At 42.0% G+C, this 144,179-nt stretch overlaps 1 protein-coding gene across 1 annotated transcript; it reads right to left on the bottom strand.

The window, feature by feature from the left end:
- Positions 1 to 34,564: 34,564 nt before the first annotated feature.
- LOC126161843 (circadian clock-controlled protein daywake-like) lies at positions 34,565 to 106,629 on the bottom strand. The gene is made up of 6 exons (XM_049917948.1): positions 106,455 to 106,629; positions 82,542 to 82,634; positions 77,942 to 78,092; positions 65,852 to 65,985; positions 61,278 to 61,427; positions 34,565 to 36,743 (listed from the first exon to the last, which is right to left on the bottom strand). The coding sequence occupies exons 1-6, from the start codon at positions 106,531 to 106,533 to the stop codon at positions 36,574 to 36,576; spliced, it is 777 nt and encodes a 258-aa protein (XP_049773905.1). The 5' UTR covers positions 106,534 to 106,629; the 3' UTR covers positions 34,565 to 36,573.
- Between the last annotated feature and the right edge of the window lie 37,550 nt (positions 106,630 to 144,179).

Consider the following 144,179-nt stretch of genomic DNA (forward strand, 5'->3'; position numbering starts at 1 on the left):
TTTAGCTGTCGTTTACACAAGACTTTTGCCCTTAGTGTCCATTGCCGCAAAGTTGGAGAAGGAGAGCGGATGGGAACGGTTATCACTACTTTCATGTTTGCAGTTTTCGCTACACAACTATAATTTCAAGATGTTAATGTTCGTGATTCGTGTTCAAAAATAAATTCTTTCTTTCTGGTTTCTAAGGTTGCCAAGAACGTAATCTTCTGACTAGTGATGAACAGGCTGTTTGAGAGTTTCATTGACTTTGTAGTGATGTAAGAGCAGATGAATCAGGTTAGCTCTCGAGGTCTATTCCAGTAAGTGACTAGGTAATGTAAGTACAGCGGTATGTCGGTCATACATAGTTGAAGGCTACCTGTTCAGGTTGGAGGAAAACTTGAGTTTCAGGCATTGAACTTGCATGTCAATCTTTCGAACCTTGTATATAATTACGGTATGCAAGATCCACTGAAATAGTAGAGAGATACCTTGTTCCATGTGAAAACAAGTGATCAACTCCTCAGTTCTTCTTTTTCTTATCCTCAGGTATTAGGCAAAATTCCCTGTCTTTCTATATTTCTGTTTCCGTGTTTCTTATAACTTCTAGCCTTTACGGGAAGCCTCTCACTCACCATTCTTTCTAGCTATTTGTTTCATATTTTCTACAATCCAGGACTTTGTAATTAACATTAAAATTTTTAGTTTTTCTCTAATTATTTTATTCTGTAGCGGTCCAGTCCCAGACTATTACAGCGTCAAGGGAGAGGCGGTCGAGGTGCGGTGGTGAGGTCCCAATTACGCTCGAGAGCGCCAAGAAAACAACATTGTCAACAACATGTCAACATCTCTGCAGAGATACAGGATTGCCTTCTAAAGCGCTGTGCCACAAGCTGGCCGATGGAGTAGCACCGCGTCAGCGGCAGAAGGCCGGTTTGCGCGCGACTTGCGGCATCGCCATCACAGCGAAGTGTGGGGTAGCGGCTGCTACGTCACGGGCGGCGGAAATCTGGGGGCCTTGAGCTCTGCTTATCGATCTCCAAAGGGTTCTCGCCGATGTCGAGTATATGCACTCAGGAGTCTCGCCCTAGGTCCGCCCGAAGTGCTCGCTGGCACGCAGTGGTCGCCTCTCAGCCCTCTGTTTAGGAAACAGGAACCAGCAGCATCGGTGTCTGCCGTAGTAACGGGATGAGCAGCAGGAGAGCCCATTCACTTGACGGACAGCGGCAGATCACTCAGATCAAGCCTCCAGCAGACCTGCAGGGTCATGGCCGCCTCTGCACCCCATCAGCGTTGCCTCGGAAGTCGGCACTGCAGCTGACAGTGACAGCGTCGTTCCAGCCGGACGTCTGGTTCCATAGACGATCTGAAAAGGGAAATGCAAAGGCTCAATCTAGATATAGTAGGGGTCAGTGAAGTGAAGTGAAAGGAAGACAAGGATTTCTGGTCGGATGAGTATCGGGTAATATCAACAGCAGCAGAAAATGGTATAACAGGTGTAGGATTCGTTATGAATAGGAAGGTAGGGCAGAGGGTGTATTACTGTGAACAGTTCAGTGATCGGGTTGTTCTAATCAGAATCGACAGCAGACCAACACCGACAACGATAGTTCAGGTATACATGCCGACGTCGCAAGCTGAAGATGAACAGATAGAGAAAGTGTATGAGGATATTGAAAGGGTAATGCAGTATGTAAAGGGGGACGAAAATCTAATAGTCATGGGCGACTGGAATGCAGTTGTAGGGGAAGGAGTAGAAGAAAAGGTTACAGGAGAATATGGGCTTGGGACAAGGAATGAAAGAGGAGAAAGACTAATTGAGTTCTGTAACAAGTTTCAGCTTGTAATAGCGAATACCCTGTTCAAGAATCACAAGAGGAGGAGGTATACTTGGAAAAGGCCGGGAGATACGGGAAGATTTCAATTAGATTACATCATGGTCAGACAGAGATTCCGAAATCAGATACTGGATTGTAAGGCGTACCCAGGAGCAGATATAGACTCAGATCACAATATAGTACTGATGAAGAGTAGGCTGAAGTTCAAGACATTAGTCAGGAAGAATCAATACGCAAAGAAGTGGGATACGGAAGTATTAAGGAATGACGAGATACGTTTGAAGTTCTCTAACGCTATAGATACAGCAATAAGGAATAGCGCAGTAGGCAGTACAGTTGAAGAGGAATGGACATCTCTAAAAAGGGTCATCACAAAAGTTGGGAAGGAAAACATAGGTACAAAGAAGGTAGCTGCGAAGAAACCATGGGTAACAGAAGAAATACTTCAGTTGATTGATGAAAGGAGGAAGTACAAACATGTTCCGGGAAAATCAGGAATACAGAAATACAAGACGCTGAGGAATGAAATAAATAGGAAGTGCAGGGAAGCTAAGACGAAATGGCTGCAGGAAAAATGTGAAGACATCGAAAAAGATATGATTGTCGGAAGGACAGACTCAGCATACAGGAAAGTCAAAACAACCTTTGGTGACATTAAAAGCAACGGTGGTAACATTAAGAGTGCAACGGGAATTCCACTGTTAAATGCAGAGAAGAGAGCAGATAGGCGGAAAGAATACATTGAAAGTCTCTATGAGGGTGAAGATTTGTCTGATGTGATAGAAAAAGAAACAGGAGTCGATTTAGAAGAGATAGGGGATCCAGTATTAGAATCAGAATTTAAAAGAGCTTTGGAGGACTTACGGTCAAATAAGGCAGAGGGGATGGATAACATTCCATCAGAATTTCTAAAATCATTGGGGGAAGTGGCAACAAAACGAATCAGCTTAACAGCTCATGCATCGAAGCTGCTTACAAGAATAATATACAGAAGAATGGAAAAGAAAATTGAGAATGCCCTAGGTGACGATCAGTTTGGCTTTAGGAAAAGTAAAGGGACGAGAGAGGCAATTCTGACATTACGGCTAATAATGGAAGCAAGGCTAAAGAAAAATCAAGACACTTTCATAGGATTTGTCGACCTAGGAAAAGTGTTCGCCAATATAAAATGGTGCAAGCTGTTCGAGATTCTGAAAAAAGTAGGGGTAAGCTATAGGGAGAGACGGGTCATATACAATATGTACAACAACCAAGAGGGAATAATAAGAGTGGACGATCAAGAACGAAGAGCTCGTATTAAGAAGGGTGTAAGACAAGGCTGTAGCCTTTCGCTCCTACTCTTCAATCTGTACATCGAGGAAGCAATGATGGAAATAAAAGAAAGGTTCAGGAGTGGAATTAAAATACAAGGTGAAAGGATATCAATGATACGATTCGTTGATGACATTGCTGTCCTGAGTGAAAGTGAAGAAGAATTAAATGATCTGCTAAACGAAATGAACAGTCTAATGAGTACACAGTATGGTTTGAGAGTAAATCGGAGAAAGACGAAGGTAACGAGAAGTAGTAGAAATGAGAACAGCGAGAAGTCAATGAAGTTAAGGAATTCTGCTACCTAGGCAGTAAAATAACCAATGACGGACGGAGCAAGGAGGACATCAAAAGCAGACTCGCTATGGCAAAAAAGGTATTTCTGGTCAAGAGAAGTCTACTAATATCAAATAGCGGCCTTAATTTGAGGAAGAAATTTCCGAGGATGTACGTCTGGGGTACAGCATTGTATGGTAGTGAAACATGCACTGTGGGAAAACCAGAACAGAAGAGAATCGAAGCATTTGAGTTGTGGTGCTATAGACGAATGTTGAAAATTAAGTGGACTGATAAGGTAAGGAATGAGGAGGTTCTACGCAGAATCGGAGAGGAAATGAATATGTGGAAAACACTGATAAGGAGAAGGGACAGGATGATAGGACATCTGTTAAGACATGAGGGAATGACTTCCATGGTACTAGAGGGAGCTGTGGAGGGCAAAAACTGTAGAGGAAGACAGAGATTGGAATACGTCAAGCAAATAATTGAGGACGTAGGTTGCAAGTGCTACTCTGAGATGAAGAGGTTAGCACAGGAAAGGAATTCGTGGCGGGCCGCATCAAACCAGTCAGTAGACTGATGACCAAAAAAAAAGATGATGGAAGACAGCTGGGCGTACCGAGGATCGACCTCCACAGCCTCCCATCGCACAGGATAGCTACAACTGATACAAGGACTGAGATCATGCACTGAGCAGAAGGCAATCAGCACTCGTCAATCAGTAATGACATTTGTGAATAAGGATGGTGTATTTACGTTGGCGCCTCCCATGCGCTCTACGGCAGTGAGGATGGCTATGACTTTATGTGTTCTGGTTTTCCCTCGCTGTCATCTTTCCCAGTGACTTCGGACTTCCGCGACTTCACGTTTTAGAGGTTCTTTTCGCTGGCTCGACACCTGAATACTTAAATGTATGAAATGCATGCTTGACCATCAGCTGCTTTTTTATTTAAAACCCAAATATCGACCGGTTTCCGTCATAGAACATCTTCACGTATTCCGTTCAAAGGTACAAAAGATAAATATATACAGGAAATGTTACAGATTCTTTTCCAAAGAAGTGCAAAATATAGGTGAATTCTTACAGGGTTAGCATAGTTTAAACCATAACATCACATCTGTCATTACCAAAAAAATGGCCACCTCTCAAACGTAGAGCATATCATGAATTCCAGAGAGCTACCTTTCAAAGATATTTGAGTACTTAAAGTTGCGCTGTACTCAACCTTTCTTACGGAATTCTGCTTTGTCACTTGCATGATAGTATCTCTCAGCTTCCATGCTGTCATTAAGCTTTGCTCACAGACTTGGGCACTTGGTCGTTCACCCTTGCTGCGATAGCTTCCGATATTTCCGTAACTTCCTCAGCGTTTGCCCCTAGCTGTCTGTCTGTCGTTGACACAGATGGTTCCCCTTCTGGGAGCTGCCAAGGTAGAACTTGGACGAATTTTTAATGTTGTCGGAGATACTATCCTGGGGTGTAGCAATTACTTAGCCTGTATTATATTTTGCAACTGTAATTCTTCTCAAGAATTTTGTTTCTTTGCCTGCATATGGTTTTCTTGCTTTTTGGTAATCACCGATTTCTCCTTTCCACTGGCCAGGGTGTGGACTACAACAGTTATAAAGAATTTAATTTGAGTACGTTTCCTAGATTTATTACTGATGTTTCTGTTAATTGTTCCACATAGTCATCTGAATAAAATAAGCTCAAATTCTATAGATTTCCTGCAGCGATATATCACCTTGCATCCTAGGTAACTCAATAACTCAAGTGGTTTACTTGTTCTAAACTGTTCTAATATATCACGATTTTGGTTCTAATGTCCTCTTTCTCCATCAAGGACGTTGTCTTAGTTGTTTCTTTCAGTTCTCTATGTCGAATTTTTCGCTTATTTGTTCCATTAAGCAAATTTCTTTCTGAAGGTCCTTTTCTTTATCTGCTAGGATCACTGCAGCATCAGCATATAGCAATTTATTTAAACGAGTTACGTTTTTGAAATTCTGTTTTCCGTATATGCATTATTTTATGGATGCAAATGCTGAACAAAGTTGGGGAGAGGCAACAGCCTCGTTGTACACCTTTGCAACTTGGTATATCATTATCATTTTTCCTTTGAGGTTTAGAGCGATATCAGTATTCTGATATTAACTTTTTATGACGTTTATGAGATATATCGGATGATAGCGATCCATCATTACCTTCCAAAGTTTCTGTGTGTTGTCACTATCAAAAGCATTTTTCAAAATCACTTAAAGCTATGTTTGTTTCTTTATTATATTTTCTGCATTTTGTATTTGCTGTAAAATTAAAACTGCATTTATCGTGGAGCGTCCTTTCCTAAAACACTTTTCTTTCTCAAACACACTACTTCGGTTTTTTTAAGTCTTGTTTTTAAAATTTTAACATACATTTTCTATATTGAGACAAGTAAACTTATTCCTATAGTCACTTTATACGCTTTTATCTTCTTTTCTAAAAACTGATATTACTCTAACAATCCTCCAGTCTTTGACGATGTTCAAGAGATGTAGCAAGAGATATAGCATTATTCCTCCATGTTTTAGCAGCTGAGAATTAATACTACCTCTCCCTGTCACTTTGCTGTTATTAAGTGGTGTTAAGGCAGATGTTGTTTCGTCAGACTGAATTTGATCTAATTCCTTCTCGCCATTGCTTCAACTTCAGTTTCTTGTGCTGTTCATGATACCACAACCCTTTGTAATAATTTACCCATTGTTCTTCAATCTTATTTCTTAGTATACCTTTTGTTTCTCTGTTCTGATTGAAGTTATGCCATTTGCTATCTCCCTTACGTGTTACCCTGGCCGATAATGGTACAGAAGGTGTTCGACCGTTGCCATGACCAGCACGTCCTCCATATCTCTTACCTGCGGAAAACATCTCTCCATGAATTACTGAGAGGGCTACGCTATTACTCGTCAACCGGCACTCTGGAATAGCGTCAAAAACAGAGTGCAGTAATGTACCCGAATCTTTCCTCTGAGCTCAGTTCCACTCATTGCCCATGAGAGTGAGAGCGATAGCTGCTGCCAGAAAAGGGAGCTCTGTATTCTAATAATGTCACCATTTATACCCCCAAATCAGCTACAAATTTAATCTTCTTACTCTCCTGTTTTCATAAGATAAATAAAATTTTATTACTTACTGCCATTTCTGATTTCGCAGTTTTAGTGGCCAACGGAGTATGTCTATTTTGAACAGCGGAAAAATGCTTCTATCGGACCACAAAAAATGGGAACATGTTGCTGTTTATTTAAAATACTTTGACTAAAAAGTGGGGTACCAGCTGACTCACTCTACCTTCCTCAGCAGCTTTAAAAATGTTCACAAAAATTTTGGTTTAAGCACATAATCGCACTCTTTTAAACAAGCAACTCACCTCTGACTCTCACAGCCCCCTTAACCGTAAGTCTCTCGTGCCCATGCTCTCCCACTTGCCCCTTCTCACTCAGTCATTCATCCCAACTCATTGTCATTATCCCTTTGTGTCTGTTTGTCTCACAGCCACAGCCTCCTTCCCTCTGTTGTACTGCCTCCTCTCACTGTCACTGTCTCTCTCTTGTTCTTTCTTACTGCTGCTGTTTCGTTCATTCCTTCCCATTGCTGCTGTCATTTCTCACTGTCACTATCTTTTTCTTTCTCGTTGTCATTGTCATAGACACTTTCTCTCATTATCACTGGCTCTCATCCACTTCCACATTTTCCTTCTCTTTATTTGTCCCCCACTGGCACTGTCTCTTCATTCTTTTCCTAGCACTGCTAGCTATGTTCCACTGCTACTGCGTCCCTCTCTTTCTCTCACAATACCACTGTCTCCTTTGGTCTTCCTGTATCACAATCACTGTCTACTATCTTCCAGTATTTATTACTTCTCCGTCTCTTTCCCGCTGCCATCTCTGTTAGCATGAAAATGGATGAATATGTTCGCATGACAACGTTTCTGCAGAAAGTTTTAAAGTTGCTAAAGAAGCTATAATGAGGCAACCGGTACCCCACTTTTCAGTCAGAATCTTTTAATATAGAGGAGCATATTCAACTATTTTGGGCTCTGGTAGGAGCATTTTTCCTTTGGTTCCATTCCTGCCCCAGCCACTGCAAGGTATGTCACTCACATGAAAAGAACTTAACGGGTCAGTAAAATTTTGATACTCTACTGACGGAAATTGAAATATGGCAAAACTACTTTTACACCTCAGACGGATTTTATGTGCTCAAAAACTTAGCATGTGCTTCAGTATTACACCATGGGGTTCCTAGAACCATTAACGATTATGGAGACGCATTTCTCCGCGTTACTCCGTTTATAAACCACGTTTTCGACTCAGACCGAATTTTGCGTTCATATTTTACGTGTACAAGTAGGTAATTTGAACCTCTGTATCTCGGAAATGGACAAAGATATGAAGAAAATTTTCAAGGTTGTTCGAGATCGGTCTCTTAGAAATATATCGTAAAAAATTTAGCTATTTGCTCTGCGTAGCTGTCTTGGAATTAGTGGCTAGGCTTCGGTACCCAAAATCATGTTTGTGGGGTTTTTCTCGGTAATTATGGATAGCAGGGTAACTTCAAACCTCTGCATCTCGGAAACGGAGCCGGCCGCGGTGGTCTAGTGGTTCTAGGCGCGCAGTCCGGAACCGCGGGACTGCTACGGTCGCAGGTTCGAATCCTGCCTCGGGCATGGATGTGTGTGATGTCCTTAGGTTAGTTAGGTTTAATTAGTTCTAAGTTCTAGGGGACTGATGACCACAGAAGTTAAGTCCCATAGTGCTCAGAGCCTCGGAAACGGATAAAGATATAAAGAAAATTCTCGTGTTCGAGATCGGGATCTTAGGAATATATAAATGTCTGCCATTTGCTGTGCGTAGCTGTCTTCCAATCCGCAGCTCGGTTTTGGTACAAAAAATGATAAAAAGCTCTTTTTTCAGATAGTCTATGGAACCGCGCATGGACTAATTGTGCCTCCATAAACCCCCAAATGCGCACCCTATACCACATCAAATGCAATAAGGAACAGTTTTTGTGCTCCATTTGCTACACTCGAAGAAGTCTGTAATATAATTTGACCCTATACGGTAAAATAGTGAGACTAAGATGATACTTCCGTTGGGTATATAAACAGTACCTAGCCTAAGGGCTATTCAAAACATCTGATCCTACCTTCCTATCACCAATAAAATCCGTGCTATGAGTCCCGAAAAAATCCCGTTTCTATGCTTTGAGTTTTGGAACGTATTGATAAGCATGTTGTTGCATACGTACCGAATCGTCAGCCCTCTGTAAAACGAGATGCTTCCCTGTCATGAGGAGCGTCTCTGCTGTGACACTTCAGCCTCCACAGGCTTCGTTCTCACTTCCCTTGGTGGGTGTAGAGTTAGTAGCAGCTAAGACGCGTGTTTGCACGCATCAGGATGGGATGACGATTGGATTGTTACGGGACTTCCCTTGTCCCAGTAAGAGTAACGGTGTCGTCCGTCGAGAATATGATTCTCATTATAGCAGCATACTTCTTGTTTGTTTTAGTATAATTTTGCACTTGGTGGAGTCACATGGTCAGAATGATGTAATTTTGATGGGCGGCGATTAACTTAAACAGAGGCTAGCAACTGCGGGATCAAAGGTACTATTTTCGAAAGTTTAGGTTGATAGAAAGAATGAATTCGAGAGGAATATCCGATATGTGCCGGAGAAAGAAAGATTAGAATTTAACATCCTGTCGATGGCGAGACGAAATACGGAAAACGAAATACTTGCTTGGACTGGGAAGGAGTAGAGAAGGAAGTCGACTGTACTCTTCCAAAGGAACAATATCGATGTCTAGGGAAGACACGAAAAACTAAATCTGGGTAGCCATCCCGGAATTTAAGCCGCCATTATTCCAAACAGAAGTCCAGTGTCTTAGTATTGCCGCACCTCGCTGAGTAGGAATACTCGTTTTGGCCACTGGCAGCGGCATGTTTGGCTTATCCTGTCAACGTCCTCACAAGTGATGGTAATCCTTACAGGAACGCTATCATCCGATTTATTATTATTATTACAGAATTAATTATACAGAGATCAATTAATAACAGCATTTTGTTATATTCCTGTTAGCTTCTGTCAAGCCTTTCTATTCGGTGTCCCCTCCTTGCGTATCCCGCGATGCTCCATTACTCCGTTGAAGTGGCAATTCCAAGAACTTCGTGGTCTCCCTCATGTACGTCTGCCAGGTGATTTCCTTTCAAAAAATTTCTTTGGCGATCGATGATCTGGCATTCTCAACAGAAGTCCATACCACTTTAGAGATTTTCTTTCAGTTCTGTTTTCATTCGAGCTCTCACTTCGTAATAGTTTTATTTTCGATTCTTGATACTTTGGCACTCCATCATAAATAATCCATTTCCACAGTTATGATTCTTCTTTTCAGCTCAGCATTTAAATTCCATAGTTCTGACTCATAGCATAGACCGGACCCAACCATTAGCCTACCACTCTTTTCTTATTCCTATAATAAATGTTCTTATCCCACCAAAAACAATTCATATACTCTATTACCTTTCCGCTTTCTTGTATTCTGAATTTTATTTCTGTCATACCCAATCCATTTTTGTCAGTATATACCGCTAAATGTTTGAAGTTTTCTACCTGTTTCATAACTGCTCCGTCACTGATGTGAACTTCAAATTTAGTGTCACTATTCACTACTAGATATTCGGTTTTTGTCAGACTCACTTGCAGTCCCCATTTATCATATTCCAGGTACAAACGCCGTATCATGAACTCAGAATCGAACTCACCTTGTGCTAGAACAAATTGATCATCAGCAAAACTTAACGAAAACAGCCATACATCGTTAAAAATAATTCCCATTCCTCCACAGATGTTCTTCCACCTTAGAAGAGCCATCTTTACATATAAATTGAACAATATTGATGACATACTGCAACCTTGTCTCAGCCCTTTCGTGACATTAACAGGATTTGGTAATTTTGACCATCTTTTAATCTGTACCTTATTATCTCTCTACATTTCAATAGTAATCTATAAAAGATGGTCATCCATATGTATATCTTTAAAAGCTTACCAGACTTTTGTTCCTAGGAACCATGTCATAGGATTTAGCTAAGCTACAGATCATCCGATTTGGATTTATTTTTTGACAGTAGTAGGCATACACCCTGATGATGTCTAGCGGCGTGTTTTTCCTTGATAAATAGGGATGATGTAAGTGTTTTCCGAAGAGGAGAGAGGGGTGGGAGCCATATGGTGAAGCGATAAATGGTGCACTGTAACAAAGTAGAAGTAATAATCGCTGGAAGCTTTTGTTAGCTAGTACCTTCTAGTGTCTCCCATAAGACTGAGGATAGGTGTGTAACATATCACCTATTCTTGCGATATGGTGCCTTTTTTTTGGTCATCAGTCTACTGACTGGTTTGATGCGGCCCGCCACGAATTCCTTTCCTGTGCTAACCTCTTCATCTCAGAGTAGCACTTGCAACCTACGTCCCCAATTATTTGCTTGACGTATTCCAATCTCTGTCTTCCTCTACAGTTTTTGCCCTCTACAGCTCCCTCTAGTACCATGGAAGTCATTCCCTCATGTCTTAGCAGATGTCCTATCACCCTGTCCCTTCCGCTTATCAGTGTTTTCCACATATTCCTTTCCTCTCCGATTCTGCGTAGAACCTCCTCATTCCTTACCTTATCAGTCCACCTAATATTCAACATTCGTCTATAGCACCACATCTCAAATGCTTCGATTCTCTTCTGTTCTGGTTTTCCCACAGTCCATGTTTCACTACCGTACAATGCTGTACTCCAGACGTAAATCTTCAGAAATTTCTTCCTCAAATTAAGGCTGGTATTTGATATTAGTAGACTTCTCTTGGCCAGAAATGCCTTTTTTGCCATAGCAAGTCTGCTTTTGATGTCCTCCTTGCTCCGTCCGTCATTGGTTATTTTACTGCCTAGGTAGCATAAGTCCTTAACTTCATTGACTTCGTGACCATCAATCCTGATGTTAAGTTTCTCGCTGTTCTCATTTCTACTACTTCTCATTACCTTCGTCTTTCTCCGATTTACTCTCAAACCATACTGTGTACTCATTAGACTGTTCATTCCGTTCAGCAGATCATTTAATTCTTCTTCACTTTCACTCAGGATAGCAATGTCATCAGCGAATCGTATCATTGATATTCTTTCACCTTGTATTTTAATTCCACTCCTAAACCTTCCTTTTATTTCCATCATTGCTTCCTCGATGTACAGATTGAAGAGTAGGCGCGAAAGGCTACAGCCTTGTCTTACACCCTTCATAATACGAGCACTTAGTTCTTGATCGTCCACTCTTATTATTCCCTCTTGGTTGTTGTACATATTGTGTATGACCCGTGTCTCCCTATAGCTTACCCCTACTTTTTTCAGAATCTCGAACAGCTTGCACCATTTTATATTGTCGAACGCTTTTTCCAGGTCGACAAATCCTATGAAAGTGTCTTGATTTTTCTTTAGCCTTGCTTCCATTATTAGCCGTAATGTCAGAATTGCCTCTCTCGTCCCTTTACTTTTCCTAAAGCCAAACTGATCGTCACCTAGCGCATTCTCAATTTTCTTTTCCATTCTTCTGTATATTATTCTTGTAAGTAGCTTCGATGCATGAGCTGTTAAGCTGATTGTGCGATAACTCTCGCACTTGTCAGCTCTTGCCGCCTTCGGAATTGTGCGGATGATGCTTTTCCGAAAGTCAGATGGTATATCGCCACACTCTTATATTCTACACACCAACGTGAATAGTCGTTTTGTTGTCACTTCCCCCAATGATTTTAGAAATTCTGATGAAATGTTATCTATCCTTTCTGCCTTATTTGACCGTAAGTCCTCCAAAGCACTTTTAAATTCCGATTCTAATACTGGATCCCCTATCTCTTCTAAATCGACTCCTGTTTCTTCTTCTATCACATCAGACAAATATTCACACTCATAGAGGCTTTCAATGTCTTCTTTCCACCTATCTGCTCTCTCCTCTGCATTTAACAGTGGAATTCCCGTTGCACTCTTAATGTTACCTCCGTTGCTTTTAATGTCACCAAAGGTTGTTTTGACTTTCCTGGTCTGTCCTTCCGACATCATCGATGTCTTCACATTTTTCCTGCAGCCATTTCGTCTTAGCTTCCATGCACTTCCTATTTATTTCATTCCTCAGCGACTTGTATTTCTGTATTCCTGATTTTCCCGGTATATGTTTGTACTTCCTCCTTTCATCAATCAACTGAAGTATTTCTTCTGTTACCCATGGTTTCTTCGCAGCTACCTTCTTTGTACCTATGGTTTCCTTCCCAACTTTTGTGATGACCGTTTTTAGAGATGTCCATTCCTCTTAAACTGTACTGCCTACTGCGCTATTCCTTATTGCTGTATCTATAGCGTTAGAGAACTTCAAACGTATCTCGTCATTCCTTAATACTTCCGTATCCCACTTTTTTGCGTATTGATTCTTCCTGACTAATGTCTTGAACTTCAGCCTACTCTTCATCACTACTATATTGTGATCTGAGTCTATATCTGCTCCTGGGTATGCCTTACAATCCAGTATCTGATTTGGGAATCTCTGTCTGACCATGATGTAATCTAATTGAAATCTTCCCGTATCTCCCGGCCTTTTCCAAGTATACCTCCTCCTCTTGTGATTCTTGAACAGGGTATTCGCTATTACTAGCTGAAACTTGTTACAGAACTCAATTAGTCTTTCTCCTCTTTCATTCCTTGTCCCAAGCCCATATTCTCCTTTAACCTTTTCTTCTATTCCTTCCCCTACAACTGCATTCCAGTCGCCCACGACTATTAGATTTTCGTCCCCCTTTACATTCTGCATTACCCTTTCAATATCCTCATACACTTTCTCTGTCTGTTCATCTTCAGCTTGCGACGTCGGCATTTATACCTGAACTATCGTTGTCGGTGTTGGTCTGCTGTCGATTCTGATTAGAACAACCCGGTCACTGAACTGTTTACAGTAACGCACCCTCTGCCCTACCTTCCTATTCATAACGAATCCTACACCTGTTATACCATTTTCTGCTGCTGTTGATATTACCCGATACTCATCTGACCAGAAATCCTTGTCTTCCTTCCACTTCACTTCACTGACCCCTACTATATCTAGATTGAGCCTTTGAATTTCCCCTTTCAGATTTTCTAGTTTCCCTACCACGTTCAAGCTTCTGACATTCCACGCCCCGACTCGTAGAACGATATCCTTTCGTTGATTATTCAATCTTTTTCTCTTGGTAACCTCCCCCTTGGCAGTCTTCTCCCGGAGATCCGAATGGGGACTATTGCGGAATCTTTAGCCAATGGAGAGATCATCATGACACTTCTTCAATTACAGGCCTCATGTCCTGTGGATACACGTTACGTATCTTTAATGCAGTGGTTTCCATTGCCTTCTGCATCCTCATGTCGTTGATCATTGCTGATTCTTCCGCCTTTAGGGGCAATTTCCCACCCCTAGGACAAGAGAGTGCACTGAACCTCTATCCGCTCCTCCGACCTCTTTGACAAGGCCGTTGGCAGAATGAGGCTGACTTCTTATGCCGGAAGTCTTCGGCCGCCAATGCTGATTATTTATCAAAATTTAGGCAGTGGCGGGGATCGAACCCGGGACCGAAGACGTTTTGATTATGAATCAAAGACGCTGCCCCTAGCGGCTGTAATATGTTTAATGGAAGACATGCCCCCCCTCCCCCCCTTGCTCTGTGAACTTCATTGAGATATTCGACTAGTTTAGGTCTGTGGTGACCTTCTGGCACTGAACAAAAAGTCATTTTACACTTCCATTTTGTTGTATTAAATATAGTTTCCTTCATATTGCCTTAAATAGGCAGACATGCGTATTTATAATATATGTGACACTTTTGACAACTGAGCACACCTGTGCCATCATTCCTTACACGAGAGTAGTAACTACACTTTCACTCACAGTCGAGCAGTGTCCATCCCTAAATGTCCCCTCGCTCAATGATAGTACAAATTTAGTTACTGTTACTCATGCACAGCGAGAAATTCAGATTTTGCTTCTGTTTCTGTTTCTGCAGCAATCTCATCATAAATCTTTGGAGTGACAGTAACAAAAATGTTATTTCGACTCGCAGTGCGAAGTACAGAGCTTCTTGTAATTTGGAGGCTTCAGTGCTCACACCTGCAAGACTATCACAGATGGACTACAGGACTCATGCAGCAGTGACACGTCGGGTTACTAACATTGACAAACCTTTGTTTAAAGTGGCAGCCGTTTGCTTAACGTACTACTGCAAAGTAGTTGCAAAGGTGCGTAAATTCGTGATATTCACAATGTCAAGTTCAAGGTTTTCCGGACGGTGTGTGTACCTAGTGCAGTAGCTTTTACCTAGCGTACTTGATTTACAGGGATCTCCACCGTTTCTCCGGAGGCGGAGTTTATATCTTTTGCTGTGGAAAGTAGTGCGGTTCGAGCTCTAGAACCTGTCGCAATTGGGGCTGCAATCAAGTTAAAGAGACTCGTGACAGATCCCACAGATCTGAATGGATCTTTTCGTAAGACCGACGCGTTTAGTCTGAGGGCGAGTATCCACTGATGATTGGTCAGTACTCCTTCAGATTGGTGCAAGGAAGTCACGCAACAATCCAGAGGAAGATGTTCAGGGATTCCGCAGGCGCCATGCAACACAGCAGTGACCTGAATCGAGGTGACTGTCGCTGGTAGTCCTTGTGACAAAACGATTGACTTGGTCGGTCTCCTTAGTGCTGTGTAGAGGCGAGCAGCGGAGAACCGGCATGTTGTTGCGTGTGGCCGGGCAAGGTGAGTGAGAAGGGTTGGACGGCGCCACAGCGTATAAGCGAGGCGGCCGAGGGCCGGCAGGAATTAAGCGGGCGCTCAAGGCCAACACAGCTGGCGAGATGAGGGTGATCGACAAGATGGTATGGCGACTGAAAGCGTTAGACTGAAAACTTTGAATATTCACTAAAACAGCAAAAAATGGCAGTAATTCAGATACAGAGAATATAATGACATCTTTGAAATCATCGAACTCCTAGGACTCAATACAGTTGTCACCATGATAGTACAACAGCTTTTTTAGAAGATATTAAATTTTAAATGTGCATTTATTTATTATAAGATAGTAACCATTTGGAGACATTTTATTAATACATGAAACATACCGACAAAAATGCTTCATGACGAGCTTGTTGTAGAATTTTAGAACATGTTTTTTGCTCGCGTATCATGTCATTTCTGGAAACCCAGAATCTACTCTGTAGGAATCAACATGGATTCTGGAAACAGCGATCATGTGAGACCCAACTCGCTTTATTTGTTCATGAGACCCAGAAAATATTAGATACAGGCTCCCAGGTAGATGCTATTTTCCTTGACTTCCGGAAGGCGTTCGATACAGTTCCGCACTGTCGCCTGATAAACAAAGTAAGAGCCTACGGTATATCAGACCAGCTGTGTGGCTGGATTGAAGAGGTTTTAGCAAACAGAACACAGCATGTTGTTCTCAATGGAGAGACGTCTACAGACGTTAAAGTAACCTCTGGCGTGCCACAGGGGAGTGTTACGGGACCATTGCTTTTCACAATATACATAAATGACCTAGTAGATAGTGTCGGAAGTTCCATGCGGCTTTTCGCGGATGATGCCGTAGTATACAGAGAAGTTGCAGTATTAGAAAATTGCAGGGAAATCCAGGAAGATCTGCAGCGGATAGGCACTTGGTGCAGGGAGTGGCAACTGACCTTTAACATAGACAAATGCAATGTATTGCGAAGACATAGAAAGAAGGATCCTTTATTGTATAGTTATATGATAGCGGAACAAACACTGGTAGCAGTTACTTCTGTAAAATATCTGGGAGTATGCGTATGGAACGATTTGAAGTGGAATGACCACATAAAATTAATTGTTGGTAAGGCGGGTGCTATACTTGAATATTGCTCAACAGTGTGGGATCCGTACCAGGTTGGGTTGACAGAGATAGAGAAGATCCAAAGAAGAGCGGCGCGTTTCGTCACAGGGTTATTAGGTAAGCGTGATAGCGTTACGGAGATGTTTAGCAAACTCAAGTGGCAGACTCTGCAAGAGAGGCGCTCTGCATCGCGGTGTAGCTTGCTTTCCAGGTTTCGAGAGGGTGCGTTTCTGGATGAGGCATCGAATATATTGCTTCCCCCTACTTATACCTCCCGAGGAGATCACGAATGTAAAATTAGAGAGATTCGAGGGCGCACGGAGGCTTTCCGGCAGTTGTTCTTCCCGTGATCCATACGCGACTGGAACAGGAAAGGGAGGTAATGACAGTGGCACGTAAAGTGCCCTCCGCCACACATCGTTGAGTGGCTTGCGGAGTATAAATGCAGATGTAAATGTAGATGTAGATTTGTTTTGTGATATACCTGAAATCAAATTGTTAATCATAATATTTGTAATATTTAATTTAGTAGTGATAAAACGTCCGCCCCTCGTGGTCTCGCGGTAGCGTTCTCGCTTCCCGAGCACGGGGTCCCGGGTTAGATTTCCGGCGAGGTCAGGGATTTTTCCTGCCTCGAGATGACTAGGTGTTGTTGTGTCGTCTTCATCATCATCATTTATTCCCATTACGGTCGGAGGAAGGCAACGGCAAACCACCTCCATTAGGACCTTGCCTAGTAAGGCGGTGCGGGTTTCCCGCATCGTTCCCCTACGCTCTGTAAAGAAGCATGGGACTTCATTTCATTTCATTTCAGTGATAAAACAAAGAATACCGCACAGGCACTCTATTATTTAGCTTAAGCTAGTTGACATTACAATAGGAACTGTGAAGTAATAATTTCTGAATAAAGAATATGTTAAGTTTTTTTTGGGAGAGATGTTGCAGCAATTGGGGGGGGGGGGGGGGGGGGTGTAGGATGGACAAGAGGTAAATACACACTCTAAGACAAAACATAAAAAAAATAAAAGACGACAGACACAAAGGAGTTAAGCAAATTGGGTGGAAATTGATTATCATACAGATAACGACAGAAAATCCAAAACTGTATACTTAAGTAGCCTTCAGATGAATGTTTGATGCTGCAGCGCAATTTCACTGTGCAGTTGGCAAGCATAGTAATCATTTTTCACGCACCCATTTCGCCTTAGCTTTACTGTACTGTCGGCCAGTGTGGCCGAGCGGTTCTAGGCGCTTCAGTCTGGAACCGCGCGACCGCTACGGCCGCAGGTTCGAATCCTGCCTCGGGCATGGATGTGTGTGATGTCCTTAGGTTAGTTAGGTTTAAGTAGTGCTAAGTTCTAGGGGACTGATGACCTCAGATGTTAAGACCCATAGTGCTCAGAGCCATTTGAACCATTTGAGCCATGCTTCTGTGATTGGCCTTTTTAGAGGTATCTATTCCTCTTCAGCTGATCTACTCACTGAGAAGTATTTACAGCCTCAGAGAACTTCAAAAGTATCTCTTATTCCTTATTTTTTCCGTATCGTACTTCTTTGCACGTTGTTTCTCCTTGACCATTCTCTTAAACCTCATCCTATTCTTCATCATTATTAAATTGTGACCTGAACTCCAATAATGATTTTATAAACCAACATTTCCAAGAAAGCGTTGGATGTGTTAGTCTATAAAAGGAATGACGGAGAACTGTGGCCGCGCGTAGTGGCCGTGCGGTTTGAGGCGTTATGTCACGGACTGCCCGGCCCCTCCCGCCGGAGGTTCGAGTCCTCCCTGGGGCATGGGTGTGCGTGTTGTTCTTAGCGTTAAGTTAGTTTAAGTAGTGTGTAAGTCTAGGGACCGATGAACTCAGCAGTTTAGTCCCTTAAGAATTCACACACATTTGAAAATCTGAACATTTGGAGAACCGTAAAAGTATTGTGCCGTACTCGCGTGATATCTTTGCTGGTATCGAACCCACTCGCGCTAATTACCTCTGGCCGTTGTAGCGCGACAGGATGGACTCTGGTCGCTGGAGGCCGTGCGTGAATGGCCGCGGTCGGGATGTGTTCCGGTGCTTGGCTGGCGATAAGACTGGCTCTTGGCAGCCGTAGTTGGCTGTCCGTTTTGATGGACGACATGTGAGCGCTACTCGTTGGGCGAACGTTGCTGGGAGGTGGCGACCTCGCTTTTGAAGAGTGACTGGCGACATCACACTGGTGAGTCTGTTCTATCTGACCTACGAAGCGAACCTGCTTACGGGTCTGTTGGGTGCACATTATGTGGACCATGGTGAGATACAAGATTACTGGCTCTAAATTCATGCATTCTGGTTTCTCGTGCCCTTCCGTAACAGTTGTCACTTTATTACTGTCTGATAATGTGGACCAAGGCTGTTCGTTTAGTTTCATAACTGAGCGCGATTTCGCGATTTGTGGCGATCGGGCGTTAAAGGTATAAACCCACAATTCACTGAGCGCCGTTGCCTTGTGGTGTATGTGGAAGGTTGTTTCCTGCTGCTTACTTTAGTAGGCTACTGGTTCTGCTCTTTGACTCATGTTGTCAGTGTGTGCAGGCGTTTAGGATTTGTTTAAACAGTGCTCAAGGCGTAAGATGTTAAGATTACTTACATTTTGCTGTCTCGCATGTTATCCAGCGTTCTGCGTTCCATGCAAATAGTGTTGTTTAATTTGTTTTGCTCGACCTATCAGTGCTCGTTAAACTTACCTTACGCTCTGGCTTTCAATACCATACTGTCAAGTTTCGCATGTGTGTCGCGGGACACATATTCCATTACCAGACATTTAAAATGAAAAGCCTCACTGTATATATCTCAACTAGTGCTATGACAGATGTCAAACAGAATTGGTAAGATGGTTCTTTATACTGATCTCTTTTGTTCAGCCAGTTGGTCAGCTCAGTACTTTAGATACGTATTACTTGCAGTTTATTATTTTTGAAAAACCTCTGTCTATTAATTGTTTGTCAACTGTTTATTTGGTCGTGTCGTCTGGGCTTGCTCAGTCTGTCAGTTGTTTGAACGGCTAATGCCGTTGTTTACCCCTCCACAGTTAAGCGTTTGTCTCGCCTAAGGACTTGTAAAGCTTGTTTAAGTGCCCAACGGCCTTTAACTCAATGGATGCCTATCTTTTAAAGTCCTGCAAAAATTCTTTGCAAATCTTACAGTTGGATTCTAGCTACAATTTAAATTTTAGAACATATCTTTAACTGTTCTTGTTGCTCTCACTACGCCGTTTAAGTGACAATTTGTAATGTAGTGCTGCCTATTTTACTTGGGCACTGTGCTAATGAATTTTTTCATTTAAGGGGGATTTCAGGCTATCCTTGAAGCAACTCATCCAACAGTAAATTGATTATCTTGGGCACCGGCCGTTAATTCAGTTAATCTGTACACTCCCTCACTTATTCGAATATCACTGAAGCTCAGTGATTTGCAGTCCCTTCAATACGTGGAGTTGCTTTCGTAGAATTTAGGTGGTTTATTGGGCTGTATACCTATTGATACAGCTGTCAAGTGTAACTAATTGGTTTCAAGTTTTTCACACATTTAATCTGCAGTTGTTGCTTGCATTTCTATACTTTATTATAATGTTTTTAATTTGGTGTTAAGCCGTTGGTGGAGTTACTAAGAATATTTTTACTTGCTTTGTACTGTTATATTGTTAACTGTATCTGCTTGTAACAATTTTTTGTCTTTCCGATAAATCATTCCTTTATTTGGGTCTTAAGCTAATTTTCCTGTTGTTAAGTTTGCCACTTGGTTCCTTAACCTGTCTATGAACAAAACCACAAGTCAATTAACTATTTAACGGCAATTTGACTGGTAATTCCTTTTCCTACTGTAACTGTTCGGAGTTCGTTTGTTGTGCAAAGCACTTGTTATTTCCCCATGAGCTATTAATTTCATTATTTTTTATATGATTTATTGTTTACTACTTATACTGGCAGTTGTTTTAAGAACTTTAAAATTTCTTGTTGGGCGTTATCCCATAATTGTATCATCACAACGAAAATTTTTGTTGTTTTTAGTAAAATATTGTTAAAATATACTTTATTTTGGTGATTGTAGTATCTTTCCTCTCCGAACAAACTCCCTAGCGTTTCAAGTACCAATTTCAGATAAATAACTTTGGTTGGAAGTTGTAGAAAAGAATAAAGAAAAAGAAAATTCAGATTGACCATAGATCTACAAACAATGATTAAAACCCAAGCAGACGTGATTTTGAATTAAGTATATTTTTCTATTCGACTTCCACGCCACGCTGGGCTCGCAATAGTCATTTCAAATGATGTTTTTTAGATTATATGCAGGGATGACATAGACGCAGAAATTCTACAGTACTTACTCGACTAACTACGGTATGTTCCTAACTACGTCAGTAGAGTCTCTTCATCCTCGTCATGTGGCTGGTACACAAGACGTTTCGTATGAGAAATAGTCCGAAAATGGTACTATGACCGTAAATACGAATTGCAGACTAATCATGTAGAAATAACTGTAGATGAAGATGTTAATGTAAATGCTCCCATAAGATCCAATGAAACTGGGTCAGATCCAATGAACGAGCTGGTGCCAAGTAGAACTTCTTCCTATCAATCTCCCAGGCGTGTTGAGGGGTTGCCTATCCTACAATGTTAGCAACTACTTGTATAATATACCATCTCCTACATCGTACAAACAACAGTTCCAGTGGTAGAATTATCCCATAATACGTTTTGCTTCGTCATACAGTTCAGTAGCTTCTGGACCAGGGTTCCGTACCTCGAATTGATACAGGTGTCCATCAGCTCTGAAAGTCTGCGTCATCTCTGAAATCCATATATAGCGTTATGTGCTGATCACTACCCACTCTTAGTAAGTGGTAAGACGCTAGACCCGCTTTCGGGAGAAAGAGCAGTCACCCACTTTTAGGTTTCCTGTGGTTGTCCTAAATCACTTGACGCAAATGTTGTTTTTAAAAGCCCCCAGCCACTTTTCTTCCTCGTGCTGGCCTTTTGTCATAGACTGAGCCTTAAACACTAATTTCTTGTAGGCCTGTCAATTTTTGTTTCCATTTTATATCGGCCGAGGTCATAGATTACGTCAAAGAAGTCCTCGTCCTTGTGAATAGTGCGCACTTGGTGTCTGGCGAGTAACAGCCCACGCCCTCTTACTTTGTTCACGTTTCATGTGTTTAATTCTATTAGCTTGTTGCTTTCTTTCCGATTTACGATCACAACAGTGACATCCTTGCCTGCCATCCTGTTCACCTTGTTTATAAATCTGCTCCGCCAACGGTTAATTTCTTTTTTTTTTTTCAGAACCCGTCTAGCCGCTTTTGTATCTATATCAGTCGTTGATCGTATGAGTATGGTAATTAACTGTTACGTTTATTCTATGTTGATTAACACTTTTGCTTATTCTTATTTCAGGCGTAAGCAATGGATATATTTCACCAAGTAACTGGGTTGCCGGCTTGTTCCCATTACCGTTAAGTCTAAGAAATAACTTTTACAGCTTCATTAACTTGTTATTAATATTTATGATGTTAAAGTTAAGATCATTGGCAAACTATTGCAGGATATCTCGAATGATCTTGCTATATTACACAAATAGGGCAAGGGACAACAAATGGACTTATATGAAAGACTAAAAATTTTAATTCATGACGCAGTACATGGTAACAAGTTGATAAATGACAAGCTAAAAAGTAGCAATGTAAATTTTTTCAAAAATTTGTCCAGTATCGAATGCTTGTTTTATTAACAACATTACCGATTAATCAAAAATATCAAAGAATCATGTATACGTCATGATATAAATTTGATTATATAAAAACAGTATGTTTCCATTGTTCGTACTTTTTTTTGCAACTAAAATAAGTTTATTTTAGCAACCAAGCCTCTTTGGTGGTAATGGAAGTGTTAAGTGATGGTATTGTAGCTATTAATGTGCGCCAGACAAATAAATTTGCATCATAAAATTAAGTAACGACATCAGTGCAATGATTTAAACATACAACTCACTTGTGGTATAAACAAAAACAAATAAATACAGGATCAACATAAAGTCCAGGAACACTTTCAATTATTTATTGCACAAGAACCAAACATTGTACAGATATCATACATACGTCATTTTTGAAGAGAAACCCTGAAAGTCTTATTTCATGTATATCGCCGCAGTTTAATTTGGTGGACGTCCCAGTTTGAGTGAAATGAATGCGGAGCGCGTACGAGAGACATTCACAAGGAGTCCAAAGAAATCGGTGCGTCGTGTATCCCTTGAACTCGGCTCCAATGACAGTGTGGAAAGTTCTGCGACAGAAGCTGTCTATGAAACCATTCAAATTAGAGTACCTGAACACGGAGCTGCCTCATCGATGGATCGGCTGTGCTACAGAAGGAGACAGCTGTTTCATGAAGTGGTCTCCCCTATCACCAGATCTCACTCCATGTGACTTTTTCCTGTGCGGACAAATTAAAGATGTTCTGCCTCTACCACGTAATATAGCAAAGCTCCAGGAGAAAATACGGGAAGTGACTGCCACAGTCGATTATGCCACGCTGGGACGGGCATGGCAAGAATTCGATTACCGTATCGATGTCTGCCACGTAACTCATGGTTCGCATATTGAATGTCTGTAAAAGAAACTTTCAGAGTTTCTCCTCAAAATGCAATATGTACGACATCTGTACAAAGTTTAGGTCCTGAACAATAAGTAATTGAAAGTTTTCCTGGACTTTATGTACACCCTGTACTTCTGTGCAGCGTTAATTTCGGTACGTAAAACCACTGGCACATCCAGCAAACAATCCTCCCACTCTTAAGATTAATGTACATGTAACTGTAACACACTGATGAGGGCAGCATGTTGCTGAAATGTGCCATGATAATAATTACTAGTAAAAAGTGGCTGAATTATTTGATAGAATCATCTTACAGTCACTGATCTCGTCCATTTCTATGCAGCATGGGTGAATTGAAGTCGTTCTGTGTGTAGATTCTGAATTCCTGATTCTGAATCTTCTATTTTTTATTTGACATCCGATACAATGGACACAATAGTGTCTTTCAGTTTGTTCGTTTAGTCATGGATGGTGTAACATGAGGTAAGGGCTTAGAGTGTATAGCCACAGCTCGCCGTTTATGATGTGGATAGCCAGAACAATAGGAGGATCTGGGAAGTCTTCTATCTACAAAGTGAGTGACAAGTTTGTCAGGAGGTAACACAGGGCCATACTGGCTTCAGATATTGCCCACCACCATGTTTGTTGTACCTAGAAGGTGGGAGGCAATGTTCCTACTAGGTTGGAACCAGATATTGATATACCATTGCTCCAAAGTGGAGGTGTTGGAAGTGGTTCGTGTCTTCCTGTGGTCTAATGACTGTTGTCTTCCTCAGGGCGCTACAGTCTGGAACTGGGTGACCGCTACCATCGCAGGTTCGAATCCTGCCTCGGGCATGGAGTGTGATGTTCTTAGGTTAGTTAGCTTTAAGTAGTTTTAAGTTCTAGCGGACTGATGACCTCAGCTGTTAAGTCCCATAGTGCTCAGAGCCATTTGAACCATCTTCCTCAGGGAAAAACAGCATGTTTATTGTCAATGTCATGACATGGTTGTGTATTGGTCAACATTGTATGATGGCTCTAAGCCAGTTGTGTTCCACTGACTCATCTAACAACTTCTGTCTCTGAGCCCAGTTTCCTCATCACCCCTGGTGCAAGAGAGCACCAGTCAGTCACATCAGTGTACACCACACGTACTTTCCACCTCACTTAGTATGCATTTTATGACACTGCCATTGACTGAATGTGATGGAAAAGGTGGGGAAATTTTACATATGAATTTGGATCCTGTATGAATCACAGCCTTTAGTGAAGTGCTGTCCTCAGTTACACTGCTTCTGCATCATACGCAGTCATTGGTCAGAGTGGTACACACTACATGTACGAGGATGGAAGTGGATCGGAACCTTAATTTGCATCAGCTCACCCAAACTGAGTGTTTATGGAAATTTGGTGTGCCTGTCCAACTGATTTTTGTTGGCAATTGAAAGCAGCCTGCGAAATTTACTTTCAGAGCATAAAGTCATTTGATGATGCGTGTTTTGAGGATTACAGTTGATTTTCTATGATGAATGAAAAGAGCACAGCTTTCTGAATGACCAAATAGAGTCTCATCAGAGATTTGTATGCGCTAATTTCTTCTGCTACCTAAGCACTATTGTGTGTCTGAAAACAATGTTGTCACTGGTTGAGCTTGATTCTCATACTTGCCACATGATGTGCACAGATCTATTGCAGCTACAAGAGAATAGCACAATCATTATGTTACATTGTGCACAATTATACACTGACTGAAAAAAAGAATCACCCACATGCACTGGAGAACACGAAATGAAACTTCACGGCTGAGTGGGTACAGGACATTGTTGCAGCGATTACAAAATCTAGTCAGAGTTACGGAAAACCCATTTATCAGTATGGCATTGCACACTCTCTGGCTTTGATGCATACATTGATTCGGTTGGAAGGGTCTCATAAAGCCACTGCATCCTTTGCTGAGCCATGCTCGACAACAACTGCTGTGAGTGGTGATTGATATCCTGCGTATTAGCACTGGGAGTGAATTGATGTCTGAGCAGGTCCTACACATGTTCTATTGGACACAGTTGTGGGGATCTTGTTAGTCACGGGAATATCCAACATTACGTAGGCATTTCATAGAGACACATGCTGTGTGTGATGAAAAGTCCTGATGAAAAGTGGCACTACGATATTGTAGTATGTGACATAATACATGAAGAAGCAGGATGTCTGTGATGAACTATTGTGCCATCACAGTTCCCTCCCTCATTACGAGCTGTGATCAGAAGATGGCTCCCCACATCATGACGTGGGGAGTAACACCACTTTGTTGCTCCAAGACATTGGAAGAATGGAACCTCTCCTCAGGTCGCCATCATACTCGCCGACGATGGTTGTCTGAGTCGTGCAGAACCAGGACTCATCACTGAACACGATAAGAGGCCATTCATCAGCTGACCATGCTTCCTGGTCAGGTCACCATTACTGTCACAACCATTTGTGTTGTAATGTTAGTGGCAGCCTAAGTGTCAGGCAGCACTTCTCTTATCTGGTTGCTTGCCTCCTACTAATGGTTTATGATGACACAGAATGTTGCAGGGAGCCCATGCTTGTTCTTGGATACATGGCATAGATGTGAAGGTTTTACTATGTGCTTGGTGCACAATATGGTGATCGTCCCTTATGGTGGTCAGACATGGTCGACTACAACCTTGATAACCAGTATGCCAGCCGTCACAATCCCATGCAGTCCACCATTGGCCCACTTTCACTTCCGAATGCCTCACATATCTGGATACTGAACGATTCGATCTGCTGGCCAAATGGAGACCCATGATGATGCCCAGTTTCAATCTCTGCCAGTTGCTTAAAACGTTGTGTCACACCAATACGCGGCATCTACATATTCTTAATAGTGGTCACTCAACATCTGACGCTGTCCACGCCATCCTTATGTACCCTACAAGTGCTGCTAACTACATTAAATTCTAGCAACACTAACGCACTCTGGTGGCGGTTCGACCGTTCTACCTCTCGCAGAGAATTGCAACTCTAATCATTCACATACCTGTATATGGTGTACGTCTACAAAGTTACGTTGATGGACAAACATGTCTCTGGGTTCTTCATATATTTCGTGAAGAAGTAAACAAATGTACATGCTATGCAGGAGAGAGAGACTTGAGGATGGTTGACATAAGTATCACGCGACCTTTGTTGGCAGACAAATGTTTAAGTGATGCATACTTCACTCTTCCAGCTTGGGCAGTGCCAATGACCACTACCGATTCAAGTCATACCTTCTGCTGCACCCGTCGACAGCTCTTCGGGGTTGCTCTTTGGGAATTACCTCTAAATTTTGTCGACGACATTCGACAACAACCCTATTCTCTCTTAGGTCCCAGGAAATCTGTCCCTCTGGAATTTAGTGTTTTATGCTCTCTATAGGGGTACAGATTTATGAACTCGTGTGCTAGCGCAGTTATTAATGTTTTGTGAACTGACAGCTACAGCTGTTTCCATTTGTGCATCCCAAGTGGATGTGAAACCTTTATACACAGGTTTTTGCCAATTTCATGAAACGTGCAGCATGGTAGCTATGGGATATCATCTATTAATAAAGGATTAGCCGTTTTTTCCTACACCATTAGTTTTAAACGGTCGCGATTCGGCCGCTGATGACACTGAAAAGACAATAAAACGTTTGGTGTCTGGCAGCCAGCGTATTTGTGAGAAGACATCGTCTGATGTTGGCACGAACGGAACTCGGAGTTTTCCACTCGCCCTGATCGTACTCTGTCATGGATCCTCTTGAGAACCTCCAGACCTGTTCTAAACTACATTTTTGTGCCATCTAGCGACAATAGATGGTAGGAGAATTTGACGACTCGGGATCGAACAAGAAAAGGTCTGGAGAGACACGGTATCTAGACCATGTAATACTCTGTCTTGATCGCTTTTTTACTGTATAAACCTCACAGTTTTACGTGTTTCGCTTCGATGTCCCGTTCATATGATCCCAAGATGACTTAAGACCGTGTTGAGTAAAAGTTGCTAAGTTGCTAAGTTTATAAAATAAAATAACGATGAAGATAGAGTATTACGTTAAGTGAAATGTATTCGCATCTGAGAATATGGACAACCAACAGCTGTATAATGGAATGACTACAATGAAAATTTGTGCCGGACCGGGATTCGAAGCCGGATTTCCCGCCAATCGCGAGTGGTCGCCTTACCATCAAGACATGCGAGCACGACCTACGACTAGCCCAAACTGCCACATATTGTCAACCATCTGTCTACAACCTGAACTCCAGGCAAGCGAGTTCCAATTAAAATATCTCCCTTGTACGGGAATATACATAATGACATATGGTTGATCAAATATGTAAGTTTGGGTCTGGCCATAAAACGTGCTCGGGTAGCCTAATGGTAAGACGACAGCTCGTAACAAGCTGGAAATCCGCGTTCGTGTCCTGGTCAGGCACAAATTTTCACTGTCTTCATTCCGTTATACGGCTGATGGTTGTCTACATTCGTAAATTGAATACATTTCGTGGATCTCGCAACGTCTGTAGTCGCCGCAGTGCCTGTTTCTTCGGATATGCACGCCTGTCGGAAGGGACTTTGCATCGCACTTCTGAAAAACACAGTACCGTGAACATTGCATTGCCTCTTACCCAGCTCTTGCTAATAAATTTAAAATCAAACTGATTCAAATTAATGCGTAGTGTTGTAACGAATCTAACACACATATATGTCAACAAGAAAACCGTTAAGATTTGGAATTAGGTGACAAAAATACTCTGTATCATCATGCGAACCATCATAAATATGATAAACATTGACAAATTTTTCGACCAGGTTGAAAATTTTTCCCTGACGCGTATCACAATGCCTATACCCGGCGTGTCGGTCATTTGAATTTGTCGGTTATATGAAATCGTCAGTTATTTTACATTTTCTCGCTAAACGCAAGGACTCTGATGCACAGGAACTCGCCGACTGTTTGCATTATAATACTTGAGTCTCGAATTTCCTCGAGGAGCCAGATATAGATCGTCTGTCCATAATAATCTAGAGACAGTTTCACAACTGAAAATGATGATGAAGAATCTCCATTGAAGCCAGTAATGCAATCAACTGGTAGAAAAAGAGAGTTTTGTAAACTATGCAAAATTAGAAAGAAAATTACTTAAAAATGCAGACTGCTTTGGGACCACATAATTGTGGAAGTGTAATAAATACAAAGTATTGTTTTGTGTAACTTTGACTGGTTTGTAAGTAAAAGCGAAGAAAAAAATACATGTTTTGCATTCTTCATTTAGTGTCGTTATGTATACAGTGTAGTTAACTTAATTCGCACGAATCACTTTCTACAAAAGAAATTTATTTTACAAAAGAACTGAACAGTGAATCACATGATTAACCTAAATGCTCTTATCACGTTTTAACTTTCCAAAAATTGCACGTGAAATTCGTATTTTGGAAGAAATATATATATACTGTGTCTTAAAAAGCACCTTGAATGAACCCCGGTTGGTCTTTCTCATTATCTCATGTGACACTTACTTCGTGTCCTGACAAAGTCCGTCGGTTTCAAAACGTAAATAAACTCGAGGAAGGAAGAGCTTGTTGTTTATTTAATTATTTTGTATTATGAGTAATCAGCTTAATTTGCTTTTTAGTACTCGTTGTAACCATGTTCTCTGTGGCGCATGAATGTTTGGGATGCTTTGCATAGCGTAGTCATCGGTGGTGGTAGGCTATAATGTCTGCTATACAGATGTACCAAAAGCGGGGTGCACCAAAAGCGGGTGGAACGCTGCTCCAAAGAAGGCGACAGATACAATGGGACGCTCACTGCCGGTCAGGTAGCAGTGGATTAAGGTGGCCTCACGCGTTCAATAATATTGTCAACTCGTCAATATATCGGCCGTGTGAGGGGGTGCAATGACGTATTGTTACTACTAGGAATATTGACGAACAGTACTGATGGCCCTCAAAATGTTTTCAGTATTGTCAAATATACTGAATGTTAGAATATTAACGATTTCACAATATTCTCGATTCGGATATTGACAGAGCTTCATGAACCAGCCACAAGGCGTTAGTGTGCGCTGGTTACGTTTTCCATTCGCTATTATGCATATGATACGTCAAATTCAATTTTTAAGTAGTGTTTTAATGCAAAACAATTGTAATAGGCCTATGCAAGCGTAGTCAATATACAGATCACTTTAGGATGGTAACGGAGGATGCTTTATGAAGCGCTTTCTGTATTAATTTGAAAATATATCACATATCTGCAATGACCAGTGAGATATCTACGAACTTAATTTTAATTTCACCAAATTTTTACGAAGCGCAAGAAAATTGTTTTACGTTACTTGCTTGAACGTGTCCCTGCCTGGCAGATATAATTGCTTCACAGGTTTCTATAGAATTTTGTTAAATGGGCTTTCTAGTCTTACAAAACTAAACCTCGAGTATTAGATTGATTTGCTCAAAGCCAGAAATCTCGAAGCTACTCCTAACCTCTTGCCGACTGCGACTGCCTCTTTCATTAACGTATTTTCATTCCCTGTTTTATTTCGCATCAACATTAATAATTTGTACGATACAGGGCTCATCCTAAAACAACTTATGAAACTTTTCTGGTCCGTGGTTCTGATCTGAGTCAGTAAATTAACGTGTGACTAGTCACTCCTTTTTCCTTAACCGTTCTCGGACCTATTCGCTCATTTTCGTTGTTTTCTGCTGCTTGCAAGTTACAACTAATATACCTGCCACAACGCATTCTTTAGGTTGTTTAACATGTTAACCTTGTAAAGCCGAGTTGTCACCTGACAATTTTTGTCAACGTTACTGATAGTGTTAGGTCGGTGATGGAGACCGTTTGAAAAGCTAGTATTGTCAATAAATATTAAACGTCAGCAGGCCCATTTAAGTAGACAAGAAAAACAGTTATTTGGAAGAAAGCCGGGACTGTCGTTTTCCGGCGCGCACAAAGTCAGTAACCGTTAGCCACGCTCCTGGCATTCGGGCGGCGAAGCTGATGGTAAGCAGACGCGGTTGCAAATTCACGCTGTGAAGGTCAAGGAGACTGCTCGTTTCTGCTTAAGTGTACCGTCTGCTAGAGATATTTCTCTTTCAGCTTTAGGATCTTACTTAATAGTGTAAATAAAAAAATGCGTGAGTGAAGTAATTACGTGTGTTTATTTCAAGTTCATTTTCGTGTGAAACGTTGTGTGACACCATGCTCTCACTCATGGCGAGAAAGGGCACAAAACGTTTGTAAATTATGATTTATTTCAGGTGGAGATATCAGGCTCTACTGCAATACAAAAGCGTACTTGAAAATATTGTTGCTTGTGGTAATTTTAGGAATGGTTTCGTGTAACTTATAAACAGAGCCAGCAAATAACAGCGGCCCAGTGGCTGGAACGGTACTGTCCAATTTTGTATTCTTGTTTCAGTGTGTCTGGCAATGCTCAGAAAGTGATTTCTAAATCAGACGGGGAGGAGGGACAGTGTACTTAAAAGTGAATTTATGTTGAATGTGGGCCCCTTGCAGGACTTGATACGCCACTTGGTGTGTGATACAAAGAAACGTTTTCTCTGACGGATATCACGTAAAATTAGGTTTCATACTGGAGTATTCCCTTCAGAATATCAAACTGTGGTAACATGAGGTACTTTTGTTAATACTGTGTGGATGACGGACCGTGCAAAATTAGACTGCCACATGGAAAGCCTTACAGTAGAATCCAATCAGTTAACTTTCCGGGCCAAATAACGTCAATGGCAGCGTTCAGTTAAAACTTCCGGGCTGAGAAGCCTTGGTCAGTGTATAAAATTGCTTCGCAACCTTTCGCCTCCAACTGAGGGAGACATATTACGAGGTAAAACGGCTACTGCCACTAAGGCCCAAGGGCTCGAATCTCTACTGCATCTCTAGACATGCGTGCGTGACAAAGCGACGTCCTTGCTAAAACGCTCGTCTCACTGAATTTTATTTCGTAGTTCCCATCTCGAAAAACATGCTCTGCTATGGCCCCTATTTCGGGATGTCATAGACGACAGTTTCTTTTGTGCTCGGCTATGTGGGTTTTGACATTTCTTTTATAGTACTAATATACACTAATTCGCAAGTACACGGAATTTTAGATGCCCCAAGTGTTGCTAGGGGGTGGCGTGCATCTTTTGCCGTTCTTAAATGTACATTAATTTTCTTGGTGGACCTAAAGACCTTTTCGACCACATACTTGGCCAAAACTTTCCCAATACGATCAGTAATTTTATTAATCAACCGGAGAAGAAATTTTCCAAATGGCGGCCGCTCTTACTTCAGTACTTCCTACTTGTTATCTTCTTTGATGAAGTGCTAGATCAATCTCCTTACTTGTACACTATGTGATCAAAAGTATCCGGACACCTAGCTGAAAATAACTTACAAGTTCGTGGCTCCCTTCATCGGTAACGCTGGAATTTAATATGGTGCTGGCCCGCCCTTAGGCTTGATGACATTTTCCACTATCGCAGGAATTCGTTCAGTCAGGTGCTGGGAGGTTTCCTGCGGAATGGCAGCCCATTCTTCACGGAGTGTTGCACTGAGGACAGGTATCGACATCGATCGGTAACGCCTGGCACGGAGTCGGCGTTCCAAAACATCCCAAAAGTGTTCTAAAAGATTCAGGTCAGGACTCTGTGCAGCAGACCAGTCCATTACGGGGATGTTATTGTCGTGTAACCACTCCGCCACAGGCCGTGCATTATGAACAGGTGCTCAATCGTGTTGAAAAATGCAATCGCCATCCACGAATTGCTCATCGACAGTGGGAAGCAAGAAGGTGCTGGCAGATGACATTCGCCGGGCATTCGCCATACCTTCCCCCCCCCCCCCCCCCCCGAACGTATCGTCGCCACATTGTGTACTCCACACAACGTTTTTCCACTGTTCAATCGTCCAAAGTTTACGCTCGTTACAACAAGCGAGCCGTCGTTTGTCATTTACCGGCGTGATGTTTGGCTTATGAGCAGCCGCTCGACCAAGAAATCGAAGTTTTCTCACCTCCTGCCTAACTGCCATAGTACTTGCGGTGGATCCTGATGCAGTTTGGAATTGCTTGTGATGGTCTGGATATATGTCTGCCTGTTTCACGTTACGACCCTCTTCAACTGTTGGCGGTCTCTGTCAGTCAGCAGACGAGGTCGGCCTGTACGCTTTTGTGCTGTACGTGTGCCTTCACGTTTCCACTTCACTATCACATGAGAACAGTGGAGCTAGGGATGTTTAGGAGTTTGGAAATCTCGCGTACAGACGTATGACACAAGTGACACCCAGTCTCCTCACCACGTTCGAAGTCCTTGAGTTCCGCGGAGCGCCCATTGTGCTCTCTCACGACGTCTAATGACGACTGAGGTCACTGATGTACCTGGCAGTAGGTGGCAGCACAAAGCACCTAATATGAAAAACGTATGGTTTTGTGGGTGTCCGGATACTTTTGATCACATAGTGTGCATCTATTTTTCTTGGATTCCGAACGTAAGTGATGTAATTCATCCTGCAAATATACCAACTCTGTCCACCAATGTTGCAATGACACCTCTTTTTTGTCCAGGATGATGATTTGATTTCTTGTGGAGATATCGATCAGTGTGTGTGGCCTTTCGTTGTCCTCTATGGCCCAGAATCCCGTCCATCTGTTTAACTACAGATACAGCCAGGAAATTAAATGGACCATTGCCCTCTTTCTTCATAGTAAACTGTTTCTCTCGATTAATACAGATGAGATACACCGAGAAGGCATCTAGCCGTTTTACCTCGAAAGAAGTTCCCGCAGTTGGAGACGAAGCGTTAGGAAGCAGTTTTTACACTGACTACGGCAATATTTGCAAAGACAGATCGTAAGAATTCGACGTGATCAGGTTATCTACCTCTCGGCATATAACCGCTCCGCTGCTTTCACAGATTTTTGACATTCGTCATAAACGAAAACCTTATCCACTTTTTCGACTGTCGTTTAGATTGCGAAAGTCAAGAGCAAGCCATTAAAAAGTATATAGATCCATTCACAAAATGAAGAACGAAGTCGTTGCCATAGTTAGGCAGCTATAAACTTGGAAAATTAGTTACGAACGTCGCAACTCTATACGTTGTCAGCTACATATTAGCGAAAAGCGCACCTCTTTCTCATGCACCTGGTTTGGCCAGTTTTAGTTGCCTCACCCTATACATCGTTATCCATACCCTCCTCTCCCATACTCCCTCCTACTGTTTAGATGGCAGAAGTATTCTCCAGTAGGAGTCGTGCTGTGACCCATCTGTCATACTGGTAGGCCAGTGTGGAACCTAAGAACCACGTAATATTAGAGTGCGTTGACTGCTGCTAAAAGAGCTCCTTCTTTCACGATGACAGGATAAATGTAATGGCGTTGTGGTAAGCGCTACGATTTGGGAGGCTTTATGTTTAGATTGTGCTCTTGTGATTTTTGTTGACTTAACACTTTTATAACATGTACAAAACGAGACGGACGTAGATGTTATTCTCATCCTTCTCTCCATCCCCAGTTATTTTCTCTCAACGCAGTTCAAATCCAGACTACTCCCTCCTGGTATCTACAGCTGGAAGGTCTGGAAAGGAACCTTATGAGATATTGTAAAAGGTTACAAATGGATTCACTGCAATCTAATAGTTCCACTATTTCTGTGAAACCACGAAGGATGCAAAATATATTTAGAGTAGTTTCATTTTAGATACAGCTGGTACAAGATGGAAGTAGAACACTGGTAACTGAGACACGTATATCGCACTCAATGCAAAATAAGCAAAACTACGTGAAACTGAAGTTGCAAAGCTGAGGTACAGAATGGAAACTTCTGTTAAATGTGCGCTGTTGTACAGAAATGAAAAGTCAGTTCTTCTTCTATGGTTCAAATTAATTCAGGTACTTTGTTCATTTTTTCCAAAATATATTAAAGTCCGTGAAATATTTGATTAATAGGATAAAAAATAGTAAGCTAATAATAGGAGAACAATATATTTAAAATAGATCCTCTTAATAGTTACTCCACATGTTAGGAGATACTCATACAAAATGTAACTCAATACAACCGAATTTCAGACTAATTTTTTCCAGGCGAATGAGCTCATCACAAAAATAGGCAGATTTACGCGAGAGGACAGTGCATTCCAACCGGTAAGAGGGCGGTGCAATGCGATCAGACGTCACTTCACTTTCAGATTGTGAACCGTAAACATCAACTGACGAAAGTAAATAATTCTTTAGCGAAACATGGCTCACTATCCTCTTAGAGAAATTGTTGATATGATGGTAATTTTAGGTGAATGCCATAACAATTACTCTGTAGCTGAAAAATTGTATGCGGATCGTTTCCCAAACAGACGACATCCAAGCGAAAAAATTATTCGAAATTGCACTCAACGAGCTGGAAATGGATACATGCACCGTCCACCTCGTCACCGCGAATACAATGAAAGTGACGCTCGTACCCTTACCGTTCTCGCCTGTGTTCAGCTGGATCCCGAAGTGTTACAAATCGAAAAGAATTATATGTGTGTAAAATGGGAAACTAACAACAAAAAATAAAAACATATATTGAAAATTTAGAAGTTTATTACAGTACAAATTTGGAAATGAAATTAACTGAAAATATTGGCAGCACAAACAGTAACTAGAAAGTATGAGGATGCAATAGACTAGAGCAAATGACACACAAATGCTGCAAAGTGTTTAACCATCTAAGAATCAGGTCTCAAATATAAAAACAGATGTTACCATGGTATTTCACGCTGAATTATGTGAACAAACATTTGATAGGATTGTTCTGAAACTATTACAATTGAAGTTATACATACTACATATATAAATATATTATGAAGTATTAATTTTTGAAAATTATATGCCATATATATGAGTAGCCTATCACCGGTTTTGAATCTTTTGAGTGATTTACAGTAAAAAAAATGTTTATGTAATCTGTACTTTATTTTGTAATCTGTGATGATAACTTTATTGTTTTACCCTTAGTGCATGGAAGCGAGGCAAACCTTTTTGCATACATACACATTTCTACAAATAATTTTAAAAATTAACTATGAAAAACTTTTATTAGCTGAGATAGCATCAATTAATTTTTATTATTGAGAACCAATTTTGGCAGTTGAAACTGTCATCATCTGATCTTAAAATTTTTTTGGGTATATTTCATTTTCCATTACGCATTTAACACTTATGCCAAGTAGCTGTTACTGTGGAGAATTTGCATTTACACCATTACTTCGACTGAGGAGTATCCATGATGTATATAACATGTCATGTAAATGTAATAATTTGTACAAATGTGAATTTTTGGTATACATCATGCATTTGAAAAACCAAAAAGCATCAGTGGAGTGCTACATGTGAGCTTGCTCGTTTGCACAAGGTACTTTTCGTCCATATACGGTTTTACTTGTGACAAACCTATGTATAATATGCTTTATTTTCTCCACCATAGTGACCACACAATGTGACTACATGACATGTATAATGCAATACAATTTATAACCAAAAACTTTTGGAAGATCAAAATATGACAGTTCCAGTAGTCAAAACTGGTCATCAATAATGAAAAATAATTTATACAATCTCAGCTATTAAAATTTTTTTCTAGTAAATATAGATTGCTACTTTCAATTTCTCAATATGAGAAACTTCAATCACACTGTAGATGAACACCTATTATACTAAAGGGTGTCTGATGCGTAATGTTTGTAAAAAAATGATAGAATTGTCAGCTGTCTTCAAAACAGTCTTTATCTGAGTTGAATTATGATATGGACAACTTACACAAACTAAAAATTCTGCAGATATTCTACCTCATAAATGAAAAGCTTTGAGACAGTGTTATATCCAAGTTATTTGATTGGCACTGTGTAGGAAATGCAAACTCAAAGTCATAGAAGAATTGAATATTTTTCTGTATAAATAGTGGTAAAGACAACTAACTTTATTTTTTGTCAAATTTTAATGAAATTTAATGTAGACTTCACATTTGTAAAGGTTTAAAAACAGCAACAGAATAAAAAAACACACTCGAAAGAATATAGAAAGAAAAGAAGCACATTATAAATTATATAATCCACATGTCATTGTAAAAATGATTCTATTTGCTTCCATTTCGTTTTAGGAACTAGGCTTGCTAAGTCACTTGCTACAGTACAATAATGGCAAAGTTCTTCGTAGGAAGACAGGCTTCAGATTGTTAGCGTAATTATTGCTGTGGCTGTATATAATTTTTTTAAGGCTCTGTAAATTTTCCTGTGACATTGGTCTACTTTCTTCCTATGTGGCATCGTATCTCATTTTATATGCTGTTATATTAACAGAAAGACTGAAGGGGGTCTAATAGATGTAGAGAAATTATGTTGAATAGAATGCACTATACAGACACTTTCTTGTGCAAATTATTAAGACATTTCTCGTTTCTTCAATCCTTTTAGAAAGATTCAAATTTTGTGCGAATTTGCTCATGTTTCTGATATAATTTCCCATGACAAGCAAGTCTTCCTTCAGTTGTTGTTGGTCCGATTAAGCGATACAAGTCTTGTCTCGCTATTTGACTATTAAGATGAAACAGTTGAAATGTCTCCAACGAAGTACTCTACTGGCACCTTGTCCAGCAAACGACCCAGAATACTTGTCAGCAAGTCTTCAATAGTTTCTGAGAGCACTGGCTTCAGCGAGTCGAATGCCACCTCCCAGTTGTCATTCAGGTATTTGTTGGTGCTCTCCTCTGAAACAGAAACATATAATAGAGGTTCATTTCATAACTTCATGAAGCTGAGATAGGGAATGTAAAGGAGAATTATAGATAACCACTACTGTCCATGTACAGTGCCACTTACTTAATTGCTATACAGATTTTGTTTATGACCACTTTTATCACAAGAAGATCGTTGTAATGTACATGAGTACTACGTTGCAGAGAGCCCACGGTAGACACACGTTGACAAGTATTTGTTTAGCGGAACAAGAGTAAGCAAAAGCAGAAATGTTGATAAGTCGTGGAGCACGTCCCACGCTACGTCAATTTGAATCACATCTTGGGCGTATTCACGGTGACAGTGATTGTTAGCGCAATGATTGTTGTTGGTGACTGTGACTAAGTCAGGCAAAGTCGTTGGTGTGTAAACCATGTACCGTTCACCTGCGCGTTACAGAAGTGGGGAACTGTAATTATTCTACAAAACAAATTGTTTACTAGAAGTCTTCTGGAACAGTCGTCTGCGATTTCTTTCTCCACTTGAAGACAATATGTGTTGAGCGGAAGATGGTACGGATGAAAAACGATGTATTCAGCTGTGTATCAATGTTGGAGAAATATTCAACGGCCCGCACTGGAAAATTCCGAAAGGGCAGCGTCTACCGTGTTTCGAAACTTCTGTATGGTAATTTGAAATTCGCTGTTAGTGAGTGACTAAGACAACTCCCGTATAAAAGTACATAGTCTTCAGAGAGGGCTGTATATATCAGAAGGGCTAAGACATAGTGGATTCGTTCATTAATCGGTGCGCTCGTGGAGTATGCTGAAAAAATAACAGTTCCACTTCCTACCATCAGTGAAAATATGGCACTGTAAGGAAAAGGGGAGCAACGATCAAATACATGATACAAATGCCGGTTCGGCACATTTATTGGGACATGGTCGCAAGTTACGACTTGTGTTCAATATAGTCTCCCGACTCGGCAAACATGCTGCATCGGTCGACATCATGGTCGCCAGCCACTCGCAGCATATCCATTGTAATGGGAGCGATACGTCGTCGGGAACGATATGCTTCAGAACAGGAAGAGTCCTAATAAATCCCTGATAGACCCTATCTTTCACATTCCCCACATTCAGAAGTTACGTGGACTTAAGTCAGAGATCTGAAAGGCAATTCATCTTGCAGTTGCTAGAGATGATGCGGTCGATAAAGGTTTCTTACACGAAAATAGTCGTATGTACTCAGTTGCGTTCTTGAAATGTTGGAATCAGGAGGTCCTTATTACGTGGAGATGTTACTGTACAAGTAACAGGCCCGCGAGGCGTCATCTCTTAGAAGAAAAGCGAACCGAGAGTAAAGAAACTTGTGAAACTACACCACACAGACACAGGCTGCATGCACAAGTGGAGAAGTAGAAACCTATACGCGGCTTTTCTGTGAATTCATGGCACCGTTGAGCGTAAAATGTGCCCCGTCTTTCCAACTAATATTCCCTGGCCACATGTCATCTATTTCCATGCTTGCCAAAAGACGAACAGCAAAGTCACGGCGTTGTGATCTAGTTTGGGGCTTCAGTTGGTGTACATTGTGAATACTGTAGAGATACCAGCGCAAAATATGTCACAAAATCTTTTGAACAATTGACCAGGGGAGAGACAATTCCCGTGATAAACCACGAGAATGGCTGCAGAATTTGAAGCATGTGCTGCACGGTCGGCTACAGCTACAGAAACTTCATTAACAGTTGCCCAGGGAATGGCCCACCTACTTCTTCGTGCTGCAGCACCTAATTCACCTATTTCTTCAGCCGACTGGAGTGGCCGTGCGGTTCTAGGCGCTACAGGCTGGAACCGAGCGACCGCTACGGTCGCAGGTTCGAATCCTGCTTCGGGCATGGATGTGTGTGATGTCCTTAGGTTCGTTAGGTTTAATTAGTTCTAAGTTCTAGGCGACTGATGACCTCAGAAGTTAAGTCGCATAGTACTCAGAGCCATTTGAACCTATTTCTTCAAATCCTTGATCATCTTCTTTAGCCCATTTATTGACATGGGGCCTCTTTTAGCTGTTTCTGTCGGCGATATTCCAGAAATGCAGAGCTCCTGTGGCCTTTGTTCTGATGAAAGAACTTTATTAGCAGTGTACGGTCTTTCTTCTCAATAGCTACTGCGTTTCGTATGGAAAACTTCAACCTTCATAATCCTTTACAAACAGTCACTTTACAGAAGAAATCAACACGCGACGCTAAGTGACAAATGGCATATTGACGTAAAAACAGGAAATATTTCACATTCTGATTGCCTTCAGCTCCATATTTTCATCTGGTGGCAGAAAGTCCAACTACTATTTTTTTCAGCATACTCCATAGCATGCAGATTAATGAACATCTATACGATGTTTCAACGACCTGTGATGTATACACCTCACAATGCAGCATTTGGAACACCGCCAGTTTAATTATAATCATCCAGTATTATAAAAGTGCGTATGTATGTTTTACTTCTCCGCCTAAACCACTGGATCGATTTCAAACAAATTTGGTACACATACGAATAACTTACAGTTTGGAAAGAACTACTCTGGTGGTTAGGACATCTTTTCTTTCATAGGGATGGGGGTTGGGAGCAAAAAAGTATTGCAGTTCTCGACGAGCAAATAGCCAGACTATATTCATCGAGTATTTGAGAATGAGACTACTCGGTGACTTACAACAAACTTCACACTTAATTTCAAAACTTTAAGAGACTTTTTCTTGCTGTCAGCTCCCCCTCCCCCACACACGCACAAAATCATGGAAGGAAAAAAGTTTACTGCGTTTTCGCTGTTCAAAAAGCAAAACTACCACATCAAGCGTGAAGGTTTAATTTATTACTTCTTTACTACTAACTCTATTCACAACACGCTCTACAGACGTTATACAGATATAGCATTGAATGTAACATCAAATATGAATGACGGTATTCACACGTAGCATTCAGTGCATCTGCAAAAATGTGTCATTATATGGCACATAGTTGAGGAGATATAATGTCATAAACACTGAGATGTTTGGAAAACAACCGTGTCATACACGACGTTTTAATTTATAATTCGTTTACTACTGGCTCTACTACGAACACAGTATCCAAACATACCACTGGATGTACCTGCAGAATTATGTCATTGTACGATGCGTAGTTCAAGAGATGTTATGTGATAAACATTGTGCTGCGTGGAACGAAACTGCAGGGCACTAGAGATATGGGTGAAATATGTCTACAAATATGAGTGAACTACGTAAAATACATCTGAAACATATGTGCAAGTGCGTACACGGACGAAGAGTTGGGTAAAAATCTCCTTTTAAAACCCAGGTTTGACTTCAGTCAAACTTCGCATGCATATTCTTAATACATGGAAAAAATACTATTAGGTTAAAAACAGCAATTTCGTATTAGTGTGGAGTTGATTAGGTGGAATGAGAAGAGGAAAATGAGGTGGATAGACAGAGAAGAGGAAAGATAAAATAGATATGCCTAGCCGGAGGACACGATGGACAGAGAGGGTGAGGGAGAAATGGACAGAGAAAGGGAAGACGAGGAGACGGATAGGAAGAATGGGCAGAAGAAGAGGGACAGAGAGAGGGGGGCGGCAGAAGATGGTCAAAGAGAGGAGGAGCAGGAGATTGACAGAGAGAATGGGCAGAAGAAGAGGGACAGAGAGAGGGGCGCTGCAGAAGATGGTCAAAGTGAGGAGGAGCAGGAGATGGACAGGGAGAGGGTGAAGAGAATATGGACAGAGAGAGGGGGAGAGGAGAATGACAGAGTGGGGATTGGAGGAGGCAGACTAAGAGAAAAGGAAGGAGATGAACCGAGAGAAGGGGGAGTAGGTGATGGACAGAGAGAGGGGGAGAAGGAAATGGAAGGGGGGAGGGAGAAGGAGAAGTTGGAGAAACAGAAGGGAGGATGATATGGCCAGAGAAATGAGGAGCAGCAGAGTGACAGAGAACTTGAATTGGAGGAGGGCAGAGAGCAGGGGAGGAGCAAATGGATGGGGCAGGGTGACGAGGAGATTGACAGAGACTGGGGGCTGAAGGAGGTAGAGAGAGAGAGAGAAGATAGATGAAGGGGGGATGAGGAGGTGGAGATGGGAAGGAGAGTTGGACAGGGAGAGGGGGCAGATGGACAAGAACAGGGAGAGGAGAAGATGGACATAGAGAGGGGGATGGAGGAGATGCAGTAACAGAAGGTTGAATAAATACATACACAGGTAATGCCAAGTACTCAGATGGTTGTTGTTGTTGTGGTCTTCAGTATGGAGACTGGTTTGATGCAGCTCTCCATGCTAATCTATCATTTGCAAGCTTCTTCATCTCCCAGTACCTACTGCAACCTACATCCTTCTGAATCTGCTTAGTGTATTCATCACTTGGTCTCCCTCTACGATTTTTACCCTCCATGCTGCCCTTCAATACTAAATTGGTGATCCCTTGATACCTCAGAACATGTCCAACCAACCGATCCCTTATTCTAGTCAAGTTGTGCTACAAATTCCTCTTCTCCTCAATTCTATTCAATACCTCCTTATTAGTTATGTGATCTACCCATCTAATCTTCAGCATTCTTCTGTAGCACCACATTTCTAAATCTTCTATTCTCTTCTTGTCCAAACTAGTTATCGTTCATGTTTCGCTTCCATACATGGCTACACTCCATACAAATACTTTCAGGAACGACTTCCTGACACTTAAAACTATACTCGATGCTACCAAATTTCTCTTCTTCAGAAACGCTTTCCTTGCCATTGCCAGTCTACATTTTATATCCTCTCTACTTCGACCATCATCAGTTATTTTGCTCCCCAAATAGCAAAACTCATTTACTCTTTTAAGTGCTCATATCCTAATCTAATTCCCTTAGCATTAATTCGACTGCATTCCATTATCCTCTTTTTGCTTTTGTTGTTGTTCATCTTATACCCTCCTTTCAAGACACTGTCCATTCCGTTCAACTGCTCTTCCAAGTCCTTTGCTGTCTTTGACAGAATTACAATGTCATCGGCAAACCTCAAAGTTTTTATTTCTTCTCCATGGATTTTAATATCTAATCGGAATTTTTCTTTTGTTTCCTTTATTGCTTGCTCAATATACAGATTGAATAACATCAGGGATAGGCTACAACCCTGTCTCTCTCCCTTCCCAACCACTGCTTCCCTTTCATGCCCCTCGAGTCTTATAACTGCCATCTGGTTTCTGTACAAATTGTAAATAGCCTTTCGCTCCCTGTATTTTACCCGTGCCACCTTCAGAATTTGAAAGAGAGTATTCCAGTCAACATTGTCGAAATCTTTCTCTAAGTCTACAAATGCTAGAAACGCAGGTTTGCCTTTTCTTAACCTGTCTTCTAAGATAAGTCGTAGGGTCAGTATTGCCTCACGTGTTCCGATATTTCTACGGAATCCAAATTGATCTTCCCCGAGGTCGGCTTCTACCAGTTTTTCCATTCGTCTGTAAAGAATTCGCGTTACTATTTTTCAGCGTTGACTTATTAAACTGACAGTTCGGTAATTTTCAGATCTGTCAACACCTGCTTTCTTTGGGATTGGAATTATGATATTCTTCTTGAAGTCCATTGGTATTTTGCCAGTCTCATACATCTTGCTCACTAGACGATAGAGTTTCGTCAGGGCTGGCTCTACCAAGGCCGTCAGTACTTCTAATGCAATGTTGTCTACTCCCGGGGCCTTGTTTCGACTCAGGTCTTTCAGTGCTCTGTCCAACTCTTCACGCAGTATCATATCTCCCATTTCATCTTCATCTACATCCTCTTCCATTTCCATAATATTGTCCTCAAGTACATCGCGCTTGTATGGATCCTCTATATACTCCTTCCACCTTTCTGCTTTCCTTTCTTTGCTTAGAACTTGGTTTCCATCTGAGCTCTTGATATTCATACAAGTGGTTCTGTTTGCTCCAAAGGTCTCTTTAATTTTCCTGTAGGCAGTATCTATCTTACCCCTAGTTAGACATGCCTCTACATCCTTACATTTGTCCTCTAGCCATCCCTGCTTAGCTATTTTGCACTTCCTTTCGATCTCATTTTCGAGACTTTTTATTCCTTTTTGCCTGCTTCATTTAATGCACTTTTATATTTTCTCGTTTCATCAATTAAATTCAATATTTCTTCTGTCATCCAAGGATTTCTACTAGCCCTCGTTTTTTACCTACTTGATCCTCTGCTGCCTTCACTACTTCATCCCTCAAAGCTACTCATTCTTCTTCTACTGTATTTCTTTCCCCCATTCTTGTCAATTGTTCCCTCATGCTCTAACCAGGTCCCATCTCCTTAAATTCCCACCTTTTTGCAGTTTCTTCAGTTTTAATCTACAGTTCATAACCAATAGATTGTAGTGAGAGTCCACATCTGCCCCTGGAAATGTCTTACAGTTTAAAACCTGGTTCCTAAATCTCTGTCTTACCATTATATAATCTGTCTGAAACTTTCAGTATCTCCAGGCTTCTTCCATGTATACAACCTTCTTTTATGATTCTTGAACCAAGTGTTAGCTATGATTAAGTTATGGTCTGTGCAAAATTCTACCAGGGTGCATTTCTTACCCTCATTCCATATTCACCTACTACGTTTCCTTCTCTTCCTTTTCCTACAGTCGAATTCCAGTCACCCACAACTATTAAATTTTCGTCTCCCTTCACTATCTGAATAATTTCTTTTATCTCATCATACATTTCAGCAACAATCTCTTCGTCATCTACAGAGCTAATTGGCATATAAACTTGTACTACTGTGGTAGGCGTGGGCTTCGTATCTATCTCGGCCACAATAGTGCGTTCACTATGCTGTTGGTAGTAGCTTACCCGCACTCCTATTTTTTATTCATTATTAAACCTACTCGAACATTTCCCCTATTTGATTTTGTATTTATAACCCTGTAATCACCTGACCAAAAGTCTTGTTCCTCCTGCCACCGAACTTCACTAATTCCCACTATATCTAACTTTAACCTGCCCATTTCCCTTTTTAAATTTTCTAACCTACTTGCCCGATTAAGGGATCTGACATTCGACGCTCCGATCCGTAGAACGCCAGTTTCCTTTCTCCTGATAACGACGTCCTCTGAGTAGTTCCCGCCAAGAGATCCGAATGAGGGACTCTTTCACCTCCGGAATATTTTACCCAAGGGGATTTCGTCATAATTTAACCATACAGTAAAGCTGCATACCCTCGGGAAAAATTACGGCTGTTGTTTCCCCTTGCTTTCAGCCGTTCGTAGTACCAGCGCAGAAAGGCCGTTTTCGTTAGTGTTACAAGGCCAGATCATTCAATCATCCAGACGCCCATACAACTACTGAAAAGGCTGCTGCCCCTCTTCAGGAACCACTTGTTTTTCTGCCCTCTCAAGAGATACCCCTCCGTTGTGGCTGCACCTACGGTACGGCTATCTGTATCAATGAGGCACGTAAGCCTCCCCACCAACGGCAAGGTCCATGGTTCATGGGGGGTAGGGGGACTCAGAGGGTTCTTATGGTCAAATAAGATTAATTACAGATTATGGGTATATTTCCAGCCCTCTTTGGCTGTTTATGAGTGGAGGAACATAACCCCCTAGTATCTAAAAGTTAAACATATTCGGGAAAATAGAAAAAGGAAAGTGGAAAAGTGAACTTTTAACGAAAATGACTGTCAAGATATGCACTCAGGTGCACTGAATGTGTCACAAGAGATGATTTCAAGGTTTTGACAGCGAATCCGAGACACACGGCCAGTGTAAAGGTTGACCAAGGGTAAACACTCGACAACAGGTCCGAGATCTGAAGTTGACGTCTCGACGAAATGCAAGGATGCATTACGAGACAGTAGCCTGGAGGATTTAGAGCTGTGTAAGGAGCCGAAATTTCTAGACAAGAAAATCAGTCGGTGATCACCTGCATGGCTTGTCTGGCACCGTGTGGTCCGACAACGGCAATTTCTTGTGGAGTAACGTTTAAATCGTACTATGTCCCAGGTGAATTCCGCTTTAGATATTTGAATCATTCAATTTGCACATTCATCAGGAAAGATCAGCCACAGGTACATCGTGGGAAGAGATCGGTGTAGCAGTATTGAGTTCCTGATATGGACAGGCATCACTTTGGATGAGTATATGGTGTTTCGCATCTCCAATAATGATCGGAGGAGTTAGGGCCAGGCCGACGGAGTGGCCGAGCGGTTAAAGGCGCTACAGTCTGGAACCGCACGACCGCTACGGTCTCAGGTTCGAATCCTGCCTCGGGCATGGCTGTGTGTGATGTCCTTAGGTTAGTTAGGTTTAAGTAGTTATAAGTTCTAGGGGACTTATAACCACAGGAATTGAGTCCCATAGTACTCAGAGCCATTTCAACCATTTGAGTTAGGGCCAGTGGGATGGAAATCAAATAATAGAACTACACATGCAATTTCTCAGAGCTGCTGTTGGTGCTTAAATCCGCTTCAGTAGTGAGAAGACCTGGCCCTGTCTAAGTGCTGTGTTGGGGGATATCTAACTTGTATAGATGGCCACTGCTCCACTGCATGGACTGCCTGTCATGCGAGGCTGCGATGAGAAAAGGAAGGAGGGGTGTTTGGAGTTTAACATCCCGTCGACAGTGCAGTCATTAGACACGGAGCACAGGCTTGGATTACGAAAGGACGGTGAAGGAAATCGGCAGTGTCCTTTTTTTTTGTCATCAGTCTACTGACTGGTTTGATGCGGCCCGCCACGAATTCCTTTCCTGTGCTAACCTCTTCATCTCAGAGTAGCACTTGCAACCTACGTCCTCAATTATTTGCTTGACGTATTCCAATCTCTGTCTTCCTCTACAGTTTTTGCCCTCTACAGCTCCCTCTAGTATCATGGAAGTCATTCCCTCATGTCTTAGCAGATGTCCTGTCATCCAGTCCCTTCTCCTTATCAGTGTTTTCCACATATTCCTTTCCTCTCCGATTCTGCGTAGAACCTCCTCATTCCTTACCTTATCTGTCCACCTAATTTTCAACATTCGTCTATAGCACCACATCTCAACTGCTTCGATTCTCTTCTGTTCCGGTTTTCCCACAGTCCACGTTTCACTACCATACAATTCTGTACTCCAGACGTACATCCTCAGAAATTTCTTCCTCAAATTAAGGCCGCTATTTGATGTTAGTAGACTTCTCTTGGCCAGAAATGCCTTTTTTGCCATAGCGAGTCTGCTTTTGATGTCCTCCTTGCTCCGTCCGTCATTGGTTATTTTACTGCCTAGGTAGCAGAATTCCTTAACTTCATTGACTTCGTGACCATCAATCCTGTTGTCAAGTTTCTCGCTGTTCTCATTTCTACTACTTCTCATTACCTTCGTCTTTCTCCGATTTACTCTCAAACCATACTGTCTCTCATTAGACTGTTCATTCCGTTCAGCAGATCATTTAATTCTTCTTCACTTTCACTCAGGATAGTAATGTCATCAGCGAATCGTATCATTGATATCCTTTCACCTTGTAGTTTAATTCCACTCCTGAACCTTTCTCTTATTTCCATCATTGCTTCCTCGATGTACAGATTGAAGAGTAGGGGCGAAAGGCTACAGCCTTGTCTTACACCCTTCTTAATACGAGCACTTCGTTCTTGGTCGTCCACTCTTATTATTCCCTCTTCGTTGTTGTATATATTGTATATGACCCATATCTCCCTATAGCTTACCCCTACTTTTTTCAGAATCTTGAACAGCTTGCACCATTTTATATTGTCGAATGCTTTTTCCAGGTCGACAAATCCTATGAAAGTGTCTTGATTTTTCTTTAGCCTTGCTTCCATTATTAGCCGTAACGTCAGAATTGCCTCTCGTCCCTTTACTTTTCCTAAAGCCAAACTGATCGTCACCTAGCGCATTCTAAATTTTCTTTTCCATTCTTCTGTATATTATTCTTGTAAGCAGCTTCGATGCATGACCTGTTAAACTGATTGTGCGATAATTCTCGCACTTGTCAGCTCTTTCCGTCTTCGGAATTGTGTGGATGATGCTTTTCCGAAAGTCAGATGGTATATCGCCAGACTCATATATCCTACACACCAACGTGAATAGTCGTTTTGTTGCCACTTCCCCCAATGATTTTAGAAATTCTGATGGAATGTTATCTATCCCTTCTGCCTTGCTTGACCGTAAGTCCTCCAAAGATCTTTTAAATTCCGATTCTAATACTGGATCCCCTATCTCTTCTAAATCGACTCCTGTTTCTTCTTCTATCACATCAGACAAATCTTCACGCTCATAGAGGCTTTCAATGTATTCTCTCCACCTATCTGCTCTCTCCTCTGCATTTAACAGTGGAATTCCCGTTGCGCTCTTAATGTTACCACCGTTGCTTTTAATGTCACCAAAGGTTGTTTTGACTTTCCTGTATGCTGAGTCTGTCCTTCCGACAATCATATCTTTTTCGATGTCTTCACGTTTTTCCTGCAGCCATTTCGTCTTAGCTTCCCTGCACTTCTTATTTATTTCATTCCTCAGCGACTTGTATTTCTGTATTCCTGATTTTCCCGGAACATGTTTGTACTTCCTCCTTTCATCAATCAACTGAAGTATTTCTTCTGTTACCCATGGTTTCTTCGCAGCTACCTTCTTTGTACCTATGTTTTCGTTGCCAACTTCTGTGATGTCCCCTTTTAGAGATGTACATTCTTCTTCAACTGTACTGCCTACTCCGCTATTCCTTATTGCTGTATATATAGCGTTAGAGAACTCAAACGTATCTCGTCATTCCTTAGTACTTCCGTATCCAACTTCTTTGCGTATTGATTCTTCCTGACTAATGTCTTGAACTTCAGCCTACTCTTCATCACTGCTATATTGTGATCTGAGTCTATATCTGCTCCTGGGTACGCCTTACAATCCAGTATCTGATTTGGGAATCTCTGTCTGACCATGATGTAATCTAATTGAAATCTTCCCGTATCTCCCGGCCTTTTCCAAGTATACCTCCTCCTCTTGTGATTCTTGAACAGGGTATTCGCTATTGCTAGCTGAAACTTGTTACAGGACTCAATTAGTCTTTCTCCTCTTTCATTCCTTGTTCGAAGCCCATATTCTCCTGTAACCTTTTCTTCTACTCCTTCCCCTACACCTGCATTCCAGTCGCCCATGACTATTAGATTTTCGTCCCCCTTTACATACTGCATTACCCTTTACAGAGGAACAATACGAGACATGTATCTGGCTGGAAAAATTAAATCTGGATTGCCGGAAAGGGATTTGAACCGCTCTTCTCACCACTGCCCCACCTCACAGAAAAACTGCTCCCCTCCAGGCGCCACTAAGGACTCTGCCAGAATGCCGCACAACTCTTTCTTAGAGCTGGGGTCGTCTGTAATTGGAGTCACATCACATACAAGGTTGTGTTTCGTTGCAATGAAAAAAAATTTGCTCTGTATTTTTTTATGTCAAACGTTATTTAACTAAACTTTGTAGGTCAAATGCATTGTTATTAAGTTCTGTCTTGTTCTGTACCCTTCCGAGATGGTGTTCGGGAAATATGTTCTCGTCTCTTAACCAAGTTGAAGTTTTAGTGTACTGTAATAAGAAATAGTGGAAATTACTATCTCTTCTGCAGTTCAAAGCACGTCGCAGAGCACAGATACAGATAAATTTCACGAAGAAAATAAAAGACTCGACCAATGACAGCTCATATGTTGCCACTCTTCTCAAACTCCAGTTGCCAATGGATACGAATCACACTTAGAAGAATACAAAAATAAAAACTGTCGTCATCCTTACATGTAACAGCAGTCTGTAGAGTATAGATGAGGATAAAAAGTGTAACCTAATCAAGGATGTATTAACAGTGTTTTATAATGAAAGTTCCTTGCAGATTAAAACTGTGTGCCCTCAGAGACTCGTACCTCGTACCTTAGCCTTACTCCATCAAGTGATCTACATACTTTCTTTTTACATAATGAATAAATACATCTTTGGACCGACAACAATGTTTTTGAAACTTCCTTGCAGATTGAAACTGTGTGTTATTTAAATTTTCGAATCTGGGGCCTTTGTCTTACGCGAACAAGTGAGCTACAGGTTTTTAAACATAAAAAACACTTCAATCTTTGAGCCAATAACAATGCGAAATAATTTAAGCCACTCAAATTCTAAGCTCTTAAACTTCACATATACACAGCATATAGATTCAAAGATTTGGAATGGTGTACAAAAATCAGAACAACAAACAAAAAGAAAGAGAGATAGAGAGAGAGAGAGAGAGAGAGAGAGAGAGAGAGAGAAGACACACCAGGCAGGAATTATCTGAATGGGACGGACATCGGTAGATGTGATGTAAGAGTACAGACAAACAAATTATTACAATATCAGAAAAATTGGATGATCCATTCAAGAGAAAGAGCTTCACAAATTGAGCAAGTCAGTAACGCGCTGGTCTACCTCTTGCCCTTACGCAAGCAGTTAAACGGCTTACCATTGATTGATAGAGTTATTGGATGTTCTTCTGATTGTTATCGTCCTAAATTCTGACTAACTTGCCCGTTAGACCGTCAAAATCCCGAGTTTGTTGGAGAGTCCTGCCCATAATGCTCCAAACGTTGTCAACTGCAGAGAAATCCGGCGATCTCGTCGATCACGACAGGGTTTGGCAAGCACGAATACAAGCAGTAGAAACTTCCGCCGTGTACGGGCGGGCTTTAACTTGCTGAAATGTCAGTCTGGTATGCCAACGCTGTCCGGGGCGTCTGCACTTTTCACTGGTCGTCGGGGCTCAGTTCGAACAGGACTCATAACTGAACACAATTTTACTCCAGTCAAGGAATTTTCAGGCCGAATATGCTCGACGCCACTGCAGACGGGCTTGTTGGTGGACAGAGGTCAACGGTAGTCGGTGCAAGGTGCTCCATGAGTTCAATCGCCTTCCTGTGAGCCGCCTGTTAATGGTGCTCTTGGTAACTAAGGCACCAGTTGCCCGTCGGATCGATGATAATGATGTATGTGTGGCTCTGTGCGCGTCTCCGACGACTGCTGGGCCCTAGAGTTCTGTCCTCTCTCTAGGTCGACTGCTTCGTTCTTGAAGCTGTGTTCGGCCATGGTTCACCCGTTACTGCCAACATCGTCGAATATTGGCATCGATCCCATTCAAATGTCGAACGATTTGCCGATTATTTTCTCCGGCTTCTTTGAGCCCAACTCCACCTCCTCTCTCAAATGCTGACATCTACTTATACTGTTCAAGCGCCTGTTGCGAGCCACAGTTACTTTTCAAGTGAGTACACGGAACAAATTTCGCAAAGAATTTGTTCTGTGGCATCGGTGTATTCCTGCTTGACAGCTGCGTGGTGGAACTGCGCTGCAGCATTACACATTCAGCCACTGTCCGCCAAGGTTTACAATTTTGCATTTTCCGTCGATACCAGAATGAATCTTAATTTGTGACCAATTTTCATAGCTTCTTCGTGGTCTGTTTCAGATTATCACTTATGGAATGTATTATAAATTAAACTTATTCCACCAATTAGTTCAGATACTTCAAAAAAATATTAGCACCGTATTTCATACATGATATTAACTACGTTCTCTGTAGCTTAGCCATTTTATAACATCGTGGTCTGAATAATGCAGTTTTGGGATAAATACTTCCAAGTAGCGAAACCCCACAGAACTTCGGAGAGGATATAAAGGATAAAAGGTTCACTTTGGACCATTAGACTTGTTAATCACGGATTTCGATGAGCCGTAGGTATGTTGTAGAGAGATCTGTCCCGAGTACCTGGCTAGCGGCTTTTCACGCGACGGCCCCTAGTGCCAAGAAAATTTTGAAAAATTAACAAAGTTTTACGCGTACCTCACATATTCGTTCCGTCAGTTATGTTCGTCCAACGGCTATCACGCTGGTGGTACCGGTTCGAGTCCTGCCTTTCTACTTTAATTTACGTTACTGATTCGTTGGAAGGGCACACTGATCAGACACTTTACGATCAGATTTTTGTAGCTGAAAGAAGAGCATCCTCCTGCACCGTAAAAATTATCCGAACAAAACGTACTCCAGGTCATCAACCCTGTGATATTTATTTTTACAGGTAGGTAAAAATTTTCTCGAAAACATTCAAATTGTTCCCGACTTGTTAAAGGCTAATATGGGAGTCGCTTCGACGGAAGATTCCACAAAAGCACATTCTTTAATTTTGCATCAATATAGTTCATTTTCTTTTACAGGAATGAATTAATACGAGTAGTTGACATCAAAATTGATTGAAGAAACACCAATGATTTTGAATGCAAACATACTTTGTATTCCGGTATCGGTTCGGAAAAATCCGTGTGCCTTCAAGGCAATAACTACCGTTAAATGTGGTTATGATCTACGAATTTGGTTTTCTGTTGCTTCTACGACAAATACCATCGGGAATTTGGTTTTAGGATAGAAAGCGATGCAAGCGATAGCAGGTAAGACGATTCTGTAATCTATTGTGTAACCAACGGAACACACATTTGAAGAAAATTTGCTGCAATGATTGATTTATTAATGCTGGTACTACTACGGAAATAAATATTCTTTAATAACTTTGTATGACATACACTATTTAATGATACTCTTTACTACGAAACTGAAAAGAATTTGAACTCGTTCCGCCAGCTTAGTAGGCGTAAATCTTAGCCGCTGTGCTGTGTTCGGTCGAAACATGACAAGAGTTACGGCTACTGGAGGTAGGCATACAACTTCAACAGCGATTTTCTCGGGAACTAGTGGCCGTATCTAGACAAGCGCCAGCCAGGAGGTCAGAACAGGTCCCTCTACAACATACTTAAGACTCATGGAAATCCGTGATTAACAGCACTTATTATAGATACCACGCGATAATTTTGTTTTCTAAGTACAGAGGTAAACCCACCACCATGTGGTCTTTACTTTTGTTGTAAGTACAACTGTTACACTATGTGAGTATTCTGGCGAAGAACGAATTCTGAAATGGTACATTTACCAGTTTAAGTTTTTCAGCTATGAATTTTCTTCGCGGTGAAGAGTACGTCAGGTAATGTACATTTTATAACTGCCGTAACAAATTATGTTTCTATGTCACCTCATACGGATAATAGCTATTGCCTCATACTAAGTTTATTTTTCATATAAGCCAGAAGAATCACAAGAGGAGGAGGTATACTTGATAAAGGCCGGGAGATACGGGAAGATTTCAATTAGATTACATCATGGTCAGACAGAGATTCCCAAATCAGATACTGGATTGTAAGGCGTACCCAGGAGCTGATATAGACTCAGATCACAATACAGTAGTGATGAAGAGTAGGCTGAAGTTCAAAACAGGAAGAATCAATACGCAAAGAAGTGGGATACGGAAGTACTAAGGAATGACGAGATACGTTTGAAGTTCTCTAACGCTATAGATACAGCAATAAGGAATAGCGCAGTAGGCAGTATAGTTGAAGAGGAATGGACATCTCTAAAAGGGGACATCACAGAAGTTGGGAAGGAAAACATAGGTACAAAGAAGGTAGCTGCGAAGAAACCATGGGTAACAGAAGAAATACTTCAGTTGATTGATGAAAGGAGGAAGTACAAACATATTCCGGGAAAATCAGGAATACAGAAATACAAGTCGCTGAGGAATGAAATAAATAGGAAGTGCATGGAAGCTAAGACGAAATGGCTGCAGGAAAAATGTGAAGACATCGAAAAAGATATGATTGTCGGAAGGACAGACCAGGAAAGTCAAAACAACCTTTCCTGACATTAAAAGCAACGGTGGTAACATTAAGAGTGCAACGGGAATTCCACTGTTAAATGCAGATGAGAGAGCAGATAGGTGGAAAGAATACATTGAAAGCCTCTATGAGGGTGAAGATTTGTCTGATGTGATAGAAGAGATAGGGGATCCAGTATTAGAATCGGAATTTAAAAGATCTTTGGAGGACTTACGGTCAAGTAAGGCAGAAGGGCTAGATAACATTCCATCAGAATTTCTAAAATCATTGGGGGAAGTGGCAACAAAACGACTATTCACGTTGGTGTGTAGAATATATGAGTCTGGCGATATACCATCTGACTTTCGGAAAAGCATCATCCACAAAATTCCGAAGACGGAAAGAGCTGACAAGTGCGAGAATTATCGCACAATCAGTTTAACAGGTCATGCATCGAAGCTGCTTACAAGAATAATATACAGAAGAATGGAAAGAAAATTTAGAATGCGCTAGGTGACGATCAGTTTGGCTTTAGGAAAAGTAAAGGGACGAGAGACGCAATTCTGACGTTACGGCTAATAATGGAAGCAAGGCTAAAGAAAAATCAAGACACTTTCATAGGATTTGTCGACCTGGAAAAAGCGTTCGACAATATAAAATGGTGCAAGCTGTTCAAGATTCTGAATAAACTAGGGGTAAGCTATAGGGAGAGACGGGTCATATACAATATGTACAACAACCAAGAGGGAATAATAAGAGTGGACGACCAAGAACGAAGTGCTCGTATTAAGAAGGGTGTAAGACAAGGCTGTAGCATTTCGCCCCTATTCTTCAATCTGTACATCGAGGAAGCCATGATGGAAATAAAAGAAAGGTTCAGGAGTGGAATTAAACTACAAGGTGAAAGGATATTAATGATACGATTCGCTGATGACATTGCTGTCCTGAGTGAAAGTGAAGAAGAATTAAATGATCTGCTGAACGGAATGAGCAGTCTAATGAGTACACAGTATGGTTTGAGACTAAATCGGAGAAAGACGAAGGTAATGAGAAGTAGTAGAAATGGAACAGCGAGAAACTTAACATCAGGATTGATGGTCACGAAGTCAATGATGTTAAGGAATTCTGCTACCTAGGCAGTAAAATAACCAATGACGGACGGAGCAAGGAGGACATCAAAAGCAGACTCGCTATGGCAAAAATGGCATTTATGGCCAAGAGAAGTCTACTAATATCAAATACCGGCCTTAATTTGAGGAAGAAATTTCTGAGGATGTACGTCTGGAATACAGCATTGTATGGTAGTGAAACATGGACTGTGGGAAAACCGGAACAGAAGAGAATCGAAGCAGTTGAGATGTGGTGCTATAGGCGAATGTTGAAAATTAGGTGGACTGATAAGGTAAGGAATGAGGAGGTTCTACGCAGAATCGGAGAGGAAAGGAATATGTGGAAAACACTGATAAGGGGAAGGGACTGGATGATAGAACATCTGCTAAGACATGAGGGAATGACTGCCATGGTACTACAGGGAGCTGTAGAGGGCAAAAACTGTAGAGGAAGACAGAGATTGGAATACGTCAAGCAAATAATTGAGGACGTAGGTTGCAAGTGCTACTCTGAGATGAAGAGGTTAGCACAGGAAAGGAATTCGTGGCGGGCCGCATCAAACCAGTCAGTAGACTGATGACCAAAAACAAAAAAAAAACAAAAAAAAAGCTAGAAGAACTGTTTTACCCTGATCTATTTACACTTCAGAGTACCGGTGAAGATAAACCTGCAACCAGCAACGCTTGTTGAATGAATGATTTGTTATTAATTTCGGCCCTCAGCCTATCGTCAGAAGGCAGTGAGAATTTTGAGTATTTCTTTCACAAATTTCACAGTTTTGTCTTGGGGAAAAATGTTACTTTACACATTACAGCATCGGGGACTTTATCATTGAAATGGAGCATTCTGTATCGACCCGAAACCATTCGTTCAAAAACTGTGGTTTGTTGCAGCTTTTTCTTCAGTGATATTTACGAAAACAGCTGCATTGTCCTCGAACCATCATTTATAAAATAATAACTTCAGAATACTATCGACCTATGTTCGTCTCACACACATGTTAATCGTCTACGTCTACGTGATTACCCGCTATTCACAATTAAGTGCCTGGTAGAGGGTTCAATGAACGACCTTCAACTCGAACGGTGAGCCCTGATTTCTCTTATTATATCGTGATGATCATTGCTACCTATGTAGACGAGTGTCAACAGAACGTTTTCGCAATCGGAGGAGAAAACTGGTGATTGAAATTTCATGACAAGATCCCCTCGCAGCGAAAAACTCCTTTGTTTTAATGATTGCTACTCCAATTCACGTATCGTGTGTGTTGCACTATCTCTCCTATTTCGCGATAATACGAAACGAGCTGACCTTCTTTGAACTTTTTCGATGTCATCTGTCAGTCCCGTCCGATGCGGATCCCACACCGCGCAGCAATACTCAAGAGTAGGGCGGACAAGCATGGTGTAAGCAGGCTCTTTAGTAGACTTGTTGCACCTCCTAAGAGTGCTGCCAATGAATCGTAGTCTTTGGTTTCCTCTATCCACAACTATGTGATCGTTCCAATTTAAGTCATTTGTAATTGTAATCCCAAAGTATTTATTTGAATTTACAGCCTTCATATTTGTGTGACTTACCGCGTAATAAAAATTTAGCAATTTTCTTTTGGTGCCCATGTGAATAACTTCTCATTTTTTTAAATTCAAGGCCAACTGCCACTTTTCTCGCCATACAGATATCTGTTTCTAAATCATTTTGCAATTCGTTTTGGTCATCTGATGAAGTTACAAGACGGTAAATGACAGCATCATCTGCAAAGAATCTAAGAGGGCTACTCAGACTCCCATGTCGTTAATAAACACAGATCAAAAAAAATTTTGCATCACCCCGGTCCCCAGAACTCCTGAAGACAGACGTTCCCTGTGGATATTGTATCACAGACACAGTCTGTTTGACTGTTCAGAGATGTGACTAAACACGCCCAAAGATGTAAACAACCATGCATGAGCAGTACCTATTAGACGGAGGGGGCCGACAGCCGATCAGTTCCAATCATTCCACCAGGAAAGAGGTTCAAATGGTTCAAATGGCTCTAAGCACTATGGGGCTTAACATCTGGGGTCATCAGTCCCCTAGACTTAGAACTACTTAAACCTAACTAACATAAGGACATCACACACATCCATGGCCGAGGCAGGATTCGAGCCTGCGACCGTAGCAGCAGCGCGGTTCCGGACTGAAGCGCCTAGAACCGCTCGACCACAGCTGCCGGTCAGGAAGAAGGTACATGGCTAGTGTTGTCTGTAGTTCAACCATGCCCAGACGGTCAGTACCACGGTTCCATCGCGTCCAGATTATTCCTTTGTGCCAGGAAGGGCTCTTAACGAGGGACGTCTCGGAGTGAACCAAGGCGATGTTGCTCGGACATGGAGATACAGAGAGACAGGAACTGTCGATGACATGCCTCGCTCAGGCCGCCCAAGGGCTGCTACTGCAGTGGATGTACGCTACCTACGGATTATGGCTCGGAGGAAACCTGACAGCAACGCCACCAGGTTGAATAATGATTTTAGTGCAGCCACAGGACGTCGTGTTAACGACTCAAATTGCGCGCAGTAAGCTGCATGGCACGCAACTTCACTCTCGAAGTCCATGGCGAGATCCATCTTTGCAACCACGACACCATGCAGCGCGGTACCGATGGGCCCAACAACATGCCGAATGGACCGCTCAGGTTTGGCATCACGTTCTCTTCACCGATGAGTGTCGCATATGCCTTCAACCAGACAATCGTCAGAGACATGTTTTGACGCAACCCAGTCAGGCTGTTCGCCTGGTGCACACTGTCCAGTGAGTGCAGCAAGGTGGAGGTTCCCTGCTGTTTTGGGGTTACATTAAGTGGGACCGACGTACGCGTGGTGGTTATGGAAGGCGCCGTAATGGCTGAACGATATGTGAATGCCATCCTCCGACCGATAGTGCAACCATAATAGCAGCAAATTGGCGATGCATTCGTCTTCATGGACGACAATTCGCGCCCCCATCGTACACATCTTGTGAATGACTTCCTTCAGGATAACGTCATCGCTCGACTGGAGTGGTCAGTATGTTCTCCAGATATGAACACGATCGAACATGCCTGCGACAGATTGAAAAGGGCTGTTTATGGACGATGTGACCCACCAGACACTCTGAGGGATGTACGCCGAATCGCCGTTGAGGAGTGGGACGATCTGGACCAATGATGAACTCGTGGATAGTGTGCCACGACGAATACAGGCATGCATCAGTGCAAGACGACGTGGTACTGGGTGTCAGAGGTACCGGTATGTACAGCAGTTTGAACCACCACCTTTTAAGGTCTCGCTGTATGGTGGTACAACATGCAATGTGTGGTTTTCTTGAGCAATAAAATGGCCGGGAATGATGTTTATGTTGCTATGTATTCCAGTTTTCTGTACAGGTTCCGGAACTCTCGGAACCGAGGTGATGCAAAACATTTTTTGATTTGTGTTGATAAGGAACAATAGAGAACCTAGAACACTCCCTTGGGGAACGCCGGATATTACTTCTGTTTTACTCGATGACTTTCCATCTATTACTACGAACTGTGACCTTTCTGATAGGAAATCACGAATCCAGTCCCACAACGTAGGTGATATTCCACAGCACGCAGTTTGGTTAGAAGACGCTTGTGAGGAACAGCATCGAAAGCCTTCTGGAAACCTAAAAATATGGAATTAATTTGACATCCCTATCGATATCACTCATTGCTTCATGAGTATAAAGAGTTAGTTATGTTTCACGCGAACGATATTTTCTGAATCCGTGCTGACTACGTATCAATAAATCATTTTCTTCGAGGCAATTGATAATGTTCGAACTCAGTATATGTTCCAAAACCCTACTGCAAATCGACGTTAGTGATATGGGCCTGTAATTCAGCAGGTTACTCCTACTTCCCTTTTTCAGTAGTGATGTGACTTGAACAATTTTCCAGTCTTTAGGTACGGATCTTTGTGATAGCGAGCGGTTGTATATAATTGCTAAATATCGAGCTATTGTATCAGCATTCTCTCAAAAGAACCTGACTGGTATACAATCTGGATCGTAGGCCTTGCCTTTATTAAGTGATTTAAGCTGCTTTGCTATAGCGAGGATATCTACTTCCACGTTTCTCATCTTGGAAGTTGTTCTTGATTGTAATTAAGAAATATTTACATCTTCTCCTTTGGTCAAGGAGTCTTGGAAAACCGTGTTTTACAACTCTGCTTTAGTGGCACTGTCATCAATGTAGGGACAGGAGCCTTTAGAATGTGCTGCACTGTGCGCAATGAATTCAGTTGTTGACTTACGCAACGGTTTTTCCCGGGGGCATTACTTGATAATTGTTTGCACCTTGAGACACGTTAATTTTATGACTGAGCTGTGGGAGTCAGTTAGGAGTGCTAGCCTTGATCTTTCCGCGTTGTTCACTGGCACTACGTCATCTACACCACTCTTATGGTCGCAAGAAATCTATCTATATTTTACATTGCTCTTTGTACTCTATTATTTTGCAATTTGTCATTTACAATTTTAACAATCCTCTCTCACCCAGATTAGCGACTGGTGAGACACTGAGCGATATAAGTGGTATACAGTGACTGTAACACATTACTGATTTTCCACGAAAAATATATTTAAACATTTGCCGTGCACGTTCCAGAACACTACTGTAGCCCACTACTTCACTTCGAATCTCGTGGTCGATTCCTTCACAGCGACATTTGTCACAGGATCTTCATTGCAGTAGCGGCTACTCCATTCCATAGCAAGGAATCACTAACAGTGCTTTTTCTGGTAAAGACAACTTGATGCGATTGCTTGCGCATCTTACTCCCTCTCTCACTACACCTCATTTTACACACGATTCTCATGCGGCGTCACTGACGCGTCGCTGTCCAGTGCTATCTACTGGCACTCGTCTCTGGTTTCAATAAAACCTCATGTCATTTCAGGAATGTGTCTCAAGCTTTAAATCTCTGCCTACGTTATTCCATGAATTGGTGCGTCACCCTGTACACTATGTGATCACAAGTATACGGACACCTGGCTGAAAATGACTACGAGTTCGTAGCGCCCTCCATCGCTAATGCTGGCGTACTATATAGTGTTGGCCCACTCTCAGCCTTGACGACAACTTCCACTCTGGCAGGCATACGCTCAGTCAGGTGCCGGAAGGTTTCTTCACGGAGTGCTGCACTGAGGAGAGGTATCGAGGTCAGTCGGTGAAGCCTAGCACGAAGTCGGCGTTCCAAAATATCCCAAAGGTGTCAGTCAACAGACGAGGTCAACCTGTACGCTCCTGTGCTATATGTGTCCCTTCATGTTTCCACTTCACTGTCACATCGTAAACAATAGACCTAGGGATGTTTAGGAGTGTCGAAATCCCGCGTATGACACGAGTGACATCCAGTCACCTGACTGCGTTCGAAGTCCGTGAATTCCGCGGACGCCCCATTCTGCTCTCTCACGATGTCTAATGACTCCTGAGGTCGCTGATATGGAGTACCTGGTAGTAGGTAGCAGCAAAATGGACCTAATATGAAAAACGTATGTTTTTGGGGGTGTCTGGATACTTTTGATTACATAGTGTATATCCATTTGGATCTGCTTCCTGTAGTTATGTCTCAGTTTCCCTCTACAGTTTTTATCCTCTCAACGTCCCATCACTACCAAAATAATGACTTCTTGAGCCCTGAGGATGTATCTTATCAATCGATCCCTTCTTTTAGCTGAGTTGCTTCGACTCCTATAATTGCAATCTGGCTTCTGTTGGAAGTTGTAAATAATCTTTCGCTCCCTGTATTGTATCCCTGCTATCCTCAGAATTTAGAATAGTGTGTTCCAGTCATCATTATCAAAAGCTTTCTTTAAATTTGCAAATGCTACAGACGTAGATTTACGTTTCTTAAACGTATCTTCTAAGATAAGTCTTAGTGTCAGTGTTCTTACATTTCACCAGAACCCATACTTACGTTTCCCGAGGTGTGCTTTTGCCAGTCTTTCCATTCTCCTGTAAACATTCCGTGTTAGTAACTTGCAACCACCACTGACTGAACTGGTAGTTAGATAATATTCGCGTTTACCGGCACCATGCGACTTTGCAGTTGGGTTTATTAAATTCTTGAAGTCTGAGGGTATTTCATTTGTGTCACATATCTTGCATATTATGTGGAACAGTTATGCCACGGTATGTCCTCCCAAAAACAATAATCCCGAGCGACTGTCGTCTGCAACAGGTACGTTGTTTTAATTGAGGTCTTTCAACGCTGAGTTAAATGGTTCTCGCAGTATCATATCTGCCATTTCATCTACATCATTTGTTCTTTCCTTTCTGTAATACTGCCTTCAAGTTCTAATTCATTTTCCACTTTTCAACTTTACTTTCTACGCTCAACCTTGCTTGCAGTCTGAGCTCTTTCTCCAAAGGTTTCCTTGATTTTTTTAAGGCGGCATCTTTCTTTCCCGCAGGCTGACATACTTTTACAGCTTTGCTTTTCTACACTAGCCAATCTTACTTCACCACATTGTACTTTCTCTTAATCTACATGTCTGTATCCTCTTTTGAATACTTCATTTGCTGTGTTTTTATATCTTCTCCTTTTGTGGCCGGCCGAAGTGGCCGTGCGGTTAAAGGCGCTGCAGTCTGGAACCACAAGACCGCTACGGTCGCAGGTTCGAATCCTGCCTCGGGCATGGTTGTTTGTGATGTCCTTAGGTTAGTTACGTTTAACTAATTCTAAGTTCTAGGGGACTAATGACCTCAGAAGTTCAGTCCCATAGTGCTCAGAGCCATTTTTCTCCTTTTGTCAATCAAATTCAGTATCTCGTGTGATACAAAAGATTTCTACTGGACCTTGAGTCTTTGCTTAGTTGCTCCTCTGCAGCTTCCACTATACCACTTCCCAAATTTACTCACTTTGTCTACTACTGTTTATTTCTACACACTCCGAACAATAGTTGCCTAATGCTATTTCTTTCAGTTTATCCAGGTCTCATCACCTTAAATTCCTACCTTTCGGTAATTTCTTTAGATTTAATCCGCAGTTCATGACCGTTGTGTTATGGTCACCGTCTACAATTTGCCCGAAGAAACGTTTTGCAGCTTACAGTTTGATATCTAAATCTCTGTCTCAGCATCTTATAATCTACCTGAACTCGTCCGGCGTCGTCAGGTCCGTTCCTCATATACAACAGGCTTTCATGATTGTTAAACCAAATGTTACCAATGATTAGATTGTACTATGTGCAAATTTCTAACAGGCGGCTTTTCGTTTTATTTCTTTCCACCTGCACACCTTCTATTTTTCCTTCTCTTGCGTTTGCTGCTGTCGATTTCCTGTTCTCTGTCACAATTCAATTTTTGCCTTCCCTAACAATCTGAATAATTTTAAAAAGATGAAAGAAGAATGCTTAATAACTGAAGGAGCTTTAAATTTACACTTACTAACATCACCCGATGGTATGCTTAGCAAAAGAAAAATTGGTTTCATTCCCATAAATATCATTAGCAAACCGGAGTAAAGTTAATGATAAAACGGGAATATCGAGTCAAGTTCATCTTTAAAGTAAACTTTTCAAAAGAGTTCCGCCAAAAGGGGAAAATCTGTGGAGCAACTAGTTGCACTATCCGTTTTGTCATGTTTGTTGAGTGCAGAAAACGACTACCAGAGGGAGTTTTGCTCATGTTTCAAAAGTACAATTTTTTGTGAATCAGAATCAAAGAATGGGACCGAGCAAGCGTCCCCTATGTACCGCACTATGTTCGTGCATTACTCACCCAGGGCCTTCTGGCCATTGTAAAGGTTCGTGAACTCCATCTTGAGACCACCGACAGTGAAGTTGACCTTCGAGCTGTCGACGTGGAAGAAGCGACGACCTTCTCGCTCTACCAAGGACATTTTGTGGTGGACCCTCACGTCCATGTTCTCTGCGGAACGAAGAAAAAACAGGTTATCATTACGAGAGTGATAAAATTGTATGTTTGTGCAGCGTAACTACTGACTAGACACTTGTGGAAAATGATCGAATCCAAATACTTTAAGTAGAAACACCAAATTTACATGACTCAGTGATTGAAGACGATTAGAGCTAAAGCAGCTTGCTAAGACCGGCATAGGACAACTCACAATTTTTACCAGCCTCATAACGGGACAAAGACAAGGCAGGAGTGGGTCGATGAGCACATTTCGTGCACATTCCTGCGAAATCGTAACGTGCATGGTCCTTTAGAAGAATTGTAGGATGGATGCCTCTAAGCGCCTCCTTGACTTCTACGTCACTCCTTACAATCGTCCGATCCAATTACCTAGGATACTAAAATACCTCGAACTAAAGCTCGGCCGTAAACCAACAGCGAAATTGGTTACTTAGTTAGTTTCATATTCTGCACATAATTTGACGATTAGTCGTAATGACGTGGTACGAGTAATTTTAAATTGACATTGACGTACATATGTACATGTAGCTACATGCTGATCATTGCAATTGATTTATTTTTTAAAAACAAACGTGAGTTAATAATTCCTACCTGCCCCATTTTACACATTACAAAGATAGAAATTCTTCGTTTGTGTTCAAAGTTAACTTTGCTATCTTGTCAGACATTCTATATCTTTGAGCAAGCGGTGAAAAACTTTGTTGCAGCATTCTGCTTCCATATTTAAGCTAAAGTCAACGTTAATGTGGAGTAATAATGTCATTTTTTCTATTGACGATGCAATTATGTCCATCATTGTTCTTCTTGAACTACAGTTCATCATTTACAACAAACTTCAAGAGGGAATAAATGTGCTGTGAGGCAGTAGTCAAAAATGCCTAACTCTTTAAACAAATGTCTCCAAGATGACCGTCAGTGGGCACAAAGTGTGATTCTTATAATACGTTCTTGACCAATGATGAGTTTCTTTCTCAAAGATGAGTTACCGCAGAACATTATTCCATATGACATCGTTGAATGAAAATACGTAAAATATATCTTTTTTTTGTCTCTTTCAAAGATCTGCAATGATTCGAAGCACAAATGTAGCTGATCTAATTTGTTCTGGGATTTCCAAAATGTGTTTTTCCCAGTTTAAATTCTCATAATAAGGCCATCTGAAAATTTGGAACTTTCCTGCCCAGTTATTATCTCCTCACCACATGCTAAACTTGCCACTTGTATAGTACCTTTAGATGTGCATAGCTTAATATGTTGGGAGTTCCTGAAATTGAGAGTGAGAATGTTTGCATAAATCTGCTCAATAATACCTTTAAGAGCATTATTGTTTATATCTACTACTAAGCACAGAACAACAAGCCGACAATATTCAATGAATAAAGATACTAAGCGTACGAACGTGGGAAATGTATGCCTTCTCCTCACTCCAGACTCGAAAAACTTTTATTCACCAACTCTCTTTGATGCCAATTCATTCCACCAAATTGTACGACTCCTCCCATGTCCTCGTACGCCACCTACACCGCCTTGCCTTCCGCATCCATATACTATCTCCCAGTAGGATTTTATATGAACTTACTAACTTTCCCAGCTCTCCTCTCCCACATGGAACACCTTCAGATGTCTTAAATTTCCCGCAAGCATGATTCTAAACACTCTTTAGTTCCGTTTTTGGTTATCGGCCCTTGTATTCCAACATCGTATAGCCTTCTAGAACTTTAAGTTAACCATTTCTTAACAGAAATTATGGTTAAAATCTGTTATTCCATCGGCTAGAGCACTGAAAACTCTTGTTATGTATGTGGTGTACAACATACATTCACCCATATTTTTAAAGCAGATCCAGATTTGAATGGAGCTTTATAAACCATTTTTTTCAAGTGTCTCCCTTAAACGGTTTCGGTTCTTACATTATATCGATCAGTACTCCAACGTATGGCTGCTTTCCATTGTTATTTACAGAAAAAAATGCTAATATCTTCCTGTGTTTAAAGCAATTAATAAACCTTGCTTGCGCATTTGAAATAGCTTCTTTTTTTTTTAAACTGCAGTTTATTTGCAGTTGTCTCCGCCATATACTCCAGTTTTTTGTTTCTTTACTTCGATGTTCTCCATTTACGGTTTTCTTTTTTCGATTACATAACGCATTAACCGTGTTTAGCTATTTATTACCCCAGCGGACAAACTGTAGACCACTGTTAACCACCATGCAGCAACTGTTCCACAAGTGATTCGTTAAATAATGCTACGTGTAAGTAGTACATCTGTAAATACTGTTTATTGGTCTTTGGATAGAGACGAACACATGATCCATTCTGTTCCTAGGTACAATATTATATTTTGGCACCCATTCGTTTGCTAAAGTGCTGTCTCTATGCATAGGACGATGAGTACAACATTTAGTTCGCCACATTTAGATGCGATGTAACCATCCTTTTTTAAGAAAATCCAACATGTCACAAGCTGCATTGCGGCTTCCCTTGTCCATTACACCTACTACGCGCATATTATTTATGATTCCCGTAGGGGTTCGAATAATATTTGTGCATCGGCACCAAAATATATACACTATGTGATGAAAAGTATCCGGACACCTGGCTGAAAACGACTTACAAGTTCGTGGTGCCTTCCATCGGTAATGCTGGAATGCAGTATGGTGTTGGCACACAATTAGCCTCGATGACAGCTTCCACTCTAGTAGGCATACGTTCAATCAGGTGCTGGAAGGTTTCTTGCGGAATGGCAGCCCATACTTCAGGGAGTGCTGCACTGAGGAGAGGTATCGATGCCGGTTGGTGAGGCATGAAGTCGGCGCTCCAAAACAGCCATTACAGGGCTGTTATTGTCGTGTAAAAACTCCGCTACAGGCCGTGCGTTATGAACAGGTGCAATATCCATCCCCGAATTGCTCATCAACAGTGGAAAGCAAGAAGATGCTTAAAACATCAGTGTAGGTCTATGCTGTGATAGTGCCACACAAAACAAGGGGTCCAAGCTCTCTCCGTGAAAAACACGACCACACCATAACACGACCACCTCCAAATTTTACTGTTGGCACTACACACGCTGGCAGATGACCTTCACCGGGCATTCGCCATACCTACACCTCGCCATCGGATCGCCACATTGTGTACAGTGATTGGTCACTCCACAAAACGTTTTCCCACTGTTCAATCGTGCAATGTTTACGCTCCTTATACCAAGCGAGCCGTCGTTTGACATTTACCGGCGTGATGTTTGGCTTATGAGCAGCTGATCGACAATGAAATCCAAGTTTTCTCACCTCCCGCCTAACTGTCATAGTACTGCAGTCTGGAATTCGTGTGTGATGGTCTGGATAGATGTCTGCCTACTACACATTACGACACTCTTCAATTGTCAGCGATCTCTGTCAGACGAGGTCGGCCTGTATGCTTGTGTGCTGTACGAATCCCTTCACGTTTCCACTTCACTATCACATAGGAAACAGTGGACCTAAGCATGTTCAGAAGTGTGGAAATGTCGCGTACAGACGTATGACAGGGGTAACACCCAATCACCTGACCACCTTCGAAGTCCGTGAGTTCCGCGGAGCGCCCCATTCTCCCCTATCACGATGTCTAATGACTACTGAGGTCGCTGATATGGAGTACCTGGCAGTATGTGGCAGCACAATGCACCTAATATGAAAAACGTATGTTTTTGGGTGTGTCCATACACGTAGTGTATCATACAACCGTGGCTCTCTTGTATGTTAACGTAAGGGAGCGTTGGTTTCTACTTCATTTTCTGAAATGGAGGAAGGGGGAAGAAAAAGAAAGGGGTAGGTGGGAATTCATGATTCCCAGCCGAGCAGGACATGAAGAATATGCCAGTAGGAGGTGTAACTGACAAGGGACGCTGCAGTGCAGTGTGCGCTAAGATCAGAATTTGGGTTGCCAAAGCGGAGTATCCAGGTGGTCGGGCGGTTAAGGCAACTGTTCTAGAGAAGCTGAGCATCTGGCTTCGGGGCTGGTCGGACACAATATGTTCAACTTCGGCCATTGCAATACCACAATACCCTGTGCTCCTGTGAGTGACGATTTTCCACATAGCCCTTTGCCCTTCTTCCCGCTTCCTCCAGTCCAAAAAAAGAAGTTGAGGGTGTAAGTTCAAGGATATGTAACTCTTAGAGTTAAACGCCCAGTACGCTTGTTCTCCGAGCTGACAACATTCTCCAATGCATAAGCCGAAAATACTCACCCTCAGTTCCCCAACCACTTCTGCGATGCAAAATTATACCTCGTGAGCATGTTAACATGTTAATGCAATGTGGCAGAGAAAATGAACAGAACGTTGTCACTGTGTCTGGGTAAAAGAGAAGTACGAGCAGAGACTTAGGACTAGGTTGCGTTCTCTGGTGCGAGTTGCTGCCCCACTCAGAGGGCTGTACTTACCGGGCTCTATATGTACGTCGCCGTTGCCGTTGATGGGCAGCACCAGGAGGCGCCCGGACAGCTTGTACTTGGCGTCGATGCTCAGCCGAGGGATTTGCAGCCGGCTGTCCAGGCTGAGCGTCTTCGGATTGAGCCTGTCACCAACGTGCACAGATCAGTGTATGGTACATCGCAGAAGAGCACTGCAGCCAAGGTCAATTTACACTGAGGTGACAAAAGTCATGGGATATGGTTATGCTCATACACAGATGGCGGTAGCATCGCGTACACAAGGTATAAAAAGACACACCATCGGCGGAGTTGTCGTTTTACTCAGGTGATTCATGTGAAAAGGTGTCCGTTGTGATTATGACCATACGAAAGGAATCAACAAACTTTGAAAGTGGAATGGCAGTTGGAGCTAGACGCATGGGTTATTCCATTCTTTATGCCACCTCAAGTGCAACTTAACTTTGACTTCATTAAGTTCCTCCGGCCGCAGTGGCGGAGCGGTTCTAGGCACTTCAGTCTGGAACCGCGCGACCGCTACGGTCGCAGGTTCGAATCCTGCCTCGGGCATGGATGTGTGTAATGTCCTTAGGTTAGTTAGGTTTAAGTAGTTCTAAGTTCTAGGAGACTGATGACCTCAGATGTTAAGTCCCATAGTGCTCAGAGCCATTTCATTAAGTTCCTCTAACTTAATAAGTAATTAACTCAGTATTATATGTAATGCATTACTGGCACAGGGAATTTTTACAGACAGATTAAAATAGAGAACTGCTAAACCGCTTTATAAGAAAGACGACAAGAAATATGTAAATAACTATCGTCCACATTTTTACGAAAATTCTCGAACAGTGGTGTAGTCAAGAACAGTCTCACATTGAGGTACAAATAATGTAGTTAGCATATCACAGTATGGACTTCAGAAGGGTGGCTCGACTGAGAATGCTATTTATACGTTGATGCACCACATCTTACAAGCCTTAAATAATAAAATATCGTCAGTTGGTACTTTTTGTGGTCCTTCCAAGGCGTTTGATTGTGTAGAGCATGTTACGCTCTTACAAGAAAAAAATCTTTATTACCCATTATTAAAGCTGTCAGTGACTTATAAAAGAAACCAATATGCAGAAAAAAATGATCGTTTGTCCAATAATGTAAGATATCTGACAGGTAGCAAAGCAAGTTTTAAATCTAACCTAAAATCATTTCTCGTGGGCAGTTCCTTGTATTCCATGGACGAAATTCTATTTGATAACTTCTAGAGTGTAAAAAAATTTGTTTTTTAAGTGTAGTTGCACAAGTAGCATTAAAACATTATGTGTTACTTAAAGTTAACACTATAACATTTACACATATATCGTAACCTGACTCGTTCTACATAATTTCTGTAACAGGATCGTTCAAGTGATCGATGGAACATGTAAGTAACTAACGAAGTAACTGAGTAACAGAGATGTTACTGCTTCTCTGCTGACAAAATATTACTCCCCGCCTCCTTTTATACTGGCGGGTCTTCGTCGTGTTAGATGTAGTCGTCAATTCCTCATTGCAGAGGGATGTCCGGATGCGTTTGATCAGAAAACGTACATGAAACTTCTACTCATTGGTGAATTAACGTGGACAGGAGGACTTGCAGGTCATATAGGTTTTTATTTAATAAAAGAAATGGAAATGGGATACAAAGGAGACACTTGTCGTGACTAGTCTGATAAACCAAAGGAAACGCTAATGCATGTAATTCAGAGTTATATAGGTCCGAGGTACACAAGTATCTGCAAGATATTCCCACCTGAAGAAGTCAACTCTTCATAAAAATTGAAACATGAGAACTGTTGCAAGGTGGAGCTATGAGCTGGTACTTCAGACGTGACAGAGTCTCGTACTGCCCGCGAAAGACCGGTCTCCAGGTTCAGGGATTGCTCATCGATTAAACTGCACGAAAAAAGTTTTTGGCAACGCTCATGGCTTGACCTTTTTCCCTGTATAGTGGAAGTGAAAATAATGTTGCTCTTGAGAATGATATTCCGGGTGGATACGAGAATTTTTTTAAGATTTTCCCTGGCCGGCGATAGTGACAGAGATGGAGCCAAGGCTGAGTGGTATGCAATATCTATATTGGAAAGTCAACAACGAAGAATATCCGATATTGCATGAGCACATCACAGAGTGAATTGCCACACGAGGTGCATGACCAAGGTGGCATGCAGCAGAATGGCCTCAAGTGGAAAGGAGCATAACGTCATTCTGGCGATCATGCATAGTGACGTAACAACATCGAAGGCACGTGCAAGACTGGATTTACATCAGACAGACGCAGCAGAGGTAATTAAACTGAAATCCTGAAGGGAAGTGTTGACAGTTTCAGAAAACTAGGACCCATTCAGTTATTCTTGCCACAGGATAACATCATTGGCATAGACAAGGCGTACAAATACCCTGATTTCCAAAGTCTAGTTCTCAGTTTACAGATGTTACGATCTGGGACCTATGACAATCAATCCACTGTCGACCTACACTGAAGCGCCAAAGAAACTGAATAGGCAAGCGTATTCAAATATAGAGATATGTAAACAGGTAGAATATGGCGCTGCGGTCGGCAACGCCTATATAATACAACAGGTGTCTGGCGCAGTTGTTAGATCGGTTACTGCTGCTGCAATGGCAGGTTATCTAGACTTAAGTGAGATTGAAGGTGGTGTTATAGTAAGCGCACGACCGATGGTACACAGTATCTCCGAGGTAGCGATGAAGTGAGGATTTTCCCATGCGACTATCTCACGTGTGTACCGTGAATATAAGGAATCCGGTAAAACGTCAAATCTCCGACATCACTGCGGACGGGAAAAGATCCAGCAAGAACGGGACTAACGACGACTGAAGAGAATCCTCCAACGTGACGGAAGTGTAACGCTTCCGAAAATTGCTGCAGATTTCAGTGCTGGGTCATCAACAAGTGTCAGAGTGTGAACCATTCAACGAAACATCATAGATATGGGCTTTCGGAGCCGAAGGCCCACTCGTGTACCCTTGATGACTGCACGACGCAAAGCTTTACGCCTCGCCTGGGCCCGTCAACACCGCCATTGGACTGTTGCCTGGGCGGACGGGTCTCGTATAAAAGTGTATTGAACTGATAGGTGTGTACGGTATGGAGACAACCTCATGAATCCATGGATCCGGCATGTCAGCAAGGGACAGTTCAAGCTGGTGCAGGCTCTGTAATGGCGTGGGGCGTGTGCAGTTGGAGTGATATGACATCCCTGAACGACTAGATACAGTCCTGACAGGTGACAAGTAAGGAAGCATCCTGTCTGATCACTTGCACCCATTCATGTCCATTGTGCATACCGGAGTTGGGCAATTCCAATAGGACAATGCGACAACCCAAACGTCCAGAATTGTTACAGAGTGGCTCCAGGAACACTCTTCCGAGTTTAAACACTTCAGCTGGCCTCCAAACTCCCCAGACATGAAATTATTGAGCATATCTGGGATGCCTTGCAACGTGGTGTTCAGAAGAGATCTCCACCCCCTCGTACTCTTACGAATTTAAGGGCCGCCCTTCAGAATTCATGGTGTCAGTTCCCTCCAGCACTACTTCAGACATTAGTCGAGTCCATGCCAGGTCATGTTGCAGAAATTCTGCGTGCTCGCGGGGGCCCTACACCATATTAAGCAGGTGTACCAGATTCTTTGGCTGTTCAGTGAGATGACCTGGATTTACGGTGTAACAGCCAGTCCAGCTTGAAAGACTTGGATACCGTAGGCTGCTGCCATCTTGTCTCCACCTTCATTGAGAGTTGGGTGTCCCCTACCATCAGGTCACTGGAGACCTTGCAGATGGTAACTGGTGAGCTGTCACACACCCATCATCCCAGGGGAGCGCGGTATCAGTTGCCCCACGATCTGCACTATGAACAGACATCAGCACTGCTGACGGTTGTCTAGCTGAGAGACCATGACGCAGCTCTTCATGGCTATAGCAATCTGATGCAGAGCTGTTGTATGCCTTTCTCGGTACGCCATTTATGACGTCAGCCCTGGTAATCAGCTATCCAAGCTGCTGCCACTGGGACATGTGGGCAACATCTGCAGCGCATCGGGTCAGCAACCTTCTGTGTCATAGCTGCTGGCTATATGTGCATCATCATAACTGCGTTGGCTGAGACTGCAAGCCGCACAGGCATCAGTATACGCCAGTATTGCTAGCACCTTTCTGTTCATCTGGCTACTGACAGCCTTTAAAAAAGATGACTGAATAATAAATATGTATGCTGTTAACAATGTCTTATTAGAGCCTTTGGCCATTCGCCAGATCTTCACTGCCGCACTGCACGCTATGGTAGGGCCCACAGCTCTGGCCTTCTATAGTAAACACTTGTTGTCATTATAGTTCAATGGGATGGGCTGTGACTCCAATAGTGAACGGAACAATACGGCTGTACTCTATTTAGTCTATAAACGTAGTCGTACCCAGAAGGATCATTTCAAGTTGAGACCCTGTGCGCATTTTTACTTTATGCTATAAGGGTTCTCAGTATAGCTATCTGACAGACTAATCGGCGTACACTATATCATGAGAAGATTCAGCCGCTATAGTCACACACAAAACGTCTAATATATGCGTTGTAGTGGTCGCCCGCGATCGACAACACCAGCTGACGAGCGCTGCTTACAAATTACCCCATAAGATTGAAGCAGTACTGGGCGCTACCTTTCTCGAGACGACTGGATGGTGTTTGTCGATCCAGACTGTATACAACCTTCCTCGCCTCGCGCACTGTAGAGGGCAAGGGAACATACGGAATGAAGCTAGTATCAATGGCATTATGTTCTCTTTACCGAGGAATGCAGGATTTGTCACATGCCTGATGATACCCACAGAGGAGTGTGGGGAGCTTCCAGGTGCTGATGCATATCTGGAGCGTGTGGCCGCATGGGTTGGTCGGGGATGAGTGTCGGACATGTTTTGCTTCCATACCATGATACAGACACTATTTTGAGAGATGTACAGCGTTGAGTTGGTATCCTCCAACCTATTGTCCTGCTCTGCAGTCAACGTTTCGGCGACTGGGTTCAAGATGATAATGCACGAACACACAAGAACCATCTCGTGAACACCTTCCTCCGCAATACGGGAATCAAACGAGTAGGATGGCCCCCGATGTTCGCTGACATCAACCCAACTGAGCACATTATCGCCAGATGAAACTTGCAGTGTGTCATCGCTGGAATCCTCCTCAAACGCTGGCTGATTTCAGTAGGACTGACGTGGAAGACTGAGACGTGCTTGAACAGCAACAGCCTGAGAATCTTGGGAGCAGTATGCGAAGTATGGTTCAAGCAAGACGGTACTGGATGTTACGCGTAAATACATATTTGTGAAGATGTGCGTTTTCCAATATGTGTCGTTACAAGACGTCACACAATCACAGCAGTTCGAAATGCCTCATGAATGAAGTTGCGGCTGTATCAGCTCGTCTCTATGAGGGCGCTGTTAGCAAGAGCACCATGACACCAGCGCTGGCATGAGTCTACATTGGATGCCAGCTGGACACATCAGCCTACTTGGAGGTCGATAAGAGAATTGTGCTGTTCGAAAAGTGGGAGAATGGTGCTGTTTGCTGTAGAGCAGTCTGTTCCTGGCGGTTCCTCAAAAACGCAAATTGCGGCAGTGTCTTGAGCTGTGTGAGTTTTGTGTGGTTTTATGCAGCACTTCCCTCATTTCTGATGCAGATGTTGTTAATTCTCTCCTTTACATGACTGGCATTATGCTTATAGGAAAGAGCCTACAGCGTTACTGGTGTCTTATTCTTTGCAAGTGTGATTATTAATTATTGCGTGGCTTTTAAGCATTTTATCTATAACTCTGATTGCCGTAATTGTAATGATTTCGGACAGTTGTGCAGTAGCACTCAGTGAATCACTGCGTTTTGTTAGTGTGGGTTTTGTTAGTGTGTCTTTTGCTAGGTGATGCAGGCATGTCTAAGAAAAGCAAATCCTTGGTATATTTTGGTGCCTACGATCTAGTGTTGTTGAATTGTCGCTCTGTTTTCCTTTTGTAACTAAGAGCTACGAACCTCTCATATTTTTCCTCATGTTGTCGCACATAACGCTTGTTTTGAGTACAAGGCCTAAAACTATTTTGGGAAGTATTTGGAAGCGTTTTTCCATCTTAAAATTTCTAACTATAATGAAATTCCTTACGCCTTGTTATACTCTAGATTTCTTATCACTATGTTATTTGGCAGAGACTGTGGGCATGATTACTCAATACAAAATTTCATGTATTGTTTTCACTGTTATCGTAAGTTGATATTTGGTGCTCTGGACCGTGAAAGTCAATTCATTTTTGAGTCTGATACGCGTTTTTAAATTGCTCTCATTCCGTGGACTGCCCAAGCGTAATTTTATTGCGTCATTTGTTTTTGATATTACGCAGCCACTTGTATTTTAACGAATTGCTCTTATAATTTTTTTGAAAGATTGGTGGCAATATGAAATATCTGTGATACTGGTGAATAGAAGTTTTAAAATTATGATTACTCACCGCCCAACCTAGTCCTATTACTTCCTCTTACGTGAAAAAATAGACTGAAATTATTTTGGTTATTGTTTTGTTTTTATTTCATAGTAAATTTGTTACTTTAATCTCATAAGACTTAGTTTTCGTTTCCATATTCATCTCGAATCTGACAATACATATCTACGTGGTGCCAAACTTTTTTTAGCAGTTTATATTCAGTATAGCATATGATGCGAGTATCTTTAAAAATCTCTACTATGGCTTTAGTTCCACTCAGGAGGCTAGAAGGGCGGTTATGTCATTCTTGGTGCTTGCTGTTACGGTTCGTAATATTGCCACCAACCATATACAGGTAGGCCTTCCTATACTGGACAGGCGCCATAAAAGGCAGGCTCGCTTCCAGTACTCGCACTGGTATTACTTTCACATCCACAATCAAATCGCAGCTTTTACCGTGAAAGCAATCCGTCGATCAATGTATGAAAGGACACATGCGTAATTTTCAACATTCAGTAATTAAAAGTACCACAATAGAGCTCAGTGACGCAGAAACCTAGGATCCAGTTAAAAACTAGATCCAGATCAATACAGGAAATAGTTTTTGATGCTAAATCCTGGAGGCAGTATGCCTCGGTGCCTTAGCTTGTCCGTCATCGTGGAAACTACACATTGCTGAACGGTTACGCTGAGCCATTGAGTGACTTCCTATGTTAAACTTAGACAAATGCGAAATTGCGTTAAGCCTCAAACTGACTTTCAAGATCTTCTGAGGCATGAACTTTTAATTACTGTTATAACAGCTAACAAAGGGAGTCGCTAAGTAGTATATGATCAGTATCCCACTTTAAGAAATGTTATATCTAAAGAAAATTCTTTTTTGTGCTATATTTACTTAATTTCATTTTTATTTTCAGTGTCTGACTGAGTGCTCAGCAGGGATTGTTTGATATCCGGCCCCCTGTGGAACGTGATCCCCATTTCACACAAATCCCAGAATCTGTAACGGGGATGCAAAGTTTTCCAAATGGAAATACTTGGGAGGGAATTTCCTGTTCCGGAATTTGAATTACAACCAAGGAAAACCTCCTGAAAACTGTGATCAGATATAGGGGATTTAATTTCGATGGTCAAGAAGTATTCTACTGAAATTACACGTGTTCCTGGAATAAATGAAGATTATGAGAGTTGAGAGCGTCAAAAAGTCTGTGGCAAAAATACTCAAGCCCTTTCTGAAGCATCGGTGAGTGAAACTATGTGAGATCGCTGGGGTTGAAGGAACTCGACACGCCGTGTTCACCCCATTTCCCACGAATTTCGTATGTTTGTGTGTCTGCCGCATCCATTAGCCACCGAACAAAAGTACTGTAGAAAGAATATGAGAGTGTTTTGATCCGTTTGGACATAATTCCAGTGAGGTTCTCGGCAGGTGCGTAACAGCAGTATATGGGTTGATTATCATAAATCGAGGTACAGTCGAAACAAATGCGAAACAAGAAGAGAAGCTGTAGCAAAGAAAGCAAAATTCATGGCTACACTTTTCTGGGTCTTGCACTATGTGATGCACTCTAACCATTTCCCAAAACGTCGACCCATTAAAGAATAGTATTACTGCCATTCAGGGTAAACTTTGGCTTCTCTCAAAGAAGTAAACTCCCGGATCATTGTTGCAAAACTGCACGAAATTCTCTTCGAAATGCTTCCACATGAGAAGAAATCTCCGGATTTATCTCCTCAAACTTGAGATAAGGGCTGTTTGTGCAATGGTTTATATGTAATGAAGATTTTGAAGGTGCGAATGATGCATGTTTTACATAATTCGACAAAATGTATTGATTTATAAAACGTTTTGCATGTTAAATCTGTCTCTCTGTTGCCTACATTGTAAATGCATAATTTATTTTTTATTAGACTGTTTTGAAATTTACTGACAATTTAAAACTGCATGCAGCACCGACACTCCAGCTCGAAATCTTAGTTTTCACGGCCAATCTAGACACGACTTTTCACCAGATCTCACAGCCTCCACACCTGCCTGTATCTGCTTCCTATTTTCCTGTGTAACCCGCTGGACTAGCACTTCTGGCGGAAAGACTACTGCGATAAAACAGCTCTAGTACAAACTACAAGCCATTTCTAAAATGAATATTTCACTCTGTAGCGTAGTGTGTGCTGCATTGAAACTTCCCAGCGTATCAAAATTGTGCGCCAGACTAGGACTCGAATCTAGACCCTTGCCATACGCGGGCATTGCTCTTACCGTTGAGCTATCCAGGCCCTACTATAGTTTGTAAAGTAGGACGTTCCTAAAGTCGTGCCCCGGTAGCTCAGTCGATAAGGGCATTGTCTGTGCAAGGCAAGGTCCTAGATTTGAGTCCCACAGTGGCCCATTGTGCAGCCGTCTGAAAGATTAATGCCGTTACTAGACTATAAGAAATAATAGTGCTGCAAAAAGTTCCAATAGAAGCGAACCTCTCTTAAATACATTCAGAGGAAAATAGACCAACGCGAAGAAATTGTACAAATGGGACGGAAATCGGTACATGTGATGTACATGTACAGAAAAACAAATGATTAATTGATAACAGTAATTATAAAAGTCAATAACGCGTTGGTCCATATGCAAACAATTATTCTGCTTAGCATTGAGTCATAGAGTTGTTGGATGCCCTCCTGAGGGATATCGTGCCAAATTCTGTTGTACTGGCGTGTTAGATCATCAAAACCCAGAGATGGTTGGAGAGTCCCGCCCATAATGTTCCAAACATTATTGACTGGGGCTGGAAGATCCGGCAACCTTTCTGACCAAGGTATGGTTTGGAAAGCACAGAGACAAACAGTAGAAACTCTCGCCGTGTGTGGGCGGGCATTATTCAGCTGAAATGTGAGCCCAGTATGGTTTGCCAAGAATGGCAACAAAACGGTGGGTAGAATATCGTCGGTCGACGTACGCTCCGCCGTAACGTGTAACACCACAGCTCTTATGCTGTATGAATTTATTTTCCTTTTGCTTTATTTAATGTTACATTGTTGATCTTCTGTAAGTGTGATTGAATCGATAACATAAAATTGTGTACTCTTTTCTTTGTCACACCATTGATGTCGTGATTTGATTCTATGCAAAGTAGTGTATCTGCAATTTATATTCTTTGTCCCATTTGGAGGGAACAGAACTTATTATATGTAATTGTAATTTTGTGTGAATAATTTTTTGTTGAAGTGTCAATATGTGAAAATGTTCTGTTTTATTTAATGTATTTGTTTGCTGTTATGTAAATTGCTGATCCTCACTTAGGGTTTTTAGTTATTTTGTATGTAAAAGGTGTAGTGGTTCCCCTCAGGAACGGAAATATGTAGCGCGCGCAAATTGTGGTTGGCATAGGTGGAAAAGGTGGAACTGATAGTCAGTCGGAGACGAGCCAGCAGTCGGAAAGGAGCTATGAGTCTGTGCACTGCTAGTATAAAGGTGCATATTGTGATGATTCAGAGAGAGGCTTGTACTGCTTCTTTCCAATGCCTCGGATGGGTGGATAAATAGCTGGATCTATTCTGGAATTTGTATGAATCATCGCCATGAAGATACGATAAAGTCCGGCAATTCTACCTGCAATTCCACCTACCAACATGCAGTTGCCACCACATTGCGCAATCACTGTAACGTAATACTGTATTGATGTACAGTGAAGGATCAGCCTAATGGATGTGTTAGTGTGCTGAAATATAAGGTAATTCATATCGGAATTTATTTACCTACCTTGATTTTACTCCTCATCATAACACCTCTCAGGGTCCTCTCTGTTCGAAGTAAAGTGATTACCGAGTGCCCTTACTGAAAGTACTTTGAAGCCTAGAGCTCTGTTAAATAATGCCTCTTGAACTTATTAAAGAGAAAGTTAAATCAATGATAATTACTGAAAACAATTTTCCTAGTAAAACTGCTTATCAAAGTACTGTTGCTAACGGTAAAATTAAAAGTTCTTAAGTAAAGTAAATGAACACATCGTTGCCTGTAGTAAATTCTAAAAAGGAGAGTCAGTTTCTTGCAATTTTGTCAACATTGTGTTTCGTTGTAGAAAAATTGAGAAAGTTGCAGTTGTGAAACGTTACATTATCATGTATGTCAAGTGTTTTGTCTCTCTTGTGTGCATATTAACAGTATAAAGACCACTCAGTTTGTGTAAACCCTGAAAGTGATAGTGTTTTTCTGTACCTGATATAATTTTCAAAATAGTTCCTGCTGCTCTAACTGTTAGCTTCAATCTTAAAACATTTGTGTGTCAGAGTTCATTGCACTCGCGTGTGACTAAGTCTAGGTTGTTTGTCCATTATAGTTACTTATACCTACTTTTATAAACGAGAACATTAATCTTTCTCTTGCCTAATTAGGCTGGTGACCGTTTCCCTTATTTTTATAAACAGTATAGCTAGGCAAAATTTTGTTTGGTACTATACAAATATTTACGTAATTCTGACTTTTATTTCCGATAAACCACCTCCGTTAGGAACAACACGGTCAAACTAACAAAATTCCTCTCAGAGGGTAACACTGCTCTGTTGCTTTGTGCCATAGTTGCTTTTACAAAATTGTTTTATGTTACAACCTGCTTTTAGCATAGAGGTTATGGTACGGTAGCAAACAGGTAGGAGTGTTATAAACGCTGCCACGGATGGCAACCAAAGACGTCCTGGTATGAAAACAAATGGCACCCCAATCACCACTCCTGGTTGTCTGATCCAGCGGGCGACGGTCAGGTTGGTATCCCACCGCTGTCCTACGTTTCTCCAGAAACGTCTTCCACGTGGAATCTCGTTGACTAGAGAAGAATTTTTAAAGGTGAGTCCCTCTTCGAATTGATCCCCCATGACCAGCGAATACGTGTCTGGAGATGCCTTGGACAGTGGTGGGAAAGCAATTTGATTGTCATTCGCCATATGGCCCAGAAATCACAAATGATGGTCTGGGTTGGAGTGATCGTCTGGGGTGCCACTTCTTTCTGCAGTAGGACCCCTGTGGTTGTCATCCGCGGCTACGCCCAGTTTTGTTGCTCTTCTTGGCAAGCCATGGTGGGCTTACATTTCAGCAAGATAATGCGCTTCCGCATACGCCGAGAGTTTCCTCTGCTGGTCTTCGTGCTTGCCAAACCCTACTTTAGCCAGCAAGGTCGCCGGATTCCTGACCAGTTAGGAAAGGTTGGAGCATTACGGGCACTACCCTCCAACCAAATAGGGATTTTGACGATCTAACTTTCCACTTAGAATTTGGCACGATACCCCTCAGAAGGACATCCATCAACTCTCGAAATAACGCCAAGCAGAATAACTGCTTGGAGGACCCAGGCGGACCAAAGCGTTAGCTTCCTCAATTTGCGAAGCTGTTTCTCTCGAATAAATCATCCAGTTTTTGGGAAATTTTAATTTGTTAGTCAGAACATATACCTCACCGATTTCCGTCCCATTTGGATAATTCTTTCGTGGTGCGTAGCTCCTTTTGTCTTAAGAGTGTTTTTGTAAAATGTTTGTATTGGTATTATTCTGCCTGTTAGAGTTATAGTTGAAGGTTGGCCACGCCAGCGAAGTGCTACCTGTGCTGGACGGCCTTTGCCTGCGAGAGTCCGCGGATCTTCATGTCGGTGAGTGTCGAGTTGACCGCCACCGGTCCCTCACCGTCGGCCAGCACCGCGATCTGCGTCACATCCAGGGGGTCCAGCGGCAGCGCGCCAATCTCGGGGAACCCTGCAACACGGCAGGCCAACGCCTTACACAGAGTCGCCCACAGCAAGGGTGCTCCAAGGCAGCTTCTCTAAAAGAAGGCAGAGAAGCTGCCCGTGGAGTAGAAATCCGCGGTACGAATCCAACTTCTCACCCAGCTTCTCAAGAAAACCTGCATCTCTTTCAAATCACATTATAGACTACTTACAGCGGTGCCCACCTTTTTGTTGTTCTAATTCGGTAGGATTTTATTTTGGTTTGTATTTGTTCATTTATACCACTAATCTCTCACGACTCATTATACGTAAACGCTGTCTCACTAGAGATATCAAAATGACTGATTCTATCTGTTCTTTTAGATTCTTTGCTGTAATAACCTCCTCTTCGTGCTCTAGATAAATATTTCTTGCTTCTTGTTCACTACCGATTTCACTTTCACTTTTATATAATAGTGTTGGCAGTGCAACAGTCCGATAAACTTCTATCTTACGTGTTCCATAGATTTGTTTTTCATATGTTGATTATTCCGCAAATACACAACACTTATTTATTTTCTGTGTACTTGTTTCAGTCATACTATATAACGCAAGCTCGACATTTTAATTACACTACTGGCAATTAAAATTGCCACATCAAGAAGAAACGCAGATGATAAACGGGTATTCATTGGACAAATATATTATACTAGAACTGACATGTGATTACATTTTCACGCAAGTTGGGTGCATAGATCCTGAGAAATCGGTAACCAGAACAACCACCTCTCGCCGTAATAACGGGCTTGATACGCCTGAGCATTGAGTCAAACAGAGCTTGGATGGCGTGTACAGGTACAACTGCCCATGAAACTTCAACACGATACCACAGTTCATCAAGAGTAGTGACTGGCGTATTGTGACGAGCCAGTTACTCGGCCACCATTGACCAGACGTTTTCAATTGGTGAGAGATCTGGAGAATGTGCTGGCCAGGGCAGCAGTCGAACATTTTCTGTATCCAGAAAGGACCATACAGGACCTGCAACATGCGGTCGTGCATTATTCTGCTGAAATGTAGGGTTTCGCAGGGATCGAATGAAGGGTAGAGCCACAGGTCGTAACACATCTGAAATGTATCGTCCACTGATCAAAGTGCCGTCAATGCGAACAAGAGGTGACCGAGATGTGTAACCAATGGCACGCCATACCATCACGCCGGGTGGTACACCAGTATGGCGATGACGAATACACGCTTCCAATGTGCGTTCACCGCGATGACGCCAAACACGGATGTGACCATCATGATGCTGTAAACAGAACCTGAATTCATCCGAAAAAATGACGTTTTGCCATTCGTGCACCTAGGTTCGTCGTTGAGTACACCATCGCAGGCGCTCCTGTCTGTGATGCAGCGTCAAGGGTAACAGCAGCCATGGTCTCCGAGCTGATAGTCCATGCTGCTGCAAACGTCGTCGAACTGTTCGTGCAGATGGTTGTAGTCTTGCAAACGTCCCCATCTGTTGACTCAGGGTTCGAGACGTGGCTGCACGATCCGTTACAGCCATGCGGATAAGATGCCTGTCATCTCGACTGCTAGTGATACGAGGCCGTTGGGATTCAACACGGCGTTCCGTATTACCCTCCTGAAGCCACCGATTCCATATTCTGCTAACAGTCATTGGATCTGGACCAAGGCGAGAAGCTATGTCGCGATACGCTTAACCGCAATCGCGATAGGCTACAATCCGACCTTTATCAAAGTCGGAAACGTGATGGTATGCATTCCTCCTCCTTACACGAGGCATCACAACAACGTTTCACCAGGCAACGCTGGTCAACTGCTGTTTGTGTATGAGAAATCGGTTGGAAACTTTCCTCATGACAGCACGTTGTAGGTATCGCCACCGGCGCCAACCTTGTGTGAATGCTCTGAAAAGCTAATCATTTGCATATCGCAGCATCTTCTTCCTGTAGGTTAAATTTCGCGTCTGTAGCACGTCATCTTCGTGATGTAGCAATTTTAATGGCCAGTAGAGTACTTTAGTTCTCAATATTGAAACGAAAGTCACGCCAATTAGTGACAAAATCGGTCGTTTGTTGGAGCAAATCTAAATTTTGACTATTCCATATTCATTCACTTTCAGCATGCTGGATGGCAATAGGCGGTAACTTACTATGATTCAATAAAATTATAAAGCCGTCAAAGTTGCGCAGAGGTTTGTTTTTATCTAAATGACCTGCGTGCAGTACTGGACAGTCGCACATAAATAGTATTTTGCTTTCAGCCAATTATACAAACAATGGGGCCAGCGTGCATACGTAATGATGTTATGATAGGACTTACGTGGATATTTTGATAATGGAGTAAAAAGGTCCGAAACTAACCACCTCTTAAATAAAAACAAACTTCTGTGCAACGTCGAAGGTACATGGGTATGCATGTGACTGATGTACTCGTAATAGTCAAAATCTATATCTGCTGCAGTGAACGACGGATTTAGCGATTAATTGCTGTCATTTTCTTAATATGGAGAAGTAAAGTAATTTATATATCTTGGTTATGATATTTCATATGATTAAGACAAATACATGCAAAATAAATAAGAGTAATATATTTGCGGAATAATCAGCATGTGAAAATTAAATCTATGAAACACGAAAGATAAAAGTTTATCGGACTGTTGCACTGCCAACACTATTGTATGAAAGTGAAGGTGAAAGGGGTAGTAAACAAGAAATACTCAACCGGAGCACGAAGAGGAGGTTACATTAGCCAGGGATCTAGAAGAACATAATGTTTCAGTTGTCAACGTCACTGCTCACAGAGACGTCTAATAAATTCAGTAGATTAAATCAAGTTAACTGGAAACTCTCTTAACGACAATTTTACCGCTAATTTAGCCAAATCAACTGGTTCAAACATTTAAAAAATTAGCAGCTGTTCCCAAGATGTATCTAAAATAACCAGTCACACTGTTTAAAACTGTAACGAAAATTTAAGAGGAAGAGATTGTAAACTTCGATGGTAGAGCAACCGTAACACAAGTCTGACAAGACAGTAAGTACTCAGTTGAGGACCAAACAAGACAGAATTATAGACGCCGATGACTTGCTTCCTATTCCATTGATATCAGTGTCAAATCGTCCAGAAGTCTCGGTATACGTGAGCGGTAAAAATAGGTCAGTAGCTGCTTGCATATTGATCGCTATCTTTTTAATAAAAGAAATTGAAAGTGGAAGGAATTTATACTGTCCGAGAGAGGGAAAAAGTAAAGGAAAGGGAACAGAATACCAACAAACCCTTAAAATGGAGGGAATTCATCAAGAACTTCCTGAAGATGGAAACCTTTTGGTAACAATGAATTTACATGGCTGGCATACGTATTTCTTAAAATAATGGAACAAACTGTCAGTGATGATACAATGTAAGCTTTCACGGCTGGTATTGACATCACATAAAATTTCCACGCTTTTAGGTGAAGCGCTGCAAACTGCCAGTGTTTTTGAAGAAAACTCCCTAAATTTCATCAGATATTATGAACTTGTACGTCTGCAGCAGAGCATTGTTGGAAGTGAACGATGGATTGTGGGAAAACTGGAAGAGAAAAGAATCGAAGTGTTTGAGATGTGGTGCTTTAGAAGGACGTTGGAAATTAAAATGGACTGATAAAATAATAAGTAGGTTCTTGGCAGAATCGTACAGGAAAGGAATATATGGAAACTCTGACAAGAAGAATGGTCGGGGTGACAGGACACGTCTTAAGACATCAGGAAATAATTCCATTGTACTAGAAGGATATATGTAGGGTTAAACTGTAAGGAAAGATATAAAATTGGAATATATCCAAAAATTAATTCGCTAGCTGCGATCTCCTTGACATCAGCTGTATTAGGTATAGCTCTACTTCCTTTATAGTCAGTCAGTAGTCAGCGATTAACGTCGCAAATATTTCATGCAAATGTGGATATTATTAACAACGACTATTCTTTCAGAAATGTAGGTAAAAATTATGAATATAGGCCTATAGGGAACTGTTGTAATGCTTGAAGAAATAGCGCGAAAAAATGATGTACAAACTGCAGAAAGAGACCTAATTTACTTTAAAGATAACGACGAAATTCTTGTTGCAGTAGCATTGGCATAGCATGTAAGGCAGTAAATACCTATCAGTGTTAGTGTTATGGTTGATGATGTTTATGACGTAATAAACGTAGCAGAACGAATGTGAGCAATTTTTAACTACCATTAATAATACAGCAGCACGTAGCATAGTTTTATGCTGTACAGAAATGTATACAAAGTATCTAGCAATTACATGCATATGAGTCCTAAATATAAGCAGAAACATTTCTGTTTTAACTATACTTGGGGTTCACAACTGCCAAAAATCTATATTTTCTACAGTTTACAACATAAGTCAGCAATAGATTTTTTGATTGAGCGCACTGTGAATGCCTACATGTCGTAGTATCGCACATATTGTCCACAGACTCACCGTCAATAAGCCGTGCGAAGATTGATTGCAGCTGCTTCACGGAACAGTCTTCGAACTGCGGGTCCTTGAGGTAGCATGTCGTCAGAAAAGCCGCTGAAAGCAGAAAACGAAAAATATTTGAGACTCAAGTGAGATATATTGCTTTCACATCTGACGGAATAGCCTGCACTATCGGTATCGCAAGACTGTGTTGTACTATCTAGTATGTTATTCATGTCATATTAGATCGTTCACATAGTAAATGTATGGCATTTGATGACATTACAAATTAAAGGAAGAAATACTCCTTTCTCTTCAGTTCCTATCTACTAATTGGTTGTAACACTTTGTCAGTAGCAAGTCTCAGAGAAAAATTCAATTGCTTTATATTTTCATACTTATTTCCACTAACTTCTTGTAATACTTTGTCAGTAGCAGGACTCTTAGGGAAATTTAGTTGCCTTACTAGTAAGTATTTTTCACTGATAAAAGGATTCCACCGGTACATTCTAATAAAACTAAATACATGTAAATGAATATACAGTGGCAGTATATTTATTTGGTTGTCTTGATCGCAAAGTTTTTTGACTAAAATTACCGGTTTCGCTATGCAATAGTCATTTTCACCATCTGCAATAAAAGTAAAAAAAGTAAATTACTTGCTACTACATTAAGAAATTAAAAACAAATGACACCAGTTATTAAAAACACGATATACATGTTTTACATTCAACTGCAACAAGTAGTTAGGTGTAAAATAATACTAATCAAACCTGCCATGCATGATTCAGCTAGCTAAACAGGGTGCAACGGGTGTAAGCGCACATATTTTTATATGTGTTACCTTAACATGTGTAGAAATCAGAGTGTTCGTTGTTTTTCCTTCGTGTCAAAGAGTCTTCCCAAAAACACGTCACAAGCCGACTTGATGTTTTCTGCATGGTCGTACTACACTGGTAAGTATAGACTACCCGTTTTGCGTCCATGCGTCCACACTTGAACATCTGCTCTGTACCTCATGTACTTGGGTGTACTAACCTAGCTAAACACATATCACTTGTTATGGCTGTAATTATTAGTCTGTAAATGACATTACGTTGGTCAGTACACCGTTCTGTCACGAATAGAAATATCTGTATTTTTACCCTGTATATAGGATAGAGATCCTAGAGGTCGTTGATGCGTGCATAACGTACAAATAATCATCCAAAGTAATTAAGAGGAAATTAATTTGACAGTAGGGATCTCTAAAATATTTTCAGCTATATATAAGAAAGCAGAATTTTTTTAAAAAATTGTTTAAACCTATGAAAATTATATTCGTCATCTGACAGCTTAATCCTGGTCAAAATTTAAAACATCATTCAAAAAACAAAGATTGGTTACAGAAATCAATCTAAAATTTAATACATTGTGATGGCCGTAATATTGCTCTTATAAAGGATGAAGACGGAATAAAGATCGGGAACGTGCTTATTGTTTCTCATACGAAGTTTTATGATTTGATTCGAAAAGTAAGCAATAAAAATGAAAATGATGCAGGAGCAGACACCAAGTAACGATAAGAAGTAAATTAGAAGAGTATTTCATGAAAATAAATAGCAGATAGTATAATTTATAGTGGAAACGTAATGAAGTGCAGCGATCGTCGCTAGATCACTTGTTACAGTGCAGCAGAATGAATGATACATTGTATTTTTATTATAACTACTGTCATTTGCTTTTAATCTCTTAATGTAGTAACTAGTAATTTATTTTCTTTTACTTTTATTGCAGATTCTATGGAAGGCTATTGCATAACCGATACGTGTTATTTTATTAAAAAAGCTTTGGTATCAAGAGAATCATATAAAAATTGTGTAAAATCGTTGTCATTTTATGCCAGATTCTATGCAGTAGTATACGGATGCATGTAAAATACTACCATAACTCAACATAACATACTCCTGACCGCCTAGTGTATTTTTAGTTTCAGTGAGGTAAGTACCTGATTTATGTGTTTGCGGGACTGAGAGGTCAGCAAGAGCGGATCGAATCGCCGCGTCAGGTGAGTTAGTGTCAGCCTGGCGCAACAGGACCGCCGAGGGCATTTTCTAGGCGGTTAGTCACGCCAATCAAGGCAAATGTCGTGGAGGTTTGCAACCTCCACCGCGCAAACATAAGCTTTAGACAGCTAAAACACTTAAACACAGTCAACATAATGTCCACGATTTACGTGCGGTTTGCACGACTTTACCACCTATTACAGGATAAGTACCGACCCAGAGCCAGGAATTGCATCCAGCCACTGACATGTAATAACTCGAAATACCAGAGAGACGGATACCTCAGTAAATATGTCCATGGTAAAGAATATAACACCCTGGAAGGACATATTTTAGTTGTAACTGAATTAACATTAGCGATGGTCAATAGATTGATGAAAACAAACAAATGAAATAAGATTTATAGAAAAAAACATGTTTTAAATACTTAACGAAACAAATTCACGAAAGGGAATGCAATTACTCTTTATCGGCAAACTGGTAGTCCTGAACAACAACAAAAACGTTGCATTGATGCTGCATGGTGTTCATCTAATCGGTTAGAGGAATACAAGGAAGAAATAGTCGCTAGTTGAATACTTCAGGAGATCTGGGATTGGTGTGGAAATGCTCTTTTAATTCGCAAGTTACAAAATAATAGGAAGAGGTCAATATGGTTCTGGGTTTCACTACCTTGTAATCAGTACACATTTTCGTGACGCTCGACAAAATGAGCGACTGACACTTAGACTATCGTACAGTGATTCGGCTGGTTTTCTGGATTGGGAACCGCGAATTCGAAATATAGCGTATTTAGTTCTTGAAAGTCATGTTTACATAAGCTGAGATCGAAGACTGAATGACTTACCAACACTAGCAGCCGCGGAAGCATTACCTGAATTATTTCACGAAGCTTCACTTAACATTGTGGTTTTGAAGGTCACGAAATCGAAAGGAGGTATCTTCTCGATCTTGTCGTAACAGCGAACAAATCTGTATCATCGAACAACTGCAATAATACTTGCCCACAACATATTTAAATGAATTATTCATTTATTTATCGGATTTCGTAAGACCATGACTATTTCAATGAATTATTCATTTGTATAGCAGATATCTTGAGACCATACTAGCCGATGCTACTTCGTCATGGTCCGAGTCATAGTTTATAGAAAGCTGATTAGAAAATTTATAAAGAAAAGAATTAGTAAAACGAGCAATAAACAACACATTAGGGAGAAAAGTTGTGAACTATGGCGGAGGACAACCATACAGAATATGAATATGCCACATGGGACCTTTCCAGCTTCAGTTTTAATACTTTAGGTTTAAGTTTTTCTGTTAACATCCATTGTGCGCACAGTTCTTTTTTGATTCTTCTCTATACCTCCCGTCAAAGCACTTTGGTAAACGGAACAGATTGAAGACAAGTACTTAAGAGTTGGTCGAACGAGGGCTTTGTACGCTACTTTCTTGGTGGGTCAATTACAATTCCTTGGGAATCTTCCCGCAAATCTCACTCTGCTTTCCTCCATGGCTACGTTCATTTTTCTTTTCCCGCTAAATCTTTACACACCGAGACTTCGAGATAGCTGACGGTGATGACTGATTCCAGAGACTGATCACAGACTATGTTATCAAATTATGTAGGGTGTCTTGATTTTTTTTCGTGTATTGAATTTATTTTTGTGTGCGTGCTGCTACTCTAAACGAAACGATGACTATCTGCATGTTGGAAAATTTTTGTAGCTACTGCATCTGTCAACAGATAGCTAAATACGTTGTTGTCAGATCACTTATACCGTTACGTATAGTGGGTCGTAATGCTTCCGTCACACCTCTTTGAGGTACGTCGTGGTCGACTTCAGCTTTTGATAACAAATCCTCAGTAATAATGGAGTACTGTCCTCTGTTAGCTATGGAGTCTCATTTCCGATATTCCTGAAGCACGTGTTTTCTTTAGTAGGCTACCGTGGAACAATAGGTATTGAAGTCTTCTTCAGCAGTCGGCTCATCTACTGTATTCTGGATCTCGTTGACGAATAGAAAAATGTTAGGTTGGCGCTTGCGGAATAATAGTTGAATACTGCAGGCAGACATTCCTACTTAGGCAAAAGAAGTGAACGGACGTTCGAATATCCGTCCCTTCCTAATGAGGGTCCAGCGCCTTAACTGAGAACTTCGCTCACAAGGGGAAGGACTCACGCTGACAGCCGATTCGTCCTCTGCTTGGTAAGTCCCTTATGTGCGGCATAAAATGAAAGACTTTAAGATATCTTGGCTTAAGAGCCTCCCTCCGTTTTTGAGGAAAAAGCTCCTAAAGTTCATGACGTGCAGTCGACTCAAAATTTACGGGGTCCGTAGATAAATGAAGATTGAGAATTTTGCATCAACGCATATGGTATCCGAAAACGTACGTGTTCCTAGAAATCGAAGAGACAAACTTTTACGTCTGTCGCTTGTTTGTTCACAAAGTAAATGCTATTCAACAAAAGCACCCAGTGCATATGACTGTGGAGCAAAGAACCTGTGATCGTTTCCCAAATTCATTCCGCAGTTTTTTCAGTTATATTTGTTTCCGTATTAAAATGATAACACTAGGAGGTTTAATAAGGTAAGTAAATCAGTAAGGAAAAATAGAAAGGTAGAAAAGTAAATTTCGCAAATTTCTTATGTCAGTAAAGAAATAAAATTTTACGTCTCGTTGTATGAAAACAAGTCCAACTAAAACCAGACAGATGCAATAACAATGCATGGAATAATTCATGATCAGCTTTCAGCACCGATTTTTCAGACCATGTTATCGTACGCATCGTACACACAAAAATTAGTCCCCAGAAAAGAAATATTTTTAAACGCAAATCATGCCTATATCTGCCGTTTCTTCGGAAAGAACGATCTAATTATGCGAAGATTACTTTCATTAGATGTTCTTGGTGCCGCGAGAATATTTGATTCGAATGTTTATATCAAACGTACCATCCACCTAGTTGTACAAAGGAAAGTGGGGGTATGTAGCAGAGTGAGCGAAAGCGTCATTGTAGAACAATCAGGATGAAAATTTTAATTCATTACTATAGTCAGCGATAGCGTTAACGGTCTCTGGGCTCACAGCTCATAAGGGATGCTGCGTTATCAACTCGGCTGAAAGTGCAGAGACAACAACTACGATACAGACAGCTACAATAGCGGATGGTTAACGTACCTCGCTACGGTCTCGTTCATTGTGCTGTAAAAACCGTTTACGATAAATTTACTGAGTGTACCCAATAAGTATGAGATACACATTACAAAACGGGATGTTTATTCAGTCCTTACCAGCCGTAATGACAAGGAGACAAACCAATGATACAGATGTTCGCACTGCACAATGGATTCTATAATAAAATGCATCTTAAAAAACGGATTATACTTTCAATTGCCTCTTACTTTATTAATGAAACGTCGAAAGAGTCAGTTCTAAAATATCCACGGTGCCTGAATAACATTTTAAATTACGTTGTGTTGTAGTCAGAATAGCGAGATAAGCAAAATAAAATTTCCATTACACAACAGATTGTGTTCTGAACTACTTTCCGCCTGTGCAGGCAGCTTGACAAGAAATTAAATTTTCCGTGAAGATTCGCTGGATGTGGGTACCAGGCTGACAACTAATGAATACATTGTTTAGTCTCTAACAACCAAGAATCTCCTTCTTACGGTTTGTCAGTGTGACGTACAAGCGCTCCCCAATCAGCAACAGCGATTTTGTCTATTGCTTCATGGTTCAGTCTTTCAATGTCAGCTACCTTAAACGTAGTATTTTATCTTTCACAAATCTCGTAACCTGTGACCACACCAACTTTGCTGGATTATATTGGAAATGATAAGGAGGTGCTCGTATCTCACAGTAGGCATGTTGCAGAGCTATGGCATCAGTGCCGTATTTTAACTGCTGCCTTTTGAAATCTCAACGAACTCGAGCAGCTCTGCGCTCGTTTGTGTTTCAACATGTCCTATATTATTACTTCGCAGCCATGAAAGAATATCACTTTTTATTTTGTCTGTAGTGGGAGGCCTGTCGAGAATAACACAGTGATAGCTTACATTGTCCAAAGAGTGACATAGCCTGGATGCAAATAAGGCAACAGTTGATTCTGAAACCATTCTCGGAATGTTTCTCCATTCATTTCGGAATGTTAGTCAGAGCTTGTTTTTTATTTTGACCGGAATACAAGAGGATGATGAAATCGACATGATGTATGACCACCTTGAAGAAGTAATTGGCAGAATTAAAGGAGCTGAAAACCTTGTCATCATGGGAGATATGAATGCCGTTGTCGGGGAAGGTAAAGAAGAGGATGTGGCAGGGAATTTTGGATTAGGATTAAGAAATGAAAGAGGGGATAAACTTGTAGAATTCTGCCAAAGAAATAAACTTTGCATTACAAATACCTTCTTTAATCATCATCCAAGAAGAAGATGTAATTATAAAATGCCTGGTGACATTAACAGATATCAAATTGACTTCATATTAGTGAAGCAAAGACTTAAAAACCAAGTTAACGACAACAGATCATATCCAGGCTGTGATGTGGAAAGTGACCACACACTCGTTATGATGACGACTGAACTAAAATTCAAGAACATTAAAAAAAGAAGTACATGTAAATGGGATTTGACAAACCTGAAAAACGAAAATACACTGAAGCACTATCAACTAGAAACAGACAAGAAAACAAATACACAGGGCTGCAATGACATCCAAAGCAGCTGGGAAAAAATAAAAACTGGTATTTTAGAAGCAGCAGAAGAAGTAATAGGAAAAGAAAGGACAGAGAAAAGGAAGGAATGGATCACTAATGATCTACTAAATATGATGGAAGAAAGAAGGAAATTAAAAAATCCTGTGAAGAAGGAAGACCAAGAGAAATACAAGAGTCTGAAAAACAGAATCAACAGAGAGGCAAAACAAGCAAGAGAAAAATACCTTGATGATCTCTGTATTTCAATTGAGGACAACATGAGCAAGGGAAATATCGACAAGGCCTATAAATGTGTGAGAGATAGCTTTGGAGACAGAATAAACAAGTGTAGGGCTGTGATAGATGAAAATGGCAATATGTGGGATGACGATGATGAAGTTGCAAGAAGATGGAAACAATACATAGGAAATCTGTACAGCGGACCAGACCTGTCTGAAAACATCATGGAAGAAGAAACAGAAGTAGATGCACACAACATAGGTGAACCTATATTAAAGGAAGAGTTTGAACTAGCTCTGAAAAAATTGAAAAACAACAAATCGCCTGGTATAGACAATATCCCAGCCGAACTTCTGAAATCTGGAGGAGTAAAACTGAATCAGGAGTTGTATAATCTTGTTTTCAGCATGTACGAGCTGGGTAAAATTCCTACAGACTTTGAGAAAAACATTATGATCCCCATTCCAAAGAAGGCAAATGCTACAAGATGTGAAAATTATAGGACGTTCAGCCTAGTTACTCACGCCTCTAAAATAGTAACCTCAATTATCCTAAAACGCATAGAACAAAAAGTCGAAGCTACACTCTTCGAAGACCAGTTTGGATTCCGGAAAGATAGAGGAACCAGAGAAGCAATATTTGTTCTAAAACTAATAATAGAGAAACGACTAGATAAGAACCTGAAAACATACATAGCTTTCGCAGATGTAGAGAAAGCCTTTGATAATGTTAAATGGGATAAGATGTTTGAGGTACTCAAAAAAGTAGGAATAGACCATAAAGATAGAAAAATGATATGGAACCTGTACAAAAACGAGACAGCATTTATCCGTGGACGGACAAAACAAGAAGAGGTGCAGATACGGAAAGGTGTCCGACAAGGTTGCGCCCTATCCCCTGGTATCTTTAACGTATGTATTGAAGAGGCGCTGAAAAAAGTAAGGGAAAATTCAGACAGGTGTAGTAATTCATGGCCAACGAATAGATATGATAAGATATGCCGATGATATAGCTGTCCTGGCTGAAAGTGAAAATCTTGTAGTCCTACTGAATAGAATGGATAAAGTTATGGGTGAAGAATATAATATGAGAATTAATAAAGCAAAATCAAAAGTAATGGCATGCAACAAAGAAGATCAAGTGAAAGTCCAAGTTCAAGTAGGCAATGAACTGCTTGAACAAGTGGATAAATTTACTTATCTGGGCAGTAATATTACCAGGGATGAAAGGAGCAAGGCGGAAGTGAGAAGTAGAATAGCTCAAGCAAAGGCTGCTTTTAACAAGAAGAAAAACATATTAACATCTAAGAGCATCAGCCTTGAAATCAGGAAAAGATTTTTGAAATCCTATGTGTTGAGTGTGGCACGCTATGGGTGTGAAACATGGGCTCTCGGGACAGAGGAGGACCAGAAGCTAAATTCTTTTGAAATGTGGTGCTATAGACGCATGCTCAAAATAAAATGTATCGACAAGGTCACAAACGAAGTGGTTCTGGAAAGAGCAGGTGAGAAGAGAAGCTTCTGGAGTTTCATTGTTAAAAGAAGAGTGCAATTTACAGGCCATTTATTAAGACATAAAGGACTCCTGAACACAATCATAGAGGGATATGTCGAGGGAAAAAGACCAAGAGGAAGACCACGACTGAGGTACATGGATCAAATCGTGAAAGATGTGGGATTTAACACCTATAAAGAAATGAAGAGAAAAGCTGAAAGACGCACAGAATGGAGACAAGCTGCCATTGTAGCTGTTGCAAACCAATCCTTGGATTGACCACTACAGAAGAAGAACAAGTTTGCTTTTACACACAAATCCGGTAGCAGCGGAACCGGCGTGACATAAGACGCCCTCCTTTTCCAACGGGAACTTTCAAGCCGCCTTCTCCCTCTGTTGTTTGCCAACTAAAATATCTAGCGTGGTTTTGATTTACCCAAGTCTGGTCCAAACAAAACGCTGCTGACGTCTCTCTAGATACGAATTCACGCATTACTCTTAGAAACGTCATCGTAGGAGCAGCGATATCCCTTCGCTCCATTAAAAATTTCCGTCGGTCATTAGAGTTTACATATATAAGTCCGATGTTCTTCATTATTCTTTGGATTGAGCTTGCACTTCCTTTAAACCCAGTAGTTTCACGCATAACAGTGAACAGTTTCACTGTCATGGGCAACCCACCATTCTCATAAAATTTGATAACTTTCCAACGTAAAACATCTTGATCGAACTCGTCTATTCCTGATGAGCACTTTTGGGATGCTATGTTTCTTCCCTGGAGACCGTAATACCATATTTCCAATTATCTGCTGAGACTGCTTGGCCTCCTGTACAATTCATCTGACAGTCTGTGGACCAATATCGCCACAGGCGGCTACAATGCTATCCTGTACCTGGCAAAGTCACAGGCCGGCTCGCCTTAATCTACCTCGTGTTTTGAAAAGGAGTACACTTGAAAAATGAGGGCGCTTGTCTACTCGTCAAATATTTCGCGCCTTCTAGGTGTTTCAACCATTACCAGAAAACTCACAGAACACACAGAATACTATAGAAGAATGGCAATCGTCATTTTGCGCACGTAAAACACGAAAGAACGCCCAAGTATGACGGAAGTTTACAGAGGAATGAACATGGAAACAGAATGAGCGCTGAATGGCTGTATTTGGAGTCACGAAAAATTGCTGTCGACTTAAGATTTGTTCTGCGCACCTAGGTCAAGCATCCTCCGGCAGCAATGAGTGTTAAGTACTGTTCATAGTGCGCTGCTACCAATGTCGTAGCCAATGTGAGCATGAAGTGTGATCGTAACGAATTATTTAGTGACTTTTTATGCTATACGTTTCGAGTTGTCACGGCTGATGGTGGTGGTAAGCGATAAATTCTATAGAAGGAACTGAGAGACATAATTTGCAGGATACATGCTTTTATGAAGCTCGAAGCACGCGTATGCTCGTACTGCAACCGACAACAATGCCGTCCACCTCTGTATCTCGACCTATGTGAACCGCTATCGTTGAATCAAGTGTATGTGAATGATGTATTCCTACGAAGAACAAGTCGATATGCTTCTCATTTACGAAGAATGCTAACGAAATGCAGTGAGAGCTAGAGACTTATACGCTGACAAATATGCCCAACGTACTCACCCTACACGTCGTACATTTAAATATGTGTATGATAAAATGAGAACAACTGGATCTTTAACGCATCGGAAACATATCCGGCAAAGGAAATTTACTAACGAGGAAACGGAAATAGGTGCTCTTGCCACTCTAGTTCGCGTCAAATAGCAAGGGAATCTGGGATGAGCCAGAGTAGTGTTGTTCCTGTTCTGCATCGCCATAAATATCATCCTTACCATATCAGGCTTCACCAAGAATTAACTGGTACGGATTGTACGCGTCGCATTGAATTCTGCCGATGGGCTCAACTTCAGATTCAGAGGGATGACACATTTATTAAATTGATTTTATTTACTGACGAGACTACATTTGCGAACCATGGAAATGTTAATCTGCATAACATTCTTTATCGGGCAACTGAAGATCCATGTTGGCTATGGCAAGTTGTACACCAAAAACCGTGGTCAGTGAATGTATGGTTTGGGATTAGAGGGGACAGAATTGTAGACCCCTATTTCATCGACGGAAATCTTAATGGTAGGAAGTACACCACATTCCTGCAAGAAACATGGCGTCTGTTATTGGAATAAATACCTCTAGGAACAAGGAATAGAATGTGGTATCAACACTCTGGGTGTCCGGCACATTTTTCACTGATGGCTAGAAATGAGTTTCAGAGACAATTCCCAAATCGTTGGATTGGACGCTGCGGAGATGTGTCGTGGCCGGCTCGTTCGGCAGACTTGACGCCTCTGGATTTTTTCTTGTGGGGATTTGTAAAATACATTGCTTATAAAGACGTTCCAACTACCCTCGAAGATACTCGAGAGAGAATCGTCAGGGCGTGTGCTTCGATAAGTGCCGATGTGATAAGGAATACCACTCAATCCATGATAAGAAGATTGCAGCACTGCATTGATACCTATGGTCATCATTTCGAACACTGTCTGTAAATGGATCTTTTTGACCTTCGTTGACCTTCAAATACCGTACTGTTACATATCACTGCATTCGTTTCGATGGCCGCTATTAGGAAATAAGTACCAAGCTATAGCATCCCACTAAAAAAATAAAATAAAATAAAAAATAAAATTAAATTAAATTAAAAAAGGCGGCCGCGGTGGCCGTGCGGTTCTGGCGCTGCAGTCCGGAACCACGGGACTGCTACGGTCGCAGGTTCGAATCCTGCCTCGGGCATGGGTGTGTGTGATGTCCTTAGGTTAGTTAGGTTTAAGTAGTTCTAAGTTCTAGGGGACTTATGACCTAAGATGTTGAGTCCCATAGTGCTCAGAGCCATTTGAACCATTTTTGAAAATAAAAAAAGTTGACCTTCATATCTCTGAAGGGACCCCACCTAGCAACAAAAAACCAACGTCATATTATGGCCCCCGTTGTTTCGGAGTTATTCTAGGTGGCAATAGTTAGTGACTCACCTTGTATAGTCCGAAGTCCAGGAGACTAAGACAGAATGTGCGGAATGAAATTGAGTCTTGCTGTAACAATCTCACACCTCGACAGCGACGCCTAATATAATCTGTTACAGCTCCCCGGGCGCATCGACTACCAGTCGAATTGTACACCAAGCGCGACGTGTCCATCAACCATTCCTCGCCAGGAGCGGCGCCACAACCGAGAGACATATCCGCTGGGATAATGTCAGCTCACGTGGCTTAAGTAGGTCGTCATCGTCTGGGCTTGAGATCTTCAGTCTTCAATCACTACAGATGAATTATAGAGCAGCTACGACGGCTTGTTCTATTGCATCGACTTTTTTCGGTCGACAGTATTGTGAAGGGATTAAGATAAATTCGTAGTGTGATCTTATCATGTGCCTGGCTACGTTTATGAAAGATGTGTAGCAAATTGCCACAGTTGACTCCATTTTAAAAGAGTCGGAAAATCAGATTGTAAAGCCGGCCGCTGTGGCCGAGCGGTTCTAGGCGCTTCAGTCTGGAACCGCGTGACTGCTACGGTCGCAGGATAGAATCCTGCCTCGGGAATGGATGTGTGTGATGTCCTTAGGTTAGTTAGGTTTAAATAGTTATAAGTTCTAGGAGACTGATGATCTCACATGTTAAGGCCCGTAGCGCTCAGAGCCATTTGAACAATTTTTTTCAGATTGTAATCTACGATCAACGTGACGTAATTAGGTATGCAATACTGGAAATTAATGAAGACCAATACGATCCAAAAAATATGATGTAAAACGTCTGCGATTACGCTGTCAGATAGTAGTCACACAACCCTATCAGCTTTAAATTTCACAGAGAAGCTACGCAGAATACCATTCACATAGCGTAATTTTTGACCTATATTAATAGAACATTGCGATTCCAGATAGACTGTGTCATGCCTAACATCGTATCTTCATCATATGGTTTCGTAACATACCAGGATTGCCTACTCTCCTGTATATTGACTGTGGGGAATTATCACCTCACTCAGGATCACTAACAGCTGGAGGTAGCGTTTTCGCACACAATTTCTTAGCATTTTTTCTATTGTTGTGCTATCGCCTCCGGTAACTGGTTTCACCGTAGCGGGTATACGTTCTAAACAACACATCACAGCCGTAGTATATCGCACACACGAGACCGTAAATTGCAAACAGCAGCAAACCGTGGCCAACGCTCCTGCCCTTCGCTGTTGTCCTTCGCAATATTCATGCGCCCACTGCAGTCCGACCGGCTACTGTTCAGGGTCGTCCTCCGGGAGGCTACACTGTGCTAATATCAAGGTTGTCACTAAACTGAGCCGTCTGTATTAATCGCTGAACACGGTCTCTGCGGTCATTACTGTAGCCGCGTCGCCAGTTAGCCTGTAATTACACAGTCGTTAGACGGTAGTTTGTTGAGTCTGACATAGTTCGCTATGCCGTACCACTGCCGATAAGTAAGATTCTTGTAACGCTTTTATGAGAAAAAGAGACGTAGAAGAAGACGATGACGCATGGGTGGATAGAAACCAATGGCGACAGATATGTGGGATGTGGCGACAGCTGTAGGAACTCCACAGGATAGAGAAAGACCAACGCTTTCATGAAAGTTCCACGTGAATTCGGTGAGTATTTAACAGAAGCGACTAATGTGACATATGAAATACAAGAGTGAGATTCGTGCTCCAATTAAACGGTTTCATTCGAAGGATTCTACATCTGCTCAAACTTATCAGAACAGGCTTACACTCAGGCAGCGTTTGAAATGGTATTTAAGACTGTTAATGTCTGGATTAGTGTACGTATTTATACGTGATCACAGAAGAATACCAGTTGAAGAGGGCATCGACCGGGCTGTTGACGTCATCATAGGCGAAACTATAGATTAATTTCATTATATGATATATGATAAAAGCATCTCACAAAATGAATGTACTTCAGATAAGTGATACCATAGACATCACAAATGAACGAGTGTACTCCATTCTTTAAGCAAAAATTTGAGATGTTAATGGCATAATGTTTGAACCAAATATGTCAAGGATGAAAATTTTAATTGCATAGCCTGGCTGTGTTTATTCACAGCTGTTTTTTTCAGAGATTCGTCACAGCAGACGGAACGTGAAACTATCATCATACATCTGACCCCATGAAATAAGAAATAACACGTACGAATGACTGTTTAGCGAGGTAGAAATATAATGACGAACATTGCTTTTTGATAACCACAGGGTGAACACCAGACACATTACTCTTACAAAGAGAGAATAATAACTGGCCCCTACTGAGCTACGTTATTGGATTGCCTTGAAACTAAAGGTTTATTGTAAAATCACGACTGGCAAAATAAAACTCTCTTTCTTGAAACTGCTCTTTCTTGAGGACAACGCTTTAGCCCACACGGAACGGTGGAACTGCGTCAGTTGGTTGTCAGATCGGTTCTTCATTTACCTCATTTTCCTTGTTTAGTGTCAAGTGATGCCTCCCTATTCCTAACTTCTGATGACACGTAATTCTCTTCAAGCGAAATGCTACCCCCAGGTAGGCGTATATAGTAGATTTTCGCAACACCTCCTCGTAAAATTGACTGAAAAATGGGATCATTTCTTTGTCATGTGTGTACTCTCCAAAGGTGGATATGTTGACAAATATTTTTCAAAAATGTATTACTATTTTCTTAACAAACTTATCAATCTACCCATTTAACTTTCAACCACCACTAAATGTTACATGGAACGAACAAGACTTCTTGAGAACAGTAAGGAACGTTCACTTTTCACTCCTGCAGTTCACCACAATAAGCGCCTTATGAGTGCTCGGCAGCTGCATAACCACCGCCCCTTAGCAGTAAGTACTGGTAACGATACGTGTCCGCGTATGGCAAGGAAAAGAAAAACAGCACATCAAGAAATAATTGAACGTATTATTAATTACATGGCTTGCACTTTAGAGCTTATTCGTTCAATTGAAGTGCTGATTTTATGGTTGTAGTAGTTTGAAACTTTAATTGGGTCACTGAACAACTGTTTTTCATGTTGGTATAAATTCATGCCATCCTGCTGAAGCCTTTGCGGTGTTGAAACTATTCTCCGGCATCGTTACTGAAATCTGCTGCCACGGTTGATATTACCATGTGGCTCTGTAATAACGGAGTCCTAGATGTTTAAGGTCAGCAGAAACCCTGTGCAGTTACGTAAACCAACGTTACGACCCGCAGAAAAGCAGTACTCCGTAACTACGAAATTACAGTCTAAAAATTTGTGTTGAAAGAAAGAAGAAACAATGTCTCCTCTTTACTATCTGATATGATTATTTATTAGTTGCTCTTTCGCGTCCTTAATTATTTATTTTCTGGAAACATCACAGTTTTCGTACTTCCCTCGTGTTAGTGGCTTTTATAAGAAAATAACTGTGAATGAACCTGTTCTAATTCAAAATTTAACTTTTAACCCCGTAGCGCCGAGACCCGTCTTAAGCCGAAAGAATGAGAGCATGATCTCGCTATGAGGCAAAATTTTCAAGCGATTCATTGTTAACAACGCAGAACTATAAAATGTAACCCAGACAGTCAAAATGTAAATTATTTTCCTCTTTCATTTCTTCAGTTTCTGATGATGTGCTTCGAGTAAAATAATATATAAACACACCTCTACTGAAATGATCAATTCCGGTCATATTTTTGTTAGTTTATCTGTTCCTAGACTGTAGATTTTCAGTGAACTGAAATAATAAAATTATAGCTACTATAAAACGTGGAATCGTGCAATCCGTATCCACACATCCATACATATTATAAAAGTGGGTTTTTGTGTTCATGTAAGTATTGTGTGTGTATGTATGTATGTTCCACTTCTACTCCCAAACCACCAAACCAATTTCAACCAATCTTTGTAGACGTATCACTTACTGTCTGGAAAAAATCGCTGTTTGGGAAAGAAACATCTACTTATCAAAGTGGTGAGGGTGGGAATGAAAAAACAGTGTAGCCAACGACGTGCTAATACCCATAATTTATTCATCCACACTAAGTGTCTTGCAACAAACTTCACACATAGTTTAAAACCTTTACGAAACTTTTTCACACTGACAACCTCCACAAAATGATCAAAGGAAAAATTTTATCTCTTACCACATTTTCATTGTTGATGCAGTAAACCTGCCACATGAAGCATGACCTTTTAATTTATTACTTCTAAAATAATTACCCTATTCATAACACGTGTTGCAGACAGTATTTGCATGTACCACTGAATGCAATTGCAAATATATATCACTGTACAATACACAGTTTAGGTGATATGACGTGATAGTCATTGAGCTGCGTGAAAACAAAGCTGCTGGGTGAAATTCGCTAGAGACACAGGTGAAATATGTGTACAAATGTGTGTGAAATATGTTAAATATATATGGAATGTGTGTATGTGAACAAGCCGTGGGTAAAAAGCTCCTTCTAAACCCCTGGATTGATTTCAGCCAAACTTCGTACACATATTACTTGCTATCTGGAAAGAAATACTGTGGGCATGTGGGGATAAGAACCACAACCTCCTATTATCTTTGAGGTGAAAACGTGTAGAGAGAGGGGAGAGGAAGAGATGGACAGACAGAGAGTGAGAGGAGGATATGGATAGTAACATGCGGGGGTTTGGGAGAGGAGGAGACAGACACAGGTGTGGGGGAGGAGGAAATGAACAAAGAGATGGGAAGGGGGAAAATAGACAGAGGAATGAAAGACGAAGACACGAAGAAGAGGAGTAGTAGATGGGCTGAGAGAGGGGAAGGGGAGAAGATGCTCAGAGAGACTGGGAGGAGGAAATGGACAGAGAAAGGAAAGACGAGATGGACAGAGCAAGGAAATAGTAGGAGATGGACAGAGGCAGAGGCAAGCAGGAGGGACAGAGAGGGGGTGGAGGAGATTAAGTAATAGAATTGGAATAAATAATACCTCAGCAACGTCGGGTTCTCTGCTAGTAAAAAATAAAATTTATTATTATTGACCATAGTTTGACCATACAGATGTAGTAATATGTTCTCGAATTTGGTTAAGTAACATTAATTCTACATTTGATGTGAAGTAATAATTTGCAACAATTTATAAGTTCAAACAAAATGATCAACATAAATACCTACCTCTAACTTAGCCAGCGCCTGATAGCGGGTCCAAAAGAAGGATGCCGATATACTGTATGTACTTTATTTCGTGGTGTCTAGTCTCGTGACTGATATCAGTTCGCAGAAACGTCACTTCCGTCTACAGCGCAGCGGACGATTCCCTAACTCGTGAGATCGCACCATGTGGCAGTCCCCGGATTTAGAGGGTTAATCATGTTCATCACTTTCCGAATGGACGAGCAGATGAAACCATGAATTTGGTAATTTGCTTAAAAGCGACCTTGAGTTTCTATGAGCTTTCTGAAAGCAATTACTCGTTGATACTTTCAGCACGACACGAGACAGCACTTAGTTGTCAAACAGTAGTTTCTTCACTGGGCAATAAGAACACGGAAAATTGCCCTCCATGTTAACTTCACGGGATTCCGTTATGTAACCATGAAAAAGCCGCAAACGATTCGCAAGGCTTTCTGCCACTTAAATTACGCGCCTGAGACACCGCATCTGTTTCGCGAAGGTCAGATGGCTGCTCTCTACCGTTTTCTTTTTCCGTTCTTTATCTCTACATCTTGCTGCACCTCCCTTCTTCTCACCCCCTTTTCCCATACTTCTTCTTCCTCGTAATCTGTGAAGAGTCTCTCTCTCTCTCTCTCTCTCTCTCTCTCTCTCTCTCTCTCTCTCTCTCACACACACACACACACACACACACACACACACACGTCTCCTCTCGTGCGAGCTAACTTTTCTTATCAGGTGTTTTCGTGAAATCTGAGTGTTTTGATTGGCTTGCAATTGGTTAACACATCTCCGCGTTCATCATTGACATTTACTGCATCCAGTGTACTGAATTGTGTGACATACGTCGTTGTCCTCCACGCAGCTCCCCTTGTTGTCAAATTTACTGTCCCTGTACGTAGTGACAAGTGTCTCTCCAACCTAGACTTTCTCCTGATAAGGCTTCACCATAGATTCGGTTCTCCCTTTATCTCTTTATCTGTCTTGGCTACTTCTCTTTTGTTTCAGTTTATTTCACCACATATTTAATAGCAATACAAAATATCACTAACGAGGAATATGTAACGTATACAAACAGAGTGCTACAATTGGTCACAGGTGTGCATGACTGACACTTGCAGCATCACGGAAATGTTGGAAAACCAGAACTGGCAGACTCTTGAAGATAGAAGCAATTTATTCTGCGAAAGACTAGTTGCAAAGTTTCGAGAACCGATATTAAGTGAAGAATAAAGAGATATTTTTCGGCCCTCTACCTTTTGCTTCCATAGCGACTGTGAAGATAAGATTAGACTAATTACAGCAAGCACAAACACGTTGAAGCACTCATTCTTCCCCGCACCATACACGATTTGAATGCGAATAGACCCAAAGATGTGGTAACATGCTAAACGACCTCTGTCATGCACTTCACAATGGTTTATGAAGAATATACAGATGTAGATGTAGAAGCTACAAATCCATGAGTTGAAATACAACGGAAGTCGTACTCCATTGAACTTCTTTGTCCGTGAAAATAAAGCCATAAGTAGCTACAGGAAATGCTCTTTCAAATGGACGCAAAATTTCTCGGAAACCTGCATGTGGAAGAAAGAATGAGATCATTAGTAATGGACAACGTATGGAAATTGATAACAGCAAGTCTTTGTGAGCTTAACGTAAGAAGAAGGAAATAACTAAGAAGAGACTGGAAACGTATTTGTGTTTGTGAAATTTGTAGTCTTTTTCTCTGAAGCATTTTCGTCGTCTGGTACTGGAGAGTATACCGCCATCAATCAGCAGCCTCTTGGCATGCATTGTCGTTCGTTCGAAAGATACCCACATGGTGTGACTCATCACTACAAAATATTTCACTGCTGCAAAGACCAACGGCCATCTTATGTGTTTCTCTTTAATCGATACCGTGCACTCGTTCTATTTATCACAAGGTTCTGAGCAGCTGCATGATGCAATACGCGACTTTATCGCTTCTCAACAGTTCGTCTCATTACCCATGTTTGTATGAGGTGCAGTAAAACTAAAGCTAAACCCCTGCCACAATGGCAACGTGGAATGGTTTCATTAAAAAGTAATCATCGCACGTGGTCCACCCTCTTAGCTAAGTGGTCAGCTTTTCTGATTGCCATACAGAGGCCCGATATCGATTTCCAGCCGGGTCGGAGATTATCTCCGTTCGGAGACTTGTGTTTTGTTGTCTCCATCATCATCGACACGCAAGTAGCCCAATGTTTCTTCAATTGAAAAGACTTGCAACTCGGCGGCCGAACTTCCTCAGATGGGGACTCCCGGCCATCATTTCCATAGAAACGTTACATTTTATTTCACCGCGCGCATTAAGACATTTATCCTACTGGAAGATGAAACGATCAATTGCTGTTTGGTAGCATGCGGTCGGCCGCTGATAGATCCACAACTGCACCTACTCTTTCACTTCCTCGACTGACGGAAAGCGACGTCTACACGTGTGTTTCTTCAGGTCAACAAATATGTGAAAACCATACGGCAAAATATCTGGGCTGGAAGGAGGATGTTGCAGTGTTTCGGAACCAAATAGCTGAGTCGTAACCTTCGTTCAGTTGTCAGTGTGTGGGGCGGGCGTAGTAGTGCAACAGTATGATTCCACCCGACAGCATTCCGACAGCCGGAGGGCAAGCGGCATAGGCAACAGTGGAAAATCTCACAAGGAAATCCAAAGCTATTCACACAAGTTCCGGTAAGGTCATGATGACCTTCGTCATGGAACCTCTGCTCGTCGAGTTCCTCGAGCGTGGAACCACAATCAATACGCAGCGCTATGAAGACACTTTGCAGAAACTGCGATGCGCCATAAAGTGAAAACCCCCGGGGTTGCTGTCGGAGGCAGTCTTCCTGAGGCACGATAACGCCCACGTCCACTCTGACAATGAGATGTAGACTACACTTCAATGTTTTGGTTTGGTAGTACTGCAGAATCCTTCGTATAGTCCGGATCTTTCACTGTTTGGTTTTCACGTTTTTGGCGACTTGGAGAAAGACGTGCGTGGATGTCAGTTGTAACAGGACGAGGAAGTGCAGGAGTGGGTGCGGTTGTGGATTCGTCAGAGGCCGACTGCGTCCTGCGAAACAGGTATTTATCATCTCGTCTGCCAGCGGGACAAGTGTCGTAATGCGTGTGGTGATTAAGTTTGAATGGAACCATTCCATGGTGCCGTTGTGGGGGGTGTTCAGTTTTCATTTTTTTCTCCTTTTAGACTACAAGGCTCTGCAGTAGTTGACATTTACGTATGGTTTTTGGAATGTACAATACACTTTAGCGTTCGCCAATCCCTGTCAGTCCATTTTCAAGCCCTATAAGAGCGCTAACTGGCTTTAGTACTTCCTGGACGCCTGCACAATCACGTTTCTAACAACGAACCTAGCCCCATATATCTGTCGACACACACACTGGCGGGAGCTGCAATCAGAGTCCACTCTGTCTCTTTGAGATTAAATAAATGAAAATGTCGTGTGGATAAGGTCTCTCGTCGGGTTGACCGGTGCCCGGGTGTAAGTCTTTCGATTTGACGCCACTTCGGCGACTTGCGCGTCGATGGGGATGAAATGATGATGATAGGACAATAGAACACCCTGTCTCTGAGCGGAGAAAATCTCCGACCCAGCCGGGAATCGAACCCGGGCTCTTAGGATTTACATTCTGTCGCGCTGACCACTCAGCTACCGGGGCAGACCTCTTTGAGTTGACTCACTGTGACAGAAAAATGACTATCATGTCAACACAGCGTCCACACAGACATACATGAGCCAAAACTTATGTTCACTGCCCAGCGAGATCGAATGCCGCCCGCTGACTTAGTGAGTATGCGACGCGGTAAGCATTGGATGTAAGAGGAGCAGAGACGGACTGAGAGTCATTCACGGATGACATCGGCTAGAAATGAGGAAATTCATTGACATAAGCGAGTTTGACAAACGTGTGACTCTTACGTCACGGCGCCTGGGAGTGAGGATTTCGGAAACGGCGGACCTGATTGAGTGACAGCGTGCTACCGTTGCGAGCAGCCATAGGGAGTGGTTGAAGGAACGTGCACGGAATTCATGGAGCACATTGTGATCTGGTATACTGGCTAGGCTTAATGTGATTTGCTGGTGGTTCCCTGAATTCCACTTCACAGAATACTAATAGGCGAGAAGGTACTGAACATCCACGCCTCATCACAGAGTGTGGAGGTCGGAGGCTTGTCCGCTCTGTGAAGCAGGGTAGGCGGAATTCTGTGGCAAATCTGACGACGGAGTACAATGCTGACGGGGACACAAGTACATCACAGCACACTTCGCCGCGCAGGGGCTCCACAGCAGAAGACCCCTACGTACATCAGCACTGAGCATCGGATTATCGAATTTTCGTCCAATGCAACTAACAGATATTTTGTCTATGGCGTTCTCGATTTCGAATGTAGTTAATCAACGGTAAAACTCTGTTTTACAGAGCAACATCATCTGCGAAGGGTCCTAGAGTTTCGGTCACATTGTGTGACCGCGATTGTTCTTGTTCAAACCATTTAGAGCTCTTAGCGGGCGCTTACCAGATAAATTTCTGAGTAAAAGTGTACGACTAGCAGAGTATCGTTTCCCTGCCTTAAATACAATAAAATGAGCTCAAGTGTTTAAATCATTCGCTTCCAGTACCTGAGCACTTAACTCTTGTTAACATTCTTGTGAGCAGAGCCTACTCTGCTTCGGGTGAGAAAGGCTTTATGAATTAAATATTTGTAGTTGCCCGATGGATGCCTTCGACCAAAATTCAATGCGTTGTATGGGAAACTGAATAGTAGATCCTATCAATTATTTCACATGTGTTTGATGGAAAAGAACTCTGTATGTACTTAATACGTATGATTTGGTTCTGTTTAAATTCCAGCAGAGAAAAAGGGAAATTTTGCGGAGATGTGTTCTTATTCAGAGTGACGACTGCTCAGTGGTCTCTGTAAACGCCAGTTTGTTACAAAGAGAGGTCGTACGTACGTAATCTCACAAGTAACACCAACATTTCACGACCGGTCCAAGCTATTGACAGAATGCTACCGTCGAATGGCAATACGCAGGAGACCCCATATTGGTGAACAGTTAACGCTCGTACCATCGTCATCTATCGAAATACTTAACTAGCAATTAGAAAGAAAAGGTTATAGTGGTGGTTAATGTATCCAGTAAAACATCGCCAAAAATAGCACAGAAATGTGAAATGTTTGACCCAAGTTACTCATCTCAGTGTTGTTTGAGTAGCGAGATTTCTGGTGTTTAATTATCTATGTAGGTGGACCTGTGGTGCTAGCTGCAGTCTCCACGTACAGAATGTATCTCTTAGCAGTCGTCAGCCGCATTTTCTCTGGTGTATCCGGCTGATACTTGCAATTTAGTTTTTGCAACGTCTAGATAGAGTCAGCGTAAACGAATCCTGTTCATCACGTCTTTCATGCGACGCTCAGCATGGATGCAAAGCATCAGCTTGTTTCCTGTTACGCCGGCCGCGGTGGTCTAGCGGTTCTAGGCGCTCAGACCGGAACCGCGCGGCCGCTACGGTCGCAGGTTCGAATCCTGCCTCGGGCATGGATGTGTGTGATGTCCTTAGGTTAGTTAGGTTTAAGTAGTTCTAAGTTCTAGGGGACTTATGACCACAGATGTTGAGTCCCATAGTGCTCAGAGCCATTTGAACCATTTTTTTGTTTCCTGTTACCAATTAAATGATTTTTTAAGCGGATTTTTGCGTGCCCATTCGACAGAGCGGTCCCAAATTAGTGTAGTGCAAAATTCGTTTTATCGATATACATTAAGAGGAACAGTACAACACGAGGAATAATCAGTACCGTAGCAGCGACAGCACTGCTCAGGCCTTTGCTGACTTCTACAGCCGTAAGCAGCGCTGCTCTGTCACTCCTGGAGTAGTGCTTATTATTCGTGTTGTACTGTTCCTCTTAATGTATATCGATAAAACGAATTTTGCACTACACTAATTTGGAACCGCTCTATAGAATGGCCACGCAAAATTTCAATTTACAAACAATTTTGTTCGTAACGGGAAACAACCCGACTCTTTCCGTCCACATTGGGTGTCGTACGAAAGATGACTGCAGGATTTGTTCGAGCTGACTCAGGATACTCATTGCAAAACTGAAATTGTAAACATCTGTCGAAAAACCAGAGCACATGCGACTGACGTCCCACAGGAGACACACCCGGTACAGGAAATGTCAAGGCTGTTGCTAAGTAGACAAGAGTTGTATCACTGGACTTGCCTTCCCAAGTAATCTTGACTACCGTCAAAGAAGGCAAACATGCCGCATAAGAAATGTTATAGTGGTTCCCAGTTACTGGCAGATTTGAAGTTACTAGTGGTAACAGCACAGCTTCCGTTGTTCAAAAAATGACTCTGAGCATTATGGGACTTAACATCTGAGGTCATCAGTCCCCTAGAACTTAGAACTACTTAAACCTAACTATCCTAAGGACATCACACACGCCCATGCCCGAGGCAGGATTCGAACCTGCGACCGTAGCAGTCGCGCGGTTCCAGACTGTAGTGCCTAGAACCTCCCGGCCACTCCGGCCGGTGCATACAAGTGAATGATGCTCCACTTAACATTCAACATGTTCTTTATAAACGACACTGGTCTTACAATAAATCCCATTGAAGAGAACCGCACGGTCACCGCGGCCGGCCTTTCGTTGTAGTTCAACGACAAAGCGAGCAGCTCTGTTGTCCTATAACGTGGCATTAATTATGAATATGTCTATTACAGCACGCGGTAAGATTTCCGCTTTTAATTTAGGCGCTTGGACGCTATATACTCGCATTTGCATCGGCTCTATTGACGAATTAATAACAGGATAATTGCGCCACACACAGACACCTATTGTGCTTGAAAATGGGCTGTGAGGACTAAATTTCCCAGTTATGCAAGATATACTAAACTAATTTGTTGTCAGAAACAGCCAAGATGGGAAAACTTCAAAATGTCCATTAGTACTGAAAACGTCTGTTGCATTTCTCGTATGCTCGGAAAACTCGATGTGCATCACAGCTACTGCCAAGAATGACGATCGAGTAATATTCATAATATGCAAACAAATTCAGAATTACAAACAATGTAATAACGTTGTGGCGTGCGGAAAGACACCTGGTACGAAGAACTATTCATGTCAAGTAGTCATTTCTCCAGGGGGACATCAAGCGGAGTGATATACTCTGTTGCGGCTCCACAGCCGGTGGAGCGGCGCGCTGTCGTACTCACGTTTCTCCTTCAGGTAGGCAGCGCGCACGGCGACGAGCGCCGCGGCCAACAGTAAGAGAGCTGCGCCCCGTGCCGGCATGGTATGCTGCCTGCTGCGTGCCGTCTGGTGGTGGACTACCGGGTCGCCCGGCCGCCGCAGTCCTTTAAGAGCGGAGCCGAGGTAAAGCTCGCCGGCCTTGGGCCGTCTGTGAGTACAGCTGCAGCTGCAGCTGCAGCCCCCCCCCCCCCCCGCATTATCACTGCATCTCGCACCGGCGCCTCGCTCCCAGCGCTCTTGACAATGGCCGCCGTCAAATAGAAACCGTATTTCGTAACATCGTAGCCATTGGTTGGATTCCTGCACCTTCTTCCTGGTGGAAGTAGAGTGGAAATTGCAGGTATAGCCTAAAAAACTCCATAGACACTGCTAATGGAGCTAAAGTTTGCATTAGACTTCATTGTAAATCACAAACGGAGGATATTGCCGTTTGGGTCAGGGGTTCTCCTCGTCTTATTGTGCCACAGAGTCTGATTTGGGTCCGCTTATTTCCTTGTTTTGTTATTTATTTTTGTTTTTTAATTCAATTACGCATTTCTGTCAAGATCAGAAAGTCGAGCATTATGATTTGAGAGACATAGAACGTCTTTTTCGGAAACGAAACATAAAATGATGAAAGATCAGAATGAAAGTAATGTAGTAACAATGACAGCAGCGACAACAACAATAATAAATATGCAGTAGAAGAACTTGTTTCATTTTAGAAACCTTATAACGCGGAACGAAAGGGGAAAGTGTGGACCGTGGACCACTAGTGGGAATCACTCTACATTCATCTGGAACGGCTTTTGTGAAAAAAACACTTTGGACCGCTTGGAGAACGTCAACAGCGTTTATCCTGTACAATGGTATTTGCACTTTTATGTCAGTTTCAGTGCCTTCAAAGTGCAATAGTACGACAAAATAAGCATAAAGTACATTCCATTACTAGTTGAGTACTTTGCGCTGTTCATGTTCATGTTTATGTTCATGCAAACATTCTACAGACCATTCTCTCCTTCCCCACTCTCTATGTCCATTCCCTCCTTCCCTCTCTCTCTATCCAACTCCTCCTTCCCCTGTCCATCTCCTCCTTCATTCTCTCTGTACACCACCTACTCCCCCTTCTCTCTGTCAATCCCCTCCTCCCCCTCTTTCTGCCCATGTCCTCCACTCCCCTACCTGTCCATCTCCCCCCCCCACCCACCCCCCATCTCCGTCCATCACCTCCTCTCTCTGTCCCATCACGTACTCTTCTCTCTCCATCTGCTCCTCCTACCTCTTTCGACCTCCTCCTCCCCTTTCTGTTCGTCTCCTTGTGCCCTTCCCTATGTCCACTTCCCCCTCCCCTCACTCTGTCCATCGACGACTCTCCCTTCTCCCTGTCTGCCTCCTCCTGCCCCCTCTCTCTGCCAATTTCCTCCGCTCCCATGTCCCTGTACATCTCATTCTCTCCCCTCTGACATCACCCCCTCTTCTCTTTCTCTGTCCATCTCCTCCTCCTATCTCTGTCCATGTCCTCCTCCCCTCCTCTGTCCATCTCCTCCTCCCCCTGCCTGTTGTCATCTCCTCCTTCTCTCTCTCTGCTTTTTTTATCCATCTCCCATCTCCTCCTCACCCACACACCAATAAGAGGTTGGTGTTTCCCCTCCATCACCTTCCCCCCCCCCCCCCCCCGGCAATGAGACGTTGGTGCTTCTTCCCCCACGGTATTTCTGGTATTTCTTTCGAGATAGTAAGTAATATGTGAACCAAATTTGGTAGAAATCTATCCAGGGGCTTACGAGGACCTTTTTTCCCGCAGCTTCATCCATGTATGTATGTATCACATGTATTTCACATATATCTCACATGTATCACACATATTTTTACACGTAGTTCAGATGTATTTATACCGAACTTCGAGCTGTAGTTTCGTTTGCATGCAGCTCAGTGTTTATCATGTCATATTTCCTGAGCTATACGTCGTACAACGATATAATTTTGCGGATACATTGAGTGGTCTATGTGAACGTTTTGTAGAAACAAAATGAGCCGCAAAAACACTAAGTAGTAAAGAAGTAATGAGTCAGAAAATGTATGCCTGATGCGGCCTTTTTACCCCATGAACAGCGAAAATGTATAAGCGTTAAACTTTTTATTTCTCATAATTTTGTGAGTGGTATAATATTTTGGGGTAACTCTTCAAGTCAAACAAAAGTTTTCAGAATCCAAAAGCGTGTAATACGTATTATTTGTGGAGTAAATTCACGGACGTCATGTAGAAACCTCTACAAAGAACTGGGTATACTAACCACTGCCTATCAGTATATTTACTCATTAATGAAATTTGTCCTAAATAATATATCTCTTTTTCCAACAAACAGCTCAGTTCATACATACAATACCAGGAACAAAAATGATCTGCGCATAGACTTAAAAGCACTTACTTTAGTTCAAAAAGGGGTCCACTACTCAGGAACACTCATCTTCAATAATTTGCCAGTAAACATAAAAAATTTAGTTACAAATAAAGATCAATTTAAAAGGAGCCTGAAAGACTTACTAGCGGCCAACTCCTTCTACTCCATTGACGAACTTTTTAATAGAAACAAATGATGTATTGTATAGATTCATACTATTTGTATTGTTATTTCAGCTAAAAGAAGGTTGACATGTTCCACATCCACGAGGATCTCCTCAGCATGGATCTATGGAACGAAAAACTAATCTAATCTAATCTAAGAAGAATTTTCGTAAAGCTTTGAAATTATGTGTACAGTATGTCGGAAGTCACCAAGTTCTCTTATTCTGGATGAATAAACATTCGGTATTAGCGCGTCGTGGGCTAAACTGCATTTTCACCCCAACCTCTTTAGCTCCACAGGGCTTCTATGCAGACAGTAAGCGATATGTCAATGATATGACTCGCTGATGACATTGCTATATTGAGTGAAAGTGCAGGAGAATTACATGACCTGCTGAACGGAATGAACAGTCTATGAGTACAGAGTATGGATTGAGAGTAAATCGAAGAAAGATGAAAGCAATGAGAAGTGGAAGGAATGAGAACAGCCATAAACTTAACATAAGGATTGATGGTCACGAAGTAGATGAAGTTAAAGAATTCTGCTACTAAGGCAGTAAAATACACAATGACGGACGGAGCAAGGAGGACATAAAAAACAGACTAGCAACGGCTAGCAAGGGCATTCCTGGCCAAGAGAAGCCTATTAATATCAAATATCGGCCTTAATTAGAGGAAGAAATTTCTGAGAATGTATGTCTGGAGTACAGCATTGTATGGTAGTGAAACAAATACAGTGGGAAAAACGGAACACAAGAGAATCTAAGCATTTCAGAAGTGGTGCTACAGACGAATGTTGAAAATTAGGTGGACTGATAAGGTAAGGAATGAGGAGGTTCTGCACAGAATCGGAGAGGAAAGGAACATGTGGAAAACACTGATAAGAAGAAGGACAGTATGATAGAACATCTGTTAAGGCTTGGTTCAAATGGCTCTGAACACTATGGAACTTAACTTCGGAGGTCATCAGTCACCTAGAACTTAGAACTAATTAAACCTAACTAACCTAAGGACATCACACACATCCATGCCCAAGGCAGGATTCGAACCTGCGACCGTAGCGGTCGCTCGGTTCCGGACTGTAGCGCCTAGAACCGCACGGCCACTCCGGCCGGCCATCTGTAAAGACATGAGGGAATGACTTCATGGTACTAGAGGGAGCTATAGAGGGCGAAAACTGTAGAGGAAGACAGAGATGGGAATACATCCAACAAATAATTGAGAACGTAGGTTGCAAGTGCTACTCTGAGATGAAGAGGTCAGTGCAGGAGAGTAATTCGTGGCGGGCTGCACCAAACCAGTCAGAAGACTGATAAAAAAAAAGCAACAATGTAAGTAAGTTAGGCTGAAATCGGTCTAGTGATTTTAGTGGTTTAGGAGTGGATGCGGAACATACATATATACATATATTTTTATAACGTGTATGGATTTTCAGTGATATATGTACGTGAATGACTATGAAATGGTATAAAATATTCCTGCAGGCAATAGGACTTTCGAGGAGAAAAACTTTAAACTTTGATTTTTGAAAATATGGTTTTGATACTGATATCCAATCCAGAACAGCACTGGGTGGTTGTTCTAGAGTGCGTTCTATCACTACTGAGTGGAAGCCAATGGGGGATGGCACAGAAAAACAGATGGCTGCACAATGTGTTCACAGTCCCGAATGTACTCGTACATTACAAAACTAGTCTTCATAAGTAGCGCATTCATTATGACGCTCCTACATGCGTCTGTAATAGACGTCAAGACAGAACATTTCAAAGCTTTCTGCAGTAAGATGGCATCGAAAATGTTATGACAGCACCATTCCGCTCACAGAGTAACAGAGAAGCATACAGAATGTGTGAACTCCCAAGTATCAAATGAACAAGTCACAGGAGGAGCCAGCAACAAATGTATCACTGAATCTGTTCCTTTGTTGGCATCAGTCACTAACATTTCGTAGAAAAGGTCTTGCAGGGATACTTCATGGCAGACCACCAAAATCGTAACTGGACCTTCTCCGCCCCAACGTACTGCATCCTACACATCAATAAGCTCTTATTTTGTACTTAGTACTCAATTATTGGCATGAACGTTTAGCCTGTCGAAGGGTGGTCTCTAGCCACAATGAAGGCCATCCATGGCAGCATGGCAGCTACGTGTGGTGCTACCAGAACCAGCTGTGGCTATCAGTGGTCCAATAAGCCGCCACCACTGTCAGCCAGACCACCAAAGAGCGTTCAGTGTACAGCAATCCGAGACGCCGTTAGTCATCAAAGTCGACACCAGGTCATCATCTTCACAACCAAGGGCAGCGCACCAACAACTAAAACGAGGTTTCGCAACCAGACTTCCATCCACTGAGGCATGCATCTGTTTGAATCCCCTGATGAAATCTCGATGCGTGCCTTAGAATAGGAAATGTCGGAAAGATATTGCAGATGTGGGCACCCATACGATCGCCTCACTATCAGCCCGCCAGAGTCACCATCTCGCGTCTCCTGAATCACTTTCGAACCAACGTGCATCCGTAGAGGGGAGTGAATTAGTGTGCAGTTGTACTGTCGATAACTACGCCGAAAAAGGGCTAGTGTTAGAGATGGAGACGGCTACCATCGACGAAACACCCAAGACGGACGAGACCGCCGCTCCCATAACCAGTTCCTCTTGCCCCTTGGTGACACCGGCATATAAAGACTGCATCGCCGGCCGGGGTGGCCGGGTGGTTCTAGGCGCTACAATCTGGAACCGCGCGACCGCTACGGTCGCAGGTTCGAATCCTGCCTCGGGCATGGATGTATGTGATGTCCTTAGGTTAGTTAGGTTTAAGTTCTAGGGGACTGATGACCTCATATGTTAAGTCCCATAGTACTCAAAGCCATTTGAACCATTTTTTTTTTAAACCAAAGACTGCATCAGACAGCAGACATTTGCAAATTAGGACAGTGCTAAGTACCTCGGATACTCAGCCGGCCGGGGTGGCCGAGCGGTTCTAGGCGCTTCAGTCCGGAACCACGCGTCTGCTACTGTCGCAGGTTCGAATCCTGCCTCGGTCATGGATGTGTGTGATGTCCTTAAGTTAGTTAGGTTTAAGTAGTTCTGAGTTCTAGAGGACTGATGACCTCATATGTTAAGTCCCATAGTGCTCAGAGCCATTTGAGCCTGCGGATACTCGCTGGCCTGCTCGACTTCCGGTCGACCTCTCAGGCAGCAAGGACTTTTCTTAATATATTCTACAGCTTGTTCTTGTATTTACTGTTTCGGACTGTGGCTTTCTCAATGAGCTCTCTTTAGTGCCTAGTTGATCGGGATTACAACCTGCTCATGGCATAATGAAATAAAGTAGTAGCTGTGTCCTTCCTACGCTGTTCCACAGCGTTTTTAAATTAGTAAACGCCGGCACTCCACCAAAAGAACCCACTTCTGACCTCCCGACTAAAAAATTGAAATATTTGGCAAAATAACAAAAACAAAACAATATTTAATAAGATAATGATATTGGTATGTTTATGTCATAATAAAAGAGCTCCCTAGTGATATAACCATCCATTAATCGATATTACCATCGAAAGAGCACAGTTTCTTCATTCTTCGTCTCTCGATACTCAAGATATCAACAAACAGTTTATGCACGATATACAGAAACCCTACAACAAGAAACGCAGCTACGTACAGCCAGTCCTATCATTTAGTGGTAAATAAGATGGCAATTTCAGGTAATTAATATACAGACTGAACAGCACACTCATGCAAGAATTATACGTGTGTGTAACGAAAGTAATTAAGCAAGACAGGGAGCGAGAGAGAGAGAGAGAAAGAGAGAGAGAGAGAGAGAAAGAGAGAGAGAGAGAAAGTAGAGTGCACATAATGACATATAACGACTAGGTTACACTTCCGGGTAACAAATGAAAAATGAGATACACATAGCACGCCAAACGAACAACATAGAGCGAAAAAAAACATTGTCTTTGAAATCTGAAGAAAAAAATAAAATTAAATCACTTTCTTGTCTAACAGGAGAAACTAAAGCGGTATATCTCCTTTTACACTATCAATACAAGGCATCACGTAGTATTATGCAAGGCCTTATTTCTAAAAGCGGTTTGTCAGTCTAATCGTATTACTGAACTTCAGATATAGATGTACAACACTACGTAACTTTGCTGCCTAACATTTGACACAACCATTAACTGCATATTCAGGTATGAATTACAGTTATTATACTTATTTGCATAAATACTAACGAGTCCCATTCATATGATTTATTTCAGAAACTTTTATCTCCAGACAACAATGTGTTACGAGAAATGCACCTAATATGATATTAACAGCACTAACGTTATTGAAATACCTATGTTGCAAAGCAAGCAAAATATCTCTGGTTTTTTTGTTGTTGTCATATCATCTATGGCTTACAACAGCCACATTGCAAACAAAGACTGATTAAGGCGTTCCAGCAGTTTTCTCGTATGCTCTCGCTAGGTGAATTTATTATTAAGTTTTGAAATCCAAGAATTCAACTCTGTCATTCTCTTCTACCTGCGTGACGTCATACATTATGGATATGGTATGGGGAAAACACAAGTGTCCCGAAATTGACCGTTACGAAGAGGAGCACATCCCATCACAGAAAACAATGGGAATCGTATTTCGATACACCACATGTCTGCGCATTCGCATCTTCCACGTGCTCTGTCCCGTGTACTTCGCTGAGGCATTACGTCTGAGTGAGTGAGAGGAGCAGACGTAGGCTATTTAGAGAAAAGTTGAATGCAGGAGAAGATAGTGCGCACGACACAATGGCGCGTGTTTAATGTCGATTGTTATACGGAAAACAATTCGTGAAAAAAAGTGTGCGAAACTGTTTGCACCAGAGTTTAAGTCTACAAGTGTTTTGCCAAACACTGCAGCAATGTCCACAATGCAAAACGTAGTGGCAAAATGGCGAGAAAAAGGCTCGGTAGCAAATAAAAACCGCAACTATTCGAAAGGTATTCAAACACCGGAAAACATTGCTAGAGTGAAGGGAGGCCAGGAGCACAGTTCGACGAACTTTTAACGTCGTATATCTGTGCAAGCGGGAATTAGATCATCGTGTCGAAACAGTGTTAGATAGAATCTACACCCGTATCTTTGCATATTCACTGTTGTGCTTGAGTTAAAGCTTCCAAAAGAACTTTTGCGTGTTGAGTTCTGCCGATGGTTTCTGAATGATGTGAAATCAGGACTTCTGGATCCTCAATTTTCATTTCTTCATATGATGCCGGATTGCCTGTCTGGGTATCTACATTCGCAGAACATGTGCTATTATTCGGCACAAAATCCTCATCTGTACTATTAATAGCCGTTGTATAATCTGAAGATTGGTGTTTGGTGCGAAATACACTACTGGCCATTAAAATTGCTACTCCAAGAAGAAATGCAGATGATAAACGGGTATTCATTGGACAAATATATTATACTAGAACTGACATGTGATTACATTTTCACGCAATTTGGGTGTATAGATCTTGAGAAACCAGTGCCCAGAACTACCATCTCTGGCCGTAATAACGACCTCGATACGCCAGGGCATTGAGTCAAACACAGCTTGGATGGCGTGTACAGGTACAGCTGCCCATGCTGCTTCAGCACGATACCACAGTTCATCAACAGTAGTGACTGGCGTATTGTGACGAACCAGTTGCTTGGCCACCATTGACCAGACGTTTTCAATTGGTGAGAGATCTGGAGAATGTGCTGGCCAGGGCAGCAGTCGAACATTTTCTGTATCCAGAAAGGCAAGTAAAGGACCTGCAACATGCGGTCGTGCATTATCCTGCTGAAATGTAGGGTTTCGCAGGGATCGAATGAAGGGTAGAGCCACGGGTTGTAACACATCTGAAATGTATCGTCCACTGATCAAAGTGCCGTCAATGCGAACAAGAGGTGACCGAGACGTGTAACCAATAGCACCCCATACCATTACGCCGGGTGATACGCCAGTATGGCGATGACGAATACACGCTAAACACGGATGCGACCATCATGATGCTGTAAACAGAACCTGAATTCATCCGAAAAAATGACGTTTTGCCATTCGTGAACCCAGGTTCGTCGTTGAGTACACCATCGCAGGCGCTCCTGTCTGTGATGCAGCGTCAAGGGTAACAGCAGCCATGGTCTCCGAGCTGTTAGTCCATGTTGCTGGGAAAGTCGTCGAACGGTTCGTGCAGATTGTTGTTGTCTTGCAAACGTCGCCATCTGTTGACTCATGGATCGAGACGTGGCTAAACGATCTGTTACAGCCAAGCAGATAAGATGCCTGTCACATCGAGGCCGTTGGAATACAGCATGGCGTTCCGTATTACCCTGCTGAACCCACCGATCCCATATTCTGCTAACAGTCATTGGATCTCGACCAACGCGAGGAGCAATGTCGCGATAAGATAAACCGCATTCGCGATAGGCTACAGTCCGGCGTTTATCAAAGACGGAAAAGTGATAGTACGCATGTCTCCTCCTTACACGAGGCATCACACCAACGTTTCACCAGGCAACGTCGGTCAACTTCTGTTTGTGTATGAGAAATCGGTTGGAAACTTTCGTCATGTCAGCACGTTGTAGGTGTCGCCACCGGCGCCAACCTTGTGTGAATGCTCTGAAAAGCTAATCATTTGCATATCACAGCATCTTCTTCCTGTCGGTTAAATTTCGAGTCTGTAGCACGTCATCTTCGTGGTGTAGCAATTTTAATGGCCAGTAGTGTATCTGATGCCCGTATCAGAACATGATTTTTTTTTAGCGAACTGTTACTGCTAACCTGTATATTCGGAGACTGCTTAATCCATATGAGGATCAACTTACAGAAGATGCAGGATCTATGGATATCGGAGCAACTTCATACATACGAGTAGGTCTGACAATCTTGTTAGGAGTGCATCAGGTGTTCGCTGTTCAGAGCACAATCAGCAGAGACAGTGCAGTCTCCTGGCCACCTCGATCGCCTATTCTCTCTACCTGTAATTTTTAGCTGCGGGACAAATTGGAGAATCAAGTTTACTGAAATAATTCTCACACACCGGGAGAGCTACCGCAGACGCCAGAGGACGCTACTGCAGCTATCACTCAGGCAGAGCTCCTGCGCGTGTCACAATTTGATACATCGAGCGCAGCTCTGTGTCGACGTCAACGGTGGCCATTTCCTGCTTCACCTGTGATGTTCATTAACGAAGGTCAATTACGCGCCAGCGTTGTTGATTTTAATAATTGTCATAAGCATCTTAATGTAAGGAGCATTTACAGTCACATAATGAACCTGCCTTCAGGTTGCACTCAGCATAAACCGTCCATAATGCACGATACCAATGGAGATAACATCGAAGACAGTGCTGCCAAAGCAGAGTTACTAAACACAGCCTTCCGAAATGCCTTCACAAAAGAAGACGATGTAAATATTCCAGAATTCAAATCGAGAACAGCTGCCAACATGAGTAACGTAGAAGTAAATATCCTCGGAGTAGTGAAGCAACTTAAATCACTTAATAAAAGCAAGTCTTCTGGTCCAGACTGTAAACCAATTAGGTTCCTTTCGGAGTATACTGATGCATTAACTCCATACTTAACAAGCATATACAACCGTCGCTAGACGACAGATCCGTACCCAAAGAATAGAAAGTTGCACAGGTCACACCAATATTCAAGAAAGGTAGTAGGAGTAATCCACTAAATTACAGGCCCATATCGTTAACGTCGATATGCAGCAGGATTTTAGAACATACGCTCCTGGAAATGGAAAAAAGAACACATTGACACCGGTGTGTCAGACCCACCATACTTGCTCCGGACACTGCGAGAGGGCTGTACAAGCAATGATCACACGCACGGCACAGCGGACACACCAGGAACCGCGGTGTTGGCCGTCGAATGGCGCTAGCTGCGCAGCATTTGTGCACCGCTGCCGTCAGTGTCAGCCAGTTTGCCGTGGCATACGGAGCTCCATCGCAGTCTTTAACACTGGTAGCATGCCGCGACAGCGTGGACGTGAGCCGTATGTGCAGTTGACGGACTTTGAGCGAGGGCGTATAGTGGGCATGCGGGAGGCCGGGTGGACGTACCGCCGAATTGCTCAACACGTGGGGCGTGAGGTCTCCACAGTACATCGATGTTGTCGCCAGTGGTCGGCGGAAGGTGCACGTGCCCGTCGACCTGGGACCGGACCGCAGCGACGCACGGATGCACGCCAAGACCGTAGGATCCTACGCAGTGCCGTAGGGGACCGCACCGCCACTTCCCAGCAAATTAGGGACACTGTTGCTCCTGGGGTATCGGCGAGGACCATTCGCAACCGTCTCCATGAAGCTGGGCTACGGTCCCGCACACCGTTAGGCCGTCTTCCGCTCACGCCCCAACATCGTGCAGCACGCCTCCAGTGGTGTCGCGACAGGCGTGAATGGAGGGACGAATGGAGACGTGTCGTCTTCAGCGATGAGAGTCGCTTCTGCCTTGGTGCCAATGATGGTCGTATGCGTGTTTGGCGCCGTGCAGGTGAGCGCCACAATCAGGACTGCATACGACCGAGGCACACAGGGCCAACACCCGGCATCATGGTGTGGGGAGCGATCTCCTACACTGGCCGTACACCACTGGTGATCGTCGAGGGGACACTGAATAGTGCACGGTACATCCAAACCGTCATCGAACCCATCGTTCTACCATTCCTAGACCGGCAAGGGAACTTGCTGTTCCAACAGGACAATGCACGTCCGCATGTATCCCATGCCACCCAACGTGCTCTAGAAGGTGTAAGTCAACTACCCTGGCCAGCAAGATCTCCGGATCTGTCCCCCATTGAGCATGTTTGGGACTGGATGAAGCGTCGTCTCACGCGGTCTGCACGTCCAGCACGAACGCTGGTCCAACTGAGGCGCCAGGTGGAAATGACATGGCAAGCCGTTCCACAGGACTACATCCAGCATCGCTACGATCGTCTCCATGGGAGAATAGCAGCCTGCATTGCTGCGAAAGGTGGATATACACTGTACTAGTGCCGACATTGTGCATGCTCTGTTGCCTGTGTCTATGTACCTGTGGTTCTGTCAGTGTGATCATGTGATGTATCTGATCCCAGGAATGTGTCAATAAAGTTTCCCCTTCCTGGGACAATGAATTCACGGTGTTCTTATTTCAATTTCCAGGAGTGTATATTGCGTTCGAACATTATGAATTACCTCGAAAGAAACGGTCTATTAACACACAGTCAACATGGGTTTAGACAACATCGTTCCTGTGAAACACAACTAACTCTTTATTCACATGAAGTGTTGGTGCTATTGACAAGGCCTTTCAGATAGATTCCGTTATTTCTGGATTCCCAGAAGGCTTTTGACACTGTACCACGCAATCGGCTAGTATTGAAATTGCGTTCTTATGGAATATCGTCTCAGTTATGTGACTGGATCTGTGATTTCCTGTCAAAGAGGTCACAATTCGTTGTAATTGACGGAAAGTCATCGAGTAAAAGACAAGGGATTTCTGGCGTTCCCCAAGGTTATGTTATAGGCCCTTTGCTGTTCCTTATCTATATAAACGATTTGGGAGACAATCTGAGCAGCCGTCTACGGTTGTTTGCAGATGACGCTGTCGTTTATCGACTAATAAAGTCATCAGAAGATGAAAACAAACTGCAAAACGATTTACAAGAAATATCTGAATGGTGCGAAAACGGGCAGTTGACCTTAAATAACGAAAAGTGTGAGGTCATCCACTTGAGTGCTAAAAGGAACGCGTTAAACTTCGGTTACACGATAAATCAGTCTAATCTAAAAGCCGTAAGTTCAACTAAATACCTAGGTATTAGAATTACGAACAATTTAAATTGGAAGGAACACACACAAAATGTTTTGGGGAAGGCTAACCACAGACTGCGTTTTATTTGCAGGACACTTAGAAAATGTAACGGACGTACTAAGGAGACTGTCAACACTACGCTTGTCCGTCCACTTTTAGTATACTGTTGCGCGGTGTGGGATCCTTACAAGATAGGACTGACTGAGTTCATCGAGAAATTTCAAAGAAAGGCAGCACGTTTATACCATCGCGAAATACGGGAGAGAGTGTCACAGAAATGATACAGGATTTGGGATGGACATCATTAAAAGAAAGGCGTTTTTCGTTGCGACGGAATCTTCTCACGAAATTGCAATCACCAACTTCCTCCTCCGAATATGAAAATATTTTGTTGACACCGACTTACATAGGGAGGAACGATCACCAAGATAAAATAAGGGGAATCAGAGCTTGTACGGAAAGATGTAGGTGTTCATTCTTCCCGCGCGCTATACGAGATTGGAATAATAGAGAATTGTGAAGGTGGTTCGATGAACCCTCTGCCAGGTACTTAACCGTGATTTGCAGAGTATCCATGTAGATGTAGATAATATAGAAAGCATTAAGAACAGGATGCATATTCTCCAAACGCACAAAACGGTCATACGCTCGATTTGTTGTAAGAGCCTAAAATTTCTAAAGTATTTGAAAAAAACAGTAGTCAGCGAGAGTGCCCAAGCCTCTTTTGCTTTCTTTGACTATGTTTGCCAGTGATATTTTTTCCTTTAGTGTTATTTCATTCTCCCTCACGCCATATGGGGGAGGAGAGGAGGGCTGTCAGGTGTACAGCCAACCGCTCTTCAGCGAACTGACAAGAAAAATCTAAATGAGATCAAAGAATGCTAAACAGAAAGGTGAGGTTGCTGCAATTTTCTCATATGATGACATGGTTGGAGACCGTGCCTCTTATTTGAAGACAAATGTTGAGGGTGTTGAGACAGCAACCAGCCACAAATTTATTTCAAAAATGGCTCTGAGCACTATGGGACTTAACATCTGTGGTCATCAGTTCCCTAGAACTTAAAACTTCTTAAACCTAACTAACCTAAGGACAGCACACACATCCATGCCCGAGGCAGGATTCGAACCTGCAACCGTAGCGGTCACGCGGTTCCAGACTGAAGCGCCTAAAACCACACGGCCACAAAATTTATTTCAAGTTCCTTTATTCAAAAGGTACCGTTACCGGTTTCGTGTCATTACAATTCATCGGCAGACGACTGTCATGCTTTCATTAGAACATGTGGTGCGTTTTTTACTGATTAGTTGTCCTAAAATATAAATAATACGTAATTATAAGCACGTCACACAGATGGTTGTGTTACAGATTTGCATTGGGATGTGACTCACATGAAATGTCGGTTTGGAGTACTTGTTCTCATAGTTTTCGTCCAGCAGACGACGTTCGTAGTTTTCGCCACATTACCATCATTGCACACATAAACTTGTATAATTGAGCGCATCAGATTTATCACTGAATACATTTCCACCACATTCCTACCGTTGTACACGTAAATTTGTGTCACTGAGAAGTTCAGATTTGTCACAGGACAGACTTTTAACGTGCACCGCACGTTTTGATAGATACAAACATGAGTGTCAAAGATGCTATGATATATCGTAACATTATAAAGATAAGCCATGTTTGCAAAAAGATCATATATCCACTTATGCAGCTGAAACGCCTTTTACACCGGTACAGAGAGACATTGATTTTGTGAATATTAGAGCGAAGAGGTGAGGTATTTACAATTAATTGTATAACTTTTTAACGTAGAAAATAAAATGGAAGTGTTTATATATAAGAGACACGATTTTTTCGCTTTTAGTTAAAACCAGTTGCAAGAAAATGTAAAAATCAGAAAACACAATAAGATTACTTTTAAAAACATTTAAGGAAATTTTGACGCAGAACACCGTTGCTAAAAAGCATTACACTGGCACTAAAACTGGAATGACCTGCTCTGTGAAATCGAAGGGGAAATGTGGGACGTTGAGGAGGGTAGAAGCTAGATAACATATGGATGGAGGACTAGCGCGGATTTGTCGAAGGGTTAGGAGTGGCTGTTGGGGTATAAGAGGAGCTGAAGTAGAGGGGTATTAGTGAGGTAAAAATTTGCTGAAGGGGCTGGGAAGAGAAGGGTGGAAGGGGTAAAAAATATGGTAGGGAAAATATGGGGACGCGAGGGAGAAGGACTATTAATCTCTGAAACCTCTCTTACATTGAAGCGCCAAAGAAACTGGTATAGGTATGCGTATTCAAGTACAGGAATATGTAAACAGGCAGAATATGGCGCTGCGGTCGGCAACGCTTATGTAAGAAAACAAATGTCTGGCGCTGTTGTTAGATCGGTTACCGCTGCTACAATGGCTGGTTATCAAGATTTACAAGAGTTTGAATGTGGTATTACAGTCAGCGCACGAGCGATGGGACACAGCATCTCCGAGGTAGCGATGAACTGGGGATTTTCACGTACGGCCGTTTCACGAGTGTACCGTGGATATCAGGAATCCGGTAAAACGTCAAATCTCTCACATCGTTGCGGCTGGAAAAAGATCCTGCAAGAACAGGACCAACGGTGACTGAAGAGAATCGTTCATCGTGACAGAAGTACTAACCTTCCGCAAATTGCTGCAGATTTCAGTGCTGGGCCATCAACAAGTGTCAGCATGCGAATATCATCGATATGGGCTTTCGGAGCCGATGGCCCACTCATGTATCCTTGATGACTGCACGACTCCTTGCCTGGGCCAGTCAATACCGTCAATAGACTGTTGATGACTGGAAACACGTTGCCTGGTCGGACGAGTCTCGTTTCAAATTGTATCGAGCGGATAGACGTGTACGGATATGGAGACAACCTCATGAATCCATGGACCCTGCATGTCAGCAGGGGACTATTCAAGCTGTGTGGAGGCTCTGTAATGGTGTGAGACGTGTCCAGGTGGCGTGATATGGGTCACCTGATACATCTACACACGACTCTGACATGTGATACGTACTTAAGAATCATGTCTGATCATCTGCATCCATTCAAGTCTATTGTGCTTTCCGACGAACTTGGGCAGTTCCAGCAGGAAAATGCGACACCCTACACGTCCATAATTATTACAGAGTGGCTCCAAGAACACTCTGCTGAATTTAAACACTTCCACTGGCCCCCAGACTCTCCAGACGAGAACATTATTCAGCATATCTGGGATGTCTTGCTACATCCTGTCCAGAGGAAATCTCCAGACCCTCGTACTCTTACGGATTTATGGACAGCCCTGGACGATTCACGGTGTCTGTTCTCTCCAGCACTACTTCAGACATTAGTCGAGTCCACTCCACGTCATACTGCGGCACTTCTGAATGCTCGCGGTGACCCTACACGATATTAGGCAGATGTACCTGTTTCTTCGGTTCTTCAGCTTATACGCATATATCTTGCCCTGTCGTTACCTACTAGATAGTGCCTTATATATTTGTTTCACTTTCTTACGTTGATCGTGTTAGCCTTATGTTTGCTTGTCCCGTTGCTGTTTATGTAGTGTATTTCGCTGATTACCTAATCTTATTAATTAACTGGTACAATATTTTACTATCCTTTTGTTGACACGGCAAGTCACGGGAACCGAGAGACTCTCTGACAGTTAAGTTCCTCCAATAACTTCTCGCCAAAACTGAATTCCGGCGGCTACGCCAAGAGAGGGCGCTAATTACTTACTTCAGTCTTTTATTTCAGCCATTTGTCTTCTTTCCCTAGTTATTTTATTATAATATTTTGTTAGCTCCTTTAGCTTCTTCTTGTGCATATTATTATTTTTAATCTAAACTCTCCATAAGAGGGTCACAGAAACACATTTCGTCGCTTAACCATGTCTTTCTTAATAATTTAAAATTTAACTTGCTGTTTTTAATTTATCACATTTTATCACTCTAATAACTTATACGTTTGATAAACCCATTACAGATATTGTGTTTTTTCATTTTACGAATACGTGTGTGTTTACAACAGCGACATCTAACGAATTTATGACAAAAATATCGTAGTTTAATGCGCATGGTTTCCAAATGTATGAATGTATTACTTTTTATTATGGCGTATTTTATTGTTTTAAGATGTAGAATATCCCCTAGTTGTATTTTATTTTCCCATGTTTTGTTGGAGATCTGAAAATCTACTGAAACCGATAATGTAAGGGCCACAAGTTTCGTGATCATAGACGTAAATAAAAAATGTTTATTAATGCAATTTTTTTTCTGGGACAGGTTTATTTTATACGCCCTGTATGCCGCGTGGAAATCTCTTGCTTGTTCTGAAATACACGTAACGAAAATTTCAAGTTTAATGAAAATCGATTAGGAAGAAACCACTTATTAATGTCCATAAAAATTAAATTAGTAGCTCTTTCTGAAACCTTTGATTTTGCAGTTATTACAATGTTTGCATCATCTGCAAACAAAACAAAACATATCCCACTGTTACTGCTGAAAGGGCATTAATATACACAAGAAACATTAAGGGCCCTAAGACGTAAACTTTTGGGTTGCTACAGGTTTTAGTAGCGAGTCATATGAGCAATAAGAGCTTCTATCGACAATTATTGGTGCCTGTCAGCCACACATGGCTTAAAACATATCGTGGGACTTTTTGTAACAACTCTTTTTTTCTAATAGAGTGTTGTGATTAACACGGTCAAATCCGCTTGAGAGATAAAAAAAATTGTAATACATTGTCTAATGAATTACATGTGTTCTCATTTTAGATATAATTAGCCTTGTCAATATCATAACCGTTTAGGAATACAAACTGTGACTTTGACACTCCATTTAAAGCCAGATGGTTACTAAGGCCCTTTAATACAAGTTTTCGGTATTGTTTGAGAATTCTGACAAAAACGAAATAGCCTAAAAATTTTATGGTAGTCCCTTATTCTATTTCTTACACAGTGGATTAAATTCAGCATATTTCAGCTAAATAGGAAATGTTCCCCTGATAAATGATTGATAGACAAGTAGCTATTATTAAGCACAGGATAACATACTTAAACTAATTGTTGATTTTTTAACGTACTTTTAGAATATTTGACTTTGAAGATTTTATGGAAGTCATTACATGTTCTGCTGTAGTGAAGTTCATTTTTATGTTAGTGTAGTAACTCGTAAAGATTGATCTCAGGTATTCAGTGATAACATTTCTTGAGCCTTACCGATATATAAAGCTTTTAAAGAGCTTGATGACACCACACATATCTGTTACTAAAGTATGATTCGTTCTTAAAGGCGTCAGTTACTCTTGACCCAAGAGGAGCTAATTGATGAGCTAATTGAGGAGCTAATTGAGATTTTCAATAAATTCCAGGTAGTAATAGCGAATGAATTATACAAAAATTACAAGAGGTAGAGGTAAACCTGTGAACACGGAAAGCTGCCACATAGATTACATCAGTGTAATAAGAAAATTGAAAATCAGGTAGTGGATTGTAGGGGTATCCGGGAGGAGATTTACATTCAAATCACAGTTTAGTAATGATGAAGAGTAGACTGAAATTTCAGAAAATCAAGGTCTCAGTATGGAAAGAAGTAAAATACTGATCTACTGAGGAATGATGACGCACGTTTGAAGTTCACTAAGGCTGTAGATTTTGCGATTATGAATACCACAGTAGGTACTTCAGTTGAGAGGCAGTGGACAGTTTCAGAAGTTCCACAGACAAATATAAGTACAAGTATGACAATTACGAAAAATAATTTGGGTAACAGAAGCAATACTTGAACTGATGGACGAAAGACGGAAGTATAAAAAGGCTCAGGAGAGATAGGAATACAGAAAAAAGCGAAGGGAAGACATAACGGAATGGTTGCAGGAAAAATGTGAAGAAATCGAAAGAGAAATGGTCATAGGAGGGACTGTTAAAAAAAACACAAAATAACTTTAATTTAAATTTGAAGCAAAGGGGAATTCCATCGCTAAACGATGTTACTGCTGACACGACAGAGGACGAAATGGGAGACAAAAGGGACCCAGTATTCGAGTTTGATAGAGCTTTGACGAGGGAGGGATACAAATTGTTGTCGTGCAAATTAGTCACACATAGCACTCTTAATAGATCAATAAAGTGTACATTCACCATAAACATTGTAACTGCTATGGACTATTAGAACAGGAGATACCAGCTGTCAAGGTTACGATGAGAATGCTGTAAATGCGAATGATTTATTATGCAAATGGATTATTTGAGACACATAGTCAATAACATGACATGAAACACTCTATCACAGAGTTACTTATTTGACAAAAAATATACAAGCTAGGAATAACAGCATGGTTAGTACATAGTTCTCGCAGTGCGCATATACACTCCTGGAAATGGAAAAAAGAACACATTGACACCGGTGTGTCAGACCCACCATACTTGCTCCGGACACTGCGAGAGGGCTGTACAAGCAATGATCACACGCACGGCACAGCGGACACACCAGGAACCGCGGTGTTGGCCGTCGAATGGCGCTAGCTGCGCAGCATTTGTGCACCGCCGCCGTCAGTGTCAGCCAGTTTGCCGTGGCATACGGAGCTCCATCGCAGTCTTTAACACTGGTAGCATGCCGCGACAGCGTGGACGTGAACCGTATGTGCAGTTGACGGACTTTGAGCGAGGGCGTATAGTGGGCATGCGGGAGGCCGGGTGGACGTACCGCCGAATTGCTCAACACGTGGGCCGTGAGGTCTCCACAGTACATCGATGTTGTCGCCAATGGTCGGCGGAAGGTGCACGTGCCCGTCGACCTGGGACCGGACCGCAGCGACGCACGGATGCACGCCAAGACCGTAGGATCCTACGCAGTGCCGTAGGGGACCGCACCGCTACTTCCCAGCAAATTAGGGACACTGTTGCTCCTGGGGTATCGGCGAGGACCATTCGCAACCGTCTCCATGAAGCTGGGCTACGGTCCCGCACACCGTTAGGCCGTCTTCCGCTCACGCCCCAACATCGTGCAGCCCGCCTCCAGTGGTGTCGCGACAGGCGTGAATGGAGGGACGAATGGAGACGTGTCGTCTTCAGCGATGAGAGTCGCTTCTGCCTTGGTGCCAATGATGGTCGTATGCGTGTTTGGCGCCGTGCAGGTGAGCGCCACAATCAGGACTGCATACTACCGAGGCACACAGGGCCAACACCCGGCATCATGGTGTGGGGAGCGATCTCCTACACTGGCCGTACACCACTGGTGATCGTCGAGGGGACACTGAATAGTGCACGGTACATCCAAACCGTCATCGAACCCATCGTTCTACCATTCCTAGACCGGCAAGGGAACTTGCTGTTCCAACAGGACAATGCACGTCCGCATGTATCCCGTGCCACCCAACGTGCTCTAGAAGGTGTAAGTCAACTACCCTGGCCAGCAAGATCTCCGGATCTGTCCCCCATTGAGCATGTTTGAGACTGGATGAAGCGTCGTCTCACGCGGTCTGCACGTCCAGCACGAACGCTGGTCCAACTGAGGCGCCAGGTGGAAATGGCATGGCAAGCCGTTCCACAGGACTACATCCAACATCTCTACGATCGTCTCCATGGGAGAATAGCAGCCTGCATTGCTGCGAAAGGTGGATATACACTGTACTAGTGCCAACATTGTGCATGCTCTGTTGCCTGTGTCTGTGTGCCTGTGGTTCTGTCAGTGTGATCATGTGATGTATCTGACCCCAGGAATGTGTCAATAAAGTTTCCCCTTCCTGGGACAATGAATTCACGGTGTTCTTATTTCAATTTCCAGGAGTGTATTATGGAAGCAGATTGGTCACAGTTTCCATGGAAACACTCTTCCGTTAATCCTTCTTCGAAGCTGTACTCGAAGGCTATTTGAAATACACCAAGAAAGTCCTGGATGTAACTGCATTGAAAAAATGCAAGTTTGATAAAGTTGGAAAATCGTGCCGCCGAGAACTGGAAATACGCATACGATAGAAGGTGTAAGAGTGAGTATCTATGCCACATTTTAATGTCAGTATCAGAAGGTACCATAATTTTTTCTGTGGTAAATTTCATAAAATTTTTGTATGGAATGTCAGTACACTTTGCCGGAATCAGCTTCTTAATGAATTCAGCGCCTTCAGGAACTGTAGAGTAGTTAATTCGTCATCTCGAGTCGAACAAAAGAAGGGTTTTAGTTTTTTCATGTGTATCTGACCATGTTAATTGTTCTAGGAAGAGTTTAAAATCCGTGTTCGTCATATTAGTAGGTTTGCTAGCAAACGTCTTGATGGTCGGTAGATTTATGTTGACACGTGGAGGAAAATGGCCAATGGGCTCCACTATAAAGAAACACAGATGGGGTAGCAGCGTACCATCCCAGGCATTTTCATACAAGAGTGTGTTTGTCACTATGAATCCAACCACACCAAAGACCTGCTCGCCTCCCTTCACTATGAGAGTCTGTCCTGTTCGTAACTCTTCATTAAACCTCAACTGATCGGCATTCATAACTTGACCTGGTGACAGACGTTTTTCCTCAATGAGAGACCTGATTTCTCCCACGAATTGACACACTTTTTGTTGGATATCGGCATGCCTTCAACCAGCCGCTTGCTAACTTTGTGGGTTATTTTGCTACAGGTAGTCTGTTTCTTGCATTTAAATTTCTTTGCCCACGAGTTGGAATGTTTCAACTGCAGTGAATTGTAAGGGTTAATCCTCTTCTTTATTTTCAAAGCCTTAATGTGCGGTAATGTATTCTTGTGTTTTCATGTCTCTTCGCTATAAAATGATCACGTACGTCACAGTTTATTATGCCCTACACAATTTTTGGATTTGAGCAATGACAATTTTTTAGCCTGTTTTCAGGGTCTTGTAACACAGTCTTGCTCTTTATTTCCTTTTCTGTGCCAACATTGCAGCAATTTTCATAATCATAATTTCAGTTGCTAAGCCAGGACACACGGACGGGGAGGATCAACGTTTCCATCTTTTCCCTTGGTTGTTACGTCCATATCTTACATGCATCAACCATATATTCTTCTGGAAATTTCGTTCCTTTTCTTGGAAGTAAAGGCTGATAAGATGAACTGACGCTTCCCTGGAAATCCGCCACTGATGACACTGCATAATCCCTCACTGCCATGGTACTATAATTTTCTTCATCTGATGCCTCTTCAGTTATTGAAAGTTTAGTAACCTCTGATATTACTTAATCCTCTTCTGCCAACTGTTGCTTTATTTGTTTATAAATAAGACGATCTTCTCTTGTGGGTAAAGCTTATGGAATACCAAAGTACTCGACCAAGAGTTTCACAATTACTGCTTGTCTCATTGTCCAGAATGAAACATATACTAAATCTGTAAACATACTTCCACACCACAAAGACAGTCTGATCTAATCTAACAGCAAACACAATACCGTTACAACGTAACAGTTAAAACTTTATAAAGAGTTTTTCCTTTTAGTCAATAACCAAACAAAAATAGTTTTCTTCTGTTCTCCGCTACAACTACCGTGACCTTCCCTTGTGAGATCAAATAAACCGGAAGATATAAATAACATTACTTCGGAATTCCTAAAATAACTGACGTGAGTGGCAACAAAAGAATTAATCAGAGAAAAATGTGTAGAACCTATGAGAGAGCAGATATACCATCATACTTCAGGAAAAAATCATCCACATAATCCCGTAAATAGCAAGGGCGGATAAGTGCGGAAATTTAACAGCGCATATACCAAAGTTACTGACAAGAGTAATTTACAGAAGAAAGAAAAAGAAATTCGAGAATATTTTAGATGATGACCAGACAGACTTCAGGAAAGTCAAATGGAGCAGGGAGACAGCTTTACAGTTACCCTTGAAAATGAAACAGTACTTAAGAAAAATCAAGACAGGTTGATAGGATTTGTTGACCTAGAAAAAGCATTCGATAATGCAAATGTATCTTTTGAGAAATGTGTAATATACAACATGGGTAACAAAAAAAAAGAAACAATACTAATGGAATTCCAAAAACGACATACTCAGATTAAAAAGTGTGAAGGCAGGGATGCAGTCTTTCGCCCCTACTATTCAATCTATACACTGAACAAGCAATAACAGAAGTAAAAGAAAGTTTCAAGGGTGGGGATAAAATTGAGGATGACAGGATATTAATGATTCGCTGATGACGCTGCTATCTTCAGTGAAAGTGAAGAAGAATTACAGGACCTTTTGAATGTAATGAACAGCCTAATAAGTGCAGAATATGGAGAGAAACTCAGAAAAGACGAAAGTAATGAGCAGTAGCAGAAATGACGTTAGCAGTAGACTTAACATCAATCGGTAACGACGAAGTAAATGAAGTGAAGGAATTCTGCTACCTTGGAAACAAAATGATACCTGCTGAACGAAGCAAAGAGGTCCTAAAAAGCAGACTAGCACAGACGAAGAGGGTATTACTGCTCAAAAGAAGTTTTCTTCTATCAAAGAAAGGCCTTTAAATTTCTGGGAATGTACACTATCTGATCAAATGTATGCGGACACCGGTTAGTGGACATTAGTATGGGGTGTGTTCACTCTTCGTTTTTAAGACGGCTTGAACTTTGATGGGTATACCATTGCCTCACAGATGCTGCTCTGTCACAGGTTGCACTTTCGTGCTAATATAAACAATCGGCTCAATACTGTTCTTCTACTGTAAACATGACAGAATGCTGTAAAATGTTTCTACATCCTTCCACAATTCAAATTGTTCATCACTTGCAGGGTGCCTTTCATTTCCTCGATAATATCCTGCTCTTATGTTTCAATCGCTTTTATATCTTGTCAGATCTTTTACTTTTCAACAACCCTTAGTACAGGTTTTGGTCCCTCTCGCTGTCTTCCTCTAATTTCTGGCTGAATATTTCTCAAGAAATTGACGCCAAAGTCATTGAAGTAGAGGAAGAACAGTATCCAATTTCTTGGGCAAAAACTGAAAATGCCCTGAAATAGATGAAAGACGGGATGGAGGAAGAAGTGAATGAGCTGATAGCAGATATGACTAAGACAGCTGGAATCAAGGAATACGATAGTTGCAGCTGTTGCTGGGGGTGACACAGAAAGAGAGAAAAGTGCCAGTTATTGGAAAAGGTTAAATATAATACCATTGTCTAAGAAAGGAAGTAAAAAGAAGTGCACCGACTAGCGAGGAATCACATTTTTGTCCCATTATCTTAAGATAATGGAAAATATAACAGAAAGGAGACTGAGGGAAACCGTAGAACAACCAATCTGAGAGACAATAACAAGGGTTCAGAAGTAACAGGGGAACGTTAGACCTCATTTTTCCCTTCGTCAGTTTCTAGAGAAATATTGGGGGAAACGAAAGGACATGAAAACAGTGTTCCTGAACTTGGAGAAGTCATATGACGACGTACTAAGGGATAAAGTATGGCAATGCCTGACTGTTCCTGAGTCGTTAATTAAGAAAAGTTCATACACCGTATAAAAGTTGTGGCAGCAGTGTACAAGTAGGAATTTGAAGATCACAATGGTTTAAGACAAGGAGAGGTGTTCAGCAGTGCTCTTCTCTTTTCTCATAACTTATGGACACTGTCATGAAAGAAATCAAAGAAGTATAAAATGAATATCTCAGTGCTTTCGCTTTTTCTGGTAACATCGCCATTTGGGGAGAAACGGACATGAAAGTTCAGAGGAGACTGAATTACTGGAATAAAAATACACTCCTGGAAATGGAAAAAAGAACACATTGACACCGGTGTGTCAGACCCACCATACTTGCTCCGGACACTGCGAGAGGGCTGTACAAGCAATGATCACACGCACGGCACAGCGGACACACCAGGAACCGCGGTGTTGGCCGTCGAATGGCGCTAGCTGCGCAGCATTTGTGCACCGCCGCCGTCAGTGTCAGCCAGTTTGCCGTGGCACACGGAGCTCCATCGCAGTCTTTAACACTGGTAGCATGCCGCGACAGCGTGGACGTGAACCGAATGTGCAGTTGACGGACTTTGAGCGAGGGCGTATAGTGGGCATGCGGGAGGCCGGGTGGACGTACCGCCGAATTGCTCAACACGTGGGGCGTGAGGTCTCCACAGTACATCGATGTTGTCGCCAGTGGTCGGCGGAAGGTGCACGTGCCCGTCGACCTGGGACCGGACCGCAGCGACGCACGGATGCACGCCAAGACCGTAGGATCCTACGCAGTGCCGTAGGGGACCGCACCGCCACTTCCCAGCAAATTAGGGACACTGTTGCTCCTGGGGTATCGGCGAGGACCATTCGCAACCGTCTCCATGAAGCTGGGTTACGGTCCCGCACACCGTTAGGCCGTCTTCCGCTCACGCCCCAACATCGTGCAGCCCGCCTCCAGTGGTGTCGCGACAGGCGTGAATGGAGGGACGAATGGAGACGTGTCGTCTTCAGCGATGAGAGTCGCTTCTGCCTTGGTGCCAATGATGGTCGTATGCGAGTTTGGCGCCGTGCAGATGAGCGCCACAATCAGGACTGCATACGACCGAGGCACACAGGGCCAACACCCGGCATCATGGTGTGGGGAGCGATCTCCTACACTGGCCGTACACCACTGGTGATCGTCGAGGGGACACTGAATAGTGCACGGTACATCCAAACCGTCATCGAACCCATCGTTCTACCATTCCTAGACCGGCAAGGGAACTTGCTGTTCCAACAGGACAATGCACGTCCGCATGTATCCCGTGCCACCCAACGTGCTCTAGAAGGTGTAAGTCAACTACCCTGGCCAGCAAGATCTCCGGATCTGTCCCCCATTGAGCATGTTTGGGACTGGATGAAGCGTCGTCTCACGCGGTCTGCACGTCCAGCACGAACGCTGGTCCAACTGAGGCGCCAGGTGGAAATGGCATGGCAAGCCGTTCCACAGGACTAAATCCAGCATCTCTACGATCGTCTCCATGGGAGAATAGCAGCCTGCATTGCTGCGAAAGGTGGATATACACTGTACTAGTGCCGACATTGTGCATGCTCTGTTGCCTGTGTCTATGTGCCTGTGGTTCTGTCAGTGTGATCATGTGATGTATGTGACCCCAGGAATGTGTCAATAAAGTTTCCCCTTCCTGGGACAATGAATTCACGGTGTTCTTATTTCAATTTCCAGGAGTGTATTAAAGAATTCAAGTTGGCTGTAAGAGCAAGGCAGCGGCATTGAAGACTGTAATATCATACTGGAAGGAAAGAATGCTGAATGTATGCAAAGTCTGAATTATTTGGGTAGATTCAAATCAAGTGATGGAAGTGCCAAACAGAGTAGCAAAAGGCTCCAATGACTTCCACCAATCACGAAATCTAATGGGGAGTAAGAGATAAAGTGACTATGTACAAAATCTGTCTCCTGATAATCACTTTGCATAGTCTGGAGACCTGTGTCGTAAATAAGAGAGTCAAATACAAGCACGTGAAACGAAGTTCCTTCGGTCAGCTCTACAAAAATCCAGAAGAAATAATCAGAAACGAATACATAAGGAGAGACCTGCAGGTGACCTTGACCATGGAGGAAACAATAAGTGTTGGGAGACTGAAAGGGTTATATCATGTGAAGCGAATGCACCCGACTGGAACACCACGTCAGTATTTGGAGATGGAGGTACCAGGAAAAAGAGCAACTCGGCGGAATAGGAGGAGATTAACGGATCAGGGTAATGAAGATATCAAGACGATAGGAAGTACGTGGGGTGCTGTGGAGAGCGAAAAGGTATACCAGGACAGAAATCAATGGAGGCATATCGTTCACAAAGTTCCTGCCCCACTCGCTCGAAGGAAATCCTGATGAAGATTGTGATGATGATGATGATGATGATCCTTCCACAATCAGCATTTTCTTAACCGGGGAAATGGGACCACACTTAAACCCTGAAAAACACTCCGGTGAAGTAACATCTCCTTTGTACTTCACTGTTTGCACTACACGTATTGATAGTTGACGTTCTCCAGAATTTTGTCAATCCCAAACCCTTCCTTCGGATTGCCACAAAGTACAGCGTGATCGATGACTCCAAATCGTTTGTTTCCAGTCATCCACTGACCAGTGTCGTTGCTCGTTATACCAACTCAAGTGTCGCTTAGCATTGACTCCATAAATGATTCGCTTATGAAAAGCTGCTAAACCATTGCACTACCTTTTCTGCATTCCCTACTCACAGTCATTGTCCCAGGTGAACTGATGGTTGAACGGCGTAACTCACGAGTGATTCCTCGCTGACTTCACGCTGCTTTTTACAACTGCCATCCGGAATGGTCGACGGTCTCTTTCCGTCAATGCATGAGGCCTTCCTGATCTCGGTTTAGCTGAGATTATTCCTTCGCATTTACACTTCACAATCACCTCACGAAAAGTCGTCTTGGGCAGCTTTAGAAGGGTTGATGTGCTACTCAGCTGCTATAACAATGGCCCGTATACGTTGGAGACAGTGAACTCTACTAACAAGATTCAGTCTGCTGGTACGCACTGTGGGAAAACCAGAATAGAAGATAATCTAAGAGTCTGAGGTATGCTGCTGTAGAACGATTATTAAAATTAGATGGACTAATATGAAATGAGGTGGTTGTTCGCAGATCCAGTGAGTTAAGGAACGCATGGAGAACACTGACAGGAAGAAAGGACAGGATGGTAGGTCATGTGTTAAGACATCAGGGAATAACTTCGATGATACTAGAGGGAGCAGTAGAGGGTAAAAACTGTATGGAAAGACAGAGATTGGAATACATGCATGAAGTAATTCAGGACGTTTGGTGTAAGTGCTACACTGAGATGAAATACTGACGACCTGAAAATGAATTAAGATCGCAAAGGGATTCAAGGTCATTAGTCATCGCACTATTTCAACTGAATAAAGTTCGAGGTCGGTCCTGGTTTTATTCAGCGAACCACCTGGAAATTCAGCGGCAAATACGAATGAAAATGACAGGGTTGTAATCAAACTCCGCATTTTCCAATTACGGAAACGGTGTTTTAATCACAGTGCCGCCTCGCTCATCACCATTTTGTACTTGGATAAATGTATCTCAGTGTCACGTAAGTGCGTTTATTTTCTCACGTGAGACATCTACCTTACTTCTTTGGTGGTTTCCAACGTGTCGCCCTGAAAATTCACTTGCGGCCTACCGTACCTGAACACTAAAATAGGTCACCCACTGTCATCGCCGATGGACGGGGAGCTGGCTTCATTCTTGTGATGTTACACGTAGAGCCCTCTGAGCTGCTCATAGCTTCGGGAGCCACCCGTAGCCGACGTCCTTGCAACTGGAGCTGTGGGAAAATCCCCAGAAGTCTGACGCACGGGAGCGGAGACGCGGAGTAGACCTGATTTTTTTTTTTTCAGCAGGCGTGATTAGCGCTAACGTTGGCTGGTTTAAGCAAACTCGTTTGCATAAGAGACCGGATCGAAGAGAATAATCGGTGTATCCATGCGGGATGCTATACGAACGCAATGAATAACTTGTTACAACTGGGGAGGGGGGAGGGAGACTGGGGAGGGAGGGATGGGAACTATAAGAATTGAGAAATTAGATACACCTCAGTCTCAGCTATGTGGGCAGGGGAGAAACACTAAAATCGTTGTGCTAGTACTACACACCGTAGTAATGAAGACAAAAACAAGCGTACAAAATGCACACAGAAAGCAGAAAAGAGAAAAAAGAATGTTCTGTAAAGTAAAATATTTCTGTCAAGGTTGAGTATGGCTGTAGTTTGTCTTCAGTGAAATCGTCAATATGTATTCTTTCGCCAGGAAGATTTGCAGCAGTGTGACACAAATTTAGCATCTGTGCTTTTTCTGTAATACTCAACGTAATCAAATGTAATTTTAGTAACACTGTAAGACTCAGAAAACAAAGTTCATGTGTAAAAGAAACTGATGGTGCAATAAAATATTAAAATTTTCGAGCAGTACTATTAGATGAGCAAAAATATTTATATATTTTTTCTACATTTTTGCCTTGTCATTCGCATCAAAACATGGCATCAAAACATTCCTGCACTGTAGCAACACGGCTGCAACTTCTGCCTTGACAAAGTCAGAAACCTCAAACCTCATCAAGACTGTACAAAAGATCTGTCACACTATATACCCACAATACTGCTACATCTGTAGTTTGATCAACAATAATCCATATTTTTCACGCTTAGATTTCAAGTTTTACAATTCACATATTTAAAAATAATTTATGCACATTGTGAATTCGTCCACCATGCTTTTATTTGTGAGTTTTTCTAAAACTTATCGAAACTGACTATCAGAAGTCACGAAACCACTTTCTACATGAAATGGATTGTTTAATGTGCTGGTTGTAATTAGCCAATCATTGAACTAAAGTAAGATGTATTCTTAGAGCTGTCCTTTCTCCGCGCTGTGTTGACACGGTGCACATCGTAATTTTTTCCCTCGGAGTAACAGTTTTTACACACACTGCTTTCTCGTCCATACTGAAAATATAATTTCTTCATTCATTTATTTATTTGATCCCCAGTGCTAACTGAATTGTACTGAAGCACTGACCACGTTCTGGTATCTGTTTAGACTTCTTAGTCACAATAGAAATATGGTGAACGGTTTTCTTTCTTAGCATCGACTAGTGATTTTACATTTTGCATACACAGACTAGCTTCTCAACTGTTCGACTGGATAAGATTTGAAATGAGAGCTAACAGTGAAAGAAGAGAATCAAAAATTCCAATTTTTATGCCAAATAAGCGTTTATAAACAAAGCAAAAATAACCGTAACTGCTTACGACAGTGACGTATTATTCTTAGATTACTTTGTAAAAAGAGCACGTGAATAAAAATATCACGCCAGAGGTTATGGAAAGATTGTTCAATATCTTCCTTATGTATTATGATATCATTTGGCTTTTGATACAATTCCTCGCAAAGAATCTGTTCCAGTTCTTTGAGCGATGCCATAGCAAAATAACTGGTGACACATGACTTCATATTGTAACATACGCTGAAGTAGTATATCGACAAGAATCAGTATCACAAGCATTCAAGCAATTCAGATAACTGTAATTTCTTTCAGGAGAATCGTGAAAATAATCAAATCGGTTAGAAGTAAACATTCTCATGCATGTTGACAACATTTCAAGCTGGTTGAAAATATACAAACTCCACAAAACACCATATGATGCCACTACTGTTCAGTTCTTGCCTTTTTCCACTTGCGAATAGAGTGAAGGGAAACCGACTATCTAAAAGCTTCCGTATAACTCTAATTTCTCGTACTTTACCTTCACACGAAATTTACGTTAGCGGCAGTAGAATCGTCCTGCAGTCGGCATCAACTGTCGTTTCCTTAAATTTGCGCCAGAGTGCCCTGCGGAAAGAGCATCGTCTTCTCTCCAATGGTTTCATTTGAGTTCAGAAGCATTTCCGTGATACCTGCGTGCTGAGCGAACCTACCGGTCACAAATCTAGCTGCCCGCCTCTGAATTGCTTCGATGTCTTCCTTTAATGGGATCTGGTGGGGATCCCAAATACGCGAACAGTATTCCAGAATGGGTTGCATTATCGTTCTACATGTCGTCTCGAGATTCACTTTTCCAAAATTCTCCCACTAAAAGGAAGTCGAGAATCCGTCTTCCCTACTACCGTTTTGACGTTCTCGTTCCATTTCATTACGTATCTTCCCAGACGGACTAAAGGATCCATTATTAGATCATAATCCAAGATAGTAGGACAGGTATTAGTGATAATTGAGCTGTTTCACTATTAACTCTGAAAGATGCCAGTTTCCAGCTGAATTAAACCTAGCGGGCGTTACAACTTTGAAAGACGTATGTTTTACCAGCTGATATAATGACTGAACTAGCCTTACGGTAGGTAGAATGGAGATTGAACAAAATAACTGATTTAAATGGTTAAGCGCTGGAAGCATACAATATATAACCATAGCTTCAGTGTAAATAATCCATTCCTTGTAGGGGCAATCTGTCAAAGCCTATCTTCGTGCTATCTCGATCAGGTAAAAACTACATAAATCATAAGATTTGGTTAAAAGGACATCCGCAACTAAGCTACATAGGAGAATCAGATATTCAGTCACTTCAGTTGTAAACAATTTTTTTGGTTCAAAATCACGGCCGGTTATTAAGAGATAGTACAAGACTTATAAGGCTTGTTGTTACAATAACAAGTCTTAAGTCTTATACATTCTCTTATTATAGCTTCTTCATTTTCTCTTTTACAGTCTTTTGCTCCTAAAAATGGGGTTATAATTGCTTGAATCCGGTCGTGATTTTGAATCAAAAAAACTATTAGCAACTGCAGCGGTTGATTATCAGACTCTATTACATAAATCAGTAATTGAAAATATTCACACATCTGACAACGATAATACCTTGCTACTGATTTGTCTATAAATCCAAAATCCATGAAGCATTGATAATATTTTGGCTGTCTCCACAGGCCTCAACTGAATTCCATTCCTGACCTACACCTAGAGGTTTATGGCATATAAACTTTAGACCATACGTTGTCATAGCTTGCTGAACTTTGTTTTAACGAACCTGAAAATTAGAAAAAAACAGCTTTGCTATTGCATGAAGTTAAAGAAAGGAGCGAACTGCAGAATAAATTAAAGTTTTTAGGCTACTCAGAGCCAGGAATAAGCTTATGATGGTATCTGGTAATGGTGAGGAAGGAAATGTTACTATACTTCTGGGAAAATCACTCGTGGAGCAGAAATCAATTGGTGCACACCTATTTATTGAAACAAGAAGATACACGTGTGGACACTTACGGTGATCTCTTCAACCAGGAATGGAAATCATTAACACTCATGAGTCCGCTGACCTAAATTCACGATATAAAATTCCAGTCTCTCCCATAATAAAAGTAAAAACATCGAGGAAATTACATTAGTAATAAGATTCTAGGTGCATTTCCTAGCAAACGGGTGCAGTGCGGTACAAAGAGAAACGAACTTGCAATTCACATGGTTACTGACCACACCAAACATAAGACTATCACAAAGCGTACTGGGATAAAACCTACAAGTTATTCGCACATACAGGCGAATGCAAACGAGAGTTTACTCTCATTTCGATTTTAAAGAGGCTAGTTAGACCTGATATAGATGCAGATGGGTAAATATCAGATGGAAACACTTGTTACTGTGTCCGCTTTGTGCGAAACAAATCACAGAATCTGCAAGTCACTGATCAATAAAAACTGTAATGAGTACGAGATAATACATAAACAGAACCCGTGCAAGGTCGTGGGTATACTGTGAATGATTGCATTAGTTAATTGCAGCAGAGCGTTCTGCGTCCTTCTCTTTCGGTCACCAGAACTGAACCCCCTCTCGCAAGTCCTCTTTCTTCCCGCTAATGGCTGCTTCGCTGTGGTAATGAAAAGAACTTCTGAAGGTATTACTGTCGCCTGCCCGCATGTAGACTCAAAGCGCATAGCGCACTGTGGACTAGGATATGGCTACTACACACATCTTTGAAGAGGCCAATCGACAGTTAATGCATGCATGGAACAGTCTTGCCGTAATAACAAAAACAAGGCGAACAACCACGTTTCAGCTTCCTGTTCAGAACTTTTGGGAAACGAAATGTGATTAAGAATAGTTGAGCTCATACGCAAATATTAGAAACCGAGTCAGCTCCAATTTGGATTATAGGAGGATCTTTCCACTGAATATGTCATCTACCATTTCCCATCATTCCTAATCCGGCAATACTGACATGTACCGTCGATAAGACTTTCTGCAATGTGTATCTTACGCATTTTACAAAGGTAGTGCATGTATGCTCGATAGGACGAATTGAAAGTACTGCAAACAAGTTAAATACAACAAAACATTATTAAAAGATAGCGAAGCTCTGTTTGAAGGCAGCACAATGATATTTGGCCCTTTATCCGCTACCAAACTGTCAGTTTTAGCTGCCAGCATCAAAATGAACAAAACAGAGGCTGCAATGCCTACAGGCCATGCAGCGGGAAATGAAACTTATATAACGTGTTCAACAGAAAGCAAAGTGAAACGGCAGACCTTGAATAAGCTTATGAAGCATGCCTTATATAATTATGAACCTCGATCCGAGCCCCATGTTGTGATTATGTTATTTGAAAGCATTCGAGCAGATACGCTCCGACAAGGTGCATCCGTAATCTTTCTGATGCAGTTCAGTTTCGAAGTGAAGGTGAGTTACTGGTTTTGAACACAAGGGATTTTTTTACAATCGGCGCCAAGGCCTTCCCAAACTTCGCAATTTTAATTTGTTGGGGTTGGGTTGTTGTGGGGGAGGAGACCAGGCAGCGGGGTCATCGGTCTCATCGGATTAGGGAAGGAAGTCGGCCGTGCCCTTTCAAAGGAACCTTCCCGGCATTTGCCTGGAACGATTTAGGGAAATCACGGAAAACCTAAATCAGGATGGCCGGACGCGGGATCGAACCGTCGTCCTCCCGAATGAGAGTCCAGTGTGCTAACCACTGCGCCACCTCGCTCGGTTTTTAATTCGTCTTCATGCGTTCATAAAGGATATTTCGAAAACTTCATAATATTCGAGACAATTTTTGTACAAAGCAAACAGTAGTTTCTGCCAACAGTGTGATGCGATGGATGACCTCGTTTCTTAAAATATGCTGTTGTGTAAGAAATAACATTCTGAACTCGTTCGCTTCGTTTAAATTTCAACAGTATTGTTAATGTGATGTGCTAAGAACATAACTACAATTCATATCTCTGCTAACTGTGGTCTGCAGAAGGTGTGTTTGGATCCTCAGTCACCATAACGACTGACTTGGCACCATGTTGCTTGTCAAATGTGCTAGTAAAAGGCATAGAAGTTCTCTCGTAACTATTAATTAAGTGAACAGGCTTGCTCTTGAGATCATTGTGTGCTGAAACTTGCTCTGATATAATTTTTTGGCTGTGTTTCAAGTCCGCAGCTCGTGGTCGTGCGGTAGCGTTCTCGCTTCCCACGCCCGGGTTCCCGGGTTCGATTCCCGGCGGGGTCAGGGATTTTCTCTGCCTCGTGATGACTGGGTGTTGTGTGCTGTCCTTAGGTTAGTTAGGTTTAAGTAGTTCTAAGTTCTTGGGGACTGATGACCACAGATGTTAAGTCCCATAGTGCTCAGAGCCATTTGAACCATTTTTGAGCTGTGTTTAAAAACACACGCAGCTTTTAAACAATAACAACATTACAATAGCTTAAGAGAGTTGGCAACAATTTGATGGATTTGCAAGATCGTACAGTTCTCGTACCATATGGCTCTGAAAGCTTCAGATACGGTGTACAATCGAACAGTTTGTCTAGTGCTTTGGAGCTGTTATCAATAATTTGCGCCGCATATAAGTGTAGTATTCCACTAACACCAATGTCTTACCTGTGTCTGAGATTTTTGTGTAATTGCGTAATAGGAATGAAGTAATTATCGATTGACGTTTTTGAACCACAAAGACACACTTGCAAACCAGTTTAAAATGGCAAAAATTAGGAAGATGCAGGACTGATTACGACAATTTTACTTTGGGCCAAAGGAGGATCGCCATCTGTTAATATCGTAAAAAGAATTTTTAAATCATCTGAATTCCATCCACAAACAAATTCAGTTCACGATGGAAATCGAAAAAGATGGACACCTTCCATTTTTTGATGTTTTGATACGACCCAAAGAAGATGGCACTTTGAGACATGCAGTATATTGATAACCGACCCATACGGAATTATATTTACGCGCAAATAGCTACCACCATCCTTCGCAGACGATGGGTGTACTAAGAACTCTGATAAACAGAGCACACGTCATTGCTGGCGAGAGCAGTCTGGAGGACGAACTTCTACACTTGAGAAGAGTTTTTGAAGGTAATGGGTACTCTCCACAGCAGATACGTAACGCACTACAAATCAAACCAACAATGGGTATAAGGAATGCAGCAGAAGACACGGAAAGTTTTAAATCCATGACTTTTCTGCCATATGTGGGTAGCCTATTGCAAAAAATAGAATGGATCCCCACTAAACACAAAGCGAATGTGAGTTTTCGCTCTCCACCAGACAGCAGCACTGCTGGGGTCCGTTAAAGATGATTTACTGCTTCGGAAGCCTGGATGTTACAAGATTCTCTGTGAGTGTGGCCGTTCATACGTCGGACAAACGACATTTACGGCCAATGAGAGATGCACAGAGCACCGCAGGTACACCCGGCTCGTACAACCTAATAAATCTACCGGTGGCAGAGCACTGTATTGACAGTTATGCTGTACGATAACGTCGAAATTTTAGCCTCAGCTTCATCATTCTGGGACTCAGTAGTGAAAGAAGCAATTGAAATTTGGTTGGCGATGAATTTAATTAATAGAGATAGCGGCTTCATCTTGGAGAAATCATGGAATCCGGCACTTTCTGTAATAAACTCATAAAGACGTCGCGACGGTGCAGTGATACATCGATATCATCGTGTGGATCGGCGCGCAGCCATAGATCTAATCCCATGCATATGTTATACCTCTTTGCTGCCTTTTAGCATCTGCTGCGTATTGTGTATCTGTGGCCGCATGTGCAGTGGTACATTCCGCGGGTTTAAAAGGACGGAGCAACTGCTACAGCATCAGTCACCTCCACTCACTCTGAAGATGGCTGAACGGTATACAGCCGAAATATTAGAAGAAGCAGTAAAATTTATGTGCCTGCACGCCCGAAATTTGCTAAACACTGGCGTAACTTACCAGTCTAATATAATTAACAACACCAAACGTGTTGTTGACTTTCTGACTGGCATACGCAAAGAACAAATGATTTTGTTCTACGAAATTGTTACGAGATGCGAAGTTCTTACATTCAGTGAAATGTGAAACAAGTTAAGGAAGTAACGACTTGACCAGATCCGCACGAAATGATATTTTAATATTACGTAAGTTTTTTGTAGCACGTTATGTGCTGTAGATAGCCACTTGTCCGTGAGAATGGTTCCCTGCATGAGTACGTGCTAAATTCTTCCCAAAGAACTGCTTGGATAATTGGATAATTACCATGTGAGAACTGCTGAATCTGTGAGAAATCCACGCAAGAATTCAGTAGCACAAGTTGCTTCATTTTAAGCAGTAACGACACATAGTTTCTCGTCCTTTTTCGGAGAGCAGAGGAATTGACAATAAGGCATATAACAGGTTATTACAGAAATATAAATGTAGTTACGTTACCCGTTGCTAATAGAAGAAATGACCACCACTGGAAGTAGACAGTAGTCCGCAAGCTGTTAAATACGTATCTGCTTATAAATACATCAATTACGACATGATTAAAGCCACATACGCTCTCTTAAACAGGTGTCTTCATATTTCTTCAAAATGTTCATTGCAAGTTGTCTATCTTAACACGCGTTAGAACTGATTGTATATATTGTATGGAAACTAGTATGAGCGTATGCGAGTTTCCGGACAATCCTTTAATCTCTTAGGTAAACAAACTGCCTAGTTGTTTGTATAGCCTAATTTAATGACCCTTATGTAAACAAACCGCTCACTTGTGTCCCTGTTTTTTTATTTAGAACGTAATTATTTGGTAATAACTGTAATGATAACGACAATTAATGGCCAATAACTGTCATGATATTACCGTAATTTATAGGCAAAATGGAGGCCTAGAAAGGGACTTGGGTCCATGTTTATATGTTTCGGAATGATTTTAGCGTGATAAATGTCATTTAGTTAAGGTAATTTATAACTAAAAATGGTGACTGTCCCACTGTGGTGCTGTATGTCGTTCCCCCACCACTGACTCACCGCTCCTTAGTGTCCTAAGCACCATGAGACCTACATTCTTAATCTGTAACTTGCTCGAACAACACCATCAACATGAAGGACCGCCGACTTCCAGCATTATAATGCAGTACAATGCTACTCACCGATTTTTCCGAAAAATATTACAGTTGTATATGTGGAACTTAACACCTCAGAGTACACAAGGAAAAAAAAAGAAGAAACAGAAACGCTCTTGCTACTCTAATATTAAGTAAATAACACTGGGATAGGTTAGCTTTGCGCTATATTTTTTCACACCTTTACACTGTACTTTACCGTTGGGTAGAGGACGGCTGATGGAGGTATATCTGTGAGTGAGCTGTGACTGCAGCTGCCGACCCATAGAGCAGGCACTGATTAGCGAGCGGGTGACGGGGAATGCAGCGGCTGTTGGCGCAGGTGGGGGCAGAGTGTGCTGGACATCACCCCTTCTTCCTTCGCACTAGGCGATAGAGTGAACACTCGGTCCCCAATGCAGGATCTACACTTTATCCGAAGAGCATGTAGACGTGCATAGTTGATAACGTGCTTCCAAATAGAGAAAAAGAGGGTGGCCTATATAATTACCAAACTTATCGTGCTAAAGCAGTATTACATTTTATATGAAAATGATAAGAAGACATATTAAAAATTATTTTTCATTCAGTCCCTTTTTACTGCCTTCACACTGCAGTTTAACACGAGATCGACCATCAACCTTGCAATCTCTATGCAACTGAAAATGCTTATTACAATGTCATAGATCGAAATAACCTCATCACTCTGAAACACTGGCCGTAGCTTGTGAAATTTGTGTGCAATGTTACACAAAGCAGGCTTCAGAAACAAGTCGTAATCTACGGTATTGAAATTATAGGACATGTCTATAAATTTCTTATACTGTATATGCCACGAAACATGTTTCATATATTTTTAGATCGAAACCATTTCGGTATGTAATATGCATGGACACTTTCCATATTATCGAATCCTTAGTCTTCTAGCTGCACCATCATCACATATTCTGGTAAAATTTGTTCAAAAATATTTAGAATGGCTGGACGTAGCAGGTGTCCCCAAGAACAAAAATTTCCTTTAATCGTCATTCTCTGTTAACAGCGTCTTAATGTTTGACTGCAGTGTGTTGGAAGATGCTTTGTTACTGAGAACTTGTAGTATATACTAGTCGCCTGCATTTAAATTAACGACTAATACCACTACTCTCTTCTTACCACATTTAGCATTTAGTATCACAACCTATTCACTGATATAATGAAATGAACTGACTGTGGTGCTCTCTGCGTGATTTTTCTTATATACCTGAAACCAAAGATGATATGCATGTAGTTTTTTTAAATGTTTCATAGACTACTGCAAACCCTTTATATTAACGACGCTTTAAAACAGCGTTGTATCAGTGGAATAAGAACTCTTAAAGGGAGAAGATGTCGAACCACACATCACATGTCACTTCTTCAATACAAGCTACGACTAAGTATTAATCGTGGTGGAGTTAGTGATCACACATGTATGAAGCTGCAGGTGAGGTGAAACCATTGGATCTGAGAATACAT

This window comes from Schistocerca cancellata, chromosome 2, assembly GCF_023864275.1.
Source record: "Schistocerca cancellata isolate TAMUIC-IGC-003103 chromosome 2, iqSchCanc2.1, whole genome shotgun sequence".
Lineage (NCBI taxonomy): Eukaryota > Metazoa > Arthropoda > Insecta > Orthoptera > Acrididae > Schistocerca > Schistocerca cancellata.

What these genes read in the sequence shown, in the direction of transcription:
- LOC126161843 (XM_049917948.1), bottom strand. Translation starts at nt 106,533, where the DNA reads ATGCCGGCACGGGGCGCAGCTCTCTTACTGTTGGCCGCGGCGCTCGTC. An exon ending in TGCCTACCTGAAGGAGAAAC is followed by an intron (nt 82,635 to 106,454) that starts GTGAGTACGACA and finishes TTCTGCTTTCAG; the next exon opens with CGGCTTTTCTGACGACATGC. An exon ending in CAATGGCCAGAAGGCCCTGG is followed by an intron (nt 36,744 to 61,277) that starts GTGAGTAATGCA and finishes TTTCTGTTTCAG; the next exon opens with AGGAGAGCACCAACAAATAC.